General features: G+C 37.9%; 1 protein-coding gene across 2 annotated transcripts; it reads left to right on the top strand.

The window, feature by feature from the left end:
* Positions 1 to 34499: 34499 nt before the first annotated feature.
* On the top strand, positions 34500 to 126331 carry FAP (fibroblast activation protein alpha). 2 transcript variants are annotated; one of them, XM_049887309.1, is made up of 26 exons: positions 34501 to 34754; positions 35094 to 35178; positions 64161 to 64259; positions 65566 to 65660; positions 66588 to 66662; positions 68135 to 68187; positions 71987 to 72059; positions 72728 to 72848; positions 73791 to 73945; positions 76439 to 76542; positions 78800 to 78935; positions 82593 to 82637; positions 89332 to 89436; positions 89535 to 89605; positions 91959 to 92012; positions 94328 to 94452; positions 99970 to 100017; positions 105118 to 105216; positions 105668 to 105737; positions 106506 to 106700; positions 112101 to 112155; positions 122004 to 122103; positions 123397 to 123461; positions 123964 to 124036; positions 124303 to 124376; positions 125943 to 126331. In XM_049887309.1, the coding sequence occupies exons 1-26, from the start codon at positions 34749 to 34751 to the stop codon at positions 126042 to 126044; spliced, it is 2283 nt and encodes a 760-aa protein (XP_049743266.1). In that variant the 5' UTR covers positions 34501 to 34748; the 3' UTR covers positions 126045 to 126331. The 2 variants fall into 2 exon arrangements, with proteins under 2 accessions (XP_049743267.1, XP_049743266.1); XM_049887310.1 differs by lacking the exons at positions 112101 to 112155; positions 123964 to 124036; positions 124303 to 124376; positions 125943 to 126331 and having other exon boundaries at positions 34500 to 34754.
* Positions 126332 to 136766: the final 10435 nt, after the last annotated feature.

Genomic DNA, 136766 nt, shown 5'->3' with positions numbered 1-136766 from the left:
CTTTGGATGAGCATAGGTGTTTGCTTTTTAGGATCTCCCAGTTATCTAGTTTTTCTACTGCATTCTTAGTACTGTTTTGTATACTGTTTATGCCATGTGTTAGGGCTCCTAACATTGTCCCTATTTTTTCTATCATGATCTTTATTGTTTTAGATTTTATATTTAGGTGTTTGTTTGATCCATTTTGAGCTTGTTTTTGTACATGGAGTGAGGTATGGGTCTTGCTTCATTTTTTTGCAGATGGATATCCAGTTATGCCAGCACCATTTGTTAAAAAGACTGTCTTTCCCCCATTGAACTGTTTTGGGGCCTTTGTCAAATATCAACTGCTCATATGTGGATGGATTTATGTCTGGATTATCAATTCTGTTCCATTGGTCTATGTATCAGTTGTTGTACCAGTACCAGGCTGTTTTGACTACTGTGGTGGTATAATAGGTTCTAAAATCAGGTAAAGTAAGGCCTCTCACTTTGTTCTTCTTTTTCAGTAATGCCTTATTTATGCAGGGCCTCTTTCCCTTCCATATGAAGTTGGTGATTTGTTTCTCCATCTCATTAAAGAATGTCCTTGGGATTTGGATCGGAATTGCATTAAATGAATAGATTGCTCTTGGTAGAATAGACATTTTTATAACATTAAATCTTCCTATGCATGAGCAAGGTATGTTTTTCCACTTATGTAAGTCTCTTTTGGTTTCTTGTAGAAGTGTACTGTAGTTTTCTCTGTATAAGTCTTTTACATCTCTGGTAAGATTTATTCCTAAGTATTTTATCTTCTTGGGGGCTACTGTAAATGGCATTGATTTGGTGATTTCCTCTTCGATGTTCTTTTTGTTGGTGTAGAGGAATCCAACTGATTTTTGTATGTTTATCTTGTATCCCGATACTCTGCTGAACTCTTCTATTAGTTTCAGTAGTTTTCTGGAGGATTCCTTAGGGTTTTCTGTGTATAAGATCATGTCATCTGCAAATAGAGATACTTTTACTTCTTCCTTGCCAGTCGGGATGCTCTTTGTTTCTTTGTCTAGCCTAATTGCTCTGGCTAGGACCTCCAACACAATGTTGAATAAGAGCAGTGATAAGGGGCATCCTTGTCTCGTTCCCGATCTCAATGGGAATGCTTTCAGGTTCTCTCCATTTAGGGTGATGTTGGCTGTTGGCTTTGTATAAATGCCCTTTATTATGTTGAGGAATTTTCCTTCTATTCCTATTTTGCTGAGACTTTTTATCATGAATGGGTGTTGGACTTTGTCAAACGCCTTTTCTGCATCAATTGATAAAATCATGTGACTCTTGTCTTTTGTTATATTTATGTGGTGGATGACATTAATTGTTTTTCTAATATTGAACCATCCCTGCATACCTGGTATGAATCCCACTTGGTCATGATGAATTATTTTTTTGATATGCTATTGAATTCTATTGGCTAGAAATTTGCTGAGGATTTTTGCATCTACATTCATGAGGGATATAGGTCTATAATTTTCTTTTCTTGTGGTGTCTTTACCTGGTTTTGGAATCAGGGATATGGTGGCTTCATAGAATGAGTTTGGTAGTGTTCCGTCCTTTTCTATGCTCTGAAATACCTTTAGTAGCAGTGGTTTTAACTCTCCTACGAAAGTTTGGTAGAACTCTGCAGTGAAGCCATCTGGACCAGGGCTTTTATTTGTTGGGAGTTTTTTGATTACTTTTTCAATCTCTTCTTCTGTTATGGGTCTATTTAGTTGTTCTACCTCTGTTTGTGTTAGTTTTGGTAGGTAGTGTGTTTCTAGGAATTCATCCATTTCTTCTAGGTTTTCAAATTTGAGTACAATTTTTCACAGTAATCTGATATGTTTCTTTTAATTTCAGTTGGGTCTGTTGTAGTATCGCCCCTCTCATTTCTTATTTGGGTTATTTGCTTCCTCTCCTGTTTTTCTTTTGTCAGTTTGGACAGTGGTTTATGAATTTCGTTGATTTTTTCAAAAAACCAGCTTTTGGTCTTGTTAATTCTTTCAATTGTTTTTCTGTTTCCTATTTCATTTAGTTCAGCTCTAATTTTTATTATTTGTTTTCTTCTGGTGCCTGAGGGTTCCTTTTGTTGCTTTCTTTCTCTTTGTGTAAGGTGTAGGGATAATTCTTTGATTTTGGTCCTTTCTTCTTTTTGGATGTGTGCATTTATTGATATAAATTGGCCTCTGAGCACCGCTTTGGCCATGTCCCAAAGGTTCTGATAGGAAGTGTTTTCATTCTCATTGGATTCTCTGAATTTCTTTATTCCATCCTTAATGTCTTCTAAAATCCTGTCTTTTTTGAGCAGGGTATTATTCAGTTTCCAAGTGTTTGATTTCTTTTCCCTTTTTTTCCTGTTATTGATTTCCACTTTTATGGCCTTATGGTCAAAGAAGATGCTTTGTAATATTTCAGTGATTTGGATTCTGTTAAGCCTTGCTTTATGACCTGATATGTGGTCTATTTTAGAGAATGTTCCATGTGCACTAGAAAAGAAGGTATAGTTGGTTGCTGTTGGGTGGAGTGTTCTGTATATGTTTATGAGATCAAGTTTGTTGATTGTGGCATTTAGATCTTCCGTGTCTTTACTGAGCTTGTTTCTGGATGTCTTGTCCTTCACTGAAAGTGGTGTGTTGAAGTTTCCTACTATTATTGTGGAGCCATCTATCTCACTTTTCAATGCTGATAGAGTGTGTTTTATGTATCTTGCAGCCTTGTCACTGGGTGCATAAATATTTAATATGGTTATATCTTCTTGGTGTATTGTTCCTTTAATCATTATAGTGTCCTTCCTTATCGTTTCTGCTGGACTTAACTTTAAAGTCTATTTTGTCAGAAATTAATATTGCGGCTCCTGCTCTTTTTTGATTGTTGTTTGCTTGATATATTTTTTTCCATCCTTTGAGTTTTAGTTTGTTTGTGTCTCTAAGTCTAAGGTGTGTCTCTTGTAGGCAGCATATAGACGGATCTAGTTTTTTAATCCATTCTGCCACTCTCTGTCTCTTTATTGGTGCATTTAGTCCATTTACATTCAGGGTAATTATGGATAGGTATGAATTTAGTGCTATTATTTTGATGTCTACTTTCGTGTGTTGTTGACAGTTTCTTTTTCCCACTTAATTTTATGTGCTGAGTAGATTATCTTTATATATTGTCCTTTCCTCATATTTGTTGTTTTTGATTTTGTTTCTGGTGGGTTTCTATTTTTTTCTTGTATTTTATTTTGATGAGTAGGATAGTTTGTTTCTTTTTTGGTTACCTTATTATTTACCCCTATTTTTCTAAATTTAAACTTAACTTTTATTTCTTTGTATCACTTCCCATATGGAAGGTCTATGATTACATTTCTTAGTCCCTCTATTATTTTAATGTTGTCTTCTTTTATGTAATAACACTGCTGTTACCCTGTTTTAAGGTTTTTTTTTTTTTTTTTTAAATTATCTTGCTTTGTGTTTTTGGATTTCCGTGTCTTTGTTGACTTCTGGTTGCTCTGCCCAGTGTTCTAACCTTGGGTTGATACCTGATATTATTGATTTTCTAACCAAAGAACTCCCTTTAGTATTTCTTATAGTTTTGGTTTGGTTTTTACAAATTCCCTAAACCTGTGTTTATCTGGAAATGTCTTAATTTCACCTTCATATTTAAGAGACAGTTTTGCTGGATATATGATTCTTGGCAGGCAATTTTTTTTCCTTCAATTTTTTAAATATGTCGCCCCATTGCCTTCTTGCCTACATAGTTTCTGCCGAGTAGTCTGAGCTTATTCTTGTTGGCTCTCCTTTGTAGGTGACTTTTCGTTTATCCCTCTCTGCTCTTATAATTCTCTCTTTATCTTTGTTTTTGGCAAGTTTGATTATAATATGTCTTGGTGACTTTTTTTTAAGATCTACCTTATGTGGAGTTCGATGAGCATCTTGGATAGATATCTTCTCATCTTTTGTGATATCAGGGAAGTTTTCTGTCAACAAATCTTCAACAATTCTCTCTGTATTTTCTGCTATCCCTCCCTGTTCTGGTACTCCAATCACTCATAGGTTATTTCTCTTGAGAGAGTCCCAGAATATTCTTAAGGTTTCTTCATTTTTTAAAAATTCTTTTATCTGATTTTTCTTCAAATATATGAGTGCCAAGTGATTTATCTTCGAGTTCAGAAATTCTAGCTTCTACTTGCTCAATTCTGATCCTCTGACTTTCTATTGAGTTGTCTACTTCTGTAATTTTATTGTTAATCTTCTGAATTTCTGATTGCTGTCTGTTTATGGATTTTTCCAGCCTCTTAAACTTTTCATTATGTTCCTGAATAATCTTCCTAATTTCTTCCATTGCTTTATCTGTGTGTTCCTTGGCTTGTTCTGTGTATTGCCTCATTTCCTTCCTGATGCTTCGAAGGGTTCTGTATATTAAACTTTTGTATTCTGCACCTGGTAATTCTAGGAATGCACTTTCATCTAGAAGATCCCTGGATTCTTTGTTTTGAGAGCCTGTTGAGGTGATCATGGTCTGTTTCTTTATGTGACTTGATGTTGACTGTTGTCTCCAAGCCATCTATAAGTTATTGTATTAGTTTATGTCTGCTTACTGTGTTGTAGCTTCTTGCTTTGCTTTGTTTTGGTATACCCCTATGGGTTGCTTGAGTGAGCTAGCTTGATTATTTTCACCTTCAGAGCTCTGATCTCCTGTCCCCAGCTGGCTAGAGCTGTTATCAGGTATCTCAGTCTAGGAGTCCATTCAATTTTCTTGTATGAATTCAGCTCAAGTTTCCAGGTAGCTGATATTAAATGTGTGGTACAGGCTCTGTCCTACAGTCTTAGAAGGGCAGGGGTGATTGGTGTATATACCCGTATCTGATTGCAGCAGGGGGTCATGCTCTGAACAAGACAGGGGGCTGACAACCGATCTCTGAGTGTCTCTGAGGAAAGCAAGTCCCTGTTCCCTAGATCGTGCAGGTGGGTGGGTTCTGCAGACAGACCATGGGCACCCAAAGATTTTGGTTGTAAGGACTGGGAGGTACCAGTTATCTTTGGGCCCCTGTCGCGGGTGGCTAGGTGACCCGAGTGGAGCTACCAGTCCTTAGGTCCCTGATGTGGGTAGCTGAGGACCTTGTTTAATAAGCAAGGCAATATCAAACATCAAACACCCACCTCTCTACCGCACAGCTGAAACGGTTGGAGCCTGCCAACAAGGGCCTATTCTCCTGAAATAGGCCCACACAGGTCCATGCAGAAGGGAAAGGTGCTCAAAGTCCATGGACGGTTTATGGCTGGACAGGAGCCACTTCTGTTCTGAGCTCCCCCAGTTAGTGGAGCTAGCAAATTATCTTTTCCCCCAATTGCAAATTTTTTCCTTCCCCAAGGCCAGAAGGATGGCTCTAGGTGCTCAACAGTGCCTATCTCAGGCCCAGGGAATTCAGCCACTGAAGCTGGCTTGGGGGGGGCATGGTAAAATATACGTTAGTACTTAGCTCTTGCCGAGAGCATCATTCTTCTCAGGTTCCAGAGGTGTGAGGCGGCTGTGTGGCTGGCTGCTTCTCCCTGAGGAAACTGCGGTCGAACGCTGGTACCAGCTCACTGCCACTGCCCGTCCAGGAATGGTGCCTGAGGGCTCCCTGTGATTCAGGTCTGGTAACTCATCTCCACTTCTGAATGGTGTCTTCCTCCCCCGTCACTCAGTTCATTTTCTAAGCTTGCCTTTGAAGCTCAGGGCTCCCAGCTTGCCACAAATATACTTGTTTCACTTGTTTTTTCGGGTCTTTGTTGTAGAGGGCTCACCGGAAGCATCTGTCTATTCTGCCATCTTGGCTCCGCCTCCTGAAGAACCATTCTTTATAGTATGAGTACTACTTTACAACCTATTCTTTCTATTTTTCAAAACTCCCTAAAATTATCTTGTATCACTTTTTATCTCCCTGACCTTCCCACTCTCTTCCTTTTATAATGTAAATTAATATAGTTTTATTGTGTTTATTTTTCTGGCCCTCTCTCTTGATTATCCCAGGCTTGATGGATACATGAACCCCAAGTGCTTTTTCCCACTAGAAGTCATGAATAGGGGGAGAGGGCATTCTGGGAATATTCACATTCATATTTTTTTGTCTTTGGGACATTAGAAAAGAATAGCAGTTATTACTTCTGATCTCAAAATCCAACCTTTTAATTTAGCCTGCCTCCTGAAAATGAATCTGAGCCCTTTAAGTATGTTTGTTTTTCTAGCTAGCTTGATATTAAGCTTTGCCAGTAGAGGGTACTGTAGAGACAATGCAGGAAAAAAGGGTTTTGCTTCCTGGTTCTGGTGCACTTGCTTGGCAAGCTTCTGCACTGTGGGATAGGTCTCCAGAGTCCAGCTCCTACAGCACATGTGGCTTTCTCCAGCACCAGGCTCTTTCAGTGCATGACAGCCAGCAGTACCCAACTGTCAGCTGCTCCCCTGGCACCTCCTCAGGTGGTCTTGAAGTAGAGCACCTCCGGTATGACACCTCCCCATGAACAGTTTTCCCTGGCACCCTAAAAAAAAAAAGCATATTTTCACCAAGTTCCAAAAGGCAGATTTTCCAGCACATTCCTGTGGTACCACAGTGACTTCTCTGCTATTCAGTGAGCCAGGATTGCCCTTTCCAACAAAGTCTGGCTCTCAGCTCTAGGGGCCTCTTCCTTGGGAACTCCATCTCAGTGCTAGAGGTAATACATGGGCTATTCTTATATTCTTTAGGGTTATTTTTACTTCTCACCAGCTCATACTCTGTTACTCCAAACCCCTATTATTTTGCAATTGCCATTTTATCAGCTCCAACCCCTGGTGATCCCATGCGTGTCAGAGTAGAACAGTGTTCCATAGGGGCAGGGCAGATTTTTTGGAAGTAGATTGCCAAGTCTCTCTTCCGAGCTGTCTCTGGGTGGACTCAAACCTCCAACCATTCAGTTAGCAGCCAAGTGCTTACCCGTTTGCACCACCCAGGAACTCTCATCCACCATTATAGTTAATTATTATTTATATTAATCTTTATCTGTTCAAATTACTATGTGGTTTCTCTCTCCAGATGCAACTCAGATTGATACAATAATAACTAAAGAAAATATGACTAAGAATTAGTTCATGAGAGGTTATAATTTTCAAATGTCCCACTATTCCTACATGTAAGTGTTGTACTTCACACAGGAAATGACTCAAATGCATTTGACCAATTCACTAACCAAATAATTTAGAAAAAGAACAAACTGTATTTTTATAACTAGATTGTTTCATTTTCTGAATCCAAACAACCAGTTTCATAATACCAATAACTGAACTGAAAATTCCCATCATACATAAAAGGCCTTGTTATGAACCTCCATACATAGGCCCACCATTTCCACTCTTCCTGTAGATTCAAAACATGGGGATTATTATGGATAGAAGTAAAATACAACTATACCCCATTCCTGCTGAGTTGATTCTGACTCACAGAGACCCTACAGGACAGAGTAGAACTACCCCAGAGGGTTGCCAAGGAGCAGCTGGTGGATTCGAACTGCCTACCTTTTGTTTAGCAGCTGAGCTCTTAACCACTGTGCAACCAGGACTTCACCCTATAGAAGATATTTTTGTTGCTATTAAGTGCTGTCGAGTTGGTTCTAACTCATAGCGACTCTATGTACAACAGAACAAAACACTACCCAGTCCTACACCATCTTCACAATCGTTGCTATGTTTGAACCCATCGTTGTACCCCTGTGTCAATCCACGTCGTTGAGGGTCTTCCTCTTTTTCTCTGACCTTCTACCTTACCAAGAACGATGTCCTCCTCCAGGGACTGTAACACATCCAAAGTATGTAAGATGAAGTCTCGCCATCCTCACATCCAAGGAGCATTCTGGTTGTACTTCTTCCAAGACAGACTTATTCGTTCTTCCGGCAGTCTACAGTATATTCAATATTCTTTGCCAACACCATAATTCAAATTAGTTGATTCTTCTTTGTTTTACCTTACTTGTTGTCTCAAAACATGACGAATGGAAAGGCACTATCCTTAATGTTTTACACAAATTATCTCTTTAAAAATATTTTTTTTTAAGACTTTTTGTTCTCTTACAAAGAATCATTAGACTCTGGTTCTGAGCATAGAGATCCCCTAAAGAGTGCTGACTTAGCATAGCCAAGGCCTAAAAATAAGACCTGTGTATTTTATAACCTGTGCCTATTACAAATGAAATAAAAGTAGTTAAAATCTTAGGAACTAAGTAAAAGATGTGGCTAAAAAAAAAAAAGCAGAAACAGTAATTGTTTTTTAAAGAAACCACCAGCATGCGTATTTGAAAACGAGAATATTTTTTCCCTTGGGAGGCTGTATTCTCATTCCAGTTATGTTGTACTTTCTCACAAGGTACTGGGATTCTTTTCAGTTATAAGGCCTTCAGAGTATACTATACTGTTGCTATGAGTCGAAATCAACTCAATGGCAACAGGCTTGGTTTGGCTTTTTATAGGAGCTATAAGGTCCCTAGGTGGCAAAAACCATTTGTGATTGGCTGTTAACATAAAGGTTGGCAGTTTAAACCTACTCAGCAATACCATGGGAGATAGGTTTATCAGTCAGCTTCCGTTAAGATTATAGCCAAGAAAACCCTATGGAGCAGTTCTACTCTGTAACACATGGGGTCACCATGAGTCAAATTCGACTCGAGGGCAATTAACAAAAGGAGCCATGCCCCAAAATGTTGTTGTTTGTTGTTTTTGCTGTTGTTGTTGTTAGCTGCCGTAGAATTTAGCCCCCAACTCATGGTAACCTTGTATGTTACAGAGTGGAGCTACTCCACAGGGTTTTCTTGACTATAATCTTTATGGTAGGCCTTTTCTTCCATGGAGCTGCTAGGAGGGTTTGAATAGCTAACCTTTTGGTTAGCAGCCAATGCAAACTGCTTGTGCCATCTAGCTCCTTTAGATAGATGGATAGATAGATACATACGTAAAAAAAAAAAAAAAAATTCAGATTCACAGAGACCCTAAAGGACAGAGAAGAACTGCCCCATAAATTTTCCAAGGAGCAGCTGGTGGATTCAAACTGCCAACCTTTTGGTTAGGAACTGCCAACCTTTTGGTTAGCAGCCCAACACTTAACCACGGAGCCACCAGGGATCCATACATACATATATACAGACATACCTGGATAGAAGTAGATATAGATCATTAGAGTAACTTAGGTTTGATCCCAGATGTTAATAGCAGCTTATCACCACTTTATCTATTAAGCTTGGCTCTAGATGACTTTTGACTATTTCTTAAAATGGCATTAACCAAAAGTATTTGCCAGGCTATTGAGGAAAAAAAAAATGTATATTGTATAAAAAGGCTGTTGCACCAGGTACATTTCAATAAAGTTTTGAGCAATGACAGCAGTGTTGGGCTAACTGTAGAGCCCCATAATGTGGCAGTTTGGAAGGATATAAAACAAAATGCTTAATTTCCACTATATTTATTTAAAACTCAACCAGTTACATGAATTTACAATTGCTATATGAACATGTAGTTTCTTGAGTCCTTTATAAACAAATCTCATATTGTTATTATTAATTACTCTCCAACATAACATCAAGTTAGATTTCTTAATCTCCCCATAAGCAAAAAATTTCTTCCAGTTAAATATTTTTTCCTGCCAATCCAAAGCCATGCAGTATTTCACAGTAAAGTCTTACTACCTCCAAGAAGCAATCTCTGATTAATCCCCTCTCATGTTACTCTTCCCTCCTTTATTTTGGCTTCCCTCACAGATCATGTATTTAGTTTGCAGCACACTGGCAAACACTTTTCACATGCTACCTTAGACTGGTTTTCTAGTCATTTTATTTGTTTATGCTTTGTCTTTACAGTGTATCTATGCATTCATTCAACAAATATTTATTGCATGCTAACCACACTTTTAACATGTTTGGCTAGAAGCAATCACTTGTCTAGGCCAAGAAATTTGGAAGACAGCTACCTGGCCAACCAACTAGAAGAGATCCATATTTGTGCCCATTCCAAAGAAAGGTGATCCAACAGAAGGTGGAAATTATCAAACAATATCGTTAATATCACACAGAGGTAAAATTTTGCTGAAGATAATTTAAAAGTGATTGCAGCGGTACATAGATAGGGAACTGCCAGACATACAAGCCGAATTCAGAGAGGCATGTGGAAGAAGGATATCATTGCTGATGTTAGATGAATCTTGGCTGAAAGCAGAGAATACTAGAAAGAATCCGTGTTTTATTGATTATGCAAAGGCATTCAACTGTGTGGATCATAAGGAAGTATGGATAACATTGCAAAGAACAGGAATTCCAGAACACTTAACTGGGCTCATGAGGAACCACACAGACCAAGAGGCAATCATTCGAACAGAACAAGGGGATACTGCATGGTTTAAAGTCAGGAAAGGTGTGCATCAGTGTTGTATGCTTTCGCCATACTTATTCAGTCTGTATGCTGGGCAAACAATCAGAGAAGCTGGACTATATGAAGAGGAATGCAGCATAAAGATTGGAGGAAGACCCATTAACAACCTGTGATATACAGAAGACACAACTTTGCTTGCTGAAAGTAAAGAGGACTTGAAGCACTTACTGATGAAGATCAAAGACTACAGCCTTCAGTATGAATTACATTCAACATAAAGAAAACAAAAATCCCCACAACGGGACCAATAAGCAACATCAAGATAAATGAAGAAAATATTGAGGTTGTCAAGGATTTCATTTTACTTGGATCCACAATCAACACCCATGGAAGCAGCAGTCAAGAAATCAAACATTTTATTGCTTTGGTCAAATCTGCTGCGAAAGACCTCTATGATGTGTTAAAAAACAAAGATGTCTCTTTGAAGACTAAATACCTGACCCAAGCCATGGTATTTTTAATCACTTCATATGCGTGAGAAAGATGGACAATAAATAAGGAAGACTGGAGAAGAATTAATACATTTGAATTATCATGTTGGTGAGGAATATTAAATATACAATGGACTGCCAGAAAAATGAACAAATCTGTCTTGAAAGAAGTACAGCCAGAATGCTCCTTAGAAGCAAGGATAGCAAAACTTTCTGTCACTTACTTTGGACACTGTCAGGAGGGATCAATTCCTGGAAGAGGATATCATGCTTGATAAAGTAGAGAGGGTTAGCAAAAAAGAGAAAGACCTCCAACCAAATGGATTAACACAGTGGTTGCAACAATGGACTCAAACGTAGCAATGATTGTGATGACATAGGACTGAGCAGTGTTTCGTTCCTTTGTATGCAGGGTCACTATGAGTTGAAACCAACTCAACGGCACCTAACAACAACAACAAAAACTTGATTTGGGATCTGTAACTATGACGAAGTGTATTATACATATTACATATAACATGCACGGTCCTTCTCAGGCCCATAAAACAAAACAAGACTAAAGGGGCTTGCCAGCCCTGGGGCAAGGGCTAGAACACAGGAGGGGACAGGAAAGCTAGTAATAGAGAACCCATGGTTGAGAAGGGAGAGTATTGACATGGCTTGGGATTGTTAACCGATGTCGTAAAACAGTATGTGTACTAGCTGTTCAATGAGAAACTAGTTTGTTCTGTAAACCTTTATCTAAAGTACAATTAAAAAATATATATATGTATAGTCCTTGTTATCAAGGAACTTTTGGTCTATGGAAGAAATAAGCAATAAATGAGTAAGAAATAAATAAAAAACCCTGTCAATTATGATGAGTTACAAAGAAAACAAATATGGCATGATTATGAATAAGGTTAGGAGGCTCTGTAGAGAGAAGGTGGAATTTAAAGAGGTGATCTGATAAGAAGACAACCAACTTAAAGAGTAAAAGGAAGAGCATTTCCAGACAAAAGGAACAACAGATGTGAAGTTCAAAATAAGGAAAGCTTAATCTATTCAAGGAACTGAGAAAAGACCAGTGTGGTTGAAGTGTGACCAGTAAAGAGAGTGACCTAAGATGAGGTTGGAAAAGTGGGCGAGGTCAGGTCATACAGGGCCTTGTTGGCCACTGTCTAAAGTTGGATTCAATCTCAGGGTAAAGAAAGGGAAGGAAACCATTGGAGATTTTCATCAGCAGAGTGACAGGAACTGATTTATTCTCCAGCTATTCTGGAGTTCTTTTTTTTTTTAAGTATTAAATACACTCAGCAGTTTATTCAAAGAAATAGATTCAAAATATATACCGAGGATTTACAATGGGCCATGCACTGAGCAAGAGTCTTCTCAGTATTAACCCAGTTATTCCTCACAACTCCATGAGGCAGCCGTTGTTGTTATTGCCCATTCAAACATGCTGTAACTAAGGTTTAAAGTGGCTAAGTAAATAATAGAAACCCTGGTGGCTTAGTGGTTAAGTGCTAAGGTTGTTAACCAAAAGGTTGGCAATTCGAGTCCACCAGGCACTCCTTGGAAACTCTATAGGGCAGTTCTACCGTGTCCTATAGGGTCACTATGAGTTGGAATTGACTCGACGGCAGTGGGTTTTTTTTTTTTTTTAAGTGAATAACTTGCCAGAGTTACATGGCTGGTGAGTAGTAGAACCTGAATACACACAAAGGTAGTCTGATTCCAGTTTTTGCAACTCCTTGTCAAAAATAGGAGTCCTAGTGGCACAGTGGTTAAGAGCTCAGCTGCTAACCAAAAGGTCGTCAGTTCAAATCCGCTAGCTGCTCCTTGGAAACCCTTATGGGGCAGTTATAACTCTGTCCTATAGAGCCGCTATGAGTTGGAATCGACTTGATGGCAACTGGTAATGGGTTTTTGTTGGAAACAAACAAAAGTAAAGGCAGTAAGATGTAGTCAGTAGCACTAGAGTGTCTCTAGCATGAGGTTCTCCTTTTCATTTGAGTAAAGCACTTAATGTCTTCCTTTTTTTTTTTTTTTAATTGTGCTTTAGGTGAAGGTTAACAGAGCAAATTGTTTTCTTGTTTACTCTGGAGGTTTGATTGTAAGTAGAGGGAGTAGTTAGATGGCAACTGCAATGGACCAGGCAAGAAGGAATGGAAAGAACCATATTGGAGGCAGATTTATTGATGGAATGGATATGGGGGTCAAGGAGAAGGAGAAATCAAAGATGAGTCTTTTTAGAAAGACTGATCTGTCCTTTGGATCTCAGTGAATGTAATACACACAGTTATGGCATTTTAAGTACTTGTTAGGGAAGTCACGTGAAAATACCAAGGGAAGAACAGCATCATTCTCCCAAACAAAGCAGAGAATGGAACACCATGTGGTCTGGTGACTAAAGGAAGGCACATTAGTCATCATCTGTGTGACCACAGCGCATCACTTAACCTCTGAGTCTCGGTTTCCTTCTCTGTGAGGCAGGACAGCAACATTTTTAAGGACTTGGGCTCTGGAATCAGACTGCCTGGGTTTTAACTCTGACTCTTCCATTTACTTTCTTAGTCCTCTTAAATAAATTATGTAATTTATCTTCACTCTTATTTCCTAATCCGTAAAATGTGAATAATAATAATAATACCTCCTTCTTGCATCTATGCTGTTGTTAGTTGCCATGGACTCATGGCAGGTTAAATGAGATCATATGTATAACACATTGAAAGCGATGCCTGGTGTATAGTCAACACTCAATAAAATGTTTACTGTAGGCGTTGTGAAATGGATTGTTGTGAGGATTAAATGAGAAAATGTTTGTGTATCTGAGTAAAAAGAATACTACTTTAAGACTTGCAGAATACTCGAGAGAGAGAGAGGGAAAGAGGGAGAGAACTATCTCTGTTTTAGAATACCCCCTACTAACAGGTATATTTAGTTTTTAAGATAGGCCTTGTTGGCCCCAAAACAGCTAAATGGGGAAAAGACAGTCTTTTTAACAAATGGTGCTGGCATAACTGGATATCCATCTGCAAAAAAATGACACAAGACCCATACCTCACTCCATGCACAAAAACCAACTCAAAGTGGATCAAAGAACTAAATATAAAATCTAAAACAATAAAGATCATGGTAGAAAAAATAGGGAGAACGTTAAGAGCCCTAATAAATGGCATAAACAGTATACAAACCATTACAAAGAATGTAGAAGAAAAACTAGATAACTGGGAGCTCCTAAAAATCAAACACCTATGATCATCCAAAGACTACACCAAAGAGTAAAAAGTCTACTTACAGACTGGGAAAAAGTTTTTAGCTATGACATTTCTGATCAGCGCCTGATCTCTAAAATCTACATGATACTGCAAAAACTCAACTGCAAAAAGACAAATAACCCAATTAAAAAATGGGCAAAAGATATGAATAGACACTTCACTAAAGAAGACATTCAGGTAGCTAACAGATAAGTGAGGAAATGTTCACGATCATTAGCCATTAGAGAAATGCAGATCAAAACTACAATGAGATTTCATCTCACTCCAACAAGGCTGACACAAAAAAACACCAAAAAAACCCACAAAAGAATAAATGTTGGAGAGGCTGTGGAGAGATTGGAACTCTTATACACTGCTGGTGGAAATGTCAAATGGTACAACCACTTTGGAAATCAATTTGGCGCTTCCTTAAAAAGCTAGAAATAGAACTACCGTACGATCCAGCAATCCCACTCCTTGGAATATATCCTAGAGAAATAAGAACCTTTACACGAACAGATATATGCACACCCCTGTTTATTGCAGCACTGTTTACAATAGCAAAAAGATGGAAGCAACCAAGGTGCCCATCAATGGATGAATGGATAAATAAATTATGGTATATTCACACAATGGAATACTACGCATCGATAAAGAACAGTGAGGAATCTGTGAAACATTTCATAACATGGAGAATCCTGGAAGGCATTATGCTGAGTGAAATCAGTCAGTTGCAAAAGGACAAATATTGTATAAGACCACTATTATCAGAACTTGAGAAATAGTTTAAACTGAGAAGAAAACATTCTTCCATGGTTACGAGAAGAAGGAGGGAGGGAGGATGGGAGGGGGCATTCACTAATTAGATAGCAGATAAGAACTACTTTAGGTGAAGGGAAAGACAGCACTCAATACAGGGGAGGTCAGCACAACTGGACTAAACCAAAAGCAAAAAAGTTTCCTGAATAAACTGAATGCTTCGAAGGCCAGCGTAGCAGGGGCAGGAGTCTGGGGACCATGGTTTCAGGGGACATCTAAGTCAATTGGCATAATAAAATCTATTAAGAAAACATTCTGCATCCCACTTTGAAGAGTGGCGTCTGGGGTGGTAAACGTTAGCAATCAGCCATCTAAGTTGCATCAATTTGGTCTCAACCCACCTGGATCAAAGGAGAATGAAGACCACCAAGGACACAAGGCGATTACGAGCCCAAGAGACAGAAAGGGCCACGTGAACCAGCGACTACACCATCCTGAGACCAGAAGAACTAGATGGTGCCCAGCTACAACCGATGACTGCCCTGACAGAGAGCACAACAGAGAACCTCTGAGAAAGCAGGAGAGCAGTGGGATGCAGACCCCAAATTCTCATAAGACCAGACTTTAATGGTCTGACAGAGACTAGAAGGACCCTGGCGGTCATGAGCCCCAGACCTTCTGTTGGCCCAGGACAGGAACCATTCCCGAAGCCAACTCTTCAGACATGAATTGGACTGGACAGTGGGTTGGAGAGGGATGCTGGTGAGGAGTGAGCTTCTTGGATCAGGTGGACACTTGAGACTATGTTGGCATCTCCTCCCTGGAGGGGAGATGAGAGGGTGGAGGGGGTTAGAAGCTGGTGAAATGGACACGAAAATAGACAGTGGAGGGAGAGAGCGGGCTGTCTCATTAGGCGGAGAGTAGTTGGGAACGTGTAGCAAGGTGTATATGGGTTTTTGTGTGGGAGACTGACTTGATTTGTAAACTTTCACTTAAAGCACAATAAAAATTATTAAAAAAAAAAAAAAGGCCTTGTTATGGTTCCATGAGGAGTGAGTCAGATAGCTAAACTGTTTTGCATAAGATGGAATCAGTTAGAGGGAGCTAAAGAGGAGGAGAGAAAAGGTTGATAGAGAAAGGAGTCCCAGTAGCAAGGCAGGAGGTTGCAGCCCAAGAAGAAAAGATGACCAGTGGAAATTCCACTATCCTTATACCAAAACACCAATAAACATGCACTTACATTCTTGAGGCCATGTTTTTTAGAATGAGTCATCAGGGCAGCCTAGCATGGCAATATGGAAATAATGAAGGGAGAACACATATACAAAGCAAATTGGATACAGAGAATTCTGAATTGCAAATATTGACACATTTTACAGTGTTTGGCACAGAGGTGGCATTCAAAAAAAATTTATATTCTTTTCTGATTTGAAGTACGAAATGTAATCCCTGACCTTGGGGAGTTTACAAATTGGTTGCAAGTATAATGATTATAGGGAATAAATTATTAGGAAAAATATAAGTACATGTAAGTTGTGAAATCTTGTGATATATAAACTATAGGTATTCTAGAGTTCAAAAAAGTCAAGGATCAATTAAGAAAATCTGAATTAGAGTGGATCTAGACTTGAATAATGTCTTGCATATATTCAGTGTCCAATTAATTTTTATATTTTTAAAAATTTAAAGAGGTTGAGAAGGATAGGAAGTGCATACCAAATGGAGGTAATAATGAAAAAAGAAGAAAAACTAACATATTTTGAGTGTCTATTGGAAGGCCATACTGAGTCATTCTAATTTCTTTAGCAGAAGAGTGACACGTTTTGAGAAAAATAGTGTACAAGAAGTTAATAGGGTAAATCATAAATCAAAGAGAGATAAATTGGAAGGAAAAAGATCAAGAGCAGAGTTGGTTGCAATAATTCAGGCTGAGGTGACAAAAATCTGGACTTGGTCATTGGCAGTGAGAATGGGGGAATTGTTTAAATGCAATTGTGAGCTGGAGAAAAACATACCTGGCACAGCAACACACAAAATAAATACAAAAGCACCGCATAGTTGGTGACAGAAAGAAATACAAGTCATTTCTTTGCCTTATGTTATTTTTACCCTAGGTATGACTCATAACTCTACTTGGTCATCATCTAGTGCCACATGTGGTCTTTTTGTTGGCATAGGGAGTAACTATTTCATTGCACCCATGAACTTGCTCACCGTGTTCCAGCTGTTTCCTGATCCACCCACACTGATCGCTGAGGTGACGTGAGTCTCTTGTCCTGAGAAAAAGGTTTAAAGTGAGTCAGAATTTCTTCTGATTTGTGAATAAAACAAATTCTTTTTCTAACCCGGGGCCATGGTTCCTTGAAAGAGTGACACAATGAATCCTGGGTATGTCTTACATTTATCTCCACTCTGTTAATGTGGGCAAACTGGCTGAATGACTCAGGTCTCTCACAGCTAAGTAAGGTGTTTTTGGATTACCATTCTATAAGGCCAAGGAGGTAAGTTTCTGAGAATGTGGACAAGAAGCTTTCTGTTTACAAACCCACCCTCTCCCCATTTTGCAACTCTTTGTCCAGTGCTGCTCTACCTTAGGCTGTAGCCTAAGATAATGGTGCCTTTGTTAGACTGTTAGATTATTCTAGACTAGCCCTTTCCAACAAAACTGTAATGTGACACATACAAATAATAGTAATTTTTTTCAGTGGACACATTAAGAAGCTAAAAGAAACAGGTAAAGTTAATTTTAATAACATTTTATTTAAGTCAGTAGATCCAAAATATTACATCGGCACGTAGTCAATATGACAATTATTTTACTAAGATATTTTACATTATTTTTTCATACTAAGTCTTCAAAATTTGGTGTGTTTTTTAATGTATAAAAACCGAAGCCATCGCCATCAAGTTGATTCCGACTCATAGCGACCCTATAGGACAAGATAGAACTGCCCCATAGGGTTTCCAAGGAGCAGCTGGTAGATTTGAGCTGCTGACTTTTTGGTTAGCAGCTGAGCTCTTAACTATTGTGCCACCAGGGCTCCATTTTAATACATAGCACATTTGAGCCAGCAGCATTTCAAGTACCCAACAGACACATGTGGCTAGGGGACAGTGTATTGGACAGTGCAGCAGTAGATATTTTATCTTTTAAGAAAGGGAAAAAAATTCCCCTCAGCAACCCAATGGCTCAAACAGCCCACAGGCTTTTAAGGGCCTGGAGGCCCCTCTACACCTCCTTGGTTACGTCAGCTTAGTTTTGCCATTAAAATCGTTAAACCAGATCACCTGCCGATAGCACTGTAAGTCATTTGTTAAAAAATAGTCCCACAATCCTGACACATGAACTCCACAAAGACATAGGATTTCTAGAATTTAATCAAATGGTTGCTTTTATAATTATGATATTCTAATACTATTATATATTTTAAAAAATTGCTAGAAAAATGATCAGATTGGAGCACAGTCAGTATTGATTAGAATAGATATTCACTGAAATTTTATCAATTAGGATAGCGAAAGGAAGTGGACATGGGCTTCAACTAATTCTCACTTTACTAATCCATAAAACAGATACTTCTCAAAATAGCTGGTAATCTTTCTTCAGTTCTCAGGAAAAAATAACTGAATAGCTGCAATGAAGTCTCCTATTACTAATTCTTCATGTTATAACGAACAAAACTGTGAATCATGTTGAAAGGCACCCTGAAGCAGTACCCCAAGGATTAAATGACCATTGTTAGGTAACAATGGTTAATATCTGATCGTATAACAGTAATGAGCTTAGCCCTTTCCTGGTCACACCTGTGAGTGTTATCTAGCTTGGGCCTACAGTGGGTAGCAGGAAGGCTCCAATATCCTCTATATCTTTCTTCCTTCCTTCTGAAATATTTAAGTGCCTATTTGTGCCAAATACTGTTCCCAGGCTCTTAGGATATATTAATGAGAAAAAAAACACTTGCTCTAATGGAGCTAAATGCGGGTGGGAAGAGGCAATAAGAAATAATGAATAAGCGAACAAATGAATGAACAAATAAATAAATGTTATAAAACTTACTGCCATCAGTCGATTCCGACTCTTAGCGACTCTGTAGTACAGAGTAGAACTGCTCCATAAGGTTTCCAAGCCTGTAAATCTTTACAGAAACAGACTGTCACAGCTTTCTGCCTGAGTGGCTGGTGGGTTCGAACTACCAACCTTTAGGTTAGCAGCCAGTGCTTTAACCACTGTACCACCAGGGTTCCTCAATAAATGTTATCGATGCTAGAAAACTGTCAGTTCTGTGGGGGTTGGGGGAGAACAAAGTATGAAAAACTGGAAGTTTAGAGGGGTCAATTTTAAATGGGTCATCAGATCAGATCTTATTGTTTTTGTTACTGTTAGGTGCTGTCGGCCTGGTTCCGACTCATAGCAACCCTATGTACAATGAAATGAAACACTGTGCAGTCCTGTGCCATCCTCACAACTGTTGTTACGCCTGAGCCCATTGTTGCAGCCACTGTATTAATCCATCTCGTTGAGGATCTTCTTTTTTGCTGACCGTCTACTTTAAGACCTCATTGAGGACATTTGGGCAAAGATTGGACTCGATTTTGGTAGTATCGTCACTCTTTCCTTCATAAATCTTATTTTCCTATGTTATCTTTATCTTTTCTGATGCCATCCTACCAAAACATAAGAAAAATTATTTATGCATAGGCTTAAGACTAAATTGACCTCAGAGTCAGCTGTTTTTTTGTTTGTTTCCATGATAGCATATTATTTAACTCTTTAAAACCCAAAAGGCCTGATCTTATCATGGTAGCGGCAGGTGGGTACCTAAATGATGTGCTGTGAGATGTGCTACCAAAAGTCCTCTCCCTCTCCTCTCCTTGTCACATTTTAAATCTGCTTCCTGAAAAGTTGCATAACCTTCCCACCACCAAGTCAAGCCACCTGAATTCTCCATTATTAAGATGTTGATTGTTTTAGATTATTTTTAGGGATTCTCTTTTAAAATTCAAATTTTGCAATGGGACTAAGATTCTAGAAGAAACATGCACGTTCACTAAGGAAAAGGCTGCATTTGTGACATGAATTGTCACGTTAGTGGAGAGAAGGCCCCAGACTTACACTGGTGGGCCAACAGTCAAATAAGCACATTAAGTTCTAGGAAGATGGAGATGGGGAGGAGTAGAGAGAGAAACGAGGCAAGGTTAGTAAGGGTTTAAACTTTGTATAATACACACAGATTTTTTTTTTTTTTTTTACTTCCACAAAGAAATATCCTCTTATACAATTTCCCTGATCAACTGGCTCAACAATTTAGTTCTATTTTCACTGGGATACCGCTTGTTGACCTCTGATAGAATGGCATACCAAAGTTGGGATATGGCTGGACTGGAATGGTTTGCCCCAAAAAGAGGAGTATTCCATCACTAAAATTATTTACTATTGATGGGCATGGTGACAATAGCAAAAATCAGGCCAGCTTTTAGTGGGTTTTATTATTGTTTTTTTTAAAGATGTGATAGGCAATGCACCCCCTCCAAAGCAGACCATTCCCTCTGACAACGCAGTCCTCTGAGGTGTATGTTTCAGAGCTGTATTATCTACACACACATACTTAACCATTTTCTTCCTTTTCTCAATAAAAATGGAATTATATTGGTCTTATTTATCTAGTGCTGCTATAACAAATACCACAAGTGGTTGGGTTTAACAAGGAGAAATTTATTCTCTTACAGTTTAGGAGGCTAGAAGTCCTAATTCAGAGCACCAGTTCCAGGAGAGGGCTTTCTTTCTCTGTAGGCCCTGGGGTAAGGTCCTTGTCATCAATCTTCCCCTGGTCCAGGAGCTGCTCAGTCCAGGGACCTAGTGTCCAAAGGATGCGCTTGCTCCTGGCTCTTCTTTTGGTGGTGTGAGGTCCCATCTCTGCCTGCTTCTCTCTCCTTTTATCTCCTATGAGATAAAAGGTGGTGCAGGCCACACCTGAGGGAAATTTTGCTTATATGAGATTAGGGCTGTGACCTGAGTAAGTGTGTTGCATCTCTTCCTAATCCTCTTTAACATAACCTAATCTTGCCTCACTAGTCACAGGCAAAGATTAGGATTTACAACACATAGGAAAATCACATTAGATTACATAATGATGGACAACCACACAATACTGGGAATCATGACCTAGCCAAGTTGATACACATTTTGGGAAGGACACAATTTAATCTATAACAATATTATACATACTAAGCAATATATTGTGGATATTTTCCACAGCAACAAAGTTAGACCTACAACATTCATTTTTCATATGTTTCTATAATTTATCTATCTAGTTCCTTGGCCAGATGGAATACACAAGAATCAAATTGGCTATATCTATGGAAAGAGATGATGGAAAAGCTCAATATCATCAGTCAGAGTGAGGCCAGGGGCTGATTGTGGAACAGACCATCATATGCAAGTTCAAGTTGAAGTTTAGGAAATTAGAACAAGTTCACAGGAGCCAAAGTATGAACTTCAGTATATTTCAGTTGAATTTAGAGACCATCTCAGGAATAGATTTGACACATTGAACACTAACGACCAAAGACCAGACAAGTTGTGGAATGACATCAAGGACATCATACATGAAGAAAGCAACAGGTCATTAAAAAGACAAGAAAGAAAGAAAAGACAAAAATGGATGTCAGAAGAGACTGTGAATGTTGCTCTTAAACTTAGAGTAGCTGAAGTGAAAGGAAGAAATGATGAAGTGAAAGAGCCAAAAGATTTCAAAGGGACCTCGAGAAGACAAAGTAAAGTATTATAATGAAGTGTGCAAAGACCTAGAGACAGAAAACCAAAAGGGAAGAACACACTTAGCATTTCTCAAGCTGAAAGAACTGAAGAAAAAATTCAAGCCTTGAGTTGCAATATTGAAAATACTAAATGGGGAAAATACTAAATGACACAGGGACCCTCAAAAGAAGATGGAATACACAGAGTCACTGTTTCAAAAAGAATTGTTCTATGGTACCGAAAGAAGAGGTCCAAACTACACTGAAGGCACTGGTGAAAAACAAGGAGCCAGGAATTTATGGGATGCTAATTGAGATGTTTCAACAAACATATGCAGTGCTGGAGGTGCTCATTTGTCTATGCCAAGAAATTTGGAACACAGTTACCTGGCCAATCAACTGGTAGAGATCCATATTTGTACCCATTCCAAAGAAAGGTGATCCAACAGAATGCAGAAATTATCGAACAATATCATTAATATCACACACAAGTAAAATTTGGCTGAAGATCATTTGAAAGTGGTTGCAGCAATACATCGACAGGGGACTGCCAGAAATTCAAGCCCAATTCAGAAGAGGACATGGAACAGTGGATACCATTGCTGATGTCAGATGGATCATGGCTGAAAGCAGAGAATACCAGAAAGATGTTTACCTGTCATATTGATAATGCAAAGGCTTTCGACTCTGTGATCATAACAAATTATGGATAACATTATGAAGAATGGGAATTCCAGAACACTTAACTGTGTTCATGCAGAACTTGTACTTAAACCAAGAGGCAGTCATTCAGAAAGAACAAGTATGAATTCTGGAACACTCAACTGTGCTCATGAGGAATCTTTACATGGATCAAGAGGCAGTTGTTCAAACAGAACAAGGGGATACCACCTGGTTTAAAGTCAGGGCTGTATTCTTTCACCATACCTATTCAGTCTGTATGCTGAGCAAATAATCCGAGAAGCTGTTCTACATGAAGAATAATGGGGCATCAGGATTGGAGGAATACTCATTGACAACCTGCATTTTGCTGATGACACAACCTTGTTTGCTGAAAGTGAAGAGGACTTGAAGCACTCACTGATGAAGATCAAAGACTACAGCAGGAATCAAACAATGCATTTCATTGAGCGAAGCTGCCACCAAAGATCTCTTTAAAGTGTTAAAAAGCTAAGAAGTCACTTTAAGGACTAAGATGTGCCTGACCCAAGACAGAGTGTTTTCAATCGCTTCATATGCATGTGAAACCTGGACAATGGCTAAAGAAGACCGAAGAGTTGATACTTTTGACTTATGGTATTGGTAAAGAATACTGAATATACCACAGACTGCCAGAGGAACAAACAAGTTTGTTCTGGAAGAAGTACAACCAGAGTGCTCCTTAGAAGCCAGGATGGTGAGACTTCATCTCATGTACTTTGGGCACGTTATCAGGAGGGACCAGTCCTTGGAGAAGGACATCATCCTTAGTAAAGCAGAAGGTCAGCAAAAAAGAGGAAGATCCTCAATGAGATACACTGACACAGTGCCTGCAACAATGGGCTTAAGCTTAACAATGATTGTGAGGATGGCACAGGACCAGGCAGTGTCTCTTTCTGTTGTACGTAGGGTAGCTATGAGTTGGAACCGACTGGACGCCACCTAACAATAGCAATAACAACAGTTTCTTGTAGATGTACTTTTAGATTATTTTCAGTTTCTAGATATCGTAAACTGAGTTTCGACAAATGCTCTTGTACTGGCATCTTTGTATACTTATCCAATGTCATCCTTAAAGTACATTCCTAGAGGTAGAATTGCTGTGCCAAAGAGCATGCATAGTTTTGATATTTACTCCTAAACTGCTCTTCAGAAAGTTTGTATTACTTTCCTCTGCCACTAGGTAATTGTGAGAGTGCTAAGGAACCCTGGTGGTGCAGTGGTTAAAGCTATCAACTGCTAACCAAAAGGTCAGTGGTTCAAAAACTACCAGTGGCTTCACAGGAAAAACATTTGGCAGTCTGCTTCTGTAGAGATTCACAGCCTTGGAAACCCTGTGGGTTCACTATGGTTGCAATCTACTCGATGGCAGTGGGTTTGGGTTTTAGGAATCCCTGAAAGCACCCTGGTGGTGCAGTGGTTAAAGCACTTGGTTGCTAACCAAAAGGTCAGTGATTGGAACCTACCAGCCACTGCATCTGAGAAAGATGTGGCAGTCTGCTCTCATGAAGATTTATAGCCTTGCTATGCCATATGTGATAAGGATATAATCTCTAAAATCTACCAGATGCTGCAACACCTCAACAAAAAAAAGACAAATAACCCAATTAAAAAATGGGCAAGGGGTATGAACAGACACTTCACCAAAGAAGATATTCAGGCAGCTAACAGGCACATGAGGAAATGTTCACAATCATTAGCTTCTAGAAAAATGTAAATCAAAACTACAATGAGATACCATCTCACCCCAACAAACCTGGCACTGATCCAAAAAACAGAAAATAAATGTTGGAGAGGTTGTGGAGAGATTGAAACTCTTATGCACTGGTGGTGGGAATGTAAAATGGTACAACCACTTTGGAAAACAATTTGGTGCTTCCTTAAAAAGTAGAAATAGAAATACCGTATCATCCAGCAATCCCACTCCTAGGAATACCTCCTTGAAAAATAAGAGCTTCACACGAATAGACATACGCACACCCATGTTCATTGCAGCATTATTCACAAGAGCAAAGAGATGGAAACAACCTAAATGCTCATCAACAGAAGAAAGGATAAATAAATTATGGAACATATACACAAAGGAATACTGCGCAATGATAAAGAACCATAATGAATCTACGGAATATCTCACAACATGGATGAATCTGGAGGGCATTACGTTGAGTGAAATAATTCAGTCACAAAAAGAAAAATATTGTATTAGACCACTGTTACAAGAACTCAAGAAAAAGTTTATACACAGAAAAAAGCATTCTTTCATGGTTACGAGGGTGGGGAGGGAAGAGGAGGGAAAATCACTAACTAGATAGTAGACAAGGATCATCTTTGGTGAACAGAAGGACAACACACATATGAGGAAGTCAACACGACTGGACCAAAGAAAAAGCTAAGGGTTTTCCTGGACACACTGAAATGCTTTGAGGGACAGAGGTAGCTGGGGCTAGCCTGGCAACCACAGTTTCAGGGGACATATAGGGCAATTGGCATTAACAAAGTTTATTAAGAAAATGTTCTGCATCCCACTTTGGCAAGTTGCGTCTGGGGTCTTAAAAAATTTTGAGCAGCCATCTGTTGTTGTTGCTAGGTGCCGTCAAGTTGGCTCCAACTCATAGCGACCCTATGTACCACAGAATGAAACTCTGCCCAGTTCTGTGCCATGCACACAATTGTTGTTATGCTTGAGCCCATTGTTCAAGCCACTGTGTCAATCCATGTCATTGAGGGTCTTCCTCTTTTATGCTGACCCTCTACTTTACCAAGCATGATGTCCTTCTCCAGGGACTGATCCTCCCTGACAACATGTCCAAAGTATGTAAGACACAGTCTTGCCATCCTTACTTCTAAGGAGCATTCTGGTTGTACTTCTTCCAAGACAGAATTGTTTGTTCTTTTGGCAGTCCATGGTATACTCAATTTTCTTCACCAACACCACAATTTAAAGGTGTCAATTCTTCTTTGGTCTTCCTTATTCATTGTCCAGCTTTCACATGCATATGATGTGATTGAAAATGCCATGGCTTGGGTCAGGTGCACCTTAGTCTTCAAGGTGACATCTTTGCTTTTCAACACTTTAAAGAGGTCTTTTGTAGCAGATTTGCCCAATGAAACGTGTCTTTTGGTTTCTTGACTGCTGCTTCCTTTGGTGTTGATTGTGGATCCAAATAAAATGAAATCCTTGACAACTTCAATCTTTTCCATGTTTATCATGATGTTGCTTATTAGTGCAGTTGTGAGGATTTTTGTTTTCTCTATATTGAGGTGTAATCCGTACTGAAGACTATGGTATTTGATCTTTATTAGTAAGTGGTTCAAGCCCTCTCCACTTTCAGCAAGCAAGTTTGTGTCGTCCATGTAACTCAGGTTGTTAAAGAGGCTTCCCCCAATCCTGATGCCCGTTCTTCTTCATATGGTCAGCTTCTCATATGCAAGTTCAATATGGAACTGAAGAAAATTAGAACAAGCCCATGAGAGTCAAAGTATGACCTTGAATATATTTAGAGAATTTAAAGACCATCTCAAGAATAGATTTGACGTGTTGAACACTAATGACCGGAAGACCAGACAAGTGGTGGAATAACATCAAGGATATCGTACATGAAGAGAGCAAGGGATAGTTAAAAAGACACGAAAGAAAGAAAAGACCAAAATGGATGTCAGAAGAGACTCTGAAACTTGCTCTTGAACATCAAGCAACTAAAGCAAAAGGAGGAAACGATGAAGTAAAAGAACTGAACAGAAGATTTCAAAGGGCTGCTTGAGAAGACAAAGTAAAGTGTTATAATGACATGTGCAAAGAGCTAGAGTGGCCATTTAAGATACATAAATTGGTCCCAACCCACTTGGAGCAAAGGAGAATGAAGAAAACCAAAGCCCTAAGGAAAATATTAGCCCAAAGGACTAATGGACCACATGAATCGGAGACTCCACCAGCCTGAGACCAGCAGAGCAAGATGGTGCCTGGCTACCACAAATGACAGCCCTGACAGGGAACACAACAGAGAGTCCTGGACAGAGTAGGAGAAAAATGTAGAACAGAACTCATATTCACATACAAAGACCAGACTTAATGGTCTGGCAAAGACTGGAGGAACTCCCGAAACTATGCTCCCTGGATGCACTATTAACCTAGACCTGAAACCATTCCCTAAGCCCACTCTTCAGACTGAGATTAGACAGGACTATAAAACAAAAAATAATACACATGAGGAGTGTGCTTCTTAGTTCAGTCAGACATATGAAACCAAATGAGCAGCTCCTTTCCAAAAGCAGGATGGGAAAGCAGGAAGGCGCAGGAACTGCTGAAATGGACACAGGGAACCCAGAGTGGAAAGGGGGGGGGTGTGCTGTCACATTGTGGGGGATTGCAACCTATGTCACCAAACAATATGTGTATAAATTTTTGAATGAGAACTTGAGCTATAAACTTTCACCTGAAGCACAATTAAAAAAAGAAAAGAAAAAAAAGGATTTATAGCCTTGGCAACCCTATGGGACAGTTCTACTCTGTTCTATTCTATAGTGTTGCTATGAGTCAGGATCACTGGATGGCAACAGAATTGGAGAAATCCCTGGGTGGTACAAATGGTTAAGGACTTAACAACTGACTGAAATGTTGGTAGTTCTAACCTTCTCAGAGCCACATCAGAACAAAGTCCTGGTGATCTACTTCTGAAAGATCACAGCCATGAAAACCCCATGGACTGCAGTTCTAATCGGCAACACATGGGTTATGTGAGTCAGAACTGACTCAACAGCAACCGGTTAGCTCCTCTGTACCCTTGCTGCCACTGGGTATCACCAGTCTTTTTAATCTCTGCTAATACAGGAAATGAAAAATATCACATTTGAGTATTTTATTTTACATTTCTTTGATTTCTAGTAATATTTAACATTTTATTTTTAATTTGTTTATCTTTTGTGAATTTGTAGATTTCCCTGAGTTATGACTTTTGCCCATTTTTCTATTGTGCTATGGGACAAATATTCCAAAAGAAAAGATGCTGAGGATAAATTTCACCCACTATGTGACACTATTTAGGAATTAAACCAACCAAACCAAACCTATTGATTCTGACTCATAGCAAGTAGAACTGCCCCATAGGTTCCCAAGGAGCAGCTGGTGGATTTGAACTGCCGACCTTTCGGTTAGCAATCAAGCTCTTAACTACTTTGCCACCAGGGCTCCATAAACTTGCTAATATCTATCATAAGAATTTGTAGACTTATTTTTTGAACTTCAGAAATTCTGTGAGCAATCGTATGGCTCATGTATTTCTACCACTGTACATATGCTCCTCCGACAATCTGTCCTCAATAGCATTTGTAGATGACATGGCAGAAAGTGTTAGGTGCACCTCCAATTCTTATTCTCCTCATCACAGACGAGACCTCTTGACTTCCTTCTTTGGGAGATGAGGACATAATCTTTCCTGCCCTTCCATTCACCTTATTCATCTTCCACTTTCCAACTTTTGTTAGATGTATGCTTATTTTTACACTTATCAAGGTTAATAATTTCTCTAGAGACAAAGAAGCCTTTTGTGATTTTCCATAGTGAATTCTCAAAATTTTAAATTGTAAACTTAAAACCAATAAAACAACAATGTCAACAACAACACAAACAGTTGCTTTCAAGTCAATTTCAAGTCAGAGTAATCCCATGCGTTGCACAGTAGAACTGTTCCATATCGTTTTCATGGCTGTGACCTTTAAGAAGCAGATTACCAGGACTTTCTTTGAAGGTACCTCTGGGTGGTTTCCAACCTCCAACCTTTCAGTCACTAGCTCACTGCTTAAACATTGGTGTCACCCAGGGACTTCTTAAAGCCAATAAGCAATCTTAAACTATTATGACTCTTGATCCAAATAGTTCAGTAGGATTACATTTCTTCCTCTGTGGGTCCAATTGTGCTTGTGCTGCTCAGTGGGAAATGTTGTTAAAATTCTTTTACATTTCATCAGTTTCCTTCATCAGTTATGTGACTATTGAAATCTTTTAGTTATAAGTGGTAGGAATAACAACTCAAACTTAAATAAAAACAAATTTTACTAATAAAAAATGGATGTGACTTCAGAAGTGGTAGGAGACAGAGCTCACTTGATGTAGCTAGCATCTGGTTTCAAAAGAAATTCTGTTTCTTGGCTCAGCTTTGCTCTCCTCTGAATGATGGTTTCCATAGTTAACAACCTCATTTTTCTGATAATCATCTTCAAGGTCCGTCCTAAGAAAGAATGTTTGAGGTGTAAACTTTGAGTTCTTACACATCTGAAAATACCTTTATTCTGTCCTCATATTTGATTGGTATCTAGGCTGGTAGATTCTAGTTTGACAAATATTTTCTCTCAGAACTTTGAAAATATTACTCCATTGTTTTGCAGCATCTAGTTGGTGGGTGGCAAGTTTGATATCAGTCTGCTTTTTGCTTCTTTCGTGGGTGACTTGTTTTTTCTCTCTGGAAACATTTAGAATCTTCTCTTCATAATTAATTTCTGGAATTTCTCAGTTAGGTGTCTAGGTATGAGTCTTTTATATTTTGCACTGTGCATTTTATGAGCCCTTTCAATCTGAAAACTTATTTTCTTCGGCTTTGGAAAATTATCTTGTACTCATTCTGTAATCATCTTATTTTCCTCTACTTCCTTTGACCTTTCTTCTTGGAAGTCCTATTAATTGGATGCTAAACTTCCTGAGTTTGTATCTTATATCTCTTATCTTTTTTATTATATTCCCCATCTTTGCCTTTCTCTTCTATATTCTGAGAGATTTCCTCAACTTTATTTTCTAAAACTTATATTGATTATTATTATTTTAATATCTAAAAGGGTTTTTTTAATCTTATTTTTTCAGGTCTGGTGACTTAATTTGTGGCAATACCTTATTATATCTTACTGAGGATGCCAATTCAATCTTTAAAAAAGTCTTCTTCCATTTCCAGAATTATCTCCATAATCATTTCTCTTTTCTGTTTTCCTTGAGTGCTATTTTTTTTCCTACTGTTCATCTTTGTGTTTTTGTTTTTTTCTTTCATGTTTTGAAGTTTTGATTCCTGTTGCTATTGTTTAATTATTCTTATCTGTTGGTTCTTGGTTTTTGTAGCAGACGTATGAATGAGGTATGAATGGGGAGATTCTTGTATGCAGGTGGGGCTTGTTGGCTGATGGGTTTTGTTTAAGGATAAGCGGTCAGCAAACCACTAGCTAAAGAGCTGAATTATTCTGGTGCGCTAACTCCCAAACTAGCTCCTATAGCACTCTCTAGTGATGGTTCATTATCTCTTAAAATGAAATCTCCTATGTTTTGCTTGGGATAAATGATCAGATGCAGATCATTCTGTACTTAGAGGTGAAGGTGCCATATATTGACATTCAGCTAGTCCCTTTTTAAGTCCCATTTCTCTCTCCTGCTCTTGGTGGTAACTGCCATCTCAATTCTGGAACGGTTCCATGCTTCTAACTGGCAGATTTTTTTTTTTTTTTTTAAAGTGTATCCCAGGAAGCTGCTATTTCTGCTCTGCTTTATCCATTGATGAGACCATTTCTGTTCTCTTCATTGCTGTATTTCTGTATCCTTTCCCTCCCTTTGCAATTAGTTTAATGGAATTTTAGATGGCAAAGAGATAGATTCACATGTTCAGTCTGCCACCTTGAACTAGAAATACCTCCAAATCTTTCAAAAACGGTTTGCAATGTGACTCAAGGTATTGCTCTACCCCATAAGCTGTGTGACTTTGGGGAAGTTACTTAAATTTTCTGTGCATCCATGTCCTCATTTGTAAAACCAGGATAATAGTAGTAATAATGCTCTGAGGATGAAATGAGACAGGACCTAAAATGCTTAGAAAAGTGTCAGACTCAACAAAAATGCTCAAAAAGCATTAGCTACCCTAACTGGGTTGCTGGTCTTTTTAACCTAACTGAACCAGTTGCTGTCAAGTCAGCTCCCACTCACGACGACCTCACCTGTGCCGAGTAGAGCTGTGCCCCATAGAGTCTTCAATGGCTGATTTTCCAGAAGTAGATCACCAGGACTTTCTTCCAAAGTACCTTTGGGTGAACTTGAACTTCCAGTTTTTTGGTTAGCAGCCAAGCATGTTAACTATTTATACCACCAGGAATTCCAAACATTAGCCAGTGGTAGTAATATTCTCTAAACATGCTAATGAAATAGAAATGTACCTTAATAAGCTATATTAAAGTATATAATTTATACTATTTAACCAGTCTTACTATTGATTAACTACTTCAAAAGCTACGTAATATTTTCATTTTAAACCATATGGAATTGCTGATTTATCTTCTGAATGTTTGGGTCCTTGGCAACCAAAGAAATGGGTTGTTTCCCTAATATTCCTTTTCTAATCCAATTTCAGTAGTTAGCTCTCTGGGTCTCCAAGGACAACTTGCCCTACTTATCATAGGATAACGAACCACCACCATCTAATTTATGGCATTTATTAAGGTAGTAAGTACCAATTCGGAGCAGGCAAACATGTTTCCGCATATACCCTCTTATGTGGCAATTGTAGTTTTAGAAATTAGATCAGATTAAGAAGGTAGTTTTAACTACATCCTTTCGTCCAAATCTATAACTGTGTGATAGCAATTCTGATCTTTGAAGACCTCAGAACTCTCCCTAGCTTGAATCTCAAAGTCTCTTTGATTATGGGCATTTTGATGATTCCCGTAAAGTTAAACAAGACCTTGGAAGAAGATGTTTTAACCCAAGGCATTATAAAACTATTTCTGTGATTACTAGACCCCAATTCTAACAAAACTTTATACAAATTAATACTTCAGACACAGTCTCTGTAGAATGAGCCCATGGTGTTTTGAGACACGTGTGAGAATCCCCTGTGACGATCATACATATTTCAGCTCTAAAGATTTTACCATCACATCTTTTTAGGACTGTGCCTCTCAACAGAAATATCAGTGAGATGTCAAGTAAAAAAAAAAATTCTTAAATTATTTATTACTTTGAAGCCAGCTTTGAGACATATCACAAAGAAGCAGCATGATGTAGTAACATAGGGTCTTATTATAATTTTGGGCAAGTGACCTAAATTTTCTGGGCCTTTGTTTACTAATCAGTAAAATGAGTTATAGAATGCTTTAAATGAAATGATAGATAAAGCATTTCGTATATAACTGTGGACAAGAAATGTTTACTGAATCTGAAGAATCACCATGGGCAGGCATGGCCTTTTTAGGAGGAAATGCTTATTTTAAAGAGTATGAAATCAAAGCTGATATTAGCTCCACCTCTGCCCTCATACCCCTTACTTGTAACCTGTCCTTGAGTAATTTGTCTTAGCTTTTGGTGAATGAGTGTGTCTTTCTTTATCTTCCTACTCCCAAATAAAAGACAACATTTTTATTAATGCTGTCAGTATGGTCTGACTGTCACAGTCCGGGAATGCATCTTTTTTCCCCCGGGGGAAAAAATCAAAATGGCTTGTGACAGACATACTCTGGCTATTACTAAATAGTTCTGGCAAATTCCCTTAATAACCTATGGATTAACTTGCCCACTGAGCCTACTAGAATGTACTGTATTTTTCACAAATAATGTGCCCACACATATAATGTACCTAGTGTGCCTAGGAAAATAATGTGTGAGAGGTTTGCATGGTTGGCAAAAAAAGTATAATGCAAGTATAATTTGTATAAAAATACAGTAGTCATATTCCGAATTAAATCTTATAAGGCCTGTCCCTGGAAAGAGCTCAGTAGAGCCTCTATTATCCTAATTCTTGCCCTTAATTGTTTACAGGCCAAAGTTATCCCTTCCATTTTTGTAGCCTTCAAGTAGACCCAGAGTTGCTTTCAGACAGAAGTCCCAGTCCTGACAAAGCTGAGGCCTTGATTGAGGATTATAAACATATGGCATTATGTACTTTGGGTCCCTTCTCCTAGGCCATGCAGAAATCACTCACCAATCAGAACGCTTGTTCCTACTAAGCACAAACCCAGCTCAGGGTCATTCTCAGCAAGAGCTCCAGGAAGTGAACATAAGCAAATATGTAACAACTTACCTGCCATCCTTGTACTAGAATGTAATCTCCTTGAGGGCACAAACTTTGTCTCACTGATTTTTGTCTTCCCAACAAAGATGTTTACTGGATGCTAGCTAATTGTATAAAATAAGAATAGTACTCTATTTCCTTAACATTTAAAAACTTGGCTCCAAAAGGAAAGAAAACCATCAAAGATGAGTTATAATATTTAAAAATGTCTAAATTTTTGTGAGAGTATTTGGATGAAAATTAGAACACTTACACATTACCTGGAAGACATGGACATAGGTAGCTCTATTGTCAATAATATATTCCTAAACCATGAAATCAGATGAAAAAACTCTTAACATCTTTATTTTTGTAGTCTCATTTTTCTCAAAACAGCTCAAACCAGAAGTTTTCCAGAAGTTCCAATTTTAATCATCCAACCTTCCAAGTAAAAAGCAAACAAAGCTAAATAAACATTTTTCACCATCATAATTTTTCTCCCTTGCTAACAGTTGCAACTTAAATTCACGCTCTTAAAGCATCCTGCTTTCTCCATAAAGCCTGTCAAATGGGTCTCTTGTGACTCCCACACTCGACAATAGAATCCTAACAGGTACTTGGACCAGTCACATGTTGGTGCATCTTTAACTGCTAAAGCTAAAAATATTCATTTTAATTACACCCTAATCATTTATTACAGTTAGTTTCTCTCCAGAACATAAGGTCTTGGAATTCCCCCACTAAAAAGAACTTGTGGATTTGGGGCTTTGGCAGGCTGGGACAGAACTTCTGAGAGCACACTGTGTGAATGTTCCAAAGGAAGCAGTCAATCAAAGGGAACCCACACAGGGAGCGGGTCTTTTGAGTCCTGGCTGGTGGCATATACCTTGGATTTGAGGATGTCACAATCACTTGGAGATACCTAAAAGTGTATAGTATAACTTGGATATTACTCTTCACGAATGCTTCAGTTTATAAAGGGCTAGCCCCATCAACTGCAAAGGACAGGGCTCTTCCAGACACTAGGGTGGCTGTATCTCTCTGCCAGTAAGTGCTTAATGACTCATTTTCCTCAACAGATTTTTCATAAGGCTGGAATTCAGGGAGGGGTGTCTGAAGAAAGTCTGAGAGGAAGTTCACAAGCCACTGTCCTGCTCTTTCCTGGAGTAAGCCTTCCATGCTAAAATAAACAGTAATGATTTCAGTAATGTTTCCTGATTACCTTTCACAAACAATCCCTGAAAGTCACCACGAAGTCTGTTTTAATCAGGTTAAGAACATTATAAACTCCCTGCAGAAGAAAATCGTCAGTGGAAAAACTAAAGGCACAGTAGGTTAACAATTGTGTTTATGTGGGATCACAGAATCTAACCAGGTGAATGGTGATGACCCAGCCAGAACACCAAAACTATTGTGCTTTTTCTGTTTTTTAATCGAGTCAATAATTTTACTGAATCTGACAATTTGACCAATTTTTTTTTTGATTATGTGGATTTAGTCAAAGTGAAATTGTTCATAAGACCTACTTTTCTTCTCAAATGCCTTTTTGTTTATTTTAAAGGCTTTATTTACAATTATAAATACTCTCCTCTTTCCAAAGATATTCTGAGAGGGAAGCAAAAATATCACTTTTACAAAGCCATTTCCATTCTTCAAAAGGTCTGTTGGTAAATTATTCTTACTGATCTTTCCATCTTTCTAGCCTGTGCATACACACCTAACCCATACTAAATTTAACCAGATGGCATTTTATTTCTTTAAAGTAAAGCAGTCATGAGCTTAGACAGTTGAATTTTTAAACTTCTGTGTTTACTGAAAGTGCATATGGAGCTATGTGGACAAAGAAATTGTGCTGAAAGAAAAATGCTTCTGTCTGCAGTACCTTACAATCTTTCAGAGGAAGAAAAAAAACAGAGTTATATTGTGTATTTCTCATAAAATCCTATGTGACTTCAATTTTTCTTCTTCTGATAAAAATTAGATATATGTATAATGTACATACCTGGAAAATTGTATTATTTTAAGTGTTTCTTTTGGTTGCAAATAGAAAGGTTATACACACCTCAATGACTTGCCAAAGTAACCTGGAGTGGTTTCTGGAAGAAAATGAAACATAAACCTGAGCTTGTACAAAAAACAAAGTTTTTTAAACCTCTGTATGTCAACGTAAGCAGATGTTGGTGTAGAAGTTACAAGGATGAGAAAGCTATAAAACCTCCCTTGAGCCACTCGCAGTTCATTTCAAGGCCAGGAACGTCCCCAAAATCTGTTTCTAATTTTACAGAAATCTTTTGAAATTTGGCACGGTATTCAGAAGTACGTGGAAAAAAAAGCCCTTGTCCTGGCTCTAGCTTTCAACTACGAAGACAGTTTTGCTTCTTTTCAACGTTTTTCACAGATCCAGTGACCCACGCTCGGAAGTCAGAATTCGTTAACTCTCAAAAACATCTGGAAAAATGAAGGTTAGTATATGCAGCCTCAGATATTGCTAAAGAAAGAAGGCTGACTGGGTTGAAGGCAATCAGTTTTCTATTGTTTAGAAGGTGAGGATTTGTACATAAGTATTTACTTCCTGGAGTGGACTGGGGTTGGAAAATTGTTCTAAATATATTTTTTATACTCTAGAAACATTTGTCCTTGCAGAGTTGGGAGAATTCCAGCAATTATAGCCAGATCAGTGGAAGACAATCAAAAGCTTTGTGGGGAGGGAGAAGTAGGATTTAAGCGTAAACAAACTCTTGCCATTTCTACTATTTGGCAGAAACTGTGTATATGCCTAATTTTATTTATTTTATATACAGACATGGTTAAAAATCGTATTTGGAGTTGCCACCTCTGCTGTTCTTGCATTATTAGTGATGTGCATTGTCTTACGTCCTTTACGAGGTAAGAACTTTCTGTGACTTTTTCTATCTGCCTAGAATCGCTTGGAAAACGCACTAATGGCACGGTCACAAGTGATTTAACATTTCTTAAGTGTTTGTTTTCCAAAATAAGTCTGCTATTTCCAAGAGGACTTATAAGATCATAGATATGTCCTAGTGCAAGACCAGAAATACTGAAGAATTTAAGACACGGGCAGAAAGAGATTCACAATGTTATTTCAGTAATAAAAAGAAAAAAAATTAAGTGCTATTCTGCATCACTCTGACACGCCCAAAAATACGTGCTAAATTCTAAGTTTTGAAAAGGCCTTCATAGACTTTTTTTTTTTTTAACTAACATTATTTTTTATTATTAGGTTTGGCTTGTGGCAAGTAAAAATGTGTAAGAACACAAACGTTAAAACAGAACCTATGAGAATTTTTATTTCTAAATTGTCTTTCCAGAAATTTAGGGAGGAAGTCGAGAATAGAGGTCTCAGCAATAGCTGTATAGAAAAAGGGAAATTGTTATTCTAAGATGCAGTAGAAATGGACACTCACATCGGAAGACTAAATACTATTAAGCAAGCATTATAATTACTGATAAATCAGATCCTTTTAAAAATACTTAGATTAACATTGATTTCACTTTGTTAAAAGTTGGAAGATATTATGTAGTGATACCGGGGCTAGTTCGAATTTAAATTAACACTCCATGCATGATCCAGTGACATTAGAGAGATCTTTTCAATGAAAATATATATAAGGGGAGCTTAAGCTTCCAAAATAGGGGAAAAAAATATAACAATAATGGATCAACACTACAGTGCCTTTGGGTCTAGGTGAAAAGTTTGTACTAGCAAATATTGGATTAAAATATTAATTGTGATAGCTGAGGTAGTAAATGTCTTTCCTTAAAAGTTAACTGATAATAAAGAAATATCAGTGATAAGCCTTCTGCTAAAGACTGTGTGAGTCCTAAATGATCTGTTGAAAAATTCAAAATGCCCATGGGATTTTCATAGACTTAGAAAATGAAGAGAGGTTTACAATTACGATGTAGGCCATGTTCTTGTATCTTCGGTGTTAATCTTCAGTCCTTATTCCTGCTCTTTGCTAGCACAGGAAGACTGTTGAGATGTGTGCGTGTTGTCCTTGTTTTGCACAGATTTTCAAGTTAGAAATATTTTCAGACCAGTCTCTCAGCTCAGTAGTTTTGAGGCCACATTTCCCTCATTCTAGCAATTGTTGGGTGGTGGATAAAGTCTTAATCCATGCAAAATTAACTACTGATTTTTAAAGAAACTTGGCAGTACTTGAAATTGACACCTTGCTTCCATAGAAGTAAATGTTCTGAGAACAAAAATGTATGGCTTTTATTGTGAGTCTGCCTCTATATCCACAGGGAAGGATGGATTGCTCCTTTCAGGTTGAGCCATGATTTCTAATGAAAAGTATACTATATTTATACATTTATAAATAGTATATATGTTTTTTTATACACATGTAGACATTTATGTAATTATATGTCGAGCTATATACGTGTGTATGTATGTGTGTGTGTACCATATTTTTACATAAATAATGGGTTCCTTATACATTTGTTTGCCAACCACTCCCTCACCCCCCTGCAAGGTATTTCTATAAGTGCCACTGTGGTGATTTATTTTTACAAGTTGCTGTAAAAAAAATTAGCATACTGCTGCTTTTTAAAATTCTTTGTGGCGGGGGGAGGGAGCAGTTGGCAAACAAATGTAGAAGGCTAGCAGCGTTATTTACGTAAAAATACTGTGTGTGTGTGTGTGTGTGTGTGTACACACAAATAGTTAATGTGCTTAGCTGCTAACTGAAAGGTTGGAAGTTCCACTTAGAGGTGCTTCGAAAGAAAGGCCTGGAGATCCACTTTCAAAAAAATCAGCCACTGAAAACCCTATGGAGCACAGTACTACTCTGATACTGATGGGGTCACCATGAGTCAGAGTCTACTCAGTGGCAGCTGGTGTGTGTGTTATATATATATATTATATGTATATAGTTCCAATCCTTACCCTATTCCCAAGTGAAGATGTGTATAGCATACGTGAATATATATGTATAGTACACACATAGATAGATAGCTGCTGTGGAGTCAACTCCAACTCCTGGTGACCTCATGTAAAACAGAATGAACTGCTGCCCGGCCCTGTGCCATCCTCACAATCACCAGCATGTTAGTGTCTATCATTGAGATTATTGTGCCAATCCATTTCACCTCGCCCTTGTTTGGCCATGTATTTCACCATGAATGATGTTCTCCTCTAGTGATTGATCCCTCCAGATGACATGCCCAAAGCAAGTGAGTTGAACAATGCTCTACTGTGATCCATAAGGTTTTCTTTGGCTAATTTTCAGAAGTAGGTTTCCAGGCCTTTCTCCCTACTCTGTTTTAGTCTGGAAGTTCCACTGAAATTTGTCAACCATGGGTGACCCTGCTGGTATTTGAAATACCAGTGACAGAGCTTCTACCATCACAGTAACATGCAAACCATTATAGTACTACAAACAGATGGGTGGGTGGTAGAATATATATGTTATAAACTATATATAGTATAAAAGCCCCATGTCATTTATAACATAGTTTCTGGCTTCAACCATCATGATAATTCTCAGAGGAAAATAATTTCTTGATAGGATGAAATAATCAAATTAAAATTGAGATATATACTCATTCAAAAACAAACATCAAAAACTGTAAATTTTTTTGCCCATACTTTCATTTTATCCTAAATTTGCTGAAAAAAAAAAACTTCTCAGTTGTCACTTAAATAACTTGAAAATGGGACTATCTACTCCCCTAGCTTCTTGGGCAGGACCAGGGGAATAAGCCCTGGTTTTCTCTAGTTAGTGCTGACTTCCTTCCTTCCCACACACTACTCCTCAACTGCAGCGGAAGCATCCCCTGTCTGCAGCACCAGGTCCAGTCCTTTACCCTCACTTCTGCCCAGTGCCTGGTGAGAATATGATCTGAGGTGGCAAGGAAGGAGAAGGGAAGGAGAAAGAGAAGAAAAAGAAAATTAAAAGTCAACCAAGCAAATGTTGAAATTATATACATACCACAAAGAAACGACAACAAATGCCAACTAAGTTCCTACTTAACCTTCTTCCCATACCCCATCAGAATCCCTTTGCCTTAGGTGCCCTCCTATTCTTAGCCCAGGATTTACGCCCCAGGGTAAGGAGAATCTTCCTTTGAGAAACATAAAGACATACTTAATAAACATTCATTCATTTATTAATGCATTAAGCCCCATAACTATGTGCTCATCCCTTTACCAAATACAAAAGTGCAATAGCCTAGATTTCCCCTGGAATGCATGTGAGTCAGAATCCAGTATTTTGTGTATCCAAAAATGCATGGTTATCACCACCAATACCAGACAAGGATTTCTATCATCCCCCACCAGGTCTAAGTACAAGAAGAAAGGAGTGGGATTTTTCCTATGAAGGGAGAAGGTCCCAGGAGCACCAGTCTCAGAACTAAAGAGGGCTTTGGTGGACTTAGGGAGGATCTAAGCAACACATAGAAAAGTGGTTGTGCAATGACACAAATCAGTTTAACTCATTTACATTTCAGTGACTACAAAGGACACCTTTTTTCAAAACTTTCAAAAATTTCCCATTTTTATTTTTACGCATGGATTCTACCACTCAGTCCCAGACCTACTCTTTGGCCTAGGCCTACCCTCCTTCCACTGATTCCCTTTCTTCTTTCCTGCCTCCATTAACTTTTTCTCTTGAGGTCTTTCTTCACAAGCTTCACCTTAGAAGGAAAACTAAGCTCCCCAGCTTCCCCTTGTTTCACAGACAACAGAACTTCTTGTTTCAGGAGATTTACAGAAGTGAAAAAACAAATCAAAACTAAACAAACAAAAAAACAATTGGTAAGTTAGAGGACAAAAATTTTTCAAGTAAGTTTTATGTGGTCTTGCTTCATGATTTATAGTATCTGAGTTCCTAGAAATTGGTGAACATAATGGCAGTAGCATCTACCTTCTTGTATTCTATTGAGTACAGTGTTCCCTACATGATACAGAGCAGTCAATAAATGTTAGCTATTATTTTTTAAAAATTTCTAATATGTAGTAAAAACTTAATAAGTGGTAGCGAACATTTTATTGAGGGAACCCTGGTGGCACAATGGTTAAGCACTTTGTTGCTAACCAAAAATTTTCCAGTTCGAACCCACCAGCCACTCCATGAGAGAAAAGACCTGGCAATTTTGGTGATTGATCGGTAAAGATTAAATAGCCTAGGAAACCCTATGGGGCAGTTCTACTCTGTCCTATATGTATCAGTCGGAATTGACTGGACAGCACAAAAGCATTTTATTGTGTTCTCCATCTACATATATATGTGTGTGTGTGTGTATACATACATGCAAAGGCAGAGACTAGGCCCTTCTGCCTGATATATTTCAACAATGTTCTTCTTAATTCTGGGTCTTTATCCCTGAGTATCATCCCTGTTCCTATTCCTCACCTGCTTGGATCAAAAAACAACAAATATTTTTCAGCAACTTTTGTGTGCAAGGCACCGAGACTGCACATTGGCAGCTCTAAGGCAAAAGCAAGAGAGAAGAAAGTAAGAGGAAAACTAAAGGAAGTTGGAGGTGGGGTGAAGAATAAAGCTAACTGAGAGAAAAAAAGAAAGGGTGGATACAATGTGGAGAAATCACTAGTCTCCTGGGCAGCGCCTCTGGTGTGTCTCTGATAGGAGAGCCATTGTTAGTCTAGCCTCAGGCCTCCCTGCAGTGACGTCACTAAGGGACCATGGGGTGAGGACTGCACAAGTGACACTATCAGAGGGGATGACATCAAAATACTGTCTATAAAATTTTTGTGCAGTGTTTTAGCAGAAATTTATTATTTTTTACATTTAGTTAATTATAACAAAAATATTTTTCATAAGCCCGGCTTACATATATCAATATACCTACAAGGCTAAAACGCTTTGCTAATTTACTTTTTGAACCTTCTGATGTCCTCTGGTCAGAAATGTCATTATTGCCCAATTACAACGATGCTCTGAATCACATGGTTTTTGTCTACACTAGCAACAAGCACGAGCTGTTGTTGTCTTTGCTGCTGACTACTTTTGTTTTGTTTTTTAATTTTATTGAGCTTTAGGTGGAAGCTTATAGTGCAAATTACTTTCTCATTCAAAGGCTTATACACAAATTGTTTTGTGACATTGGTTGCAATCCCTGCAATGTGTCACCAGTCTCCCCTTTTCGCTTTACACCCCGGGTTCCCCATGTCCATTTGTCAAGTTTTCCTGTCCCTTCCTGCCTTCTTCGCTTTGCTTTTGGGCAGGTGTTGCCCATTTGGTTTCATATACTTGATTGAACGAAGAAGCACATTCTTCACGTGCGTTATTGTTTGTTTTAAAGGTCTGTTTAATCTTTGCCTGAAAGGTGGACTTCAGGAGAGGCTTCAGTTCTGACTTAGTAGGGTGTCCGGGAGCCATAGTGTCAAGGTTTCTCCAGTCTCTGTCAGATGAGTAGGTCTGGTCTTTTTTTGTGAATTTGAATTTTGTTCTACAGTTTTCTCTCCCTCTGTCCAGGACCTTCTGCTGTGATCTAGTTCTTCTAGGCTCAGGCTGATGGAGGCTGTGGTTCATGTAGTCTGTCTGTCCTTCGGACTAATATTTTCCTTGTATCTTTGGTTTTCTTCATTCTTTTTTGCTCTGGACAGGATAGGACCAATAGATGTATCCTAGATGGCCACTGGCAAGGTTTTAAGACCCAGATGTTACTCATCAAAGTCAGATGTAGAACATTTTCTTTATGAACTATGTCATGCCAATTGACCTAGATGTCCCCTGAGACCATGGTTCCCAGCCCTTAGCCCCTGTTACTCAGTCTCTCAAGGTGTTTGGATGTGTCTAGGAAGCTTCTATGACTTTGCTTTGTTCAAGTTATGCTTACGTTCGCATATTGTGTGTTGTCTTTCCGTTCACCAAAGTAAACAGTTGTCTATTACCTAGTTAGTTGAGGTGTAGAAGTAATTAACAGATTTTAGAAATTAGAACCTTTTCAGATATGCTGTAGCCAAATTTTTTTTCCCAGTCTGTAGGTTCTCTTTTTACTTTTTTGGTGAAGTCTTTTGATGAGCATAAGTGTTTAATTTTGGGGGAGCTCCCAGTTACCTAGTTTATCTTCTGATGTTTGTGCATTGTTAGTTATGGTTTGTATTGTACATATGTGATGTATTAGGTCCCCTAGAGTTCTCCCTGTTTTTTCTTCCATGATCTTTATCATTTTAGATTTTATCATTAGATTTTTTATCCCTTTTGAATTCGTTTTTGTGTATGGCATGAGGTATGGATCATGTTTCATTTTTTTACAGATAGACATCCAGTTTGCCAGCACCATTTGTTAGACTGCCTTTTCCTCATTTAATGGGCTTTGATCCTTTGCCAAAGATCAGCTGACCACAGTTGGATGGAATTATGTCTGTGTTCTCAATTCTGTTCCATTGGTCTATGTATCTGTTGTTGTATCAGTACCAGGCTGTTTTGACTACTATGGCTATATAGTAGGTTCTGAGATCAGGTAGTGCCAGGCCTCCTACTTTGTTCTTTTTCTTCATTAATGATTTGTTTATCTAGGGACTCTTTCTCTTCCATACAAAGTTGGTGATTAGTTTTTCCATCTCACTAGAGAATGCTGTTGGTATTTGGATTGGGATCTATAGATTGTTTTGGGTAGAACTGACATAGTCACAATATTGAGTCTTCCTATCTGTGAGCATGGGATATTTTTCAATTTATGTAGGTATCATTTAGTTTCTTGCTTTGGTGTTTTGTAGTTTTCTTTGTATAGGTCTTTTACATCTCTGGTTAGATTTATTCCTGAGTATTTTATCTTTTTAGGGGCTATTATAAGTGGTGTTATTTTCCTGATTTTCTTTTTGAAGTTCTCTTTGTTGGTGTATAGGAATTCAATTGATTTTTGTATGTTGATCTTGTGTCCTGCTACTCTGCTAAATTCTTTGTGTTAGTGTCAGTAGTTTTCTTGTGGAATCTTTAGGATTCTCTATGTATAGTGTCATATCATCTGCAAAGAGGGATAATTTTACTTCTTCCTTTCCAATTTGGATGCCCTTTATTTCTTTTTCTTGCCTTATTGCTTTAGCTAGTACTTCCAGCACAATGTTAATAAGAATGGTGATAAAGGGCATCCTTGTCTTGTTCCTGTTCTCAGGGGGAATGCTTTCAAACTCTCTCTCTTGAGAATGATGTTGGCTGTTGGTTTTATGTAGACGCCTTTTATTACGATGACGAATTTTCCTTCTACTCCTATTTTACCGAGAGTTTTTATCGGGAATGGGTGTTGGACTTTGTCGAATGCCTTTTCTGTATCAATTAATAAGATCATGTGGTTCTTGTCTTTTGTTGCATTTATGTGATGGATTACATTGATTGTTTTTCTAATGTTGAACCATCTTGCATACCTGGTATGAATACCACTTGGTTGTAGTGTATACTTTTTTTTGATAGGATGTTGAATTCTATTGGCTAGAATTTTGTTGAGAATTTTTGCATCTATATTCATTTTGCATCTATATTCATGAGAGATAATTGGCTTGTACTTTTCTTTCTTTCTTTTTTTTTTTGCAGTGTCTTTGCCTGGCTTTGATATCAGAGTAACATTGGCTTCACAGAATGAATTCAGGGATATTCCTTCCTTTTTATGCTCTGAAATAGTTTGAATAATGCTGGTATGAGCTCTTCTCTGAATGTTTGGTAGAATTCTTCAGTGAAGTCATTTGGGCCAGGGCTTTTTTTGTTGGCCTTGGAAGTTTTTTTTTTTTTTTTTACCTCTTCAGTCTCTTCTCTTATTATGGGTCTGTTCAGTTTTTCTATTTCAGTTTGTGTTAGTTTAGGTAGGTAGTATCTTTCTAGAAATTTGTCCATTTCCTCTAGGTTCTCAAATTTGTTGGAGTACAATTTTTCATAGTATTCTGTTATGGTTCCTTTTGTTTCAGTTAGGTCTGTTGTAATGTCCCCAATCTCATTTCTTATTTACATTTGCTTCTGCTCTTGTTTTTCTTTTGTCAGTCTGGCCAGTGCTCTGTGAATTTTGTTGATCTTTTCAAAGAATCAACTTTTGGCCTTGTTGATTCTTTCTGTTGTTTTCTGTTTTCTATTTTATTTATTTCTGCTCTAATCTTTATTATTTCTTTTTTTCCAGTGCGTGGCCTTCTTTTGCTCTTTTCGCAATTTGTTTCAGTTGTAGAGCTAACATTGTGATTTTGCTTTCTTCTTTTTTCATGTGTGTATTTATTGTTATAAATTGACCTCTGAACACTGCCTTTGCTGTGTCCCAAAGGTTTTGGTATGATGTGTTTTCATTTGCATTTGATTCTAGGAATTTTTTATTCCCTATTTGATTTCTTCTACTACCCTGTTGTTTTTAAGCAAGGTATTATTCAGTTTCCATGTATTTGCTTTTTTTCCTTGCTCTTTTTGCTACTGATTTATACTTTTATGGCGTTGTGATCAGTTCAAATGTTTTGTATTATTTTGATGTTTTGGATTTTATTGAGGGTTGCTTTGTGGCCTAAAATATATTCTATTCTGGAGAATGTTCCCTGTGTGTTGGATAAAAATGTATACTTTACTGCCATAGGGTGAAGTGTTCTGTATATGTCTGTGAGGTAAATTTGGTTGATTTTGGTCTTTAGGTCTCTGTATCTTTGTTGAGTTTCTTTCTAGATGTTCTGTGGTTTACCAAAAGTGATGTGTTGAAGTCTTCTACTATTATTGTGGAACTGCCTATTTCTCTTTTCAGTGCCGTTGGAGTTTGTTTTATCTATTTTGGAACCCTGTCCTTGGATGCATAGATATTTATTAGGGTTATGTTTTCTTGGTGGGGCGTCCCTTTAATCATTATATAATGCCCTTCCTTGTCTCTTATGGTTGATTTTGGACTTAAAGTCTATTTTATGTGAGATTAGTATTGCCACTCCTGCTCTTTTTTGCTTACTGTTTGCCTGATATATTTTTTTCCATTCTTTGATTTTTAATATATTTATGCCTTTGTGTCTAAGGTGTGTGTCTTGTAGACAGCATACTGATGGTCTGTGTTTTGTTTGTTTGTTTTAATCTATTCTGCTACCCTCTGTCTCTTAAGGGGTACATTTAAGCCATTTATATTCAGTGTGATTATTGATAGGTATGAGTTTATTGCTGTCATATATATATACATATTTTTTTTGTGGCGCTGACATTTTCTTTGTTCCTCATACTTTCCTGTGCTGAGTTCCTTTTGTTTGTGGATTTTCTTTTCTTTCATTATTATAGATTTTGTGTTTACTGGGTCTTCATATTTTTCTTCTTTTTTTATTTTGATGAGTAAGTTTGTTAACTTTCTTTGTGGGTACCTTGAATTTTACCCTTATCTTCTCTCTTAGTTATCTAATGCTGCTATAACAGACATACCACAACTGGATGGCCTTAAAAAAAAGATATTTTTTCTCTCACAGTCTGGGAGGTTAGACCTCCAAATTCACAGTGCCAGCTCTAAGGGAAGGCTTTCTCTCTCTGTCGGTTCTGGAGGAAGGTCCTTGTCGTCTATCTTCCATTGTTCTAGGAGCTTCTTCACCCAGGGACCTCAGGTCCAAAGGATGTGCTCTGCTCCCGGCACTGCTTTCTTGGTGGTATGAGGTTCCCATGTCTCTCTACTTGCTTCTCTCTTTTATATCTCAAATGAGATTGGCCTTGAACAGGCCCATGGAATAAAGCAAGACTAAAGGGGTTCACCAGTCCTGGGACAGGGACTGTAAGGCAGGAGGGAACAGGAAAGCTGGTAATAGGGAACCCAGGGTTGAGAAGGGAGAGTGTTGACATGTCATGGGGTTGTTAACCAATGTCATAGAACAATGTGTATACCAACCGTTTGATGAGAAACTAGTTTGTTCTGTAAACCTTCATCTAAAGTACAATTTAAAAAAAAGAAAAAAAAAAAGAGATTGGTTTAAGACACAATCTAATCTCGTAGATTAACATAACTGCCACTAACCCCATCTTATTAACATCATAGAGATAGTATTTACAACACAGGAAAACCATATCAGATGAAAAAATGATAGACACTCACAAAATACTAGGAATCATGGCCTAGCCAAATTGTTACACATATTTTTGGGGAACACAATTCAATCCATAACATCTTCCTAAGTTTGAACTAGTTTTTTATTACTTGATATTGCTTTGACTTTCTCTGTATTTGAAATTTCTATACCTACATGGCTTATTTCCCCTTTTATTGTTTTGATGTTCCTGTCATTTACATGTTGACATCTCTGCTCCCTTTTTAAAGTCTTTTAGCTTTGTTTTATTAGTGAGAGTTCTTTACCTAGGTTGGTATCTGGCTGATGCTGTCCTGTGAACTAGACTTCGGTTATTATCTGATATTGTTGGTCCTCTAACTGAAGGACTCCTTTAATATTTCTTGTAAAGTTGGTTTGTTTTTTATGAATTTCCTTAATTTCTGTTTATCTGGGAACATCCCTATTACATCCTCATATTTGAGAGAGAATTTTGCAGAATATATAATTCTTGGTTGGCATTTTTTTCTTTAAATTTCAGTTTTATATATGTCATTCCACTGCCTCTTGTCTGCATAGTTTCTGCTGAGTAATCAGAGTATAGTCTTATTGTTTCCCCATCTTAAGTGACATTTCATTTTTCTCATGCTGCCTCAGGATTCTTTCTTTGACTTTGGCTTTGGCGAGTGTGATTATGTGTCTTGGTGGCTTTCTTTTGGGATCTATCCTATATGAGGTTCATTCAGCTCTTGGATGATCAGCTTTTTGGTTTTCATATTTGGGAAGTTTTCTGAGAACAAATCTTCAATAATCTTGTCTGTGTTTTCCACTTCCTTTCCCTGTTCTGGAACTCTGATAGCTTGCAAATTTTTGCTCGTGATTGTGTCCCACATAATTCTTAGGTTTTCTTCATTCTTTACTGATTTTTCTCAAACAATGTTGTGCCCATGTATTTGTCATCAATCTTGCTGATTCTGTCTTCCATTGTTTCAAATTTGCTCCTTAAGCCTTCTGTTGAGTTGTCCATTTCTGAAATTTTGTGGCTTATCTTTTGGATTTCTAGTTGCTACTTTTGTATGATTTCTAATTGTTCATTTTGATGTTTTGTTCTTGTATTCTTTTCCTGAATTCTCCTATTGCTTTGTCTGTGTTTTCCATGATTTTGTCTATTTTTTCCTTGGTTTTGTCTGTATTTCCTTTGATCTCTTTCTTAATCTCTTGGACAGCTCTAAATATGAGTCTTTGGAATTTTACATCAGGTAGTTTCACTGCCTTTTCTTCCACTGGAACATTATCTGATTCCTTATTTTGGTCACTTACTGGCTATCTCATCCTGCTTTTTTGTACGTTTTGACATTGCCTGCTGTTTCCGAGACATTACGGTATCATTTTCTTTATTTATTAATTGTATGCTCCTTTGTTTTGTCCTGATTTTTTTTCTTTTGTTTTGGTATGTCAGGGCATGTGGGCTGGGCATGCTTTGCTGCTTGCTTGTCTGTGGGCACAATAGCTCTCACCACCTTGTCTAGGTTGATAGGGCAGCAGCAGACAGGGTGAGCCTGCTTCACTGTACACTGGTTTTGTGAGGTGGCTGAGGTTGGACTGAGTGGGCACTGTCTGCCTCCTGATATTGATCAAGTGGTGTGACAGTGTTCACAGCCCTTCACCAGATAAGTGAGGGTGTCGGATGGGAGTGGTATGGGTTCACTTCCCACCATTCAGAACCTGGACAAGTGATGGGAGGGGAGGGACAGGGCAGGCCTGATGCAACAGCTGGCCTGAGTGCTAGGGATGCTCTAGCCATGGTGGCAGGGCAGGGGCAGGCAGAAAGGAGGGAGAGGTAGTGTATGGTGTGAGGCTAGGTGGGATGGAGAAAGAAAAGAGATAGAAATAAAAAAAAAAGGATAGGTGGCAGGTGGAGGTGGGGTGGACCTGGTGGCTGGTAGGAATTGGGGGAGGTAGTGTACAGGGCAGAAGGGTGAGGGATGGGAGGAAAGTGTGTTTTGCTAGTTACCAAGTGCTCTGTCTCCTGTTGGGGGTTCTGTGAAGTTGCCTTCCTGTACTCCCTGTCTGGAGTCATTGCTGGCTGTGCTTCAAGATGGCAACACTGTACTGTGTTAGTTGCAAGGGACTTCTACTCCATATTTCTCCTCCTTCTCTGTTTCCTGTCAGTTTCTTCTTCCATTCAGTATTTATTTAGTTCTTCACTCCTTAATTTGATGCTTAGGGTTCCAGGACTGATGTTTGTACCTGTTTTACTTAATTTTGGGGGTCTTTGCTGTAGAGGGACAGCATGGTGCATCTGTTTGGGGCTTCATATTGGCTCCACTTCCCCAATATTTTTATAGTCACTGATTTTTTCACCAAATTTTCTAGAGTTTTAGCTACAATATTTTGATAATTATTATTTGTGAATCTACATTGATAACTTTTTTGAGACTGAAGTAGTAATTAAAGAAAAGAACAGATGATATACAGGAATTACAATTTACAAACAGTATTAGTACCAAAAACATTACAAAGGATTCTGTATAGTCTGGTACAGGAGGAAACCCATGGGAGTTAGGGGACAAAACCATAAGTTATTGCATTAGGTGACACCAACCCTAGTGATGCTACTGCCTCCTTGAAGTCCTCTTCTCTACTTTTCCTTGTATCATTGTTTCATTGTTGCTATTTTATTGTTGTTGTTTTTTGGCCTGTGGTATTTAACACAAATTAGTATTCATTTCTAATTTTCAAAAAACAGAAGATTCACATTAAAAAAATCAGATTTGGGGCTTCTTTTGAAATATCAGAAGATCTGCAACATTGGGCTCATGGTAATAATTGGCTGAAAAGCAGTTATCCCCTTTAGGCCATGTATTCTCAGTTTGCCCCAGACCCCGCCAGCTTCTATTTGCTTATGCTTCAGATGCCATATTTATTTACCACATCTGCCTGACTCCTTTAAACATTTGAGTGTTTAACCCTTGGATGGAAAAGGTATAGCATTCCTGCTGGGATTAAAAGTAACACTCTACTGAATATGAGAAAATTGAGATCAGTACACCTTAGTTATTATCCATTATCCACAGTGTCTGCTCCACTGTGGTTCGTGGACTCTTTGATTATTTGTCCATTAATTATTTATTTAGCATCTTCTAAATGCCAGGCAGTGCTGGAAGTGCTCAATTGTGTATGCCAAGAAATTTGGAAGACAGCTACCTGGCCAAACAATTGAAACAGATCCATATTTATGCCTATTCCCAAGAATGGTGATCCAACTGAATGAGGAAATTATCAAACAATATCATTAATTATCATGCACAAGCAAAATTTTGCTGAAGGTCATTCAAAAGCAGTTACAGTAGTATATCGACAGGGAACTGCCAGAAATTCAGGCCGGTTTCAGAAGAGGACATGGAACCAGGGATATCCTTGCTGATGTCAGATGGATCCTGGCTGAAAGCAGAGAATACCAGAAGGATGTTTACCTATGCTTTATTGACTACACAAAGGCGTTTGGCTGTGTGGATCATAACAAATTATGGACAGCATGGGGAAGAATGGGAATTCCAGAACACTTAGTTGTGCTCATGAGGAACCTGTACATAGATCAAGAGGCAGTTGTTCAGACACAGCAAGCAGATAATGAGTGGTTTAAAGTCAGGAAATGTGTGCAGCAGGGTTGTATCCTTTCACCATACCTATTCAATTTGTATGCTGAGCAAATAATACAAGAAGCTGGACTGTATGTAGGGCATCAGGATTGGAGGAAGACTCATTAACAACCTGCATTATGCAGATGACACAACCTTGCTTGCTGAAAGTGAAGAGGACTTGAAGCACTTACTGATGAAGATCAAATACCATAGTCTTCAGTACAGATTACACTTCAACATAAAAGAAAACAAAAATCCTCACAACAGGACCAATGAGCTACATCATGATAAATGGAGAAAAGACTGAGTTTGTCAAGGATTTCATTTTACTTGGATCCACAATCAATACCCATGGAAGCAGCAGTCAAGAAATCAAAAGATGCATTGCATTGGGCAAATCTGCTGGAAAGGACCTCTTTATAGTGTTGAAAAGCAAAGATGTCACCCTGAAGACTAAGGTGGACCTGACCCAAGCCATGGTATTTTCAATCGCATCATATGCATGTGAAAGCTGGACAATGAATATGAAAAACTGAAGAAGAGCTGATGCCTTTGAATTGTGGTGTTGGTGAAGAATGTTGAATATACCATGGACTGCCAAAAGGACAAACAAATCTACCTGGGAAGAAGTACAACCAGAATGCTCCTTAGAAGCAAGGATGGTGAGACTGCACCTTACATACTTTGGACATGTTGTCAGGAGGGATCAGTCCCTGGAGAAGGACATGATGCTTGGTAAAGTACAGTGTCAGGGGAAAAGAGGAAGACCCTTAACGAGATGGAATGACACAGTGGCTGCAACAGTGGGCTCAAGCGTAACAATGATTGTAAGGATGGAGCAGGACTGGGCAGTGCTTCATTCTGTTGTACATAGGGTCACTATGAGTCAAAACCGACTCAACGGCACCCAACAACAACAATAACAAATGCCAGGCCCTGGTCTACAGCATGGTGGATAAGACCTGTGCCTAAATTTACAGTCTAATAATAAACAAATAAAATAACAATATTTCAAATTGTTAAAAGTGCTACAGAGGACAACTGGGATGAAGGGTGGTCAATGAAGGTTTCTCTGAGACTATATTTAAACTGAGACCTTAAGAACAGGGAGGGTACAAACTAGGGAGCAATCCTCAATGCACAGGGGAGACCTATTGCAAAGACCCTGAAAATCAAGAAAGAGGGAAGTTCAAGGATCCAAAAGGAGACTGATAGCTATGAAACCAAAATTATTCAAACAAATTAATACAGGAAAATATGTATATGAATATGTTTTTATGATTATACACATACCCATTTCAATGTATACATGTAAGAATAATATTCATATCTATCTATCCACATGCACAATATATAGTAATTGCTTACTTAGCTAAACATGCCTTGTGTAATTTATTTCAGAAGATGATTAAAGTCATAGATAATTTGGATAGAGCAGAGATAAATATTTTATAAGAAGAAATGTCATTTGGAATGTCTATATTTTAGGCAAATATGTATTGTTGTTATTATTATCGTTGTTATTAGAGTTACTATAGCCTCAATAATATCTTTTTATAAATAAGATAGATGTGAGATGAAATAACCTTTGAAGGAAATATGACTATATTTTAAAGCTCGAAATTTTCCCAGTATCAACATTCAGAACTGTGAAACAGACTCTCTCCAACATCTTAAGAGTTTTAAGCTTATTTATTCATTGTTTTTTGGGAGGAAATATGGGGAAGTCTAAAAGGTGAGGAAAAAGTTCAGAAAGTTCATGGAAATAAAGGAGCTTTTGAGTTGAAAGTAAATAAATCAAGATTGCAGATTGTATTTCTCTTAATTTGCACTTGGATTTTAAAATCACAGAAGATGAAATTTGACAAATGCTCTTTAAGTTTTACCAAATTCTAAACAATTTATAAAGTAATCCAATTCTTTGGATGATTCCCATAATGCAGAGGAGTTTACCTGTCTCTGATTTCTCATGCAAATAGTGTAACAACTTATACGACAATATCTAGTCATAAGTACACCTTCAGAAAAACACATCCTAAAGCTCAAATCGAGATGTACAATTAGAGGCAGAAGTGTTTAAGAATGAAGACAGTAAAACTGAGCCTTGAAATACAGAAATAATTAATGCAGTAGACAAAAATTGAAATGATTTTTCTAAGCACAGTTAATTATTCAAACACCAATCAGGTTCTAAATTTTTATTAATTGCCCAATATACGCAGAGTGGAAACCCTGGTGGTGTAGTAGTTAAAAGTTTGGCTGCCAACCAAAAGGCCAGCTGTTTGAGTCCACCAGGTGCTTCTTGGAAACCCTATGGGGCAGTTCTACTCTATCCTACAGGATTGCTATAAGTAGGGATCAACTTAACGGCAACAGTTTTGTTTTTTTTTTTTTTTGGTATAGACAGAGCATAGAACTTATTTTTCATTTCAGTATCCTTGTGAATTAACTAAAATTGTGTGGTAAAACAGAATAATTTTGAATCTTTATTAACTTTTATCCTATTAATAATAAAAAGAATAGTATTGTTTGGTATCTAAATTAAAAATTTTTCATACAGGATAGGACAACTGTTTGGAAAAAAATAAATTAATTAAAAAATTAGATAATTTAAACTAAATAGAAAAATTTCTAGAAAGAAAAAAACTACCAAAAATTACTTAAGAAGAAATAGAAAATATAAATAAGCTATACCAATCAAACATATTGAATTAGTAATTTAAAAACTTCCAACAAAGGAAAGACTAGGCCCAGATTTCTTCACTGGTTAACTCTACCAAACACTTAAGAATTATTACCAATCTTTCACAAAATCTTCCAAAAAATAGAAGAAAGAGAACTTCCCAGTTCATTCTATAAGGTCAATATTACCCTAATGCCAGACCCAGAAAAAGACATCACAAGAAAATATAGACTCAAAAATCTTCAACAAAATACTATCAAACCAAATCCAGAAATACGTAAAAATGATTACACACCATAATTAAGATTTCCCAAGAACATAAGGTTGGTTTAACATCAAAAAATCAGTTAGTGTAATAAATTAGTGTAATAAAAACATATTAATAGGAAAAAAAGGACGAAAGTCACATGACGATCTCAATAGATGCAGAAAAAAATCATCTGACAAAATCCAACACCCTTTCATAATAAAAATCTTCAATAAACTAGAAATTGAAATAACTTCCTTGGCCTGATAAAAGGCATCTACAGAAAAAAATCACAGTTAATACCCTACTTAATGGTGAAAGAATCACAGCGTCCCTCCCATCTGCTAAAATCAAGAACAAGACAGGATGTCTGCTCTCACCATTTTTAGGTAACATTTTATTGGTAGTTCTAGCAAGAGCTATTAGACAAGAAAAAGAAATAAAAGGTATCCAGGTTGGCAAAGACTGCTAACCTAAAGCTTGGTACTTCAAACCTACTGACCAGTACCTTGGAAGAAAAGGCCTGGCAATCTGCTTCCATTGACATTACAGCCAAGAAAACCCTATGGAGCAGTTCTACTCTACAGCACATGGGTTGCCATGAGTCAGAATTGACTCAACAGCAACTGACAACAACAGTTACTGGCATAGAGCCACCTCGGATCCATTGTTTTTTTTTTTGTTGTTGTTATAGTTGTCAATGCCTACCCAAATATGCTAATATTAGCTTGTAAATGGTAGATTTTAAAGTACGTGGTTAATAGGCTGAAATATTTTGCCTCCCTAATATTTCCTACACTTGCCCCTGTGGTGCTTACCCCAGAAACAAGCACGATGTGACATGATGGCTGGGGGTGATGTCTACTCATAGTAACATCTCCACAGAGCCACCAGAAAGAGAGCTGTGGTGCTGCAGATATCCCTGTCACTGCCCTCTGGGTGCCCTCATAAGCTTCAGTTCTGAATCAAGTGTGAAAGTGAGACCAAAAAAACCTGCTAGCCATTTGTATGCCCACTTAACCAATCATATTTTTAATTTCGTTTATGATGAACTTTAGAGCTACATCAGGTACCTCTACTCTAACACTTATTCTCATTTTTTCAGGACTAGAAAATTAAATGGTAGAAACAGAAATAAAGAAAAAGCACAAAGTCTTAAGAAGGAATTATGAGAATAGTGAATCATTACTTGCTTGCGAATTATTTCTGTGAATTGAAATTTCTTCAATGAATAATTAAAATAGTTTTCTGCCTTGCTTTAATAAGTTGAAATGCAAATAATTAAAGCATAGTTAATTTAGAGTGTTTAATTAGCATAAGAGTAACTTTGCTAAAGATGGACCAAACTGATTATAAGGGCACTGTCAGGAATTAAGTGTTAATCAAGTAACTGTCAATTATGTATAGAAGAGAGATATACTTACAGAATTAATTTCAACTTCTGCTCAACTATTAATGTTTAAAGCTTACGGATGCCAAAATTAAACGTCCAGAATGATCAAAGGACTGCATTTCAATATTAAAACATTGTCGTTGTTAGGTGCCGTTGAGTCGGTTCCAACTCATAGTGACCCTATGCACAAGAGAACAAAACACGGTCCAGTCCTGAAGCATCCTTACAACCGTTGTTAGCAGCCACTGTGTCAATCTACCTTGTCGAGGGTCTTCCTATTTTCCGCTGACCCTGTACTTGCCAAGCATGATGTCCTTCTCCAGAGACTGATCCCTCCTAGCAACGTGTCCAAAGTATGTAAGACGCAGTCTCGCTATCCTTACTTCTAAGGAGCATTCTGGTTGTACTTCTTCTAAGACAGATTTGTTCCTTCTTTTGGCTGTCCATGGTACATTCAATATTCTTCACCAACACCACAATTCAAAGGCATCAATTCCTCGTTCTTCCTTGTTCATTGTCCAGGTTTCACATGCATATGATGTGATTGAAAATACCATGACTTGGGTCAGGCACACCTTAGTCTTTAACGCGACATCATTGCTCTTCAACACTTTAAAGAGGTCCTTTGCAGCAGATTTGCCCAATGCAATGCGTCTTTCTTGACTGCTGCTTCCATGGCTGTTGATTGTGGATCCAAGTAAAATGAAATCCTTGACAACTTCAATCTTTTCTCCATTTATCATGATGTGGCTCATTGGTCCAGTTGTGAGGATTTTTGTTTTCCTTATGTTGAGGTGTAATCCATACTGAAGGCTATGGTCTTTGATCTTCATTAGTAAGTCCTTCAGGTCCTTTTCACTTTCAGCAAGCAAGGTTGTGTCATCTGTATAACGAAGGTTGTTAATGAGTCTTCCTCCAATCCTGATGCCCTGTTCTTCATATAGTCCAGATTCTCGTATTATTTGCCCAGCATACAGATTGAATAGGTATGGTGAAAGAATACAACCCTGACGCACACATTTCCTGACTTTAAACCAATCAGTATCCCCTTGTTCTGTCCAAACAACTGCCTCTTGATCTGTGTAAAGGTTCCTCATGAGTGGAAGTAAGTGTTCTGGAATTCTCATTCTTTGCAATGTTATCCATAGTTTGTTATGATCCACACAGTCGAATGCCTTTGCATAGTCAATAAAACACAGGTAAACATCCTTCTGGTATTCTCTGCTTTCAGCCAGGATCCATCTGACATTAGCAATGATATCCCTGGTTCCACGTCCTCTTCTGACACCGGCCTGAATTTCTGGCAGTTCCCTGTCGATAAAGTGCTGCAGCCGTTTTTGAATGATCTTCAGCAAAATTTTCCTTGTGTGTGATATTAATGATATTGTTCTATAATTTCCACATTTGGTTGGATCACCTTTCTTAGTCTAGGCATAAATATGGATCTCTTCCAGTCAGTTGGCCAGGAAGCTGTCTTTCATATTCCTTGGCATAGACAAGTGAACACCTCCAGTGCTGCATCTGTTTGCTGAAACATCTCAATTGATATTCCGTCAATTCCTGGAGCCTTATTTTTTGCCAATGCCTTCAGAGCAGCTTGGACTTCTTCCTTCAGTACCATCAGTTCCTGATCATATGCTACCTCTTGAAATAGTTGAACATTGATTAATTCTTTTTGGTATAATGACTCTGTGTGTTCCTTCCATCTTCTTTTGATGCTTCCTGCGTCATTTAATATTTTCTCCACAGAATCCTTCAGTATTGCAACTCGAGGCTTGAATTTTTTCTTCCGTTCCTTCAGCTTGAGAAACCCTGAGCATGCTCTTCCCTTTTGGATTTCCATCTCCAGCTCTTTGCACATGTCATTATAATACTTTACTTTGAAATCTTCTGTTCAGTTCTTTTACTTCATCAATTCTACTTTTTGCTTCAGCTGCTCGATGCTTAAGAGCAATTTCAGGGTTTCCTCTGACATCCGTCTTGGTCTTTTCTTTCTTTCCTGTCTTTTCAATGACCTCTTGCTTTCTTCATGCATGATGTCCTTGATGTCATTCCACAACTCGTCTGGTCTTTGGTCACCAGTGTTCAATGCATCAAATCTATTCTTGAGATGGTCTCTAAATTCAGGTGGGATATACTCAAGGTCATATTTAAAACATTACTTGGAAAGAAACATGAAAATCCATTTATTCATCCAATAAGTATTAATGGAACATTTTGCAGGAGACCAGAATGTTTTTAGTGTGTTTGGTGCTATAGAGACACATTTTATAATAATTTGTACACACACGCTTTCAAAATACTAGAAAAAAACAACCCCAATGCTTTTCCTGAAATCTTGCTTAAATCTAATCTGAAGCAAGATCAGTCCCATTGCCTTCAGAGGGAATGTATCTAAAGAAAAGTTCATTTGGGCCCAGGCTCAAAAGATAAGAGATAAGGACTAGGTTCTGTGTTTTTAACAAGCATTTCGAGTGGCTCCATGGACTAAATTTTTATTAACATTTAAACGATGGCATGTCTAGATAGAAGAGTATATACATGAAACTCCGATCATGAACAAGAGGGTAGAGAGTAAGGGCAAGTATATCTATCTTTTGGGGGGCAGGGGAATTAACAAAAACAGGCTAACACAGAATCTGTCAAGTTGGCTTATTTTTTCATTCAACAAATATTTATTCTACTCCCACTATGTACCAGGCATTGTCCTAGCTGTTGGGCATGTAATACTGAGAAAAATCAAACACAGCCTCTACCGTCATGGGTAGAGACCTATGTCTTCGAAAATTTTTTGTCACATAAACAGAGGAAAAAAAGGATATGTTCAATAAATTTAGGTAGGTGTTGAGATTGCATAAAGCCAGTGGTTATTTTAGAGTGGATGGTCATTTCTGCTGGTGACTGGTGTGGCAGTCAACATTAATAGTGTAGTAAACATTATTTGTTTAAGATCTTTCTATATCTACAGAAAATCAGAGCTTAGATTAGAAATTCTGAGTAAAATTTATGTTTTATTCCCACTCTTAAAATGGGAAAATATAAAGAGAAAAAAACAAAAAACCAAACCCACTACTGTTGAGTCAATTCTGACTTATAGAAGCCCTGTAGGACAAAGTAGAACTGCCCCCATAGAGCTTCCAAGGAGTGCCTGGTGGATTTGAACTGCCAACCTTTTGGTTAGCAGCCATAGCACTTAAACACCACGCCACCAGGGTTTCCAATATAAAGAGAACGATGCCTAATTTAAATTCCTCCAATTAGAGCTGACTCATAGCAACCCTATAAGACAAAGTAGAACTGCACCATAGGGTTTCCAAGGAGCACCTGATAGATTTGAACTGCCAACCTTTTGGTTAGCAGCCATAGCTCTTAACCACTACACCACCAGGGTTTTGGAATTAGAGCTGGGATCACTTTAAGTGTGCCTGGCCTGACCCCAGCATAATTCTACCTTCCAAGCCCTGGTTTCAACAAATGTGAGGGAGCTTACAAAGGTAATATGAGGTTAGGGGTGATCATTCTATCCCACTCTGTGCCATGAACCATTTTACTAGTTGCCATCCAGTGGATTCCAGCTCATGGTGATCCCGTATGTGTAAGAGTAGAACTGTGCTCCATGAGGTTTTCAATGGCTAATTTTTCAGAAGTAGATCACGGGGCTTTTCTCCTGAGGTGCTTCTGGGTGACCTGAACCTCAAACCTTCAGTTAGCAGTTAAGCACGTTAACCAGGACTCTGTCATGAACCCTATTCCCACATAAATGTAGCTGGCTTATCTGGATATGTTTTCTCTATATCTACTCATCACTTCTTGGGTGGTGATGATTATTCTCATTATGGCAATTAGTAGTACAATTAATATATGTTAGAAATTGCTTTACAGATATTTTCTGAGTCATAATATGGCATATGCTAAGTTCTCTGTACAGATTACTGGCATTTGTAGCCACTATGCACCCATACAGAATAGATGACTAACTAGGAAGTAATATAAAACATGCTTCATACATAACCTTGCTGTATAATCTAAATTAGAGATTTTGAAAGAGTAAATAGCTGATCCTTGTAATCTTTTTTAGAAATCTGATAAGGATCACCATGTTTACTATGATATGAAAAAAACTGAATAGGTATTTTAAAAAAGTTTGAAACCCTCTTTTTGTTATTTTTATTTTTTACAAATTCTATCTATATATACAGTGGAGCCCTGATGGCACGGTGGTTAAGAGCTACTGTGGCTAACTAAAAGGTTGGCCGTTCAAATCTACCAGTGGCTCCTTGGAAACTCTATGGGGCAAGGTCTGCTCTGTCCTATAGGGTCACTATGAGTTGGAATCAACTTGACAGCAATGAGGTTTATGTATATATATATATATATATTTATATATATATAATGCTAATACTAATTGTATTTATATCAAAATTTTAACATTTCATATAATGACCAAAATGTCTTAAGTACAAGCAACAAATTTTATTAAATTAGAATAAAAGTAAACTTTTATTATATATGCTAATAACCTAATCTGAAACTACATTTCTCAAACTGTGATTTTAGTTGGTATTAAAACAAAACAAATACCCCAGTGGTCAAATTAAGCTGGGAAACAATAACCTAAAATATTTATTTAAAGTATACTGATGAGTTACGATAATAATAAAACTTAACATTTGTTGACTGTTTACCATGTGGCAGGCATAGAGCTAATTGTTTCACTTGAATTACCTCACTTAATTTAACCTTCTAGAATTATGAAGATTAATTGAAGCTATGAATTTCTCAATTTAGCATAACTGCATGTTAGGAAAATTTATGTTCAAGGATACTTAAATAGGAAAAACTATTATATAATTCCTTAGCCATAACACATTATTTTATGCTAGACTCATAAAAATAAAGAAGACATCACTAAGGTTATCTTTATTTGTTGGATTAATATCAAAAGAAGTTTTAAAAAATTATCTAGTTTTTTGGTATTTACAATCAATGAATTCACTAAATTAAAAAAGTTTTCATTTTCATGTTTAGGATTATGTAGACACAAGCTAAATGTATTTCAAATGGAAAATAATTTCCACTACAAACAGTGTTATAATTTCCCCTTAGCTAAATGAGGAACAGATTGCAATTTGCTCACAGGAGAGTTAAATAACATTGAATTAAAATACTTAGCATTTATTCTAATGCTATTGTATTAAAAAGGCCTTTTACTCATTGAATAGGAATTACAAAATCAATTATATGAACTCTGCACAAGACCATTCAATTAAACAGAAGAACTTTCATTATAAATAATTGTATGGCATGTACAACCTTACTTAGGATGCAAAGGAAATATAGATAGATAATTATTTAAAAAAATAGAATGACCTACAGAAAGGATGCCAGAGATCGCATGATAGAATTTTGCAAGACCAACTTGTTCATTGCAAATATCTTGTTTCAACAACATAAACATTAACTATACATATAGACCTTGCAGATGGAATACACAGGAATCAAGTCCACTACATCTGTGGAAAGAGATGATGGAGAAGCTCGATATCATCAGTCAGAACAAGGCCTGGGGCAGACTGCAGAATGCACCATCAATTATTTATGTGGAAGTTCAAATTAATGCTGAAAAAAATTAGAACAAGTCCACAAGAGCCAAAATATGGCCCTGAGTATTTTTCACCTGAATTTAGAGACCGTCTTAAGACTAGATTTGATGCATTGAACACTAATGACTGAAGACCAGACAAGTTGTGGAATGACATCAAGGACATCATACATGAAGAAAGCAAAAAGTCGTTAAAAAGAGGTGAAATAAAGAAAAGACCAAAATGGATGTCAGAAGAGACTCTGAAACTTGCTCTTGAATGTAGAGCAGCTAAAGCAAATGGTAGAAATAATGAAGTAAAAAAGCTGAACAGATTTCAAAGGGTGGCTTAAGAAGACAAAGTAAAGTATAGTAATGAAATGCGCAAAGACCTGAGATACAAAACCAAAAGTGAAGAACACGCTTGGCATTTCTCAAGCTGAAAGGACTGAAGGAAAAATTCAAGCCTCGAATTGCAATTTTGAAGGATTACAGGGAAATACTGAGCAACATAGGCAGCATCAAAAGAAGATGAAAGGAATACACAGAGTCACTATACTGAAAAGAATTGGTCAATGTTCAACCATTTCAGAAGGTAGCATATGATCAAGAACCAATGGTACTGAAGGAGGAGTCCAAGCTGCACGGAAGGCAATGACCAAAAACAAGGCTCCAGGAATTGACAGAATACCAACTGAGATGTTCCAACAAATGGATTCAGCACTGGAGATGTTCACTTGTCTATGCCAAGAAATCTGGAAGTCAGCTACCTGGCCAACTGCCTGGAATAGATCCATATTTGTGCCATTTCCACAGAAAGCTGATCCAACAGAATGCAGAAATTATTGAACAATATTGTTAATATCACACACAAGTAAAATTTAGCTGAAGAACATATAAAAGTGTTTGCAGCAGTACATCAACTGGGAACTGCCAGAAAGTTAAGCCAGATTGAGAAGAGGACATTGAATGAGGGATATCATTGCTGATTTCAGAAGGATCTTGACTGAAAGCAGAGAATACCAGAAAGATGCTTACCAATTGTTTTACTGACTATGCAAAGGCCTTCAACTGTGTGGATCGTAACAAATTATGGATAATTCCAGAACACTTAATTGTGCTCACGAGGAACCTGTACATAGACCAAGTAGCAGTCATTTGAACAGAAAAAGGAATACTGCATGGTTTAAAGTTAAAAAAGGTGTGTATCAGCGTTGTATAATCTCACCATACTTATTCAATCTGTATGCTGAGCAAATAATTTGAGAAGCTGGGCTATATGAAGAAGAATAGGACATCAGAACTGAAGGAAGGATCATTAACTACCTGCAATATGCAGATGACACAACCTTGCTTGCTGAAAGTGAAGAGAACTTGAAGCACTTACTGATGAAGATCAAAGACTATAGCCTTCAGTATGGATTACACCTCAAAGTAAAGAAAATGATAACCCTCACAACTGGACCAATAAACAATATCATGATAAACAAAGAAAATATTAAAGTTGTAAAGAATTTCATTTTAATTAGATCTGCAATCAATGCCCAGTCAAGCAGAAATCAAACAATGTATTGCATTGGGCAAATCTACTGCAAAAGACCTCTTTAAAGTATTGAAAAGCAAAGATATTACTTTGAGGACTAAGGTGCACCTTACCCAAGCTATGGTATTTTCAGTTGCCTTATATGCAAACGATGGACAATGAATAAGGAAAACTGAAGAAGAATTGATGTCTTTAAATTACGGTGCTGGCAAAGAATATTGTATATATCATGGACTGCCAGAAGAATGGACATATCTGTCTTGGTAGAAGTAAGCCAGAATGCTCCTTAGAAGTAAGGATGTGCTAACCCCACCCCCCCAAAAAAATCTTTTGCTGTTGAGTCAATTCCAACTCATAGCAACCCTATAGGACAGAGTAGAACTGCCCCATGAGGTTTCCAAGGAGTGGCTGGTAGATTCGAACTGCTGACCTTTTGGTTAGGAACCGAACTCTTAATCACTGCACTACCAGGGCTCTCAAGGATGCAACAGGGGCCCTAATATGCCATACAAACAGCATACAAATGATATAAAACAATACAGAAACACTAGAAGATAAGCTAGATAAATGGAATCTCCTAAAAATTAAAACTTACCCTCATCAAAAGATAAAAAGAATAAAAAGAGAATGTGCAGAGTGGGCAAAACTTTTTGGCTATGACATATTCGACAAAGTTCTAATCTCTAAAATCTATAGGAAAATCCAATGCTTCTACAATAAAAGAGACAAATAATCCAATTAAAAATGGACAAAGGATTTGAACAGACACTTTGCCAAAGACGAGATTCAGGCAGCTAACAGACACATGAGAAAATGCTTGCGATCACTAGCCATTAGAGAAATGCAACTCAAAAGTACAATAAGATACCATTTTACCCGACATTACCAGCATGAATCAAATAAAAAAAGAAAATAACGAATGTTGGAGAGGTTGTGGAGAGACTGGAACTCTTATGCACTGTTGGAGGGAATGCAAAATGGTACAACCATTTTGGAAAACAATATGGTGCTTCCTTAAAAAGCTAGAAATAGAAATACCATACAACCCAGCAATCCTACTTCTAGGAACATATCCGAAAGAAATAAGAGCCATTGCACGAATAGACATATGCACACCCATGTTCATTGCGGCATTATTCACAATAGCAAGAAGATGGGAACCTAGGTGCCCATCAGCAGATGAATGGAAAACAAAGTGGTCCATACACACAGTGGAATACTATGCAATAATAAAGCACAGTGATGAATCTGTGAAACATCTCACAACATGGTTGAAAATGGAGAACATTACGTTGAGTGAAATAAGTCAATCACAAAAAGACAAATACTATATGAGACCACTATTATAAAAGCACGTGAAAATATTTCCACACAGAAAGAAATAGTCTTTGACAGTTACAAGGGAGGGGAGAAGGGGGGAGGGAAACACACTAACTGGATAGTAGATAAGTGGTAACTTTGGTGAAGGGTAGGAGAGTACACAATGCTTTGGAAGTCAATTTGTGTATTAACTGTTTAATGAGAAACTAATTTTCTATGTAAACTTTCACCTAAATCACAATTAAAAAAAAAAAGAGGAAGAAGAAGCAACGACGGTGAGACTTCATCTCACTTACTTCGGACACATTATCAGAAGGGACTATTCCCTGGAGAAGGACATCATGCTTGGTAAAGTAGAAGGTCTGTGAAAGAGGAAGACCCTTAACAGGATGGATTGACACAATGGCTGCAACAATGGGCACAAGCACAAAAGGATTGTGAGGATGGCACAGGACTGGGCAGTGTTTTTTCAGTTGTACAAAGGGTCACCATGAGTTAGAACTGACTGGAGGGCACCAAACAACAACAGTGCTACTAAGTATTCAGTGTTGGGCTGCAAAGGAGCTCACCAGCTACTTATATTCTTGTAACCACCAAGTTAATATTAAATTAAGGGGGAAATAACAGCTCATGGTCCTAATCAACTGTGTGGATTGTACATGCATATCAGTTTGAATCAGCTTAAAATAGCAGAAGATACCATTATCTAGTTGTTTACTTTTCTCTTATAACATGGTAGTACATTTATGTAACTACAAGGTTAACAGAGCAGGTTGAGTTTCAAATTTCAAAACTTTAGTATGGTGGAGTTGGAAGGGATTGTCAGCATTATCTCATCCAGGTCCATGTTTTATAGGAGAGCAAGCTGGGATGGGAGAGACTTCCTAAAGCCATACAGAATATTAATGATAGAACCATTCACTAAAGAAAAAGACAAAAATCTCCTCCATCCATCCATCCATCCAACCATCCATCCATCCATCCACCCACCCATCCATCCTTCAGATTAATGTATCCATTTATTCAACAAGTATTTATTAAATATCTGTGTTTGCTATACACTGGGAATCTGATGGTGAGCAAAACTAGGCATTGTCCCTACCCTTATGGTGACTGGAGATGACAGTGGGAGGTGGAGAAACATTAATAAAATAATCACTCAAATATGCATGTGATTATACACCAAGATATGTACTCTAACAGAAAGGAACATAGTCCTATGGGAAGGTGTAATGATGGAACTGGACTTAAACCAAGGGATTTAGTTGAGAAAGGGCTTCTCAGAGAAAGTGGCCTTTGAATTGAACACTAAATAATGAACAGAAGTTGTTAGGTAAATGCAAAGGGAGGAAAAAGGTGCAAAATCCCTGGGGGAAGGAAAAAATATTTGAGGAACAGAAAGCCCAATATATTTTTGGAGCTTTGAAAGTAAGGAGAGAGAGGCAGGAAGGAATTGCAGTGGTAGGTTGGCCCAGACAAGGCAGGACCTGTAGACTGGGTTATCATTTTTGGTCTTTATCCTAAGAATTATGGAAAGTCATGCAAAGATTTTAGCAGGAGTATGAAGTTACAGCTGCCATCATTGACAGTTTTAGTTTTACTTGGACAAATGCCAGATTCATAAATGCTATTCAAGGTATAGGACATTTCCATAAATTTTGGTTCTGTAAATGTGGGGGAAGGGAGTAGAAAAGGGCTAAGATGGGAGTGATGGAGAATAGCAATATGGGCATGAAGGAGAAGGACTGAGTGGTTGCTATACTATTCATCTGGAGTATCCTTCTGAGAATGCAGTCATGTTTAAAAACAATAGTTTTGGAGGATTCGAATATAGGTGAAATTTTTTGTGGTTCACAAGCTTTATATGGAAAACCTCCACTCTTGGAATTTCTCAGAGAATTTGCATAGATGATGTAGTTTTCTTTTCTTCTGGTTCATTTTCTCTTTATAAGAATCTAGTCAGGGTAAGAAATGGTCTATATTCACTAATGCCTTTCTTAAAACTTTTGAAGATAAGGTGCTAGCCTCATCTGACTAGCTGGAATACATGACCGCTATATCAGTAGAAATCCAAGTCAAGCATATGTGAGGAAACAGTCAACTGTTTACAAGGCTGAGTTTTTAGTCAAACCCATAGCTCTGCAACGCCTATAGTTGTGGGAATCTCATCTCATCTTCCTCCTCTAAAACCTCTGACACCTCTTCACTGGCTGAAGAATAAAGTCTCAGTTGCTCAGCATGGTCCCCCTCTACATCTTTCATCCTCCTATACGTGCCTCCGTCAATTTTCCCTTCCAGCCAATCAAAACACCTCTCTAAGCCTAAGTTACCCTGCCTATAACAAAGGCGATAACAGAGTTACTAAGATAGGCATTTAGCAAGTGCTTAGCAAACGGTAGATCTTTTTATCATATGAAAATGAACAGATGAGAGCCAGGCTGAGAATTTATCTGAATTATTAACTTTCTCTTTAATAAGAATGTGTTCCTTCCTCCCCCAAAGTCCATAACGACGAAGAAAGTACAAAAAGACCACTCGCACTGAAAGATATTTTAAATGGGACATTTTCATATAAAACATTTTTTCCAAACTGGATTTCAGGTAAGTTATTTATCTTTCTATTTTCATTTCTTTGTTTTTAATGAAGTGTATGTGTTTTTTAGTGCCAGTGCATCTGTATGGTAACTGAAGCCATGTCAGTTGAAATAGACAAAAGTGGGAACTATCTGGATAACTCAAGTGTTCACCAAAGCACTTTGACAGAACCATCCAAATTGGATTTAGCCAATAATAATGAAGACAATAGGACTTTTAGTAGAAAAGTAATAGTTGAGAATGCATTGTTGAAATAACTTGAATATATACTGTAGCTTTTCAGAATGGGAGACATTCACCTATTTAGGAGAAGTCATGGGAACAACTTTGCCAAAAGACAAATTTTATTGTTCAACTGGATAATCTGAAAAATAGGCAAAATTCCAACCTGACCACAAAAACTTTAAAGCTCATAAAACTATTTTTAAAAATAGGATATTCAATCAGTCTAATTATACAAATGGACAGACCAACTAAATTATTTAAGACATTATAATTGTATACCTAAAATACCACTAAACAAAATCAAGTAGTTTCATTTTTTCTTAGAAAATAAAATGTATATAAAATGGGTTTTAGGCTAAACCTAACACAACCCAAATATAATGAATTATTTTTATTGTTGTAAAAGAAGCACCATTTGTTGAAGTCCTGATACGTGTTACAACATGGATGAACCTTGAAAACATTATGCTGAGTGAAATCAGTCAGTCACAAAAGCTCAAATATAATATGATCCCACTTCTATGAAATACCTAGAATAGGCAATATATAGAAACCAATGTTTATTAGTGGTTACCTGGGGCAGGAAGGCAGGAGGGATTGGGGAAGGACTTATTGCTTATGGGACGCTGGGCTTCTGTTAACAGTGACAGAATAATTTGGGAATGGATAGCGTTGATGGTTGCAAAACACGATGAACATAATCAGTGTAATTGAATTGTAAGTGTAAAAACTGTTGAGTTGACAAATGTTTTGTTATATATATTTTTACCACAATAAAAAAGGAAACAGACTATTTTTAAATGGTTTATGCTTTTTGTACCACAAACAAAACAACATTTTATTTCTAAACTTTCTGAACCTGCTAGAATAGAACTGTTAGCAAATATGGCGTCTTTGTGTAGAGTAGAGAAAGGCATTCTTTCCTCCTTTCAATACCAACTTAAGTCTGAAAAAATATTTATAGGACAAGGAGGAAAAATACAGTAAGTCTGTAAAATAAGAGAGATTTCTCTTTGTTATAAATGTATTTCCTGTTAAGGAAGATCATTTCAAGCTTTTTGTTTTTTTTTTCCTTTTTTGTTTAAAGGACAAGAATATCTTCATCAATCTACAGATGATAATGTAGTATTTTATAATATTGAAACAGGAGAATCATATACCATTTTGAGTAATACCACTATGGTATGTATCCATCATTGTCTTCCTCCTGAGAAACTTTTGCCAGGTCTTCACTGACCAAGGAACATAGTCTAAACTCCTTAACACCCAATCTGATCTCAATCTGCCTTCCCAGCTCCATCCTCCACTCTAGATCTCCTCCAGTTCTTTCTTCCTGCCACACTAGACCACTGTCCTCGCCTGGTTCTAAATCAGTATCATCTTTCCTCCTCCATGAGAATACTATGGCATGAGAGTTAGGAACTTAGTCCTTGGAGTGAGAAAACCCAGGTTCAAATCCCGGCTCTTCCACTTAATCAATCTAGTTGTGGAATCATGGGTAAGGACCACACTGCACCAGCCTCACTATGGTTTTCTCATCTGTAAAGTAGGAATAACAATAGTGCTGCTTTGTATTATTATAAGAATTAAGTAAAATAGCATGTGTAAGAGGATAGTACCTAACACAGAATAAATGTTCAATAAATGGTAGCCATTATATTTGGGAACATTATATTCTGCCTTCCTGGACTCTCGATCCTCCTATTTCTTCACTCTGAAAAGGCTACAAATCTTTTAAAGCCAAGATCAGGTGATACTCACCTCCTCTGCGCAATCAATGATACTCTCATTTTGATTCCTTTTTCACTGGTCTCCTAATGCTATATTTGTATCTCTTTTATGGGACTTTCCAGCCTGTAATATAGGTTACTCATTTATAAATTTACCATTACAAGCTTCTTGAGATCACCAGGTGTATCTTCCTTATTTCATCCTCCCCCCATGGTGTCTAGTAAATTACTTTATAGTAGGTACTATATAAGCACTTTTTTGAATTACATTGAAATTACATGTATGTATGAATGTATCAATGATATGATACTTTTAAAACTACAAATTTACACGGCTCTGTTTTATTCTGTTCTCTAAACAATTTCTTCATAATTTCAGAAAAGCGTGAATGCTTCAAATTATGGCTTATCACCTGATCGGCAATTTGCATATCTAGAAAGTGATTATTCAAAGGTACTTTTAATTGACTATTTAATTTCAGTGTATCTGATTATATCTCCTACTAATCCACAGATGGGTTTATGAAAGTAAAAGGAAACAAGAATCTGTCTTTACCTCTAAATATTCAAGAAGTTAATGTAGATTCTAGATGAGCCCAAGAAGCATAATTGAAACATATATAAATAATTTAAAGGTTGGCTTCCTTGTCTGGTCATCATCACGTAGTAGAAACTACTTTTCAGTGGGGGTAGAAAACTTCACTTGGGAGCACTGATATTCACAAGAAAAGGGAGAATTATCATTGTATTCCTAAAGCTATTTGACATCGTAAACCATTAATTAATTCTCACATATTTTAACCTCATAAAAAGTTGTTATTACTGGAAATGGAAAACTCAAAGAGTAGCATATTTTAACTCACTTGCTCAAACAAGATACAGTCAGTGGTAGAGCCAGGGTTTAAACTTCTGTCTTCTAAAGCCTAGCTTAGAAGTATTCCCGCCAAACCACACCACTGTTTTATTTATTTCCCCTCCCAGAATGAAGTTGTAGAGGGAAGCTAATCATCTTATTTTTTCTACTTATACCGGCAAAAGGAGAAAATCGTTTACTATCAAATTAAGCTTCTAATTATTACTTTCAGATCAAGAGCCTTTCATTTTAGCTACTATTTTTCATACTCTATTTGAAATGCAAAGTGCCCTGATATGCACAGTGAAAGACCAGCCTCACCCCTCCCTGGCTGTACTGTCAGAGGACTATCTTTCAGCACACAGGTGGGCACCAGGTTTTGGTCACCAGCAATCTTCAGAAGGACGTGTTTCACCCTAAAGGCCCTTTTATGTCAAGAATCTGAAAGCCTATTAAGAAAGCCAGAATCCAAAATAATACTTGGATCGTTTACTAATCACAACATAAATACACTTAAAAAAAAAATAGCTTTTTTTAAAGAAAGAATTATAAGCTAAACATCTATTTATTTTTTCAATTTCTATTATTAAAAAACTATACCAATTACAGAAAGACGAGCATTTTTGCAACAAAAAGAAATGTCAAATGAAATCTTTGTGCCCAACTTTAAAGGATAGCATTATAATAAAACACCCAGGTGCAGCGTACCCTATGGATCACAGAAGCCATGGTGGTTTTACTTCAATCGAGGTAGAGCATAAAGGGAAATTTCCTAGGGTGGACCGTGTCAAAGAAAAGCTTTTCGCATGAGGTAATGTCTTTGGATATGCTTCTTAGGGAGTGACGGTGGAATCACTGCTGAGAGTTGTTCTGGAACTTGGACAAACAGCACAGAGGGCCACAGTAAAACTCTTCCAATGACGGCTCATTTGGAATTGAAACATCTTCCTGGAGCCTGTGAACATGGTTCTTTTATATTTCTAAAGTTGTGATGGATGATGTTAATATTTATATATTATAGATAATGTTTATTTTAAATCATAATCTGTCACTGCCTCTCTTCTTCCTGACAGCTTTGGAGATACTCTTACACGGCAACGTACCATATCTATGACCTTAGAAATGGGTAAAACTTTATGTTTATTTATTCATGCTACTTAAAATTAATATCTAGACTTTTTCATTCCAGATTCTGATCTGAGATTAAGACTACATTATTTTGTTACTGATTTAGTTTCTTATTTCTTAACTCAAGAAATTCAAGGAAGTACTTAGATGGTAGCTCACCTTTTCATAGTTGACTAATATTTTATATTTTTATATCCAACATAGGTTTTCTTTTCCTACTTTTGAACACAAAAATTATAAATATGCTATTTATGGAGATGATATATATGCATACACATATATGCAGATATATGTAAGTATATATAAAATCTCCATAAATAGCATATATGTGCATATATGTATATGCATATATACGATCTCCATAAATAGATGGAGATTTTATATATATATATATGTACACACACACATATATATATAAGAAATATATAAGTCCATAAATAGAAGTAGGAAAAAGTAGGAAAAGAAAAACTATGTACACACACATATATATAAAAGTATAAAAACATGCATGAGAGTGGCACCCTGTTTTTAGGAGAGTGGCTACCTCTTCGGAAGTAAGCAGAAGGAATGGAGATGCAACATTATAGTTGAACATATTACCCACTAGTTAATTATTTTTGTGTGGCAAAATATTAACATCTCTTAAATTTAAGTGGTAGGTTAGTTGTCATCTATAATATTACTTCATCTGTATGTTTTAATTCTTGAAATATTTACAACTGAAAAAAAAATTAAAAGAATATGCAAGTAGGTGAAGGATTGATGGAAACAATTCCTAGTTGAAAGAATACTATGTAAATGCCCAAACGGAAGTGTCTTCGTGGAGAGGTCAGGTAATTCAAAGTAGGTCAGTTTAGTTGAAACTGGAGGAGGGGTGCTCTGATTGGTAGAAGGTGGAGTATGGTTGGGCAAGAGTTGAGGCCAGGAAGCAAAGGCCAAATAATAATGACGAAACCATTGAAAAGAATTTAAATCTCCTTTTTTTCCGGATAGCAATAGGGAGTCACTGAAGGGTTTTAAATGGGAAATGACATGATCACAGATTTGCAGTTTAGAACAATCGCTCTGCCTAAGTTTGGACAATTATTGGTTTAGTTACTCATCTTAATGTGATATCCTCTTTGCCATTATATTAAACAAAAAAATAATTATATGGCTTGAGGAGGTATTGAAAAATCTTCTGGTCTATTTCCCCCTTTGTTTAGCAGGAGCACAAAACATCAAAAAAAAAAATTATCTATTTCTTTTAAATGTTCAGAAAAAAGAATAACCCTGATCTCTTTTAATTATCCAATTAAGAAATAGGAACTGCTTTTTGGAGTGGAATATAAATTCTGCTAATACATTCTGAGTCTGTTCTTTGTGACCACATACTCATCCAAATCATGAAGTATTTTTTGAGCACCTGGTGGCACAGTGGTTACTCATTCAGCCGCTAACCAAAAGGTCTGCAATTCGAATCCACCAGCCACGCCTTGGAAACCCTTTGGGGCAGTTCTAATCAGTCCTATAGGGTCGCTATGAGTTGGAAGGAACTCAGCCACAAGGGGTTTGGTTTGGTTTGTTTTGTATTATGCGTAAGGCATATATGGGGAGTACAAACGAGATCAAAGCCCCAACCTTACCCTCAAAAAATATTTAGATTAGTGAGGTGGCACCTTAGTCTTTCAGTACAATTTCTTAAGGCTTGAATCATTTCCTTTTTTCTCTTTCCATCATTTTGAAATTCTCCCTGTATAACCTAAGTTGAGGCTCACCAAAGTGAACAACATTCCAAAAGATCAATACTTGAGGTGTAAAAGACGTACACTAAGATTTTCAGCTTCGCGCTGTCTTCATGATTGCGTAGACGATTCCACGGCATAAGGAAAACTAAGGCAGTGTTACAAAGTCTAAGGAAACGTTAGAACTGACATAGGCAGAATGGTGAAGCAGGTGGAGAACAAACATCTTCTCTTCTGGACCACTCCTTTGCCTGTGACCTTGTATCTCTTTCACAATGCTGCAGACCTCCCGGGGCCTGGTACTCAGATACTCTCCTCTGGTGACCACGGCGCTCTCTGCAGTACCAATGGTCTCCCCCAAGGGGCAGCACTCTTTCCCCGATCAAAATTGATCTGTCCTGTGCCATGTTCCCGCAGCGATCTCTAGGCCTCATGCTACATGACCTAATAGGCAAAATCCTAGTAATGTGTTTCAGATCCTAGTAAGGTCTTCTCAGGTGCCTCAAACTAAAAGAAATGGGGAAGACAGAAATGTCGGGCACATGTTAGGTCCAGTTAGATTATTTTGAGGCAAGTGAGTCTTTCTTGAGGCTCCTCAAATTATACCTTGGAAGTTCCTCTTGCTTTGCTTCCCCCACAAAGCCAGTCTTGATGAAACCATTAATACAATCTTCAAGGCGAAAAAAGTCAAAACTTAAGCACGACATCCTATGATTCTCTAACACATAAAAATCTGAACACATTCTTGCTGAAGAGCTACAAAAGCTCCACGGTACAAGTCAGTCAGTTGAGTATTTGCAGGACGGCTTTAAAACATCAAAGTGAGATTTTTGGCCAATAGGATATTCGAAATTTCCCCATGGCTGGAGGACTATGCAAGCATAAGGCATACTGCCCAGTATACGATCTGTTTTTCAGTTTAGCTTGAGATCAGATGTTCCTTTCCTTTTCTGATTTCAAGTCAGATCCCTGGGGAGATTGTCAAATGGCATCTTAGTTTTAAAAATTTGAAATGCATATGCATTCACAGAGATGGGGGTTGGAAATGAGAATGTGGAAGTGTACATATTAAATTTCAGTACAATTATAGAATTTCCAGAGCTACAAAGCACTTTGCCGGCCATCTCAGTCTGGTGTGTGCAAATTTTACAGTCTCAGGGGTTAAAGGACTTAAGTTTAATTAGGAATTTACCAAGAACTAGCAATTTGACCTTAAGAAGTCATATTCTCTCTCTAGACCTCAAGTTTGTTTCTGTACGATGAGGGGATACTATTAGATAATCTCTAGAAATCTTCCCACTATAAAAAACAAACAAACCCACTGTCATGAAGTTGGTTCCAACTGACAGGGACCCTATAGGACAGAGTAGAACTGCCCTGCAGGGTCTCCAAGGAGCAGACAGTAGATTTGAACTGCCAACCTTTTGTTTAGTAGCCTGAGCTCTTAACCACTGTGCCAGCAGGGCTCCTACGCTGTTAGGTGCGGTTGAGTAGCTTCCGACTCATAGCCACCCTACAGGACAGAGTAGAACTGTCCTATAGGGTTTCTAAGGAGTGACTGGTGGATTTGAGCTGCAGATATTTTGGTTGGCAGCCAAGCTCTTAACCACTATGCCACCAGGGCTCCTATGACAGTCTATAAATCCTAATTCAAGCACCTCACTATAAAGGTCAGGAAACTGAAACCCAGAAAAGTTCAGTGACTTGTCCAAAGTCATTTAAGGAACTAGTGGAAAGGCTGTGACCACCATCAATGTCTCCAGCCCCCAAATCAAAAACCAAACCCGTTGCCATCGAGTCGATTCTGACTCACAGCGACCCTATAGGACAGAGTAGAAGAAGTGCCCCATAGAGCTTCCAAGGAGCGCCTGGTGGATTCGAACTGCTGACCTTGTGGTTAGCATATGATCACCAGGGTTTCCTGTCTCCAGATCCACATTCCTACATTTTTCCCATTATGTTTGTAGAAGCAGAGGGGATGATCCTTCATTTTTATTATTTTCTCTGTTTACACAGACTTTTTTTTTTTTTTTTTTGCATTGAACAGCAATTTCTTTCTTTCTTTTTTTCTAGAGAGTTTGTAAGAGGCAATGAGCTTCCTCGTCCAATTCAGTATTTGTGCTGGTCACCTGTTGGGAGTAAATTAGTAAGTGTTTAAATTACAGAAATGTTTAATAATTTAAATAAAAGAGCCATTTGCTTTTGGCCTTTGTTAAATTTCCCTCCCTGAAAGAAAAAAAAAATGCATTCATGACTATTTTAGTGGTTAAAAATGGAAAGAGTTTTGATAAATTGAAACCCATCTGAGAATTCCGCAAAATCTCGAGCTCATGGATAGATTTCTTTAAATATCGCAGTCAAAAACTTTATCCTTATACTCAGCCAGAATGCCTTGTGCCAGAAAGCTCAGGAAAAATATGGTTTTCACAAGTTTCCCAGACTAGCTTCAGACAACATGAAATTTTGTCCAAGTGCTTATTTAAGGACTCTAAATAAAGATTAGATGTAGTCGGCTATTAATATTCAGGAATTTATTTGACTTTCTGTCAATATATATAATGATTCATTTGGTTAATAAAACAACTAATGTAATAGCAGAGTTTATTTTTTATTTGTATAGACCTTAAAAATCATAATTGATTTTATTGTGGCTTGGATTTTTTCTTTTGCCTATTAAAATTATATTTTGTGAATCTTTTTGCATCGGGATCACCAGTCTTTGTAAAGGTATTTGGTGAATAATTAACATAAATATACAACCTTCATTGTATTGCTCATGGAATTGCTCGATAATGAACTCACCACCACTTCCAGGCATATGTCTATCAAAATAATATCTATTTGATACAAAGACCAGGACACCCACCTTTTCAAATCACATATAATGGAAGAGAAAATAAAATATTTAATGGAATCCCAGACTGGGTTTATGAAGGTAAGCTATATTCTTTTCCTATTAGTGCTATTTTAGGCTTTCATTTAAAAATAATTTCATACATTTAGTAGGATTCAGCTAGGTGGCATATTATTTAGACAAGTGCTATCATTTCTGAAAGCCGTGCTCAGGTTACGAACAGGACCTGCATATTCTAAAAAAAACATAATCTTGCTATCAGAAGACTGTAGAATTTATTTGCATAAACACTATAGATAACATGGTAGTAATAATTTATATTCCAGGAAGTATATGGTCCTTAGGTCCTGTATTAGTACATTTTCTCAGTTTTTTTTTTTTTTAATGACAAACTAATCATTTGTCTATATTATTTTGTGGAAAAAGCTGTCTTATTTTTTGATACTCATGAATTCTTTCCTCAATCCAGGGCATGTATTTATAATTAAAATATTAATAATAAAATAGATTGAAAAAAAATGTAAAAATAATAATTTCATGCTGTCAAGGGCTTAACTGGATTTTAAAAGGCCTTTTAGTTCTCACTTTTGTATTAAAAAATACAGCTAACCTAACTTGGTTATTTTCAACCTTGGTTAAAAAGAATAACTCCCAGAAGAGAAATTCAAATATCAATGTCTATGTCACTCTGTAGAATAAATTGTTTTTGCTAGTTTAGGTGACTATAAAAAAAGAGAAGCTGCCCTCAAAGGAAAAGTTATGATTGCTGTGATGTTTAATATTTAAAAATTGCATTTCTCATTAGTGTCAATTCCTAATAGAGTAATTGATGTTTGATATGAGATATAAGTTTAAACTATCCTCTTTGACCCAAATTATTTATTTTTAAATAAATAAATTGGAGCATATGCCACAGTCACATTAAATAAATTATTCTAACCAATAAATAGATATCTCAAAGTGCTCACAATAATTTAAAAATAAAATATAATTGTAATTAATATGCTAATACTTATTTTTCAGAGGAAATGCTTGCTGCAAAATATGCTCTCTGGTGGTCTCCTAATGGAAAATTTTTAGCCTATGCAGAATTTAATGATACAGATATACCAGTTATTGCCTATTCCTATTATGGAGATGAACAGTATCCTAGAACAATAAATATTCCATATCCAAAGGTATGTTGAATACTTTTAGCAGATGCTTTTATTTCCCTAGTGTCAAAATGAGCAACCATTACAATGAATAAAGGCGGGATCAACAAGTTTGGAGAGCTTCTTATCCTTGTGTATTGTAAGGCAAACATTGTACTGTGCTCTATTATTTATATGGACATCTGTTGCTTTGGACATCTGGTTATACTGGATGAAGTAGAAGTCTTTGCAAAATCCATTGCAGAATCTTTGAAGAACATATGGTCTAGATCATGAAGGAAAAACAAGCTTAACTTAATTTTAATTTTTTTCATACTTCATGCACCAAATTCAGGGTAAAGTCTATTTTGCAGTTCCCTCTTGAATTCTCATGTAAATGTGAACTAGAATGGGAAGCAAAAATATTGAACTTGGTCTTCCTGTCAGGTAGACGCAGACAGGAGTTACAGTCTTTTCTGGACATACAAGGCAGGTAAACTCTGTGACCCTCAGTGTCTTCCTTCGGGGAAATTAGACATGGTGTGAACCCAAAGTTCTTTGCACATCTAACATTCTAGAGTTCTCGGTAAACATACTTTTCAATCAGTCACATGTCTGGAGAAAGACTTGTATGTGCAATAGGAGAATGGCCAGGTCACAGTGGAGAAGCATCGTAGAATCATTTCTTAGACGAGAAATTTGAAAGAGGGGTATCAGAGCATGAGTTCTCCTCTTGCACAAGGAGATGTTAGAATGTGATCCTTTGTTCTTTAGTCTCTATTGTTTTTACTTGTCAAGGGGAATACTGCCATGGATGGATCCAGTGAATCCCTATATGTGACAACAATGGGATAAGTGTGGCATACACGTGAGTGGATTCTGAGGCAAGCCAAAGTGACCATAGCAACAAAAGTAGAAGTTACAGATAGTCTAATATTTACATTGAGATTATTGGTGTTTCAGTGGTAGAATTCTCGCCTTCCATGTGGGAGACCTGGGTCTGGTGCCTGACTAACGCACTTCGTGCACAATCACCACCGTCTGTCACTGGAGGCTGCGTGTTGCTATGATGCTGAAGAGGTTTCAGTGGAGCTTCCAGACTAAGAACAACTAGGAAGAAAGACCTGGTGCTCTACTTCTGAAAATCAGCCAATGGAAACCCCGTGGGTCACAATGATCCTATCTGCAACTGATCATAGGATGTGACAGGACTGTGCATGTGTTCATCATGAGTCAGGGCCAACTCAATGGCAGCTAACAACAACAACAACAATATATATGTTAAAAGTCATTTAAGAAAAGGCAACGGATAGATGAGTGTTTAGATAAGTGGTCTCTCAACAGCTGTGTAGAAAGTCTGAAAGGAGACGTGTGATATTTGGGACCCAAGATGTAGAAGAACTTGATCTTTGGGGGGATCAGTGTGAACAGGAAAAGATGAGAAAAGCCAGACCTGAAGAGTGACTGACACTGATAGGGAAGTTGGGGCCCAAATTTTGCTTGTTTCTTTGCAAACTAAATTTGCTGAGAGAAATGTCTGGCATTGTAGGATGACTCCAAAGAACTACAGAAGGCCCAGCTAGACCTGGATGTGAAAAAGGGAGGTCCTAAGAGAGACTAGAGACTGGACAATTCTTTAGATGAATACGAACAACATTGAGTCATTTAAGACTATGTACCTAAACTTTGTGGATTTATACTTTATTACATGTGTAAGATTCTCTTCTTCTGTAGTAGAAGAGAAACTGTCTGGGCATGAGTTGTACTGTCATGTAAATTTCAGGAAACAAGAAAGCTGTAAATCCCATGGACACCTTATTTGAAATTTCTCCAATCTTTTGGGTATGGTAGCAATAGTAATGTAACCAGCTAGGAGATTGTTCACTGATTGTCCTTGACCAAATGATAGGACAAAAGCATCTATTCCTCTTTCTACTCTCTTCCCAAAGCAAATCCCCATCTGCACTCCCATTAGCACACGGTGAAAGGATTATTATCATAATTACCCTAATAATAATAATAATGGGACAGATCTCCCTTGGAAATCAGAAAAGAGCAATATTGATCACAGAACTATATTTTTATATCCAAAATATTTTTCCCTATCAATCAAAGCTCTCCCATTAAACATTTAAAATATGCGTCTTCACTCTGGTTGATGTAATATTTGTAATTGCCCCTGCATGTTATGGATAGAATGTTTTCAAAAGTAACGTGGTTGACATTACTAGCTTAGAAAATATGCCTAAATTCCTAAAAAGGAGCCCTGGTGGCACAACGGTTAAGCACTTAGCTGCTTACCAAAAGGTGGGCAGTTTCAACTCACCAGTGGCTTCGAGGGAGAAAGAGCTGGTGATCTGCTCCAGTAAAGATTATAGCCTACGAAACCCTATGAGGTCGTTCTACTCTGTGCTATACAGTAGGTCTTAGTCAGAATCAACTCTTCAGCACACAACAACATCAAATTCCTGAAGTATCTTTAAAATGTTGGTGGTAATTGGAATTTCATGAGTTTATATATTTCCGTTTTCTTGGCAGGCTGGGGCAAAGAACCCTGTAGTTCGGATATTTATTATCGATACCACGTACCCTGGACATGTAGGTCCCAGAGAAGTGCCAGTTCCAGCAATGATAGCCTCAAGGTAAATTAATCTCAGATTCCCACCGCCCCCCACCCCCGCCTCCCACCAAAGTGAATTTAATACGCTTTGAAATTTCTTAATCAGGGATTACACTACTTTTCTACTGAGTTTATAATGTGCATGCTATAAGTAAACAGATAAAATCATGCAAAGTTAAATACATACAACTTTGAAAATCACAAATAAGTTTCTTAAAATGGTGGTTAGAAATTACTCATTTCACACATATAAAGGTGACCTCAGTCGAAATAATACTTTCCTCAGATATGCAAATGTAAACCTGGGACTGGCAGGAAGATAGTAAAATTTATACTTGTCCTCAGCCTGACTTCTTTCAAGCCTGGCCTGTTTTCTCTCAGACCCACGGTTGTGGATACACGCTTATCATGTGTGCATATAAACAAGAGAAGATCATCTAATCCTCTACAAATATTAGCATTTTTCACTGGGACGCAGTCTATTCTCAATTATCTGATTGTTAAAATTACCTGTTTTCTAATTAACTGTAGACAGACAGTGACCTGAAACATTGTCACTTCCCCAGCATGGTGCCCTACTTAGGCTTTGTCTGATGAATCCTTGTGACAGCAACCTTCCAGCTACAACACCAGTTTTCTGTGGCCATTCCGATTGACATGGATAAAGGGGAGGGATTCCCTTAACTCTGCCTGTGTGCCTCCTTAGCACTTCCCAACCCTTAGCAGCCCAAAAAGTCCCTGGGCTGTAAGAACAGTTTATGAGCGCTCAGCTGCTAATCCAAAGTTTGGAAGTTTGAGTCCACCCAGAGGCACCTCAAAAGAAAGGCCTGGAGATCTACCTCCAAACCATTGAAAATCCTATGGAGTACAGTTCTACTTTGACACACATGGGGTCACCATGGATCAGAGTCCACTCCACAGCAACTGGGTTTAGCAGCCCAAGGCTCGTCTTCTTTTCTCCTGCCTCATGGAGAGTGAGCCTCATGGAGAAAAAGGAAAAGACTCCATCCTAGTCCCCTGGTAGGCCTGGTCAAGGTGAATCCATTCTTGGATAATCAAAAATGATTGTGATTTTAAAAAATTGTCTGTTACTCCCCACCCCAATCTAGTTGATGAAAACTTGACTGAATACAACACTAAAGAAAAAAAAAAAAGAGTGTCGTTCTCCTTAGGAGACAAATAGAATGGTGGAAAGAACATGAGAGAAGCAGTCAAGAGGCTTGTTTGAGCATCTATAAAGTACTAGCAACATGATAGTAATTAAAAACAAACAAACCCGTTGCAGTTGAGTCGATTCTGACTCATAGCGACTCTATAAGACAAAGTAGAACTGCCCCCATAGGGTTCCAAGGAGCAGCTGGTGGATTTGAACCACTGACCTTTTGGTTAGCAGCTGAATGCTTAACCACTGCACCATCAGGGCTCCTGCACCATGATAACCTTTTTTTGAGTATCCACTTTGTAGCAGGCGTAGTTCTTACGCACTTACCTTAGCACATTAGCTAATCTTTACAGCAATGCTTGAAACTGGTAATATTGTTAGTTCCATTTGATATAGAAGGAGGTATAGATTGGTTAAGTAACTGGCCCTACATCACATAACTAGTTGTAGATAAAGCCAGAGTTTGACTCTGAAACCCCTTCCAGCTCTGTGGGTTCTTTTACATTGATATCCAAAATTCTGATTCATTTACGTTGGTGTTCTCTATATACAAGTTCATCCTTGGAGCCAAGCAATCATTGCTGCCATTCATTGACACCTAGTATGTGCCAAACACTATTTGAGCTATTTCCTATATATCATCTCTAATTATGACACTAACCCCAATTTGAACACCTGCCCATGGTCACAGCTGAAACCTAGCTTCAAACACAAACCTGCCTGGAGAGAAAGTTGGTCTTTCCACTATACTGGGCTGTCTCTCAACTAATTAAAAAGTGAAAAATTGAATTTACCTACGCAAAATAGCCAATTTAACGCTTTTTTTCTTTACAGATTGACCAGTAGCTTTGGCCTTACGTCTTAAATTCTTTTCTAAGACATAAAATTCCGAAGTGGGGAGAAAACTCAAGTATGAAATAATTTCATTAGATGAATGAACTCTTTTATAGGTATTTTTTTAATTCAGCAGATATATTTAAACTCTCTAGAAAAGGAAAGCCTTGCCTTCTTCATCTACTGAATAAATAATATACATTCTTTAGAAAGCAAAATTAGAAAATTATTTGAATATGATATTGGCTTGTGATTGTGACTGTCTGTTTTGATTTATTTGCAGTGATTATTATTTCAGTTGGCTCACGTGGGTTACTGATGACCGAGTATGTTTGCAGTGGTTAAAAAGAGTCCAGAATGTGTCAGTATTGTCTATATGTGATTTTAGGGAACACTGGCAGATATGGGACTGTCCAAAGGTAGGTATATTAAAATCACAGATGTGTGCTTCTGAAGATGAAAGTACAATTATGGAGACTTATTTATAGCTAACAGTTTGTATTATAAACCAGAATTACTGTTCTCAACTCCTAAATGCTTTGCAAAAAAGCCCTCTATTCATGGATCCATTATCTTTATCAGATAAGTAGTATACTCCTTGTTTTTTTGAGCGACTTTAGCCTAGAACCTGAATAGAGAAAAATAATGAAGCAATGTGACACTGAGAGAATCAGGCATCTGATTCTCAATGAGGATTGAAACCCATCCTTTTGAGATTATAAAATTGGCAGTAAAAAAACAAAGAAGAAGAAGAATGAAAATGAGAAGATAGACTGGTCTATTAGGGAAATAGCTATGTTCTATACAAAAGAACCAAAGAAGAAATTAAAATGGGGTACATTCTATTCAAGTCAAAATTGAAAAAAGAAAAATTCCAAAAAAGGTGGATATAATCTAAAGAAAGTCAAATATTCCCATTCTAAAATCAAAAGTGGACAACAGACAACATGACATACCAGATCAAACGATCTTGTTCTCTTAAGAGACTATACTAATTTGGGGAGGGGAGAGCTTGAAATTAGGCAGGAATTTATTGTTGAGTTTTAATTGTTTCTGTTGCTCAAATCCAACATAATCTGTTGAATTAATGAGTCAGAGAATGACTTCACCAGTCTACAAGCTTTAAAATAAGTCTGTTCATAAGTACTCATATTAGAGACTAAGAAATACAAAATGTTTTCTTTAAATAGGAAACTTGATGGGTACATTTCATGAGGCTTCTAATTATGAAGAAATGTTTCATTAACCCAAACATAGAATAAGCCTATTTTATAAAGTAGGGGGAAAAAAAAAAAGCACAGAGCAATCAAAGTATATCACTAAATTCCATCTAGAAATTAGGACATTATGTTTTGCAGGGAAAAAGTCATCTGAATCTGTTTGGAAATATATCAGGACTATAATAGTCAACATAGCTCAGGCTAAAAATATTTTCTAAATCACTACTGTGTCTGTAAGAGGCTTGACTAATTTTGATGAGATATGCTAGAAACTTATTTTTATCTTATTTATATCTTGGTATACAAAGCAGGAAGATTTTGGCTTTAACTCAGTATCATAGGCAGAAAAAGATAGACTAATCTTGATTATGCTGGCTAATTAGAAACCATTGATCCGATTAGTCAGCTTTGGGTGAATGGATCTTTTACTTTCTCATTGAATCTGAGTATTGGGAACTATTGCTTTAATTTTATTAGTTTGAAAACTGTAAGATTGATCATTTAGACACAATTTTTTTGCTCCTAAAACTAGGCAGTTAAACACTGTGATTTCTTTGGAATTTGAAATTCTAATTTATCAAAATCTGAGACAACTTGAATCCAAACTGACAGAACATTTAAGATGCTCATTCAATGAACTATGGAATTCCTTGGAATATAAATTTTAGTTTATGGCAATAAAAAAAAAAGCATTAAATTTAGAATACCAGGTTTGGATAACCTAGGATTTCTAAATGATCTCTGTTTCAAGACAAATAATCTAATAAATCCATGGGACACATTTCAGATTTAAGAACAATTCAGTGTTGAATTTTTGAGCCACCACACTAAAGATTGGCACATGTTCATATGTTTTGAAAACAAATAGTATTTAAGGTAAAGTGACCTAGCAACACCTCGCTCGCGTTTGGAGTCATATACAAAATAAAAGAGGCAAAGACAACTTGCAATAGTTACTTGTAAAATAGCTATATTAGTGATATTTATTAAGAAATTGGTAGTCCTGGGAAGAAAAATAATTCACATCATTCTTCTTCCTCTGAAAAGGGATTTAAGATTAATTTTATTTTTATGGCTAAAAATACTGTATAAAAAAAGTTTCACTATTTTTTTTACAAATCTTGTGTTGTTCACTCTAAGGCATTGGCTTATGCCTGGAAGGAGAAAGTTCAAACTGTACTTAAAATCTATTATTCCTTTGCCTTTTGTGATAGCATACTCTCTCATGGTTTCCCTTCTGTTTCACTGACTGATCTTTTTCTTTCCAGCTTTTCTTCTCACTTCTCTAGACATCTTAGTATTACCCAAATTAATGTATTTGCAAGGCAGGCTAACTGCTATAACAATAACAAAAACCTCCAATAGTTAATTGAGTTAATAGAGTAGAAATTCATTACATAGTCATGTAACCATCCAGTAGCGTGCCCAGGTAAGTGGAGTATGGTGGGGGGGAGGCATGGTAACTCAGGCTGATGGCATTTCTGCCATCTTCATCCAGTGGCTTTCAAGGCTATCCCAAGGTTATTCAAACCTGAGCGTCAACATCCAGCTGGGGACTGGAAAAAGTAATGGAGGGTTCTATATAAGAGGTTTTTTAGCCTAGGCCTAGAAGTAGAACTTGTCACTTCTGCTCATGCTCTATTGGCTGGAATTTATCACATAACCACAACAAACTGGAAGGGGGATTAGAAAATGTAGTCTAGCTGTGGCCCTAGGAAGAAAAGAAAATGGCTTGCTGATGATATTGCAGTCTCTGTCACAATGCTGTCCTTACTTGCTTTGAGTGATTTTTGTCTGCACCAGAGGTTCATGTTACCCCTTGCCAGTAACTCTGAAATTTGTTTCTGAGGGTTGGAACTTTTAACTCTCTCTGACTCTTATCTGCTTTACTACATCCTCACTACCACTACTTTAATTTTGGTCTGTATGATTCTTCTTACAAACATTACAATAGCTTTCCAATTTGTCTCTTTGCTTCCTTCCATCTTGCCCACTTCTGATCCATTCTCTTTATTATGTTCTTAATTATATACTCTGAATTGTGAATTCAAAATCCTTCAAAGGCTTTACCTACAAGAGAAGTCCAATCTTCTTAGGATGGCATAGCAGTTTCTCCAAGATCTTTCTGGGACTTCATCTTCTAACTCTTCCCCATAGTCACCCTTCACTTCAGCCATATTGAACCACTTGTGGTTTTCTAAGCTGCCCTGGCCTCTATGCTGTTAATTCTATAAGGAATGCAATTCCTTCTCTAATTATCAGTCCTTTTAGGCTTAGTAAATATTAGTTAAATAAATGATCAATTGTATTATGCTGAAATAAATACCACAATAAAATTCAGTGCTAATTTAAAATTTTCCAGCTATTTAATAGGACTGAGAAAAGAAAGAACTTAATCTGAACTGCACTGTAAAATTCTTTTTTACCTATAACACACTTGTCCCTAATAGATGTAATAATTGCAAGTCACCTCATGGAAGGCCAGAATCATTATTAGATTAGCTATGTGTACAAAGGAAACCCTGGTGGCATAGTGGTTAAGTGCTACAGCTGTGAACCAAAGGGTCGGCAGTTCAAATCCACCAGGCACTCCTTGGAAACTCTATGGGGCACTTCTACTTTGTCCTATAGGGTTGCTATGAGTCAGAATCGACTCGATGGCACTGGGTTTGGTTTTTTTTTGTTGTTTATGTGTACAAAAATTTTAATATCGTACCCGTAAATTCAAGTTTGAAGTTAGTTGACTAACGACGGTACACTCTGACAAGGTGGCTTAACTGATTAAATTATTGTGATTATATTTAGGAAAAAAATGTCTTTCTAATACTAAGCTCAATATGATCTATTGTCTTTCAGACCCAGGAGCACATAGAAGAAAGCAGAACTGGATGGGCTGGTGGAGTATGGTTTTGCTATCTTTTCCTTATATTTTAATGAAACTTGACAGTTCTCAGCTATCAAAGGACTATTTGAAATGTATCCAAACTGGCACTACTTGTTTTCATAGAAAAAATATCAAGGTAAAAAACACAAAGATAGTGATTCCTTAAGTGACTTTGTGCCAGATAATTTTAATGTCTATATTTGGAGTGGCTATTGAGAACAAATCATATTCCTCATGTCTTAATCTTAATGTTTTTCAACTGACTCCCTGACGCCCACACGAAGTATTACTTCTTAAATACAATGAAGACCATTTTTCTAAAAGGAACACTATCACTAATCTGCCTAAAACCATCTTCATAATTTTTAGCCATTTGGAATCCAGGGGGAAAAGAAAAATGGATCGAGTATCCTTGTAATTTAAAGTCAGCCTACTCATAAAATTTTGCACAAACTAAACTGAATTTCATATATATATATATATTTTTTATTCCAGTTTTTAGGTAAATGGGTATCAAATTGAAAAATGTATATTTTTTATGGTTTTTGATCACTTACATATGGAGTTTTGGGACAAGTTTACTCGGTAATTCCTGAAGATTTTTAGTGGAAAAAACCCATGCTTTAGGAGAATGTTGATTGTATCATATATTCTATATGAAGAATACAAAATAAGACAAAGAATAAGTGAATGTTGTGTGGATGTTGCAATTTTTCAAAAACATATGATTGAATCCAACTCACATTTAAGGAAAAAAAAAAAGCTACTTCTCTGAGATTTAGACACATTATGCAAAGAAGAAGGAGACACATTAACCCATGGCTACCAAGATAATAAAGATTTCTGAAGTCAACTCTAAAACAGTGCATTTTGTAGAAATTCAAACTTAAAGTGGCTAAGGAGAAAGTAAATAGTAAAGTAGTAAAAATCTTCCGATATTAAAAACTCTTCATTGCATACTTTTATGGATCTAGAGTTTTCAGCCTAAATGCTATTATATTTGCACTCGGTCTTCAATTAAGGAAGAAGACTTTACTTTTATTCAATGACTAGACAGTTATAAATTGACTCAATGGCAACTTGTTAGAGATAGTTATAATCTGATTATTTTAATAATTATATACAGTAAGTGTAAAATACATTCTCAAGTAATGAGATAACAAGCATAGATGCATAATTCAGGAAAAAAATAGGAAAGTCCTATTTGAATTCACTGTACTAAGTAAAAGAAAAATTAGCAGTATGCAGTGAACTAACGGGACTCTCTAAATTTTCTGGATTCTTTATCAATCAGAAAGTCACCTTCCAAAAAGGTATTTTCCAGGATCGGTTTTTGAAAACTTAAAAGGAAAGGGAAAAGTTAACCTCCTAATTCACTCCCATTACAAACATTTTCCAATAAAAAAAGGAAGGGAAGGAAAAATGCTCAAAAACTTACTTTAGTTGTGTTCGCCATGATGATAATATAACTAGAGTTATTATAAAGTAATACAAATGGTATAATATTACAAATATATCAGCAATGATACAAATAATCCTTTCAAAGATATTACCTTGGGGATCCATATGCATTTATTCTGAAAATGCTGCCAATGTTCAAGACACTTGGAAATATTTTAGAACGCATCTTTGAAATTCTCCTATTTACAAGCATTTTGAGGTCAACAATTGTAGCTTATCAAATTTTTCAAATCTGAATAGTACCAACCTCACATCCTCGCCGAATACTAGCTGGATGAATGAATAAATGGATAAATAAATTAATTGACTTCTAAGGCAGCAGAACAGTCTCTCAAATACCCTCAGTGGAGGCACATATCTATCTTTTGAGAGAAGATGAAGTCCCTGCAGGAAATCGGAAGCCTAGTGAATAAATGAGATATTTATCTGGGATATGTGATTTTGTGCTAGATCATTTCAATGTTTATAGTTTTAGAATTCTATTGAAAACAAATTATTCTTATCCACTGATCCCAGTCTCTTAAGGTTTATCCAATAGTCAGTAAACCTTCTAAATTCCAGAGTAGGAATTGTCAAAACACCTGAGCAATGATTGCTCTCCGCAGTAAGTTCATATCCCCCCAAGGTGACTGCTTTGAAGGGGCCATTCATTAGATTTTATAAGTCCTGGCATGTCTTTTGAGAAAAATTAAGTTGCTACTTTATACAGTCATGACTCATATGTCATAATATCATGTGTAGCTTCCTTTGACCTGTAATCAAACCAGTGACTATGAAATTAACCAGAAGCAACCTAGAAACATGTACACATTTTGGATGTCTGTCCAAGTATAAGATTTTTAAATAAAGTGTACGAGTTAGGCATATTAGTATAAACTTAAAAAACGATTTTAGAGTAGTTCCTTTAGAATTTATCAAATAGGTTTAAACTGAAAAAGATCTTCAGAAATCACGCATGAGTTAGATAAGTGAGATTAAATGATTTGCTAAGAGTAACTGACCTGTTAGCGGCAGGCATAGAACTAGCAAACAGATTTCCTGAGAACTTCACCTTTCCCTTTCCTGCTCAGCACTGAGATGCTCAGTGTCTTAATTTGGGGAGATAACCAAACTTATTCTTTGGTATTTGATCAGAAGAATAATACAATTTCACTTTAAATAAATGGCCTTTTTGCAGACTGAGAACGGTTGTACAACTTGAAGACTGTGATCAATGTCACTGAATTGTACATGTAGAAACGGTTGAAATGGTGTATGTTTTGCTGTGTATATTCTTGACAGCAACAACAAAATACATTTTTAAAAAAATAAATAAAAATTGCTGTGTTGTCCTTTTTTTTTTTTTTTTCTGTAGAGAGCAGCTTAAAAGGAGAGTTTAGTCAAAGAACCTAGTATTTAATCTCCTAAATTTAGAGAACAAGCACTAAAAACATAAAGCTTAGACAGCAAAACTACACTTGATTTTAAAATAATTAAGCAAAACAATACACCTCCTTTAGGCTGTTGGCAAAAAATACCTCAATTCAGAAAAATGAAGGTTCTACTTAATGTTTGAAAATCTGTACTTTTGACCGGGTATGGACTCAGGTTAGGCATCAGCCTTAAATACGTAGGGTCTCAGGTCACTTATCGACAATGGCAAGATATTATATGTTGGTAAATAATCTTATCTAGCAGGTAAAATATTTCAAGTAGGCTTTTGCACTTCACATATAGATGAGCAATTTATCAGAAATTCTAAGCGTGATAAAGCAAACTTTGAAGAGTCCTTCTAAAAACTGAGGACAATCTAGTCGTGTGTTTATTTAGAGTACCAGTGTGCTCACTTTGAATGCATTATGGGCCTGGCTTTGGCAAAGTGAATGCGGAAATATTTCACACTCTCTTTACCTCAGCCAAGCTACCTGCTCATCTAAATTTGCTGTCTCAGATGTGTGCAATGAAAGGGGTGAAGAAGATAACAGTCTTTGCTTAGCAGAAATATTCTTTTTGTTTGCCTGATTCTGACATCTTAAAACATAATACCGTACCCTGTCATTTTTTTTTCAATGAAATTTTAAATTTTAATCTAGGAAAAAGAAAACCTTAAAATCCCTTAAAAATAACTGCAAGTGTAAGGAATTTTTTTGTTTGTTTGTTTTATTAACTGTGGTACCTTAAAATATTTTGTGCCCAAGGCACTATATGTTAGTGATTAGGACAATTTAGATGGTAGTAGTTTTTTTGTTTGTTTTTAGAATTAGCTTTTGTCTTTCACACTGTGGGGTGAGAGGGAGGTACTGTAAAGTGGTCACTAGTATTTTATCATTTAGCTAAGAGGGCAACACCTCATTCTGAAATGAAAGAATGACATTGTCAAAGACCTATAGTGATAAAATTCCGTACACAAAATTGCAAATCAGAGTTACCTATTCCTGGCCCCCTTGGCTCTCAATTTTGCCCCGGTTTTACTTAGAGGCATTAGTCCCAATACACAGAGTCTTACCAAGGCTGGTCTTATTATTAATGAAACTAATGAGGGATTCATATTCTGACTCGATGGCAATGGGTTTCAATGAGTAATGAAGGATTCATGTGAGGAGGTGGAAGTTTCTTGTTATTTTATTTTTCATTTTGTTGAAGATTTGCTTGCTGAAAGTGAAGAGAACTTGAAGCACTTACTAATGAAGATCAAAGACCACAGCCTTCAGTATGGATTACACCTCAACATAAAGAAAACAAAAATCCTCACAACTGGACCAATGAGCAACATCATGATAAACGGAGAAAAGATTGAAGTTGTCAAGGATTTCATTTTACTTGGATCCACAATCAACAGCCATGGAAGCAGCAGTCAAGAAATCAAAAGACACGTTGCATTGAGCAAATCTGCTGCAAGGACCTCTTCAAAGTGTTGAAGAGCAAAGATGTTGCCATGAAGACTAAGGTGCACCTGACTCAACCCATGGTATTTTCAATCGCATCATATGCATGTGAAAGCTGGACAATGAATAAGGAAGACCGAAGAAGAGTTGACGCCTTTGAATTGTGGTGTTGGCGAAGAATATTGAATATACCATGGATTGCCAAAAGAACAAACAAATCTGTCTCAGAAGTACAACCAGAATGCTCCTTAGAAGCAAGGATGGTGAGACTGTGTCTTACATATTTTGGACACGTTGTCAGGAGGGATCAGTCCCTGGAGAAGAACATCAGGCTTGGCAGAGTACAAGGTCAGTAGAAAAGAGGAAGACCCTCAACGAGGTGGATTGACACAGTGGCTGAAACAATGGGCTCAAGCATAACCGCGATTGTAAGGATGGCGCAGGACCAGGCAGTGTTTCATTCTGTTGTACATAGGGTCACTATGTGTCAGAACCGACTCCATGGCACCTAACAACAACAACAACATGCCAATGTGATAAGACTTAGGATGCTGTATTATTTCCTAGGACTGTCATAACAAATTACCACAAACTGGGTGGCCTCAAACAACAGAAATTTATTCTGCCACGGATCTGGAAGCCAGAAGTCCAAAATCAAGATGTTGGCAGGGCCATTCTCCCTCTTAAGGCTCTAAAGGAGACTCTTCCCTTACCTCTTTCAGTTTCTGGTGGCTCCCAGCATTCCTTAGTGTTCTTGACTTGTAGCTGCATCACTCCAATCTCTGTTTTCATGTTCACATGGCCTTCTTCCTTGTATCTCTGTGTGTCCCGCTGTGTCCTTTCCTCTTCTTATGAGGACACCAGTCATTGGGTTTAGGTCCAACTAATCTGGTAGGATCTCATCTCAATCCTTACCTTGATTACATCTACAGAGACCCTATTTCCAAATAAGTTTACATTCTGAGGTTCCAGGTGGACATGAATTTTTGGAGGCTAATAATATTCAGTCCACTACAGATACCATATTAGATAAGTTGCATTTTAATATCATGCAATCATAATCAATTTAAGGGAAATCATCATCAATTTGTTCAAAAAGGCACCAAGTGTCAGATTATATTCAGGGCCAATGGGAAAGAGGCCTACAATGACCTCCTCTGCCCTGCTCCTGCTCAAAGACAGGTCCAGACTGGATCTCAGCTGGCAAAGCTGAAAGACACTGGTAGTTTTTTGGCTATTGTTGCTTGGCACAGCTCTGAAGTTGCTGAAGGTCTTGGTTCACTGTCACGTGGAGGGACGCCCAAGAGAAGAGAGCTGATTTGGGATTATCTACTCTGCACGAGCTGTCTCATGCTGCTCTCTCACAACTTTGCTACCTTCTCTGTTATAGGTCACCAGGTGGCCAGGAAAGAAAGAAACCAGCAACATAAAACTAGTCGATTTATTATTTAATGGGAGAAACATATGAAACTAGTGGCTCAAATTTGGTATGAGGACTTCTGCAGGGTTTCAGTTATTCATACCATTCAGGATGTTGAAATGGGGCTTACTCTGTTCCAGTGAATGCTGGAGCTGAGTGTCTGAGGCTTCTTGGGTCATTAGGTGGTTGTCATTGGATGCTCGGTGGACACCCTAGGAGATGTCAAAGAAGGGCAATGAAGTCTTTTCCTACTCAGGATTAAGCCCTGCTTTTAAAATATTTTTCTCTCAACATTCAGAACCCCCTACTCCCATTAAAAACTTTGGTTCTAGTCGATTATCTTTAAAATGTCTTCATTGTATCATTGGTATAAGGGACTTGGCATCAGGTAAATCAAGAATTAAAGAAACTATAAACCTTATTGACAGTCACACTCTGGTCAAATATAAAATTTTGAAGTTGGCTTGGTTAAATATCAACATTCATTTGTGATTCTTTTAACTCTTGTTTAAAAACCCATCATCTCAAAGCATAGAAATTCAATCAAATCGAGCATTATAAATCCAGAGATAAGCAGGTAGTCATTGAGCAGTGGTTGGAATGCACAAATGCCTAGTAGAGTAACTAGAAAAGCTCTCTATCTGGAAAAATGGAATTTCAGATGTAAGTAGTAGAAAGTGTGGGAGGCAAGGCATTCTGATTCCTATAAACAAAATGCTAGATTAGTTTTTAAATATAACTAACTGTAATTCAGAGCCCTGGTGGTGTAGTGGTTAAGAGCTCAGCTGCTAACCAAAAGGTCAGCAGCACAAATCCATCAGCTGCTCCTTGGAAACTCTACAGGCAGTTCTACTCTGTCCCGTAGGGTCGTTATGAGTTGGAACCGACTCGACGGCACCTAACAACAACAACTGTAATTCCAGTTCAGTTTGTCTTTTGAACATAACCTCTGTTAATTTCTTTCAGTTCTTTGTTTCAACACCAGTTTTCAGCTATGATGCCATTTCATACTACAAAATATTTAGTGACAAGGATGGCTACAAACATATTCACTATATCAAAGACACTGTGGTATGTTCCTTCCAAGATTTATCTCCTCAAAGATCATTCATTTGAAGTTGCTCAAATAACGCTGAGCTTCACACAACATAATGTTTGTCTTTTTATAGGAAAATGCTATTCAAATTACAAGTGGCAAGTGGGAGGCCATATATATATTCAGAGTAACACAGGATTCACTGTAAGTATTGCACGCTACACCATTCAGGTTTTAATTGGCACTGGTGGATGTGTAAATGATATTGCACCACCTCTTGTTTAAGAATATTTTTATTTGTTACTTACTCTATAGTTCAGTGTGATTTCATTAAGATGGTACATTCCTTAATGACTAGTCAACAAGATTTCCTTTTGGGAAGAATATTTAGTAGGTGGCCATTTTTCTTCTTATATACAAAGGATAAACTCTTTAAAATAATAACTAGTTCTAAAGGCAAACTTTATTTTTCAGCTCTTTTATAGTTATTCACTATTACATAAGTATAAAATTATTTTCTACAGCTATCATATATTGAGCAATTACTGTGCACCAGATACTGTGAAGTAGAAATGATTATCCCAGTTTTACAGATGACAAAACTGATACTCAGAAATTTTAATTAACTTAGCCAAGGCCACACAGTTAGTGGTAGAACTAGGATTCAAATGCAGAACACATTAAATCTAAGACTGTTACTGTTAACCTCAATATCAGGCTTCTTTCTTCCTGTTCTGGCCTCTTTTATTTTAGTCCATTGTACACAAATAAATCATCTTAAAATGATCACTTATGATTAAACTTCTCTAATTAAGAATGTACAGTTCCTTCCTGTCTTAGTCATCTAGTGCTGCTATAACAGAAATACCACAAGTGGATAGCTTTAACAAAGAGAAGTTTATTTTCTCAAGGTAAAGTAGGCTAAAAGTCCAAACTCAGGGTGTCAGCTCTAGGTGAAGTCTTTCTCTCTCTGTCCACCTTTTCATCAATCTTCCCCCAGACTAGGAGCTTCTCTGTGCAGGGACCCTGGGTCCAAAGGATGTGCTCTGCTCCAGGCACTGCTTTCTTGGTGGTAGGAGGTCCCCCACTCTCTGCTCACTTCCCTTTCCTTTTTATCTCTTCAGCCATAAAAGGTGATGCAGGCCACACCCCAGGGAAACCCCCTTTACATTGGATCAGGGATGTGACCTGGATAAGGGTGGTGTTACAATCCCACCTAACCCTCTTTAACATAAAATTACAATCACAAAATGGAAGATAAGCACAGAATACTAGGAATCATGGCCTAACCAAGTTGATACACACATTTGGGGGGACATAATTTAATCCATGACACTTCACCTCATCTCTAATAAAGTCGAAATTCAGGGATATAATTATAGTATTCATGATCTGCCTGCCATTGACTGGAATTCCAGAATGAAATCTGAGATGATTAGTTCAGGCTAATTGGAGGAAAGCCTGTCAGAAACCTAGTGTCCATCTATGGAATTCCTTGAATGGTGAACAAAGCAATTTGGAGATTATGTTGAGCAGCCATTGAAATCACTTGAGTAGGAGGAATGGAAAGATGAAAATACAGGACAGTAATTTCAGGCATGTTATGTTTAGAAGGTAGAAGAAGACTGCAGGCAGGTAGACTCAGCAATGGTCATAATCTAGGCTTGAGGTGACAAAGGCCTGCACTAGAATAACGGCAATGAAATGTAGACTCTTTGAGGACAAGACTATGCCTTATTTTTCACATCCTTAGCACTTAGCACAGTGCCTGACAGAGAGCAGAAGCTAAAAACACAGTCACTGAATGGATGAGAGAAAGCCAGATAAAGAATGGGGGCTCAACAAGACTGGTGAGTTACTGGGCCTGAGGGAAAAGGGAAGAAAAGAGAGAAAGTGGACTTTATTGCAAATTGTAAAGGTGAAGAGAATTGGGAACCTTTGACGGATTGCAAGAAAACTGCAGGAAGCTGTTTGGGAAAGAGACTGAGTAGTTTTAGTCACAGAAGTTTGAGTTGATGTGGGAAACGCAAGTGAAAGTGATGATCGGAGTCATGTGAAATAGTAGTAGGAGGATAATAGTTCAGAAGATGAATTTAATACTCGGAATGAGTTGTATTCTGTTACCTTTTCATTTTACTTGGGGATAACAAGGTTTTATGACAGTGAGGAAGTAGTACGTGGACTTTGCCCAAGAGTCCAGAGAATTAAAAATTGGTAACCAAATCTTCATTATTCTCAATCTTTCACACCCTACTATGCTATCTCTGGGAGGGGAGAAAAACAAAAACCAGTTACTTTGTGATACTCAGATGAATTGATAGAAGAGTGGAAATAATATCACTACATTGGGTTTCTCTGAAATATAATACAAAATCACTTACGAGTTAAAATAAAACATTCAAAGGGTGTTGTATACCACATCAGTATAAAACTATACACCCAAAAACTGTTGGCCAGTTCAAAATGTTTGTTTTCAAAAGAAAAAAAAATGTTGATATTATCAATTCTGTTATTTAATCACCAATGCTTATTTAATAATTTCTCAATATATTTTCAGGTTTTATTCCAGCAATGAATTTGAAGGCTATCCTGGAAGAAGAAATATCTACAGGTAATTCATGTCGATTCATTCTCTTATTTTTACATGTTGATATTTGAATAAAAAATATCAGAGTTCTCAGGGGATGTAGAATATTTTTTAAGGCCTGAAATATAATAAAAGATCATTTATGAGTTAAGAGAAAACATTCAGAGGATGTTGTATACCACATCAGTATAAAAATATACAACCAAAAAATGTTGGTTAGGTCAAAATGTTTGTTTTCAAAAGGAAAAACCAAGAAGTTCTAATGCTGATATAAACATGGTACTAAATAACAAACTTAGAGGTAGTTGAGGACATACATTCATTTAGCATGTGTTTATTAAGTATCTACTGTGGTAGGTCTCTGGAGCCCTGGTAGCACAGTGGTTAAGAATTATAGCTGCTAACCAAAAGGTCAGCAGCTCAAATCCACCGGCTCCTTGGAAACCCTATGGGATATATGTACTCTGTACCTTAGGATCCCTTTGAGTCAGAATTGACTAGACAGCAATGAGTTTGTTTTTTTAGGTCTCCAGGCCTTTCTTCCAAGGTGACTTTGGGTAGGCTCAAACCTCCGATCTTTCAGTTAGCAGTCAAGCATATTAACTGTTTGCACCACCCAGGGACTCCTAACACTTCTTAAACACTTCTTAGTCTCCTTCAAATGGGATTCTCATTCTCCAGGTTTGGGGTGAGGCCCAGGAATATATATATTAAAACTAAGAATCCAGTTCAAAAACGCTACTGGGGAAAGTGTTGGACCAGTGAGGTAGGGCAGATTGGTTTATGTAGGAATGTGCAGAGGAAGCATCCCCAGACCGAGTTTCTGTGAACCCAAACTTCCCACCAGGAGGAATAGAGGGCAAAGGATGTACAGAACCGTGGTTTCTTATTTCACAATTACTCTACTTATTACTAATTTCCCTTTCCAGACATATAATAAGAAAAGGGGCCTCTTTCTTGATGATCTGCCAGGTTTTCCTTTGTATATTTTACCATGGTAGAGAAAAGAGAGATGAGAAGACAGAGAGCTGTGAATTCCCTAAAACCCCATAAAGTGTAGGAGATTAATGGTTATGGGAAGTGACTCACTTCCATTTGAGGTGTTAGCTATTTCTCCCACTCCAGGAAAACTACAGACGCTTCTCCCTTGAGGTTTGTGCCTATTCAGGCAGAGACAGATAAAAAATCAGGCTGCATCAAAATACTGTGATTACCCTTATTTTAAATAACATTGGCGACAGAAATATTGAGTGAGTTTGATGTCAATATGTAAATTAGTTATTTTACATGGAGTAGCGTTGTTGTGTTGTTAGGTGCTGCTGAGTCAGTTCTGAGTCCTAGTGACCCTATGTACAACAGAACAAAACGCTGCCTGGTCCTGTACCATTCTCACAACTGTTGCTGTGTTTGAACCCATTGTTGCAGCCACTACATGGAGTAACACATTTTGATAAGTACAGTCTCAAAATTTCAGCTTAGTCCAAACACCCTGAGGGACCGAATTAGTGGGGCTGAGGGCTGAGGACCATGGTCTCAGGGGACATCTAGGCCAATCGGCATAACATAGTTCATAAAGAAAACTATCTGCATCCTACTTTGGTGAGTAGCATCTGGGGTCTTAAAAGCTTGCAAACGGCCACCTAAGATACATCTATTTGGAGCAAAGGAGAATGAAGAAAACCAAAGACAAAAGGAAAATACTAGTCCAAAGGACTAATGGACTTCATGAACCACAGCCTGCACCAGTCTGAGCCCAGAAGAACTAGATGATGCCCGGCTACCACCACTGATTGCTCTGACAGGGATCACAATAGAGGGTCCCGGACAGAGTGGGAGAAAAATATACAACAAAATTTAAATTAAAAAAAAAAAAAAAAAAACAGACTTACTGGTCTGATAGAGACTAGAGGAACCCCTGGGACTGTGGCCCCCCAGATACCCTGCTGACTCAGAACTGAAGCTACTCCTTAAGTCTACTTTCAGCCAAACATTAGAGAAAAAAAAACATTAGAGAGGCCTATAAAATAAACAAAAACACATGTGAGGAACACGCTTCTTAGTTCAATCAAGTACACAAGACCAAATGAGCAACACCTGCCCAAAAGCAAAGACGAGAAGGCAGGCAGGAAGAACAGGAAAACTGGATGAATGGACACAGAGAACTCAGGGTGGAGAGGGCAAGGGGGGAGTGCTCACATATTGTGGGAATTGCAACCAATGTCACAAAACAATTAGTGTATAAATATTTGGATAAGAAACTAATTTGCGCTGTAAACTTCACCTAAAACACATAAACACACAAAAAATTTCAGCTCAGTTTTATTTTCATTTCCCCCTAGAATTAGTATTGGAAGCTATCCTCCAAGCAAGAAGTGCATTACGTGCCATCTAAGGAAAGAAAGGTGCCAGTATTACACAGCAAGTTTCAGTGACTATGCCAAGTACTATGCACTCGTCTGCTATGGTAGGTAACGGACCTAACACAAGCACTGCCATTCCCACTGCCACTGTCATTGTCCTTATCACCTCCATCTGACTCTTAGCCACTGGTTATTGAGCACTTAATATTTGCAAGGGTCTTTATCTGCATCTGGAGTTCCTGGGTGGTACAAATAGTTAACGTGCTCTGCTGCTAGCTGCAAGGTTGGAGGTTTGAGTCCACCCAGAGATGCCTCAGAAGAAAGGCCTGGAGAGCTAATTCTGAAAAATTAGCCACTGAAAACCCTATGGAACCCAGTTCTACTGTGACACACATGAGATCACCTTGAGTCGGAGTCAACTCAATGGCAATGGATACTGGTTATCCACATTATCTCATCTACGTATTACAGAAAAAAAAAATGAAAGGAAGATTAAAAACCAGTTGCTATCAAGTTGACTCATGTCATGTGTGTCAGAGTAGAACTGTGCTCCACAGGTATTTCAATGGGTGATTTTTCAGAAGTAGATCTCCAGGCCTTTCTTCAGAGGTGCCTCTGGGTGGACTCAAACCACCAACCTTGCATTTAGCAGCTGAGTGCATTAACTATTTGCACCACCCAGGGACTTGAAAGGAAGGTAGGAAGGTATTATTATCCCCATTATTCACTTGAGGAAATAAGAGTCAGGAACTTGCCAAAGGTTCACACTGCTGGGAAGCAGCAAAGCTAGGACATCAGCACAGGTGTTGACTAATCCTCTGCCCCCTACCACCACGTTCCACAGTTGCATGTCTGCATGATATTGCATGCAGACACTAACATGTTCAGATGCAGCAGGATTCAAACAATTATAAAAAGAAGCTGTCTCTGATAAAATGGTTGCTGGACTTCAGCCCCAATTCTCTGGAGAAATGTCAAACTCCTACAAACAGGGAAAAGAACGATGGCTTTGAAACCTGAGGTCCCTTGGAAACCAATGATTCTTTGAACTGTGGTTTCAATGGAGATGGAAATGAACCTTTATCATCCAGTAGGTCTTTTCTAAAAGTAGAGAACATAAGCAATTCATTCAAATTTTCTTAAAATCATAGGTAAAATATACAAAACATTTTCTGCTTGACTAGGCCATGTGTTCATTTCAGTGAATATTTTCTATACAAATACTTTTATTTTACAAAGAACATCGTATTTATATCTTGAACATTTGGCAAGCAATAAAACAGGTTAGGTTAGGTAATCAATGTATCTCTGCTTTCCTCCCCAGTTAATTCCTGAGTTTCCAGTGGGGATGAAGGAGGGGCCCCTACAGGGAGGGAGGAGAGCTACAAAATGCATGCTGCTCTCCTGTTTCTGGTCTCAGCTCCCAGAGGGGTGGGACTAGGGAACAAATAGGATCTCAGCCTGGTTTGAGATCCCTGCTCAGTGGCAGAGGTCCCCAAGATTCCTTTTACTCCCCAGAACGAAGGCCAATCTGAATGAATGCTACTTCTCTCACCCAGTCACCTGGCCCAGAACCTCAGCCACAGCTCATTTGACTGCATGGAAATTAATAAGCATTTTGACCTAAATGCACCTTTCATGATGGCCCAAGATGTCAGTTCGATACAACACTTTCACAAAATGTTTGGTCAGAGGCATCTTTGAAATATTAAGAGATTATTGTTCATGATCATATGTGCTGATTGTGGTTAAGACATTTAAAGGTATACATTAAATTATGTGCAATATTGTTCAACCCGAGCTATGTATTAATTCAGCATGTATTGAAAGCTTATATGCCAGGTATATAGTATCACTGAACTACCCACACTGAGTCATCTGTTCATCTTTCTCTCCTGGAAGACAAGGGCTGATTTCTTTAAACTTTATATTCATAAGACCAAGAAAAATGGCTAATATGTAATAGACAGTCAATGTTTTCCAAATGAGTGTAGATGCTAGGCAATATCAAAGCATTGCTTCCTTTCACAAAGTCTACCAAAAACTCACTTTAGATAGAAAATTTGGAAACGGGTAGTAGTAATGGCAGGACAGCATGATGCACGTAATTAATGTCACTGAATTGTACATGTTAAAAAAAAAAAAACCTCATTTTATGCTGATGTATTTGATGATACAGACTTCAGTGACCCTACACATTTACATTTACATGCATTCTGGATTTGTATAATGTTTTAACTTTCTCAATGCTCTACACCATATTTTATGTCACTTTGGCCTCCTGTATACCTGTTTGAGCGTAAGCGCTCACTGAAGAGATAAGGACTCAACGACTAAACTCTTATCAAAAGTTGGTGGCAGAGTCCTTTCTAGAACTTGAATCGCCTGACTTTTCCACCACTCACTCTTCTCCAGCAGTATGGTAATTTCCCATTTAGCAAAAAATATACTGTGTGGGAAGCCCCACATCATCTGGTGTTTTTGAAGCTCCAGTAAAATGAGTCACTGCGCCATCATAGGAAAAACCTTGAAATCTTTCCCTTTAGGACTAAGAGTAAAGCTTCGTTATGTAACTTCAAACTCTCCCCAGGGGGATGGTGAGTAAATCCCCCATTACAGGATTAAAACAGGTAAAATCATATTGATAATACTGATGGAACAAAAGCGATACAAAGGAGGAAATCCAGACAATGTATGCCTATCCACCAGGACCACACTCTCAGGCCATTTGTGTGAAGAGGGGTCAGTCATTAGTTTGTCTCGTAGTTTGGGGAATAAAGATAGGCCAGTTGTCACTACCGGAACTGCACACCCATGAAAATTCTGCGGGGTGGATGTTGATTGACTAAAAGTCTAGAAATTTAGATTCATGTCTCATTTTCTTACATTCTGAACAAAAAATAAAAATAATGTGTGCTGGTCCATTTTAATAACTTTGAAGAAAAATTGATCAAAATTAAAATACCCATTGCCATGAGTCAATTCTGACTCATAGCGTCTGCGTAGGACAGAGTAGAACTGCCCCATAGAGTTTCCAAGGAGTATCTGGTGGATTTGAACTGTTGACCTTTTGGTTAGCAGCTGTGGCACTTAACCACTACGCCACCAGGGTTTCTATATAGGGTCACTATGAGTCAGAATTGACTCGATGGCAACTGAAAATTAAAATAGTCTCAATTAAATTCCATAAAATTCTGAGACTCCACAATAAAGAACTGTTGGTTTTTGAGAAAGCCTACTAAATAATACCCCCTTTTCCCACCCCAAATTTGGAACTGATTAAGCTAGACTGAGGAGTCAGGCAGATGGAAATCAAAATGTTAGCTTTATTACTGGTAAAGGCTAGTTGGAACATGCGGCTAAGGTCCTCGACTCCCTAATATTACACCCCAGAATTAGAATTACTCACGCAAACATGGGTACAAGTAGATAACCACAGAGGTCCCTTATGTGGTCTGGCACTGTCGAACTTAAAGCACTGAGGAACAGACCAATAGCATGTTCTCTGTAGGCAGAAAAATGCCAGGAGAGAGGCCAAAGAAGGAGCTACTCATACCCATGTCTTTTTCCAGAACTCACAAAAAAATCATTCCTCCTGTTTGTGTGAGGCCAGGTGTACTACTCTCACATAACTCCCTCTACCTAGAAAGAAGCATCAAAGCACTGAAGTGTCAAGTGAACGTCTACTTCCAACTGCCATGTCTAAATGATACCTGAACAAATTTATCTTTTAAAAGTGTATTTCCAGGTATTTATCTTTTAAAAGTGTATTTCCAGGTTCAAGTAAGTGATAGTTAGCATTTAATTATTTGTAGATCTTAAAAAAAGGGTCAGTTTTAGCACAAAGAACCTGAATTCTATATTGGAATACGTCGTAGACGCTGATGTGCCACCCAGGTCCCCCACCTTTAGGACTGAATCGCTCATTCCCCCAGCTCCTGAGAGTGCTGATGACCCACTGCTCACAGCTGAGCCCCCTCTCTGGAGATTGCCCTTGTTCTAGGTGACATCCAACTACTGCTCCAGGCTAGGGTATGAAATCCTGCCCTGTTGCTCCAATTTGAGACAACTCTGTACGGCCAGCCCAGCTCCAGAGCTCCCCATGCGGTTGACTGGGGCCTCTCTTGTGATTCCACTGCAGCCCACCTTCTCCCCCTCCTCCTCTTTCCTCCCCTAGCCCCACAGTTGCTCACCCCAACAGCACTGCTCAAGAAACTCCTGGTGCACAAGCCGCCATCCGGGTGTGTTCCTTGGGGAACATGACCTCCCACAGCATACGTGAACAGAAAAAGTTTTCCATATAAACTTATTTCTGCATGTGTTTTTGTTGTTAGTTGCCATCGAGTTGACTTCAACTCATGGTGACCTTGAGTATAAGAGAACAAAAAGTTGTCCGGTCCTGCACTATCTTCATGATGGTTGTATGTTTGCATCTTCCAACACGATTTTAAACAATGCTCTGTTGTCATTCATAAGGTTTTCACTGACTGATTTTTCAGAAGCAGATCACCAGGCCTTTCTTCCTAACCTGTCTTAGGTCTGGAATCCCTGCTGAAACCTGTCCACCATGGGTGACCCTACTGGCATTTTAAATACTGGTGGCATAACTTCCAGCATCATAGCAACACACAAGCCACTACAGTACAACAAACTGACAGAGGTGTGATGGCTGCACGTATTAGTTACAGGAAATAAAAGATGTTCAGTTTTACCCACCAAAACATACTGAACATCAAACCAAGAGGCCAATTTAAAAATACATCCTGGGTACTGGTGAAGATTGTTTGATAATAAAGACACAATTAAAACTGCCCCAATACAGTAGGACATCTTCCCAGAAGGCTGTTTACCACTGCTGCATCATGGGTCCATTTGTGTAATTAGATCTTAACTATTCAGGATCACTACTGGAAAAGTGCAAAGTACCTCTTGCATCTGTTCTTTGATTGGGCTATGCAATGGCCTCACTGGGGTTGGTGTCTCCCAGTGCGGTAACTCACGGTGTCCTCCCCCATCCCCTGTGGGCAGGTGCCGCCAGTGAACCCCAACCACCCCGTGGGTGGGTGAAGCAGCCTGGCCAGCCTGAGCATCCAAGTAGGCCGGGTACCCACCTCACAGCTCTGCCCCTCCCAGCCCAGCCTCCCACAGCTCCCCCAGCTCCTCTGCAATCCCATTGGCCAAGCTAGAGGCCTTCCAGTGGCTGGCACCTGCAGCCCTGCACTGGCACCCTGGAGGGTGACCAGAGTAGGGAAGTGATGAGTTACCGTACTGGGTGACAGGTGACAACAACCCTAGTGATGCCACTGCCTTGGCAGCCCCTCCTCTGTGGATCTTGGGGTCATTTTGCTGTCACCCCCCTCTGACAGTGTCAGGGAGTGTGCTTCACATCCCCCACACCTCCCTAGTGGCTCCACTGGGGCTCTGATCTTACGTGTTGTTTAAATGTAAGTAAAGGGTGATGTTTACTTCTCTTCCGGTTAAAAAAAAAAAAAAACACACACACACACAGCTACAGAATTAAAAGATGTACTTGAGCTTGATACTAATCACAAATCAGCAGTTCTTGTTGAAAACTGTTAATTTAAAAATAAAACACGTTTTTGTTTTAATCCTGTGCATAGGTCCAGGCCTCCCCATTTCCACCCTTCATGATGGCCGCACTGATCAAGGTGGGTCTCTCTCTTTGCGTGCTGTTGTCTTGCGGAAAGAAATCCTGAGTGCCCTGTGATACTGCCCTAGAGGAAGCAAGACACTTTCCCTGCACTCACAAAGTGAACTGCCGTGGAATCCTGCCATTGCACTGATTATTATTACACTGATTTGGATGTTCTTTGGGTCAATCCTGGTCATGTGAAATTTAATAACTATTTGGGATAAGAACTTGACATAATGCAGATGATTTATATCAAAGGGATTAATCTTATCTCCTGAAATCAGCTTATAAGAAGCACAGAAGCTTAGAATTGGAAGGGAACTTAGAACATTCAGTACAATCTCCCTCCCAAATAAGAATTCCATTTTTTGTAACATCCCAAACTGGAGAAAAATTCCAGATATAACTTCTCCAGTTCAGAGCAGAGGGTGACTGTCACACTAGCATTTTTGGTTTAACAGCTGCATCACACTGTTGCCACGTATGAAAGCCCTGAAATTTGGAAGCTTTTTCCATTTTCAACTGCTTTATCAAGACAGTCCTCCTCCATCCGGTATTTGTGATACTGGTTCAAAATAGTTCACAGCTCAGAGATGACTGTTTTTGCTCTCAACAGGGTTATCCAAATGGGTAGCTGCTCAGGTACTTTTCCTGCTGGTTCTCCGTTACCTTTTGATTTATTATTAAACAACATTATAGGACTGGAGTTGTTGGAGACCAGGGACAATGAGGAATAAGCAGATTCCTTCAGCAATCATATCCACGGTTGTCCTTGGACAGCTTTGGTGACAAGTCAGGGGACTGCTTTGGGATTAGTTTGGCTGCCAGCTCAATAGGCTCAAGTATAAGTGAAAATAAGCCATTGAGGAAAAACAGAGTCAATTCAAGAACTCTGGACAGGATTGGCATTGTAAGAATGGGACAGTGAATTTCAGCTCATTTTGAAGTTGTTTTACCTTGTGTCTAATAGTGAAATGCTTTCCAAAAATAACAGATTGTATTTCTCATTTGGCTCCTCTTAAGCTTCAGTTAAAAAAAATTGAAAACAATACTATTTTCAAATATGTAGGTTTGTATTTTAATGAAAATCACCATAGATGTATAATCATCATTTCATCATGGTTGCAAAATAAAGGTCAGCTTCCCTCTTCCCAAAGCATGTATTTCTCCTTTCTTAATATCTTTGCCATATTCATGGCAGATACCACACAGCTTACACAGCTTTATTATTTCACCCAATACTTATAAAATGGGTACAATGTTCATTTCACTATATATCATGTAGATTAATATATTTTCTAACCCACCAAATAGGATGAAAATTCCTTTAGAGCAGAGCTCCTCAAACTTGCATAATGAAATTTGACTGATATGGTTATTATAAATATCGATTCTCAGGCTCTCCCTAGAGATCCCAATTCAGTAGATCTTGGATTGGACCAGAAAATTTGTAGTTTTAATAAATGCCCCCAGACAAGTTTTAGAGATGTTGTTTTAGAGAAGATACTATGTCTCCTATTTATTTTTAGTTTTTTGCCCATTCTATTGCATTTGGTCCCAGTAATCTTCATTCAACAAATACTTTTCGAGCACCCACCACATTAGGCCAGGTGCTGTACTAGACACTAGATCATAAATTGAATGGACGCTGGGTTAGACATTGTCCCTGTCCTCAAGGAGATTATAGCTGAGTGGGGGGATGCAAACATGTAAATGGGCTGTTACAATACAGTGTAGCAAATACTAAGGGGACATACAGAGAGCCTGAAAGCACAGAGGAAGGGCACATCATCTGGGATTTGGGGTCAGGAAATGTTGCCTAGTGATAACTACATCGAACCTGAGATTCATGTGTATGAAGGAGGGAGAGATGGTGCTTGGATGTCTGGCTTGTTCAAGAGGATTGATATCCATGCTTTTCACTGGAGGGGCTCACTGTGGGGAGCAGGTATTGGGCGACAGGATGAATTTTGCTTTGAAAGTTGAATTTGAGGTACTAATGGGACATCCAAGTGGAGCTGTCCTGTGGTTCCATAGCTTTGAATCTGGATGTCAGAGGATTGGTTTGGACTGAAGATAATGATCAGGAATTCTTCAGCTTCTGGAACACATAGCTACTAAAGCCATGGACATGGATGAGATCAACAGAATGGAAAAAATGAGGGTAGCCAGGGGTAGTAGACAGTGAGCCTATTATAAAACCATATAGAACATCAACACAAGAAATGGAAAGAGAAAATGAGCCTTTGGAGGAGACTGGGAGAGAAGAAAAGAGGAGGATAACTGAGAGTATGGGGTCATGAAAAGCAGGGGAGGAGAGAATCTCAAGAAGAAGAAAGCGAGTGCTCAGCTGTGTCAAATGCTGCAGAGAGAGCAAGACCTGCTGGAAATCACTGGACTTAGCGAGAAAATTAACCTCATGTTGGCCAGAGCAGTTTCAGTGGAGCAGTAGAGATGGAAGCCAGATTGAAGTAAGTTTAGGCCTGCATAAAACAGAAGAACAAAACAAAATACAGTTGCTGTCGAGATGATTCTGACTCATGGTGACTTCGTGTTTGTCAAAACAGAACTGCGCTCCATAGGGTTTTCAACAGCTGATTTTCCAGATGTAGATCACCAGGCCTTTCTTCTGAGGTGCCTCTGAGTGGGCACCTAGGGAGTCCTAGGCCTGCATAGAAGGTAAACTAAGAGACGAGATCTTCAGTAAGTCTGGCTGTGACAACAGAGGACAGATAGGATGATGGCTGGTAGGGATTGAGGGAGGTTTAATTTTGTTTTTGGAAGATGACAAATACTTGAGCACGGTTAAGCACTGATGAGAGAAATTAGGAGGCTAAAAGGAGTTGAAGGCATAGAGGAGGGAAGTCCCTGAGAAGTTGGGAGAGGATGGAGTCCACAGCACAGTCGAGGGGACTGATCTCTTACACTGTGATGGGAAAGAATGAAGAAACTATTGATGAAATTTCAGGAATGTTTGTAGATATTAGAGAAGAGAGTAAAATTTTTTTATTTTCTCTATAAAGTGGGGCAAGGTCCTGTGCTAAGTGTGAGGAAATAGTGTATAGTTGGAGGTTTGAAAATAGCAGATAGCATTTGAGCCAGATGCTATGGAAACCCAGAAGGATTTCCACTCAGCATTGAAGGTTCCGTTGAGGTTTAGTTGCCTTGGGCACAGCAGGTGCTCATTAAAATTAACTGATTGACTGACTGACCTCATTTATCAGCTTTTCCACAGATTCTTCACATAATTTAATTAACAAGCAATATATCATATTTAACATGGTTTAAACAGAAATTTACATATAGGATTCATCATTCTCACTGCTTGATTTCATCATATGGAAGACTGTACACATATACACGGAGCACATACAGCCTTCCAGGTACTAGGTAGTGAGTATGCTGGGTACTGAGTATACAGTGATGAGTGAAAGAAAGTAAAAGATTCTGTCTGAACTGTAGCACTCCTTGCTAGCTTAAAGGCTAATATAAAGTCACACTGAGAAACCCAGTTGCCACCCCTCACTCTCCCCGTACTCTATAAAATTCCATTTCTTACTCACCATCCAGTAAGAAAAAAAAAAGAAAAAGAAAAACAGAGCCCAGGGCCAGAGAAGCATTAAGAAAGTTTTTTAACTAAATTTGACATTTCAGTAAATCATGAATCAGAAAAGTTCCATAGCTAAGAATAAAATGGAGAAATTAAAGATGTAGCAACATGACAACACCTGCATATTAGCTCAACTTTCAATACCTTCGATAGAACAATAATAATAAGTAAATGGTGCAGCCATTCTGTATGCTTGCTCTACACAGAATTCTCTTTAATCCACAACAGCTCCACCTGCAGAATCCACACAAGAAGAATGAATGAAAAGCTGGCTCTAGTGTGCTTAGAATTGCCTCTTTTATTTCTTTGGTTTTAACTTTTCAGGTCTCACAGGTATCTCTCTCCTGATGAATTTTCCAAAATTAAAGTGAAATTTATTATGTATCTTTTACAACTCATACCCAAAACATGTATACTTGTGCTAAGATTAAATATAACATGTTGGAGAAAATGCCATAAGTATATGAAAGCTGAGAGTTACAAGGGAAGCGATTTGGCAAACTTAGTGTACTTACAAGTACTCCCAGTTCCCCATCTTCAGGGACCACTTTTTAAAAAGGCACAAAAACAAGAAGTTCACAGGATGTCTTTTGTTGAAATTACCATGTCTCAGAAGTCATCCAGACCCTCTTTTTAAAAACAAATGCCACATATTATATGAAAGACTAGTTTTTCATCCAGAGTATGACTGCTATCAATCCTAATTCAAAATAAAATCTTATAAAAGGCTCTCTAATTCCAGAAACTCGCTTACATATACCATCAATCTAAGCATTCAGGAGATCAATGGATTTGTTCAGTTTCAAAGATTAAAGCGTGAACCATAGCTGAGTTATAGTACAAACTGCATTTTTTAGAAGATTTTTTTTAAAGGTGAAAGACAGAGATCATAGTATGTATGTATCTATATATCATTGTTTTACCAGGATAATTATCCTGAGAGAAAGGATTTGAATGAATGGGATACCCAGTAATTCAATTAGCAAAAAAATAAATAAAACAAGTGTTCCATACTAACCAAATGCAACTGAAAAAGATTATGAAACAAGTATAAAAATCATAGAAATGGTATTTGACTTCACAGACTGAAAATTAAAAAAACAAACTTTATACTTGCACAATGAATTATTTTAAATTTGAGGGCTCAGAAATCTAGTTTTTACTTCTACTTTTTTCAGTAAATGAAAGAAATGTCACCTACTCGGTCAGGTCATGGATTTCAGTTGCAAAAAAACAGTTTGAAATGAGAAAATGTGGTTGAAAAAACATAGTTGCTTCTGTGATTCTGCTCAAAATGTGTGTCAATGTCATACAAATCATTTAAGGGACAATTATTGAAACATAATATCCTTTATAAGCTCATATATGCTTTAAAAACTGGATTAAAAGTATGCTCAACAATATAAAACTCCTTAAGCCATCTTAAACCCTCATGTTAAAGCCAAAAGAATTGAAAAAAATTTTAATGGAAGTATTAATTAAAAATTAACGTTTTATTTTTTTAAGAAATTAAAATCCTGGAAGAAAATACGGAGTTGGAAAATGCTCTAAAAAATATCCAGCTGCCTAAAGAAGAAATTAAGAAACTTGAAGTGGATGAAAATAGTAAGATTTTTAAAAAACTTCTTTTTTATAAATATGAAGTTGAACATTTTACTTGCTTTAAAAAAAAAAATTACAGGGTAAATATTACAGTCCAAACTCTACAATATATTAAAGAATCTTAATTAAAACAATCTTACTGTAACAATATTTAGTTCCACTAACATCTTTGATGTTTGTGAATAAGATTGACTTTACGTTTTCCCTAGCTCCATTTCAACACTCTCAATTAATTTTGGAAAGTGTGCCTCTGGAACATACATTAATTCATGTTTTCTAGCTGTTCATAAAGTAGACATAAGATATGCAATAAAAATCTATTTAAAAAAACATTCTTGAGTCATAACAATTTGCTAGATATGAATTGATTTTATGTTGCATATTATTTTAAAAATATTGTCACAAATACTGTGTAATGCAGATTTTCTCGTTTTTTTTTTTTTTCTTTCCAAAGCTTTATGGTACAAGATGATCCTTCCCCCTCAATTTGACAGATCAAAGAAGTATCCCCTGCTAATTCAAGTGTATGTAATATTTTCTTTGGTGTAAAAACTATTTACTGAAAATATGTTGGATGAAATACACATTTATGAGATAGAATGAACCATTCTCCTTGGTAACAGTTCATACTGATGCTGTTTTTATATATTCTGCAACTAATCAGAGTAAATAAAATATGGCTATTTAAAATAGATTGAGGAAGTTTTGTGTTTTAGATGGACTTGCTTGCATTTGCTGTGTTGAATTTCCTTTGTATGGCAAATTGCCGAATATGTCAGAATACCTTTGAGAAAGAGAAACTGCAGCCAAAAAAAAAAAAAAAAAATACTGTAAATCATTTTAACATCTTATGTAATTGACTTAGAAATGAAATAAAGGAATGAAATGCATTCAGCGGAATTGCACCCAAAATCAGTGCTGACCTACACACAATTCGCTTAAAACACCAAGCTTTTTTTTTTTTTTTTTTTTTTAGTATATCTTATGTCTGCTTTTAGCAAGTGGCAGGTGGCAGAAATGACGAAAAACCCACACATATTCCTTGAAATGCCAACCCTAGATGTATCCGTTTTGGGGAATAGGAGAGGCTGTGTCCCAAAACAACTTCCTTATAGCAAACCTCTGGGAAAAGCCTGGACCCTTCTTGATACTGAGCCAATTCTAATGTCATTGTTACTGAAATTTTATTATACAAATGTACTGGGAATTATTAGAGGCAATGCTTGCCCCTGATAGAAAGTTGAGTCTTATAAGGGAATCAGATGTATTATCTTTCTTCCCCCCCCCCTTAGATATGGTGGTCCCTGCAGTCAGAGTGTAAGGTCTCTATTTGCTGTCAGTTGGATATCTTACCTTGCAAGTAAGGAAGGGATGGTCATTGCCTTGGTGGATGGTCGAGGAACAGCTTTCCAAGGTGATAAACTCCTGTATGCAGTGTATCGAAAACTGGGCACTTATGAAGTTGAGGACCAGATTACAGCTGTCAGGTGAGCGCCTTCGCATTGAAACAGAGGAGATACGCAACAAGTGGCATGCAATCACTTGAGTTTCTCCATTTTTAATGACTTAATTCTTTTGTTCTGTTTTCCTAACTTGGTTCAAAACTATGTTAATCTTAAAGTTATATTTTTGCCCAATATAAGAAAAATTTATTTATAGGAGAGAGCCCATAATTATATAGAAAAATGATTTATAGTGATAAATGACTGTCTTTGGATATGTAAGTCATTTTAATATTCTTTCATTTATTACCATGACTCACAATTGGCAGAAAAGGTAGAATAACTTGTCTAACTCTAGAGATTATCATCAAGAAACCAAAACATCTGAATTTGCTCAAGCAATGTGGATTCTACCTCACAAATTTAGAAATGGCTCAAGATTTCAGGATTTTAGGTGTTAGGCATTTATTGGTGCTTAAACTAGTGGTCAAGTTCAGCTATGTTAGCATGAAACAGTGTTTGCCTGTTTTAATTTGACAACAAAATATTCATCTTACATACTAGAAATTATATTACTAAAACACTTAGAGGAAAGACATATTCATAATCTAAGTACTTTCTTCCAAACTACTTTCTCCACTGCAATTATGGCTCACTCAACTTTTAGTGAAACATAAAAAATAGTCACCAAAATTGTTGCTTATTTGGAAACACTTTGCAGATTCCTTCTAGATATTTCTGTGTAGTTTCTGTTATTATGATGTGAGTAGGTAAAGTTGAAGAATGTTGTCGTTGTTGTTAGTTGCCATTGAGTTGGATCCAACTCATAGCGACCCTACGTACAACAGAACGAAACACTGCCCGGTCTTGCGCCATGCTCACAATCGTGGCTATGCTTGAGCCCATCATTGCAGCCAAGTTGAAGAATAGTAGTATAGAAATTAAAAAAAAAAAGCTAATAGCACTCTCAATCATCGATGTATATACACACATAACAGCTGAAAATCAATCACTGTCATGGCAGAGCAGTTTAGAAAATTTATTAGTACAACTCTTTTATCACCTTAATGCCATTAATAGTTATTGATTTCAGTGCAAAACACATAAAAAACAGGTTGAACTTAACAACTAGGAGCCAGGCCCAGATAACACTCTCCTGTGTTTTTGTCTCTGATCAAAGCAGAAGAGTTTAGACTCACACATAATTATTTTTAAAAACAGAAAAGTAATTTTAACTCATATATTTGCAAATTATTCCTCCATTCTGTGAACAGTCACATACATACATACTTACACACAAAATATGCAATTAAAAACAAAGTTGAATCTGACAAATTGGTAAATATATTATTAAATAACACTATAGTCTGTCTCCATCATTCACACCTAACTTCTAGGAGACTCCATCGTTCTCGTTGATCCAGATTTTGGGCCTTTTAAGTATTAATTTGTTTGGGGGAGCCTTCTGTCTGACAGAGAGGAATAGAAGAGATAGCTCAAAGACTTCACTGAGAAATCAGTTTAGCCTATAAGGACTGCGGTGTGCCTTAATGAGAATATCAACGCAGTTGTCAGAATTGTAGCTCTAATTCCTTAAGGAATTTTTTGGCACTTTGGATATATTTATAGCATGCAGTAGGCACCAAGGACACGTAATCCTTGGACTACATAAAAACACATTTGTAACTCAAGAAGGTATTTTCCAAAGTGAGCAGGGCTAAAGAGTGAGTTGTTTGGTATTAATCAAAAGAAAAAGAAATCATCATCATCATTTAAGCTTACAACCACCAACAAAATAACATTTTTGTGTATTTATTTAATGCCACAAATGCAGTATTCAAATTTAAGAAGAAGAATACCTCAAGAAACAGAATCCAGATCTTCTTACTGTGTTGCTCAGGTGGAATGAAGTTTTAAGCCTGAGCTCCATGTACATGCCTTAATGAAAATCATTTTCTGATGTTCAACGTATAGGACATAAAGTCACAAATTCTACCAATTTTCACAATAGCACCAATTTGAGTTTGGCTCTTAGAACTGAAGATGAACCAGAGGTGGTCATTGGATAACTTAACCTTCTCTGAGTCATTTTAGGACAGAATCTGAAGAGAGTCTTCCTATAGGGCAGGAATATGTTCACCCATTTACTCAGCCATTTAACAACAACAGATCAAATACTAATATATGCTATTTATTACAGTACACTCTGTATAAAATCATCCCATTTACAATCTCTGCTTTCAATGCACTTACAATCTGGGAAAGAGGACAGGGTTGCTGTTAGATGGATCTTTTTATAAACACGTCCTAGTGAACGCAGAGTGGCTGCATGGCCCTTGTGAAGCACATGTGCCACAGTGGAGACGGCAGTGGGTCAGGCCTTGGTTTTTGCTTGACACATTATTCTTCAAAAGTAAAAGTGATGCCTGGGGACCTGATGCTTTGAGAGAACAAAAACTTAAAACTCCAGATTTATAATGATAATCCTGGGAATGATTCAACCAAATGTCTCCCAAAGAAGTGTTTTAGGAATCAGACACCAAATACCTAACCTAACTTGGGAATTGAGATTATAGTCCCTCTATTGTAATCTTCAAATTTCCCCTCAAGGAATGAAATTTGTCACCTTGAATCTCCTATAAAATACAACCTGGCTAATTTTTCTATATAGCAAAAGAAAATCATATGTATATATTTGGAAACAATTATGAATATTAATCGGTGCCAATAAATAGACTGAAACTAAGCAAAACAGGAAAAAGAAGCCACACAGCCTCACAACTTTTGTCAACACAAAAAAGAATGTTTCAAAGGAGACACTCGTGTGATCAAAAGCATGAAACTGGGACCTACTTTCTTCAGACTTCTCTGGAAACTGTACATTATGCGAAGACCATAAGACTTCAGGGGTTTTAGGTCCAACTCTGCTCATTTGGGGGTACCTTAGGCATTTTTTACATTTTCACAACCTTTTGAAATTTTACATAACTTGAGGATTAGCGATGGGGAAGAATCACGTGAGGAAATATCATTATCATGCTGTTATAGACAGTATCAATAAAATCATTTCTAAAATACAACAATGATTCATCACTAGGATTCCCAAATGACCTTGGCCTACATCATTTTTTCTGATAGAATTGTTGTGAGGTTCAGTCCAGCCTCCAAAATTAGAAAAACATCCTTTTTGTGAGTTACTAACGTTCTGTTGATTTAACCACATTATCACCACTATTTATGCCCTCCTGGAAGCTCTTCAGAATTTGAAGGTGAATTTTATAGAGCCCTGTTGGTCTCAAAGTGCTCCGATTATCTAGCTAACCTTTAACCTCGTCCTGCCACATTAAGTGTTAATGTTTCATTTCCATGTTAACTATTGAACTATCATTTCCTGTAAATGCCGTCCTTTCAGAATAAACCTAGGAAGGGAGCTGTTGAGAATTTCCTGTTCCCATGTATCACCTGTTATTTGCTTTTTACTCCTGATGCACGTCAGTGCGATTGCTAGCTTCTGGGAGATCATAAAATCAGGACAGATTTTATGACCCAGCACTGTCTTTGAGCATTAGTGGCAAGATTTTTTTTTTTTTTTTAAACAAGGAGCGTGAACCTTTTCATTTGGTGTTGAAATTTGTGGAGGGATGGCTGAAGTGCAGCAAACTTGCTGTGCATTTTCTCTGGTTTATCATGAGCAACATCTACACAGGTAGCAACTTTCCGTTTGCTGCTGCAGTTCTTCCCAATAGACTCTTCAGTGTCCCTCAGAATCAGTGTCGGGTAAGCTGTGACTAACGGGGCCTCTTCCCATCTGTTTGTCCCGGGCATTTGCCCAATTCTTCTGTGCATCTGAAACGTGCAAGCTGAATCAATGCAACAAGCAAAATGGTTGCTGTGAAATTCTTTTAAGAAACTACACTCTTCAACTCATGAAAATTACTCAGTCCTAATTCCACAGAAGAGTGAGAAAGGGCATTAACAATAATCCAAGGGAATTAAAAAAATTAGTATTTTTGGAAGGGCTATGTGTCTTACTTTGGTCTCCTTCCCATTGCTGTGGCTTCTGCAATCACTTACCCAGTTTGCATATTTCTGCCACTGCTTCTATTTCTTTGAGATTTTCTTGAGTTTTTATCAAGTCATACCCAAAGTAAATCATAGTCGCTCCAGAACACCAACCCTCACTGGGGCATGGTTTAAGCAGTGGCATCACTAGGGGGTTCAGGCGGTGTGGAACGCACCAGGTGACAGTGTCAGATTGAGTGACATCAGGATGACTGTCTATAAAATTTTTGTGCAGTGTTCCAGCAGTTTATTTTTTAAAATATATCCCTATAGTTAGCTATAACAGCAAAAAAAAATTTCATAAGCCCAACTTACATGTATCAGTATACTTACAAGGCTTCAATTTTATGCTAATTTATTTTTTGAACCTTCTAATACGCTCCGGTCAGAGCCGTGATTATTAGTCAATTACAACGATGCTTTGACTCACGAGGTTTGGTCTGCAGGCACTACAAGCACACACCTTTGTTCTTGTTGCTACCTGTGTTTTTATAGTCATTGATTTTGTCAAGTCTTCTGGTAATTAACCTGCGGAAGCGGGTGACACCATGAGCTACCACACTGGGTGACACCAAGCCTAGTGATGCCACTGGGTATAAGGTAGCCTGAAACACTCTCGTTTTGTGCCAGCTTTGCAAAGCTGTGTTTTCCGAGGGCTTTCCATGACTTTTTAAAGGTTGCCTTTCAGCATAGGCCCTTGCTCCAAAGGTAAAATTTATTTTTAAAATAGTTTGTAAATGGATGCTGTCTCTGGTGAGGTGAAAAGGAATCATTTCCATGCACGTACAGTAACGGTATGTCCTTACAAAATGGTCTGTAAAAGATAGATATAGTTGTCCATACCATGCTGAGTTGAGGGTGTCTAAGTATGAAATTGGAGAGGAATGGATATTTATCTCAAGTATGACAAAAAATGAAATGATGATTAGCATTAATATTTAAGCAAACTAATAAGAAATTAATAAAATTAAAAACAGCAACGGCGAAAACTTTATTTCCAAAGGCTGGGAATTTGAAAATTTGGATCTAGTCATAATTGTGAATAACTTCTGTGTTACAAACTTTTTTTTTTTTTTTTATGAGCCAGTCTCTTGACCTCTCTGAGTTGCAGGTAACTTACCATAAAATTAGGATACTAGGCCTTACAACCCTGAAAGTCCTACTCAGGAAATATATAATAGAGCCTAAGAGGATCCTTTTCTCCATTGTAGAAAACATTATAATATTCACCAATTATTTGTAAATGCAGCCTTCTTATGCATGTGCTTAAACAAAGGAAATGTAGCATTTCTATTGAAACTTTGAATTAAATATACTTGCGTAATGAAGTAAATGTCATGTGTACACACTTAAAATTCTACAAATTTGTTTCTTTTACTTTAGAAAATTCATAGAAATGGGTTTCATTGATGAAAAAAGAATAGCCATATGGGGCTGGGTGAGTTGTTTTATATTTTTTATGCCTGTTATTCGGTTCGGCAATCATAATTTTCTAAAGTGGTCGCTTATAAGGTTTTTCATGAAATGTTAATGTTTCAACATAATTTAATCTGTCAGTGGAAACAGTCAATTTGGATAATTTGGGCTTCAAAGTGGTGGTTTTAAGTTTGTTCCTTTTGTTCAATCATTTAGTTTCTTCTCTATATAGCAAATTATAATTCATATTTTTACTTAATTTTTGGTAAGAGACTATAGCATACTGATCTATATTCCTCATCAAATTAAAAAAAAAATTTTTTTTTATTAAAACAGGTTTAATTCCCCCTTGTAATTTCAGAGTTAAATACATACCTCTTATTGTATATTTTACTTTTATGAAAAGTCAGGCTGACGTTTGGAGTTACAGGAACTTTTAGAATATAACTTCCCTAGCACCTTTTTTTTTTTTTTAATACCTAGAGTCGACTCGATGGCAACGGGTTTTTAGTACCTAGAGTAGCTCAGTCATGTCTTGGCTGTTTGAGCTATATGTATGTATAGTTGCTAGGTGCCATTCAGTTGGTTCCAACTCATAGTGACCCTATGTACAATAGAATGAACAGTGCCTGGTCCTGCACCACAGTCACAATCATTGTTATGCTTGAGCTCATTGTTGTACCACTGTGTCAATACATCTTGTGGAGGGTCTTCATCTTTTTTGCTGACCCTCTACTTTACCAAGCATGATGTCCTTCTCCAGGGACTGGTCCCTCCTGAAAACATGTCCAAAGTACGTGAGATGAAGTCTCGCCATTCTCGCTTCTAAGGAGCATTCTAGCTGTACTTCTTCCAAGACAGATTTGTTCATTCTTCTGGCAGTCCATGGTATATTCAATATTCTTTGCCAACACTGCAATTCAAAGGCATCAATTCTTCTTGGGTTTTCCTTATTCCTTGTCCAGCTTTCACACGCCTATGAGGCCACTGAAAATACTATAGCTTAGAGCAGGCGCACCTTATTCCCCAAAGTGACATCTTTGCTTTGTAACACCTGAAAGAGGTCTTTTGCAGCAGATTTGCCTGACGAAATGCATTGTTTGATTTCCTGACTGCTACTTCCATGGGCGTTGTTGGTGAATCCAAGTAAAAGAAAATCCTTGACAATATCAATGCTTTCTCCATTTATCATGATGTTGCTTATTGGTCCAGTCGTGAGGATTTTTGTTTCCTTTATGTTGAGGAGTAATCCATACTGAAGGCTTTCATCCTTGACCTTCATCAGCGAGTGCTTCAAGTCCTCTTCACTTTCAGCAAGCAAGGTAGTGTCATCTGCATAACGCAGGTTGTTAATAAGTCTTCCACCAACTCTGGTGCCACATTCTTCATCATATAGTCCAGCTTCTCAGACTGTTTGCTCAGCATACAAATTGAATAAGTATGGTGAAAGGATACAACCCTGATGCACATATTTTCTGATTTTAAGCCATGCAGCATCTCCTTGTCCTGTTTGAACAACTGCCTATTGGTCTATGTTCCAGCTCCGCATGGATTTGAACTGCTGACCTTTTGGTTAGCAGCTGAGCTCTTAACCGCTGCACCACATAAGTTATATATAGTATATATGTGTGTGTGTATAGTATATGCATGTGTGTGTGTGTGTATATTTGCAATCAGGTTCTTTTACCAGAGCTAATTTCAATTTGTGCTAACTAGAGAGAAGTATTATTCAGCTTCCTAGTTTTTTAGTTACAGATCATGGAGATAATTTTCTATGTTTCAGGAGCTGTGCAGATTTGAAAATGCATTTTAAAAGAAGTGGCAAAACTTATTAGGCATGGGCACTAAGGTCACTGGAAAGTGTACAGAAATACTGGAAAGATTGCAGAGTTGCCCATTATAAATTATCATAATTATCCTTCCAAGAAATTTCCTAGTTCACTTTTTGGTCTGAATTTGTACATTTGCAAGTCAATTTGCAGCCGTTTGTGCTCGGTTTGTTTTTCTTGGCTGTTTTCTCAGAGAGCGGCCTGCACAAATGGAGGGAATGAAACCCAATATTGAAGAGAATCTGCAGTGTTTGGCCCAGCTCTCAGCTCAGTGACCAGATGAAGAGCTGTTGTGAATTTGGGGAAAGTTGTTACTTCAAGCCATTTGGTCCTTCTTAAAACTATCGAATGTTAAATATCTAAACAGAATGGAATTCAAATGGGTGGAAATAAATGAAATATTTTTATAGCGAAATATTTCAGATAAGAACTTCCATACCATCCATGAAATTCCTCAAAGTAAATCTTTGAAAGATTCAAATTTTAAGATAAACATTTACATAAAATCATTAACATTTTTCTTAGAGTTATGCTTTTCTTTTACTACAGGCTTTGAAATAACCATAAAATGGAATGTTTTATTTCATTTCTTAAACATTCTAGGTATTAATTGAATAGTATTGAGAATCGTCTATATGGGATGATGTACAAAACCCACTCATCACCCTAAAATACTTTCCTTATCAGCCTGAAATTCTTCAACAAGAGATTCTTACCACCTGTAATTATGCAAGTCCTCTGGAACGAATAGGCTATTAGTCCTGTTTTCTTGCTTACTTTCCAACATGGCAATTGGGTGGTAGACCCTAAGAGCATATGCAGGAAAAGAAAGTAATAGCGGGCTGCCAATGGAAATAAATCTGAACAGCTCACAAATCAGCAGAAGTTACCAGAATATGGAAAAATTCCTTAATTGTATACTGCTTTTATCAGGTCTTTGGGTTTAAGATCAATCTAGATTTATTAATCCATCTGTAGGATCACTGACTTATTTATTCTTTTATTCATGGAGTAAACCTTTATTATATCTCAACTAGGTCTTTTTTTTTTTTTAGGTCTTGTGCTAGGTTCTTTAGGGGATGAAAGATGCGTTAATATATAGCTCTGGCCCCCTTGTGGAGAAAACAGCAAAAAAGCAATGGCTCAGCAATGTACAAGGTGCTAAAATAGATGTAACTTGCTGAGAAGAACACCAGAGAGAAGAGCGGTTAATTCCAACTGTGAGAGTTAAGACAGGATTCAGAAATGAGGTAGCATTTGAGCATTTGAGATAGTTTAGTAGCAGGGCACTCTAGGGAGAGTGAAGACCATATTGCCCAGATCCTGAGGTAAAAAAGAGCATGGCTTGCACGGGGACTCTGAGTTAGTTAGGAATGCCTGAAACTTCAGAAGCCTATACGATAGAGTGAGAAGGGTGTAGGAAATGAGTCTGAGTAGGTAGGTAGGAGCCAGATAACAGGGCTTTTTCGGCTATATAAAAGAGAGTGGACTTTATCCATGGCTCTGTGACACCTTTCTCTTTTCATTCTCCTATGTCTGTACCCTGGCGACGTAGTGGTTAAATGCTACGGCTGCTAACCAAAGGGTCAGCAGTTCGAATCCACCAGGCGCTCCTTGGAAACTCTATGGGGCAGTTCTACTCTGTCCTGTAGGGTCGCTATGAGTCGGAATCAACTCGACGGCACTGGGTTTGGTTTTGGTTTGGTATGACTGTACGATCATTACGTTATCTCCCTCCCCCTAACTCCCCTTCTTTCCTACATTCTTTAAATGTTGGTGTTTTGCTGGGTCTGGCCTTGACCCTCATTGCTCTTTACTTCCTTGGACAAACTAATGTGGTTTCCAGGATGATACGGACTGCCACATCCCCGACACTAGCCCCCACCTCTCTTCTGAGCACCACGTTTCATAGGTCTACCAGTCGTCTTCCTAAATGTCTTACAGGGGCTTCTCAAGCTTAACTTGCCCCAAGCCAATTTTGTTATGCCAGTTGTCATTGAGTCAACTCTGACTTCTGGTGACTCCATGTGTGTCAAAGTAGAACTGTGCTCCATACGGTTTTCCATGACTGATTTTTCAGAAATAGATCAGCAGGCCTTTCTTCCAAGGCTCCTCTGGGTGGACTACAACTTCCAGCCTTTAGGTTAGTAGCTGAGTGAGTTAACAATTCATACCACCCAGGGACTCCAAGCTTGCTATAACCTACCTGAAAACAAGTCTTCATCTTGATTAAGGGCCTCACCAGGTACTTAGTCACTTAATTGAGAAGACTGAGCTATTTTCAACTTCCTTTCTAATTCAAACATTCCATTGGTCAGTAAATTCTGTCAATTCTACCTTCAAACATCTAAATCTGTTCTCACCATTTCCACTAACATTGCCTTAGTTCAGGTTTAGATCAGAGCTTCTCATACTTTACCTTACTTAAGAATCACTCATAGAGCTTGTTAAACCATAGCTTCCAGGCTTCACCATCAGAGACTCTGACTCAGTACTCTGAGGTGGAGCCCAAGAGTTTGCATTTTACCAAGATCCCAGGTAATGCTGATGCTTTTGGTCCGTGGACCATAGTTTGGGTAACCAAGAATCCAAAACCCGTTGCTGTGGCATCAATTCCAACTCATAGGGGCCCTCTAGGACAGGGCAGAACTGCCCCATAAAGTTTCCAAGGCTGTAAATCTTTACAGAAGCAGACTGGCACATCTTTTTCCTATGGAGCAGCTAGTGGGTTTGAACCACCAACCTTCTGGTTAGCAGTTGAACACTTAACCAATGCCCCACCACGGCTCCTTGGAGTTTGGATAGCACTGATTTAAACATTCCAGTTGCTTCTTAATTGGCCTCCCTGCATTAGCCTCACAAGCTCCAGTGCTGCTAACAAAGTCATCTTTCCAAATCACAATTCTTTATAGACGTTCTAGGGCTCCACATTGTTTTTAAGATATAGCTCAAGGGCTTTCTTTTTTTTTTTTTTTTTTGCATGCAAGGCACTTGGCAATCAGGCCCCAATGTACCGTTCTAGTCTCATCTCTCTCCACGTTTCCCCATGAGTTATTTAACTTATGTCTGTGTTTTCTTGTTCCCAGGCTTTTGTATCTGTGGTTCTCTGCTTGCAATGCCTATCCTCTTCTCCCAGCCACCTCCTTTTCCTCACTGCCAAAAGGAAATCTCCTACTTGTTCTGAAATACCCAACTGGTTTATCACTTTCTTTGTGCTCCAATAGCTCTTTAGGAATTACCACATTTTATCTTGCCTACTAGTTTCTCCCGTAAGAATGTAAACACATCAAAGGAATAGATTGCATCTTTTTTTTTTTTTTTTTGCTTTATCAAATGTTTGGCATGACACTTGGCCAAATCAGGCCAAGTTTAAATAGAATTTAACTCTATAAGCAAGTATTTTCCCCAAATCTGCTCCATTACTACCCAGATATTTTTCAGGAACAGTTTTATGTTCTAATAAGCTTGATAAATCATGTATTCTATATAATAGTGTATATAGGCTCTAGGAAAGACTAGTATAGAAACCTGTTAAATTTTATTCAACACAGTACTACCAAAAAGTATTTGACTCCACAATTCATTATTGCTCCTTCACCCCAAAACACATGTTAATGATATTTTCAAGGACATCTCTTTAGGAAGTGCTCTTGAAGTCAACAGGAAGTAGAATTGGTATCTTAGAAATATCATCTTGGCTGCAGAGTGGAGGACAGACTGAGGTGGGGAAGGGCATGGGGCCAACGGGTTGGGGGGGCAGTCATACTGGGAACAAATACCAAGGGTCTGAATTTAGGCAGAGAAGTAGGAGTTGGGAAGAGGTCATAGCTTTAAGTGCTCTTTTAATAACTATAATAAGCAGAGACCTATGGGAAGTTGGGAATGGAAAAGAGGAAGACATTGGGAATGATTATGAGAGTTATTTTGCTGTTATTATGTTCCATATCAGGGAAGAAAGCATCTGTTCCCGTGAAGGATTAGGCACTTTAATAGTTTCTTAAATACACTGTATCCAACTAGACAAAATTGTTTTTGAGGTCAATTGGTCAATAATCTGCAAATCCTACATTTCCATCCACTATCCGGATCAAGAAGAGAGGAGGAGGCTTTTTTTGTTTTTGTTTTTAATCCTCCTCTTTCATTTTGCCAGTTTATACAACAAAAGTCCAATAACCTTGCTTTTAGGTGCTTATTAAATATCCACTGTGCACCTGTTTATGACAGTGGTTCTTAACCAGAGGTGATTTCGCTCCTTGGAGGATATTCGGCAATATCTAGGCACAATTTTAGTTGTCACACTGGGGCTGGGGAGGGAGCTACTGGGCATCTAGAAGTGAGGGATGCTGCTAAACTTCCAATGCACAGGACAGCCCCCACAATGAAGAATTATCCAGCCCAAAATGTCAATAGTGCCGGAGCTGAGGAGCCCTGGTTTATGCAATGAAGAATACAAGCAATTCTGACAATTGAAGAGAAGTGAGGGTTTTGCCTAAATTATTAGAATAACAGTCTCATTTATGGGCTTTGCTTTGTTAATATAGGCCTAGCCAGGTGGTGTTGAATAAGCATTAGTTCATGATTTAATCTTAGTTCCTTTCTCTTCCAGTGACTAATTATAAGCAATTTGAATTGCTATGTGTGATCAACGATGTAAAAGTAGGACAAATGCACCTCTAATGAGACTATATTAGACTCTGAACTTAAAATTCCACAAAGAGGTTGCCCTAGGGGAGGGATGTAGAAGAAAGGGCATGGCTGTCAGAGCCAGCTGTCCTGGGTCTGAGTCCTGGCCTACTAACTCCATAACTATGTCAGTTCACCTGAGCCCTGTCTCCTCATTATGAAATGTAGCTATACTTCCCTCACTGAGACACTGTAAGGATGAGTTCATAGGAGAGTCATTTATTTTACTCCTACTGTGTGTCAGGCCCTATCCTAAGTGCTAAGAATACGTCAGTTAACAAGACAGACAAAAATCTCTACCCTTATGGAGTTGGAAATGGGTAAGGAAGAGGAAATAAGCAAGATAAATAAGTAAAATATCTAGGATGCAACACTATGATAAGTGCTATGGAGAGAAAAAAGGGGTGGTGGTACAAGGTTTGCTGTGATCTGAAATTGGATGGACAGGGAAGGCTTCCCTGAGAAGGTGACATTTGAGGCTCGAAGAGGTGAGGAAAGGAACAGTCCAGATTTCTGGGGAAAGAGCATTCCAGGTAGAAGGTCACAACACCAGCAAAAGTCCTGAAGCTAGATTGTGCCTGGAGAGTTCAATGTTCAAAGGCCATCAACAGCCAATGAGCAAGGGGGGCACTGTGATGCAGGAGTAGGGCACGGATTGTAAGGGATGACAAAGACCATTGCAATCATTTTGATCACACAAATGTGAGCTAGTTATTATTATTGCCTGAAGGTAAAATGTTCTCTTGTGCATTATGGCGCACATAAGAGTGTTTCATAAACCCTCCTTCAAAATTCTGTGCCCTTCTAAGGATGTTTTTAAAGATACCCTTCATTTAAACAAAATGGCAAGGCGTCTAAGTGCAAAGGACAAGATTCGAGAATTCTCATGGCCAATCTGCTCCGTGGGTTCTTTTCTCACAGAAGCCACCCACTCTGCCTGGGAGCCCCACCCATGGGGGACAGAAAAAAGTCAACTTGGGTTTGTTGTTGTTCTTTTTCTCTTCATTTCTACAATAGGAATAGCTCTCTTCCAAGCTGCCTGAGAATTTAAAGTACACCTTCCTCTGTTGTTCTGCTGCCCGAATAGCTTTTTCTCTTCTCCATAGAGACAATTTGTATTCATCCTGAAAACATGAATGTTTGATTTAAATCCAGCACTATCACCTGATCACAGAGTAAATGCAGACTAACAGTGCTGAAGATTTTGAACAGAAACATTCAAAACCCTTATTTCTACATGCAGATACTGTCAACTTCATGCTGCAGGAAAGAGAGAAGCAGGACTCAGCATTGTTATCTGGGGTGCACATGCTTCTCCAATAAACAGTCATAACTTTTCAAAAGGAGCTAGGCTTCCTCTATGTCATTGGAACCTAGAATTAAGAAGGAAGGAAACACCTTCCATTTCATTAATATTTGTTGATAACCTACTAATCAGAACAATTATTTTTATATTTTAAGTCTAAGTTTGAACCTAGTAGAGAATTTTCACTCACCAAAACAATTTTCAAAGCCAAATGTTTCTCCTATTTTTAAAATATATTTTCACCTATTAAAACATATTTTAGTTCTCCTCCAATTATAATAAAAAGAGGACATGGTATAATTCAAGCTGCCTCTTTTTTTCCCTGTAGTCAGGAGTCCTTAATAAAATTCCCCAGAACTGGAAACACAAAACTGTAAGCTAGTTAGAGAGTTCTTTGTTTAACTGTTGAATTTAACAAGATTGTTTAGCTTACTTCTCTCATTCCACGAGAAATAGGTATTTCATGAGTAAAGCCAACCACCCGTTTCCATCACCCTGTCTGTCTGTCTCTAAGTCTATCTCTGTCTTTATCTCTCACACACTCTTTCTCCCTCTCTAAATACTGACTTTCTATGGCAAAGGGTGATAGAATCTGTTCTGACCTGAGGGAAGTGATTCCCAGGAATGTGTTGCTATAAGAGGCTAAAAACAAGGGATATCCTTAGTTGGAGAGTCACACTGTCCGCTTATGATATAGAAACATCCCTATGTTGGGACAAGAGCAAACCTGAGAACCACTTCCTAATCCAGCTCACACATTTTTTGGTCCATGTCCCAGAACATTGTTTACAGGTTCCCAGGAGAAGTATCTCTCTCCCAGCATGCATTTCCAGGGAAGATGCAGCCTTATTGTGATACTCTGTTCATTTCTCTGTATTTAAGAAAAATTTTCTAATTTCCAAGTGACATAGACAGCATGCATTTCTGTTATCCAGATCACATTTCTGAATCACTTGTTAATTCCTCGAGAGAGGGAAATCTATGAAAATTAAATCTACTTCTGACTCTTCAATTTGTATCCCCTTTTGTACTCCTTTGCTTTTCTATTAAATTTATGACTTTTCTTCCTTTGACCTTCTATGTCAGAAATCCTCAAAACAGAATATGTAATGCCACATTATACACAAACTCTGGCCAGGTCTTAAGCTATTCAGAAGTTTCCTATGTCCACCCCTTACTGTTTTATCATGAAAATATATAAGTAAATACATAATACAAGTTCTGCTTCACAGGACTCTTGCATCTTGGGAATAACTTGTTCTGCACATTTCTTTCAAGTAAAATCCTGCTTTTGTTCTAGCAAGGACCCATTTGAAAATATAGAAAAACGGAGAAACATTAGCAGAAAAAATGCAATTACACACTTGCTCCTGTCTCTTCAACTGCTCCTACCATGTTTTGCTGCTATTGTTGCTATTGTGTGCTGTAGAGTCGACTCCGAATCATAGCGACCCAATGTGACAGAGTAGAACTCCCCCCACAGGGTTCCCAAGACTGTAATCTTTATGGAAACAGATTGCTACATCTTCTCCTGAGAGTGGCTAGTGGGTTCGAACCACCAACCTTTCAGTTAGCAGCAGAGCTCGTAACCACTGTACCACCAGGGCTCCTTTGTAACATATCAGGGTAAAATCACTGTTATGTCTGGTGGGGCTTACTGCTGGAATGCAAGATAGCAATTTAATACACTTTTTTTTAAGTCAGAGTCTACACAACAGCACCTGGTTTGGTTGGAGTCCCGAGTGGCGCACATGGTTAACATGCTCAGCTGCTAACAAAAGGTTGGAAGATTGAGTTCACTCAGATGCACCTTGGGAGAAAGGCCTGGTGATCACCTAGGGGGCACAGTTCTACTCTGACACACATGGGGTTACCATGTGAGTCAGTTGACTTGATAGCAACTATGGTTTTTGTTTGTTTTTTCTGTTACCGCCCCACCCCACCCCGCTTCCAGGTCCCATATGCCCTTATTAGGAGGAGAGTTGCTATAAAAATTTGGAGGAGAGCTTAGGCAGGTAAATCAGAGGCTGACTTGTAACAATTTCTCTACAGTCCTATGGAGGTTATGTTTCATCGCTGGCCCTTGCATCCGGAACCGGTCTTTTCAAATGTGGAATAGCAGTGGCTCCAGTCTCTAGCTGGGAATACTACGGTATGGAAACATTTCATAAATGTTGCCGTGAAAACATTTAACACAGAATTACTCTATACTTGAGGTTGCTAGGAAAACAAATTGTGCGGTAAAATTCACCCCAGCATCACTGGGGAAAATATAATCTGTAAATGAGGTTGTTTATATGATTCATTATAATCACATTGTAACAACCCAAGACATTTTGAACAGTTAGGAAGGGCTCTCCCATAACCCAGTAAATCCTATTCTCTCCCAGAAATCTTGTGCCCCTGCTGAGCCAAATCTTTGAAATCAGAGCTAAAGTCTGTGTTTTTGCAGGCACACCGTTACAGTCATACTGGCTCTTAAGCATATTTTATTCAAATTCAGGCCCGGGGCCAAGCAATTCACCTCCACACCACGCAGTACGCAGCTGCCAGCTCCACCGCTCCAAGAATCAGAGAAACAAAAAATTTCCTTGAGAATTACACCTCCCTCCTGTATGTGCCTATTTTTATGATTAAAATCGATGCAAGATGGATTATTGGACATAACCCTAATAATTGTACAAAAATAAGCCTTTGTAGAGCCTCTTCTCTGTATTGGGATAGTAATGGGATATTTATGACTTGTGAAGAATCTTTATTCAGAAAAAAAAAGTGGAAGGGGGAGGATTTGGGGGACATATTTCTATCCCAGATGAATTAAGACACCAGTAAAAGTACTAGAGGAGTTCCTGGTGGTGCAAATGGCTAAGCGCTCGACTACTAACAGAAAGGTTGGCAGTTTAAACCCATTCAGAGGCTCCTCAGAAGACAGGCCTGGCTATCAGCTTCCAGAAAGTCACAGACTTCAAAACCCTATGGAGCAGTTCTACTCTGCACACACGGGGTTGCCATTAGCCGGAACTGACTCAATGTCAACTAACAATAGCAGCAACAAATAGACTAGAGATTCTGCATTTGGGATTTATTTAAAAATATAATGAGGTCATTCTACAAGGTTGCTTTCCTACCTTAATGTTCCTCCTGCCCTCCACTGAAGAGTTCTGGGTAGAAGTAAAGAAGCTTAAGACCGTTCTTTCTGACATTAGTTGCCCGTTTCCGAAATCTCTTCCTCTGTTCTCTCTCTAGCCCTATTGAGGCAAATTGCAGAGATGAAAGACATTCTAACCCTCAGAATGATTTTGGTGGAGCACTGCAGGAAAGTGAAAGGTGGAACCTGCTTCAATAGTACCACATGGGCATATTGAGGAGCAGTTATTAAACCGGGAGCTTTTATTGGTTAATGACACTATCACATACAAACAACCTATTCTTATATATTTTATAGCATCTATCTACACTGAGCGATTCATGGGTCTCCCAACAAAGGATGATAATCTTGAGCACTATAAAGTAAGTATTTTCTATTTTTTTTTAGGCCATTAATCTTTTTTCAAATGTGCTAAAGATTTCTAAAGCAGTCAGTCAGAGTTGACAGTTTTAATTCTGGGTCCCTAAGCAAATACGATGATCTTTTGTTAACTGGAAAACACCTTAGGAAGGAGTTTTCTCCTTTTGGATTCTATTCTTTCTTTCGCTGTCTCCCGTTCCCTAACCTCCCTTTCCCCATCCTCCTCCCCACCCCCAACTCCTACACAGCTTGAGCAGGTGTCATTTATGCCTAAGGTCTCACTCATATGTAACATATGACACATAAACTTTCAGTTCTTCAAACTCAGAATCAGATAGAAGTAATGCAAATGATGATGAAAATGTGTTGCTCTGACTCTTAAATATTTATCAACCAAAGCAATACATAATTTCAGTACTGGTGCTAAGTCCATTGCACAATGATTTAACTAGTTTTCTATTAGAACTTGCAGCAACTAAAATGTTAATTTTTTCTCTTTTCCAGAATTCAACTGTGATGGCAAGAGCAGAATATTTCAGAAATGTAGACTATCTTCTCATCCACGGAACAGCAGATGGTGAGGTTTAAGCAAGACTCTTACACATAAAAATACTGAGCCAGCATCACTTTGTTTAAGAAACATTAAGCATCCTCCTATGCCTATGCTCGGGGTCAGTACCTAAGAGTCAGGGACATTTCCATAAAAGAGTGTGATTACTCACTGCTGACAATGTCAACGGCATGACTAGATAACTGGTGGTGTTCATTTCCAGGCAGTGCATTGTCACCCCGCTTTGTGGCATTTAGCGGCACTTTAACTCTCTCTCTCTCTCTCTGTTTCAGATAATGTGCACTTTCAAAACTCGGCACAGATCGCTAAAGCGTTGGTTAACGCACAGGTGGATTTCCAGGCAATGGTACGTGATCTCCTTTCACTCACACTCGCAGCCTTCAGACCCCCGAGCCTGAAGGAGGAAGTGGATTTCTTTATTTCAGTAAAACCTGGTGAAGAGGCTGCAGGGTAGAGTAGACAGAACATTACCAAGCCAAGCTCGCATCTTTCATTAACTCCCTGAGGGATCCTAGGCAAGTCATTCCACCTCTCAGGATCTCAGTTGAGTTATATATATAACAAAGAGGTCCATGAGATCAGATGATCCCGCTCCAACACCCAATAGATCTGTAGATCCTACAGTGTAGCTGGGTGCTTAGAATTGCTGCCAGACCTGGATGGGAGTCCGAGAGCAGCTGGAAGGATTCTGCTTATTCAATAAGAAACAATTGCAGAATGTCATCAGGGACCTCAATGGCCCCCGTAGTAAGGCAGCGTAACGAAGGATGAGACAATCTTTTCTTCTCCATATTCTCAGTGCCTGGCCCATCACAGAAGCTCAGATGTTTACTAACCAAATAAATTACTGTGTAAATGTAAAATCCAGGTTACATGAGGAATACGAAATGGAAACAGAAGAAAATAAGGCGAAGGCCAAGGCAAAGGAGATAGCCAGCCCCTCTTAGTTACATTTTCCCCTCTTCGGTGGGCATAAATTCTCCTTCCATTGCCCTTACAGTGAACAAAAATAAAAGACAAACCTGTTGCCGTAAAGTTAATTCTGACTCATAGCGATGCTATGGGACACAGTAGAACTGCCCCTTAGGGTTTCCAAGGGGCAGCTGGTGGATTTGAACTGCCAACCTTTTGGTTAGCAACCAAGCTCTTAACCTTATACTGAACAAGAACCCAAAAAAGGTGACCCCCATTTTTGGAATTTTTTTTTTTTTTTTAATTTACAAAGGGTAAGCTGAGATTTTTTTGACAGTTTTTATTGTGACCCCAAAGTAAATGCAACTTAGTAAGTATATAGTAAAAATTTGCATCATGATCATTGGCCATCTTTATTCAGTGAAAAAAAAAAATATTACTGGCATCTCACCAACAATAAAGTTTAAATTTATAATGCTATCTTCCCTTTTTTTTTACACTGCTATTTTTAACTCCTATGAAGGGTGTTTATGGTTATATATGTTGTGAGTTTTCTGCAACCGAGAGGAATTAGATTCTCAGGCTAAAACCTCATGGAATGTTTGAGCTAGAAGGCCTTCAGGGAAAATCACATCCAGCCCCCTGGTTGTTCAAATGAGGACACCAAGCTCCAGAGAAGCAAAGTAGCAGACCCAACATGCCCGTTCGGGAATCCGTGCCTCCTGATCCCCCAGAACGCTGTGAAATCTCAGCCACAGAGATAGAAAACATCAACTTAAAGAATATGAAATCCTAGTGAGGCTTAAGATAGGGTCTTTAAATCTTCCCGTTCTAAACACTTACATGTAAATTGCTTTCTCTTATTGATTCAAGTCTGCTTAGATAGAATTTTTCCATAATATCAGGTAAGTCGTCAGGTCTTGAGAGCAATGAGAAAGTCGAAGCTGGATGCATTTCGTGGCTGCAGGAATAAAACAAGTGTCTTTCCTTTGTGTTTCAGTGGTACTCTGACCAGAACCATGGCATATCCGGCCTGTCCACGAACCACTTATACACCCACATGACCCACTTCCTAAAGCAATGCTTTTCTTCCTCAGACTAAAAATGATACAGATACAGACCTGTATCACAGTCTTGAAACTTCATGTAAATGCCTCAGACTGTTCGCTTGTTTTACTCTTTATGCTGTTGAAATGTCGGTATAAACAAAAAAATGAAGGTTGTTTGAAAGGTTGGTAAAAGAAAATTAGGAAGACTCAGATGTTTGACCTAAATATTGTTTACATTTCTCGGTACTCTGTGAAAGAAAAGGGAGCCAGACGTTTTGCTCTGGATACAGTGTTTTCTCACCTGTTTGTTTAAGGGGAAAAAATAAAGTCAGAAGTTAAAGTGCTATCATTTTGTCTGTGTTCATTGATTTCAGTTTCTAGGTTGGTTCCCCACTCCCCCCACCCCATTCCCAAAAAGAAGTGCTAGGGGAGAACATGAATAATATTAGGGCGGTCTGGAAGGAGAAGAATCCAAAAGCAGTTCTGAATTTCCGTAATTAGAATTCCGAATGCTGGAATGGCTCAGAAAAGCATTGTTCAGGAAATGCAAGGAATCCAGCTGGAGATGAATGCTGTACAGACACCCTGATGTTTGCACCCTATGGAGAATTCAGACTTTCCCCCCAAGAAATGTTTACTCGATTTTTCCCAAAGGATTTCTTCAACATTGCCAAAAGTACTAACAGGGATAAAGTCAGAATTTTGAATTCTCGCTTCTCTTAAGAAAGGAATCAAATCTGAAAGTTCCTACTTTCTGTATCCCTTTTTAGAATGAGGAATGGTAACTGCCTTCAGATTGCAAAACCAAATCAAACAACAAAACAAAAATAAATAGAATGAACATTAATATCCAAAGAGGAAAATTCTATATCCATGAGATTGTACTGGGGTTTTAATTCGACATTATACAGTTCATGTGGAGGAGGAAGGGAGCCATAATGCCTGCAATTCCAAAGGCAGTGCTCTGCAGTGACCATCGCCATCAGTCAGAAATCTCTGGGAGGCTTAACATCTCTGCGATTGCCACAAAAGTTTTAAAACTCCACATCAGATCACTAGAAGATTTTTTTTTGAATGAATGTTAGGAATATCCATCAAGCCCCTGTCTAGGGGACTCTTCATTGATGTGTTTTGGAGACTGGGTTGCCCTGAAATAGTTTGTCCAAATCACTAACTTAATTCTTCCCAGTTGCAAGCAGAAGACTCTCATGCCTTCCCCCATGCTCTAGAGCCAGAAGAACCAGTCCAGTCATGGAACCTTAGGACAGGAAGGAGCCTTGAAGATCATAGACCACAGATTCCCCAGTTTTCAGGTAATTCTCAACCAACTGCTGCTTTCTGAAACCATGCCTCCCACTCAGGCCACTTAGCTTCACTTCGTACATTCAGAAGAGGGTGCTATGTGGTGGTCAGGGAGCCTGGACTTCCAGTCACAAATTTGGGAGTGGCCACACACACACCCACCTCCAAGGAATGGCTGATGCTCTGGAGGACACAGAGAAGCTACTATTCTCTTTCTCTGTTCTGCACAGAGCAGCCTCTGAAGCCTGAGAGATTTCCTCATAATTTTTTCATCATTTACTCTCTCCAACTAGGGAGCATGGTAGAGGAAAATTAGTAATTAACAGCCATGTCCTAAGACTCTACCTAGGGAGACAGTAATATAATTGCAGGCAATAATAGCAAAATCTTTACTCCAACTTATTTTCTACCTTGGTGGAATTTGCAAAACTGGCATCTAATATCAATGTGCAGAAGTGGCCTCTGACCTCAGGCCATAGTTCACACTGCCAGAAAGGCAACTTTCTAAAAGACAAGTCTAATTGGGTCATATTCTTGCTTAAAAGTCCAGTGATTCTCCGCTCTACAGAATAATGTTCAAACTTAACTGCATGATACATAGGGCCCCTTCAAAATCTGTTGCCATGAAGATTTTCCAAACCATAGATACCAGCCTCCATAGACCCTATGCTGTCTCAGATACACCATGTTCTTCCATATCTCTATGCACTGTGATATCTCAGCTGTGTTGCCCAATACAGTAGTCACAAACCTCATACAGCTATTAAAATTAAATAAAATAAAAAAAACAGCTCCTCAGTCATACTAGCCACATTTCATGTGCTCAGTAGCCATATCTGGCTAGTGGCTACCGTATTGGATCGTGTAGATATAGAACATTCCTGTCATCACAGACAGTTCTATTGAACAGGGCTGTTCTAGAGGAATCTTCACAGCACCAAATCTTGGAACAGAACCAAGGATATAGTAGATTCTTACCAATTGTGGAATAAATGAATGTCTCTGTATTCACGGAAGACTCAGGTTTCCCGCATTACTGTTGGTGAAGCGTTCCCTGGCGCCCTTAGGTAAAATTATCCAGGCCTTTCTCAGACTCTCAGCATGTGTTCATTCGTTTATTCATTCATTCAATAAACACCTGAGTCTGACTGTATGCCAGGCACTGTGAAAGGCCTTGAGAATGCAGGAGGGGAATAAGGTAGCAACTCAAATGGCAACTTTTTAAGATGTTCACATTTTACACAGGTTTAGTAAATTCTTTTGACTTGGAAAATAAAAAGTACATAAAGCACTAAGGGTAGATATTTTAAGTTTTAAAAAAAGCCAAAGTAAAAGGATGATTAAAAAAATCTTACCTTTTCTAATTGTAGGTAGGTAGATTTTAATAATAATTATCCTTTATCACATTTTATTCTTGGATATGAGATTTGCAGAGGAGATGCCCCGTGCACCCTAATTAATACTGCAAAGTATACTCATTTTTTATTTATCACAAACTCAAGATTTTCATTCATTCATTCATTCAGCAAATGCAATTGCAAGCCACTGTTTTAGGTACTATAGACAACAATAAAAAGACATATGTAATAAACCACATGCATATCTATAGGTAACCCAGTAACCCAGTGCACAGGTAGGAGCTTATAATCTTCTAAAGGTGAGACATGAATGTGAGTAAGTACAATGCGAGTTCAAATTCAGTCAGTACTGTTGGGGTGGGATTCAAGTACATGTAAAGGAACCACAAGACAATTATATCATCTAAAAATAATCTCTAATTTTAGTCCCACAATGCTGGCCTTAGAGCTACTTCAAAAGTTTCAAAATTCTACCATGTGATCACTATTGCCATCGAGTCAATTCCAACTCATAGTGACCCTGTAGTGATGAGATATTTCTTAGAGTGGATGAGAAAGAAGTAGCAAACAAATCGGTATTTGGTTAAATTTAAGAGAAATGAGGGAAATTTTACTGGGTTAAAAAAAAAAAACTGCATGAATTTGAGAGATCAGATTATTTTAAAATAAAATAATTTACCCCAAAGTATAAAATACATCATTCATTTCCTTCAGGAAACATTTTCGAATACCTATGCTGTCCATGGTAATACTATGCGCACTGCAGGGGTTACAAAGATAGATACATGTGACAATTTCTTCATTTGTAGATTGTTCAGTAAAGGCAACTTAACGAATCTGATTTTCCCAACATTTGAGCATTTTTCAGAAACTGACAGATCTTTATGCAAATGTTGTTGCCAAGCTGTTTGTAATGGTGAAATTATACTTTGACAGTAACTCTTTAAAATACATTAAACCCAGCTAAGGTTTTTTTGGAAATGTTGCCAATTAAGTGACTTTAATGAGCTTCTTGATGGTAATGTAATTAAAATTCAGATGTTCTAATTGTTAAAAAATAAAAAAAAAAAACAGTTCTGGGAAACTTAACAGTAAAATAAGCAAATGTAAAATGAATTAGGGCTAATTTAAATGATGATTATATGGTCTTCTGAGAAGATTCTACCAAAACAATGCTTTCAATTATGCTGTTATTTTGTAAAGAAGAAAGAAAGCATCTAGCATATTTTGAATTTATCCAATAAAGTAGATATTGTGAGTCTGCCCAGTAAAAGAGATCTAAAAATTCTGGACACAGTAAATCATCCTGAGCCTGTGAAAGAACTGCTAAAACACTTCCTTGGCATTATGGACAGGTACTTTGGCAATTTGACGTGGAATAATTTCTAATTCAGGGAGAAATAAGTGTCTGGACTTTACAGAGATATTCATGGAAAAAACGATCTGGCTCCTAGCAAAAGCCTCTAATGACCACCTGCTCAGATTATTGGCATGTGATGCTAACATGCTGGTCATAAACACTTCTTTTTGAGACATAGGTAATGTCTTTGGCAAGCTAGGGAAGTATGATTTCATTCTATTGGCCTCTAATTAATACTCCATTACTCTACTTATTTAAAAATTGCCTCAGCTGTATATGTTTTAATGAGCATTCATTGGTACAGCATTATATCCTTCACTCTGTGGTTATACAGAGTCTGTACCCTGTGAATAAGAGGCAGGGACAATCAAGCCAAGGTCATGCCACAATGGTTTGACAACTCACCTTCCTTCTTTCCTATAATTACTGTGCATTGACAAGCAAAGACAGGGGCATCTTTGCTAGCCATTAATTATTAGGGGCAGGAATTTTCTCACCACTATAGAAAATTAATTTTAAAAAGTATTAAACATTTAACAGGGTATAAAAACATGATTTGTATGTTACAAAAGGACTACCTATTCACACATGATCCAGTTTGTTACTGAAACATCCTTTCACATATTCAGGGACATAATAGAACATTTTGGATATGTCATAAAATTCACTTATATCACACTGGCACTAAGCTAAAGCTCCAACCTTAATAAGTGATTAAAAAATGATGGTGTTTTAATACATGCAAATGCTCTTTATACCAGCAGGAAACAATGCTGCTCTCTCATTCCCTTCAAAAGATTAAAGTAATACTCTGCAATATTGAAATTTATTTCTTTCAAAGGAAATAACAACAACAACAAAAAAAACCCAAACCGGTTGCCATCGATTTTGACTCACAGAGATCTCACGTGTGTCAGAGTAGAACTGTGCTCAAATGGCTGATTTTTCAGTAGGTCTCCAGATCTTTCTTCCAAGACACCTCTGGATAGATTCAAACCTCCAACCTTTTGGCTAGCAGCCAAGTACAGTAACTGTTTGCAGCATAGCTTATATGTCAATCTTTTAAAATAGTAAACGTTCAGTATAGATCATTTTAGAGGCAGCACACTGTAGTGGGCAAGAGCAGGAGGCTAAAGTCAGACTACCTGGGTTTGAATCCCAGTTTAAATGACACGCTAGCTGTGTAACCTTGGTCAAGTTTCATAAATTGTCTCTGCTTCAGTTTCCTTACGTGTGAAAATGAGGTAATAATAGTAGTTTCTACCTTGCTGAGTCTGAACCAACTCAACAGAACACAGCAACCTCATAAGGTTGCTTGGAAGATTAAATTAGTTATTATTTGTAGACTTAACAATGTCTGGTATATGTAAATATTTTATAGCTGTTTGTTAAATACATAAAATAAACGACTTTTTAGTTGTAATTTATTTATAAATTAACTCTCAAAGAATTAGTAGTCTGAGTCAGAAGCTGGTAGTTTCCTTCCTGTATCAGTGAATTTAGTAAATGACAAAATTCTCAATCACTTATGCATAAATTACCATCTTCTTTTAAAACAACATGGCCTTTTAGGATTAGCTAATTTTAGAGTCATGAGTGTCATAAGAAGCTCATCCACCTTGGTAATTTATCTTGAATGAGTCTTCATCCCTGGATCTCAATACCTGCCTAGGGAGTCTAATGTTTTATAGTAATGATTGAAATACCTTTGGAGAAGATAAGCTTCCCAGGAAATGTGCAGTTAGTACAGGGGCAGTAACTCTCCCAACTGCATGCTCACCCACAAAGCACCAGAGGCCTTCCTCTCCCGCCCTGGCTCACCGTCTTCCCATTAACCACCAAACTCCAGCGGCACTGCTTTCCTTTCTGGTTTTTTTTTTTTTTTTTTTTTGTACAGGCCAAGATTATTTCTATTTCAGAACCTCGAATGAGCTTTTCCTAAATTTCCACTTGGCTGGGTCCTTCTCATTCAGGTCCTGTGAGTGCCATGAACAATACAAAATGGATCCTGCCCCCCAAAGGACCCTGGGAAAAGAACCAGAGTACCTTTCTGAGCAGCAACCGGAGCCAGGAAAAAAAAAAAAAAAAATCACCAAACACTTGACTTCATGGTAAAGTCAACTGAAACCCACTAACTGGCACAAAAAAAAATCATCACTGATTAGACATTTTGTTTTCATAGTTCCCCTGCATTTATCCTTGCACGTAAGCACCAAATATACAAACCCATACCTTGCACTGCCCTGCGCAGTCCTCGACTGACTCTCGGCATGTAGCTGTCGCTTGCGGGAATCTTGGCGCCGACCTCTGTCTGTAAGGTCCCTAAAAAAGCTAGATCTGATCAACCTGGCTTTTTCTACCTCTTTTTCCGGAATCGGAACTGTGCCCTTCAGAGCTACGCCTGCTGCTGTTCTGGTGGGTTGTGAAACCACTTTAGAGACACCTTCCCTGACCACCTGATCTAATGTGGCTTCTATCACAGCCAGAGACTTCCAAACTCACTGTCTTATGTGATTTTCTTGATGGCACTCAAAACTATCAGAAATTATTTTATTTATGCATTTGTTTACTTTTTTTTTTTTTTTAACCTCTTTCTCCCATTTGAATATAAGCTCCCCGGGAGCATTGATCTTTGTCTTTTCATCATTGCCTCCAGGGTCTAGATAGTCCTGGGAATAAGGTAGGAGGAACTCAATAAATAGTCACAGAATATGTCCATAAATTCTGTGGATAAGAAGGACAATGAAACCCTCAAGTGGGATTTCACAGTGGAATCATATTCACCCTTTCTGGGACTAAGCATGTAGTAGGAACCTGCGGTTTCCCCCTTGGAGCAAAGAGAAAGAAAAATCCCTGGCCGGCAGTTGGCCGACAGTCAGAACAATGGAGCCAGAGAGGACATGCATCTCAGCTATAGACCTAAAAGAGCTTGTTCTTTAAAAAATTCAAAATAATTTGGAGTAGGAAATGGAAACACAGCCCCCTGCATTGACCCGCCTCCAGTATACCACACTATGGGGAGGAAGTTGAGCACAAAATGTTGAAACTAACAAGTCAAATAAACTTCGGGAACTTTACAGAGTATCGTAGCAGCTTTCGTTTATTTTTTTTTTAACTAGTTTTGAAAATACGATATATTTTACTTAATAAATTTATTTCAGATTATAAAACAAGAATACCTATATTTTACACTGTTTCTATCTCCTGATCAGGACACGAGTTCAAACCCTGAAAGTTTGATTGGTTGGTTCTTTTAAATTTATATTATAACCTTGGAATCATCAAAAAGAATTCAGTGAAATATGTCTCCCAAAAGTTGTGCATTTTAAGTTGTATTTTTCTAGTTGGCCATTCAATGGTGAATGGAATTTCAAGGATTCCATTATACAATTTAGCATGGCCTTGTGTGCTTGCAAAATTGCCAAACAGAATCAAGTGAACTGAGGTCTATTTCTCATGATTTGGGCAAGCTCCTTCTCTTCTGGAGAATTAGTTACTCCCTCTGTATACCACAGACACTAGGCTATATCCATGGCTTTGGCACTGTGATTTGCAAGCCCTAAGAATTCCTCTGTCTCCCCTTAGGGGGAAAACAATCTGAACCTGTTTCATCGAGTATATTGTGACTCATAGCAACCCTGTAGGACAGAGTAGAACTTCCCTATAGGGTTTCCAAGGCTGTACCTTTACGGAAGCAGACTGCCACATCTTTCTCCTGTGGAGTGGCTGGTGGATTTGAACTGCCAACGTTTTGGTTAGCAGCTGAACTCTTAACTACTGCACCACAGGGGTTCGCCTTAGGGGATACTGCCACATAATTCCTCAATCCCTAAATCATGTTCCAAATGCTAAAATGCATTAGCTAAATGACAGGAGTCAAACCCATGTCTCTATTCACGCCTATCTCCCTGGATCTAACAAGTATTATCTAAGATTACAGGCGATATACTTAGTTAGGATTCCTGTTTCCACTCATTGTGGAACTCTCACAGGCCTCTTTTAAGGTTCTGTTTATAGGGATGGGGTGAGTATTGGATGGTTGGATAACAATTGCACATCCGGTAGAAACACTGAGGCTGAAGTGTTCTCCTTGACTTAGGCAGTAAAAGTGAAGGTAGGGACCACCGTGGCAGCTTGCTTGACACTGGTATGATAGTCTCAAACAGACTGCCATCGCCATCCACCAACTTCCTTGATAAGACTAATTTTACCTGAGTTAAACTAATAATTGAAAATCTTATATTGAACAAATATAACAGATGCCTTGGAATACAAATCCCAATCTTAAGCAACTGCTGAGGGCAAGCAGGCAACCAGAATAAATGAAGCAAAACAAGGTGGGGTCATCGAGGTCTCTGTAAACTAATGGAGGGACTCTCATGAGTGCATATAAGGGAATAACAACTACCGGGTCAAACTATTGCCATATGGGAAGATGGACCTATTATTGCCAGACCTGATTTTTTCTTTTAAGAGAAACAAGATAATTGGATTTTTTTTAAGTGAACTCTCTTAATTTTAAAACCTTGACAACTAATTTAATGTTAAAAAAAAAACAAAACACGTGTATGAGCCAACAAAAACTCATCTGTATGCCAGATTTGGCCTGTGGGTATCAACTCCTAGTAGAAGTAATAATTTCGTGGCCTTTTACTGGGAATCAATTATATACCATGTGCTCCATATACATTATTCCATTTTAATTTCAGAACTCTGGAAGTAAGAAATTAAAGTATGTATATTTCAAGTCAGGAAAATGAAGTACTAGTTATAGAACTTAACCTAAGATTCCAGAGGCCCAGGTGTGCTGGACCATGGGCTTCCTGGCACCTCCATGTCTCCATGTAACACAGTGTGCCATTTGTTAGGAATTGCAGAAGGAATACGTGGAGTGCATTTCAGATGGCTCTGTTGCATATTATTGTTGTTAATCAAATGTTCCATATAGAATACAAATAAACAGAGCCATAATCAGCAGGCGCTTATCAGCCATTATTAGAATTTAAGTACACCTAAATGACTGCTTAAATAAACATTTGTAGGATGACTTTGAAAATGAAGTCTTGTGAAGCACTCTGTAACTTAGTGACTTCTGTGGGGTCTATATCTTGTTACTATCCCCAGCAAATTGTATGTACAGGCAAGCCATCCAATATGTAAATCCAATTTGTTACTGGACTCAAAATGACGTTAGCTTTCCAATCTTTACATCTTCTCTCCTCCACTCTTTAGTGCTTCTTCTTGATGTTCTTCTTCTTTCTAATGTTACCCCTCAATGTGCCTTCCCACATTCACCCTCCTGCCAACTCTCACTCCATGGCCATGGAGCTACAGATGGGGGCAGAGGGGAGAAAAAGATTTTTAAGATGTCACACAAGAATGGTCCCTAAAATGGCATCGGGTACGTCTTGTCAACAGCCCTCGGGCTGCCAAAGCAGAGGCTCCAGAAATAAAGAAAAATGAAAGTGTAAACCTGAGGTTTTATTCCTCCAGATTAGGCTTTAAACTAACTAAATAAATAAAAGTAAAATTTAAAAGATTCCAAGTAAAATAAGTATTGTATATCTTTCCTCCTTTAGTTAAAAAAACCCAAGTGGCTATCAATTTATGCTTTAAAAAAATCACATGTGTACCTCCAGGTTGCCAAAGCACTTTCAATATATCCGGAGTACTTTTATTATTTACTTTTTCAAGTTATAGTTTCGGGAACCATAAAATATTGTTTACATAATCTTCTTTGCTGAGAAAGTCATGCACAATGAAACCTGCTATAGAAAACCTGGTATCGGTTCCTTGATGCAGTCTTTTGCATGTCATTTCCTCTTAACAAAAATTAGGAAGTTACCATTATCAAAGGTTAAAAATTGATAGTAAAGCTTATCGATAACAACTTAATATTCACATCATCCTTGTGTTATATTTCCCAGAAAATAAAACAGTAGAAACTATGAATGTAATTGTTAAGCTGCACAATTCATTAAAAAGAAAAATTTTGTCATTAAAAGTTTTATTCACTTTTGGGAAAGGGCTTCACGTGTATATTATATATTTATGTATACTTACATGGTTACATATATAGCTTCATTTGTAATATTTTCAATATAAATAACCTATAATAATCATGATATCATATCTAGACTCAGTAGGCTCCAACTTTTGATATAAGAAGAGTATATTTTAGAAAATTAGGCTCCTGGGTGCTTTATAAATATTTATTTTAACTTGTTCTCATTGTCAGTGAAAGGAACATTTTCATTCTCTTTAAAGAAAAAATTTAAATTAAACCTATTTTAATCAGTTGCCACTCACACAACCATACCTCCAGACACATGAGAGGAAACCCACAGGATTCAACACCTCAGTTATTCCATATCCATACCTAATACCTCCCGAGCACTTAAAATTCTCATACCTCTCAAATGTCAGAAGTCCTTTCTCTGACTCCTAAATTCTTGCCTTCCAACTTCCTGCTCAACTGCGTTCACCGCAGCAGCTCTCTCAAAGAGCATTTTGCAAACACTTGGCCTTATCCTGTCTCCTTTATTTAGACTTCTAATCTTTCTTCACATTGATCTAGAGAAAACAGTAAGGATAGGTCCTCCTCTTTGCCAAGCAAGACATGCCCACCACTTGGATCTCAACCCTATGTTCATTTAATGCCCTCAGCTTCATCAGAAAATAAAATCTACAGCAGTTTAAAAGGGTGAAAAGCCAGTCATGTGCCATGTATAAAACTCACAGATCGGATTCTTAAA

The sequence above is a fragment of the Elephas maximus genome, chromosome 6 (genome assembly GCF_024166365.1).
Source record: "Elephas maximus indicus isolate mEleMax1 chromosome 6, mEleMax1 primary haplotype, whole genome shotgun sequence".
In the NCBI taxonomy this organism is placed as follows: domain Eukaryota; kingdom Metazoa; phylum Chordata; class Mammalia; order Proboscidea; family Elephantidae; genus Elephas; species Elephas maximus.
This window is presented reverse-complemented; position numbering and strand designations above follow the sequence as displayed.

Bases quoted from the DNA above. Each gene is read 5' to 3' on its own strand.
- FAP (XM_049887309.1), top strand. The intron at 76,543-78,799 runs GTAAATTAATCT...ATTTATTTGCAG, and splicing joins CCAGCAATGATAGCCTCAAG to TGATTATTATTTCAGTTGGC. The intron at 122,104-123,396 runs GTATGGAAACAT...TATATTTTATAG, and splicing joins CTCTAGCTGGGAATACTACG to CATCTATCTACACTGAGCGA.